Raw genomic sequence first — 132,562 nt, 5'->3', positions numbered from 1 at the left:
CTAAGATGGCGGCGGCGGCAGCGGCGGCCGTGGCGGGGGCGGGGCGCGGCGGCGGTGGCGCGGAATCCCGGCAGGAGCGGAGCCGGGCCCGGGGCTGGGTCGGCGTCGAACGCAGCGAAGGCCGGAGGTGACTGCGGGCGGTGGGAGGGGCGGGGCCGGGGCGGGGGCGCAGCTCGGGCCGTGGGCGCTAATGGCGGCAGGCGCGGCAAGGCCGGAGCCTGCGCTCCTGCAGGCTCTAACAAGCCCAGGTTCGAGTCCGGGCACTGCCCCATTGGCCTCGGACCGGCTCGCGCCCTCTCTGGGCCTCAGTGTCTTCGTCTTTAACTGGGCCGGACGACGCCTGCCCAGGAGGCCTGGCCCAACAGAGCCGGCCTCGGGAGCTGCGCGAACGTGCGCTTCTCTACCTCCCTCCATTAAATGCTAGCGCTCCGGATACCTGCCGGAAAAGGGGACCTTGGTGGGGCGGGGAGGTGTAGCTGAGGCAATGCTCCCACGCCTGGCTTCACCTTTTGGCTCTGTCACACACTACGGGCGTGACCTTGGGCAAGTCCTTTATCTCTGAGCCTCAGTTTCCTTGTCTATAAGTCAAGGAGAATAGTAATAACTGTAGCAACCCTTCTGGAGCTCTCACTCCTCAGGTATCTAATTTTCACAACGGATCTACGGGACAGGAACAGTTGTTAGCCCATTGTAAAGATGAGGCAACTGAGGCGCATCGACAGTAACTCTTACCCAAGGCCACAGTTTAATCCCGTGCCTAGCACCTGTAGTTATTGTCTCTGACTCCGCCTTGTTTCGGTTCGCTCACAGCAGGATGGAACCAGGTGAGGAGCTAGAAGAGGAGGACTCTCCAGGTGGCCGTGAGGATGGCTTCACCGCTGAGCACCTGGCTGCAGAGGCCATGGCAGCTGACATGGACCCCTGGCTAGTGTTTGATGCCCGAACAACGCCTGCCACCGAGCTGGATGCCTGGCTGGCCAAGTACCCACCATCCCAAGTTACCCGCTATGGGGACCCCGGTTCACCCAACTCAGAGCCTGTGGGCTGGATTGCAGTGTATGGGCATGGCTACAGCCCCAACTCCGGGGACGTGCAGGGTCTGCAGGCAGCCTGGGAAGCTCTGCAGACCAGCGGGCGGCCCATCACACCAGGTACCCTGCGACAGCTGGCCATCACCCACCATGTGCTCTCGGGCAAGTGGCTGATGCATCTGGCACCAGGCTTCAAGCTGGACCACGCCTGGGCTGGCATTGCCCGGGCCGTGGTTGAAGGCCAGCTTCAGGTGGCCAAGGTGAGCCCACGGGCCAAGGAGGGTGGGCGCCAGGTCATCTGTGTTTACACGGATGACTTCACGGACCGATTGGGTGTACTGGAGGCAGATTCAGCCATCCGTGCAGCAGGCATTAAGTGCCTGCTCACCTACAAGCCTGACGTCTACACCTACCTGGGCATCTACCGGGCCAACCGCTGGCACCTCTGTCCCACTCTCTATGAGAGCCGTTTCCAGCTTGGGGGTGGTGCCCGTGGCTCCCGAGTGCTTGACCGTGCCAACAACGTGGAACTGACCTAGAGGGGCCAAACTGGGGAGACTGCCCTCTGCCTCCTCCATGCTGGGGATGGATCCTCCTGTCTTCCTTCTTGTCCCATGAAGGCCACCCCTCCAGCTCTGGGGACTAGGTCACTTGGGAACGACCTGCATCTTCAGTCTGCTTGAACTTCTGCCCTCTGTTCAGGGCTGGCTCAAGCCCCCACAGGCTGGGGCGCTCCCGTTCCCGAGGGACGAACCCTCAGCCTCCCTTTTTAATGCTGCTCCTCTCCACTGCCCAGGACCAGGGTTTGGGTGCAGACACCTAGGAAAGCCTTCCTTGGCCATGCTCATCCCTGCTATACCTCCCCTTCCTCCTGCATCTCCCCTTCTCTCCTTCTCCCTCACAAGGGAGAAAACTTAGTGCTTCCAGCCCCTGTCCTTGGAGCCTTGATGGTCCAGAGGGTAGGGGCCCCACTGGCCTGAGCATGCCATTTTGGGGGGAGGGTAGTTGTGCCTACTCATCCCCTGGCAGAGGGAATGCCAGGGCCATGAACATGAGACCTGCCCACCCTGCTAACTCACCCTGCACCACCACTGTCCCCCCCTTCCTTGGCCACTTTGACATGTGCCTGCTCCTGGCATTTCAATAAAACCCATCTTGGGTCTGTGTCTTGAGTGTTTTTTAAAATACTGTCTTGGCGGTTACCTGCTTTGGTTGCTAGAGAGAGGCAGGGCCAGGAGAGACTACCCCCTTGACCCAGCCATTCCCTCATAGCTGCCCCTCGCTATAAGATGTGCCTCACTGCCGGGGCTGGGCCCCGTCATTAGAACCTCTGCAAAAGCAGCCCCACCTTTCCTCCATCCCAAATCAATTTCTCAGTGATTTCCGGTAATTCCAGGGATTGACTCCTTCAGGAACGTCTAAGGGGCCACTGCTAGCCCTCAGGGTGCACATGTGCATATTAGAGAAAGGAACCCTGTAAGTCCAAGCAGTCCTAGACTGGGGTATGTGCTTTGAGAGCAGAGGATGGGCTCGATTTCCACACCCTAGGCTGGACATCCTTGTGCAGTGAACAACCTGCACAACCCTAAGTGGTCTCTTTGGAAGCTCTGCCATTGCACCTCCCCTACCACCCTGACTGTCATAGGGCCCACTGGACAGTTTGCAAAGCACTTTCATATGTATTATTTCTCAGAACTTCTTTAGGAGACATTGGCCCCATTGTGTGGTCAAGGAAATTGAAGCCAAGAGGGGAAAGGAGTGTTCTCAGTGTCATATGACGAGGTGAGCAGAGTGAGACTTGCATCCGAGTCCCTTTCTCAGGCAGTGAGGTCCCTGCGCTCACCAAGGAAAACTCACAGTGAGCTTTTCAAAATGCATGAAGCACCTTTCACCCACGTGATCTCACTAGCCTGCCCTGCTCTGCTGGGACTTGCTGTCAGAGCCTGGCTCCTGCACCCCTCCACCTCTCTAGCCCTATGTCTGGCCCTAGTCTTGGTTGGGGGCCAGGATGTCTGGCAGGGAGCCCCTTGGGACACAGCTCTCGTGCCATGCCAGGGCTGAGTCAGCCTCCAGCAGTCTCACCGAATTGGAATTTAGAGCAGGGGAGCGGAGATGCCACCGGGCTGACTGGGTGGAAGTGGCTGAGTCATGAGATGCTGGCTCAGTGCTCTCTCCAGCTTCCTCCCCACCCTGAGCTTCCCCAGGTCTGAGTCCCCCTCTGCCCAGCCTTGGGACGTCCCCAGAGCTGGGTGGTCTCCAAGTTGCAGCCTGGTGCTCTGCCTCCCTCAGACCATCAGTGCCTTGCACTTGACCAAAGAGGGCCAAGGCACCTCATGGATCCAGCAGAGATGTCCAAGTGGGGTCAACAGCGCTGACTTCTGTAGCTGAGCGTGTCACACACACAGCCCCTCTCCATCCCCTGCCCTGCTCCAGCCCACAACCCACCATCTCCCAAGCCACCTCCATTTTCCCCTTATCCCCCTCCATTCTCCACAGCCAGGTCAACAGATCCCTCCTGCAGAGTGGCCATGTCCCTCTTCTGCCGAAAGTCCTTCTGTGGCTCCCTGCAGCCTACAGGATAGAGTCCATTCTCCTGCACTGGACATGACCTGGTGCCCGTCGACTGCCCCCACTTCCCTTGGGCACCCCTTTCTGCCCATGCACACCCTGCTGGAACTGTCTAGCACTTCCTTCACCACCTGGTGAGCAGCCCTGGGCCTCGGGCTGTTCCTTCCGCTTGAACACCTGCCTTGCAGCCCTGGCGGCAGGAGTGTGTGGTGACTTGTGTAATGGCTTGATTGATGTCCGTCTCCTGCTGGCCCCTAAGGCCCATGCCCATACTGTGCTCCGTGAAGGCAAGAACAGTAAAACAGTGTCTAGATCTCAGCCCTGTCCCAGAGCCTAGCACAGTGCTTGGCCAGAACAACTCCATAAATTATTACATGAATGAATGAAGTACTTGGTGACTCAGGTTCAGCCCGTGCCAGACCCTTCTGCCTCATCCAATTTCCACTCCCGGCTTCACACTCCTTGTCCAAGAACGTTAAGCTGCGTGTGACTTTCTTGCACACATGCTGGCCTTTCTCACTTTCATGCCTTTGCTTGTTCCATAGCCTCTGCTTGGCTTACCCTCACCCACTTCCCTTCCTGGTTCCATGTCGCAGATCCACCAGCTCAGGTGTAATTCTCCAGGATCCTCCTGCAAACTTCCTCACCCCAACTGTCCCAGGCACGTCCCCGAGGTTCCCACAACTCCCACCCGCCTGCTTCTCTCATCTGTGTGTCAGGTCCCTTCAGAACAGTGGCTATGCTTTATGCTCCAGCATCCAGCATAGGGCCCAGCCTAGTGCAGATGCCAAGTAAACATTTTTTTTGAGACAGGGTCTTGCTCTGTTGCCCAGGCTGGAGTGCAGTGGCACAATCTCAGCTCATCACATCCTCTCCCTCTTGGGTTCAAGCAATTCTCCTGCCTCAGCCTCCTGAGTAGCTGGGATTACTGGTTTTTTTTTTTTTGTATTTTTAGTAGAGATGGGGTTTCACCATATTGGCCAGGCTGGTCTCGAACTCCTGACCTTTTGATCCACCCGCCTTGGCCTCCCAAAGTGCTGGGATTACAGGCGTGAGCCACTGCACCCAGCAAACATTCTTGAATAAATGAGTGAGTGAATTGAAGCCACTCTCTCTTTGGGCCTCCGTTTCCTCATTCTGTTCATAACAAGAGCCAGGCATGGTGCTAAGCGTTCACCTCCATGATTTCACCTAAGTTTCACCTGGCTCTATTATATTTCTGTTTTGCAGAAGAGGACACTGAGGTCCAGACAAGTTCAATAATTGGCTCAAGGTTACAAAGCAAGTGAGTGTCAAAGCCAAGATTCAAACCCAGGTCACCCACCTCCAGGGCTCCCACTGTATCAAAGTGCTCCTGGGGTGAGGTGCAAAGATAGATGAGCCCTGCAAGGACTCAGAATCTGGTTTCTAAAGCACACGGGAGGTTGGGTCCTCAGAGCCACCTGGGAGAGAAGCTAGGCCAAAACTGAGTCCCTTTTTTTTTTCTTTTTTTGAGACAGAGTTTCACTCTGTCACCAAGGCTGAGGCTGAAGTGCAGTGGCATGATCTCAGCTCACTGAAACCTCCTCCTGGGTTCAAGCTATTCTGCCCCAGTCTCCTGAGTAGCTGGGACCACAGGTACAGGCCATCATGCCCCATTAATTTTTTTGTATTTTTAGGAGAGACGGGATTTTACCACATTGGTCTCGAATGCCTGACCTCAGCTGATCCGCCCGCCTCGGCCTCCCAAAGTGCTGGGATTACAGGCGTGAGTGAGCCACTGTTCCCAGCCAGGGGAAGGGTGACTGAGGCCCCCCGCCAACTCCTTTTCCTCCCATTCCCACATGCTGCAAACCCCCAGACCCCAGGGAGGAGGCTCCAGAGGGTCTGTCCAGGGAAGGACAGAATCTGCCCAACTCCTGACTCGGGCTGGAACTCGGGCAGACTCAGAGAGGACTGAAACAGCTGAGTCAGGAAAAGGCTTCAGCAAGAGCTTTGGCAGGATTTGGGGGATTTTCCCAGTGGGGCAGCTGCGCCCCACTCCCGCCTGCTGGGAAGGGCTCTGGCAGGGATGAGGATCGGGTCACACAGCTGATTCATCTGAGGAGGGAAACTCCCCGCTCCTGTGACACACATCCCCCAGGCACCCAGGGGTAAACCTGAGGACACGCAGCTAAGAAGCCCACCAACCCCATCTTTCTTTGCTTACTGGGGAAAAAACCCAGAGAGATAGAGTCAGGCAGGGTGACAAGGCTTAGGGGGCAACTTCCCAGGGAATAAAACCAGAGGCTGGGACCAGAGAGAAAGCCAGACAAGGTCCACCTCAGGCATCCTTTCTCACCCATTTTATAGATAAGAAAACCAGCTCAAATAGTAAAAGTAAACATGGGCTGGGCACGGTGAGTCATATTTATAATCCTAGCAATTTGGGAGGCCAAGGCAGGAGGATTACTTGAGTCCAGGAGTTCAAGACCAGCCTGGGCAACACAGTGAGACCCCCAGCTCTACCATAAGATAAAAAGAAAAGGCCAGGCATGGTGGTGCATTCCTGTGCTCCCAGCCACTCGGGAGGCTAAGAGAGGAAGGTGGCTTGAGCCTGGGAGGTCAAGGCTTCAGTGAGCTGTGATCCAGCTATATCGCACTCCAGCCCAGCAAACCTGTCTAGAAAAAGAAAAAAAGCAAACATGTATACAGACCTACTCTGCGCTGCCAGACACATCCTAAGCAGGTAGATGCATTAATTCATTATGGTCCTCACAGACTACCAAGGCAGAAAGAAGTTAAGTAACTTGGCAACTTGGCCGGGGTCAAGGCTAGAAATGCTCTGGGGACTCCACGACTCCCTGGAGTCCTTGCACACACCTGTGTCACAGGGAGCTCGTCCCTGGTCCCCGGGGCAGCTCTGGCCTCTGAGGGTAAAGGCCTTTCTGGGGTGAAGTCCAAATTGGTTTCTAGGGATCTTCTCTTCTCCATCTGACTCTGCCTCTGGAGACCCTAGGGGACAGGCAGGTCACCCACCAGACCCCAGCTCCTCCTCCTCCCTCTCCTAAAGGGAGAAAGCTGGCAGGAAAATCAGCCCAACCCTCAGAGGCCAGGAGAGGGCAGTGAAGCATTCCCGCCAAAATCTCTCTAGGGCTTTGACTCTGTTCCAAACCCTAATCCATCCCTTCCTCCCGAGTCAGAGCCTCCCTTTCCTGTCTGCCACCCGCCCCTCACAACACATGACACAAACTCATACACAGAAACATGCGTGCGCACTGGGAGTCCAGCCTCTGGGCTCCTGCCCTCTGGGAACCTGGTCTGGCCCCGCTCCTATCTGCCGTGGGCCAGGGGCCTGGTGGGTGTCGGAGTTGGGCTAAGAGTTGCAGTTGTTTGAGATGGGGCTAGGGACCCCACACAGGCGAGCTCTGCCCCATTTGGCTCCCACTCCCAGGCTGTGTGACTCACCCCCTCACCCCCCATGACTCAGTTTACACCGCTGCCCAGAGGTCCTCCCAGGATGGGTGGGGTGGTTTATTGGCCCAGCCCAGGCCTGCCAGCCTTTCATCCAGGATGAGCGTTTCATCCCACTCCTGGCCCAGAGCAGGAGCTGGCACCCATGGAGTACTGGGGTCAGGGTATGTCCTAGGTCTGAGGAGTTAAGGGGAACCTGAGAACTGGGTAACAGGCTCCAACTTGTCTGAGCCTGGGTCTGCAAGAAGCAGGAACCACTCCAAGAAACTTAAGGGGCCAGGCTGACGGGCAGATCCCTCCTGGGCACTGACAGCAGAGCCCCTGACTTCTCCCTTCAGAGGAAATTGCCCATGAAGCCCAAAATGAAACAGCAAGAACATTCTCACTAACATTTATCCATGCTCAGCACTGTCCTTGCCATGGCTCAGCACTCCCCAACAACCCTGAAAAGCAGGTCCGATTATTATCTTTTTTTTCTTTGAGACAGAGTTTTGCTCTTCTTGCCCAGGCTAGAGTGCAATGATGTGATCTCGGTTCAGCTCTTGTTGCCCAGGCTGGAGTGCAATGGCGCGATCTCAGCTCACTGCAACCTCCACCTTCCAGGTTCAAGCGATTCTCCTGCCTCAGCCTCCCGAGTAGGTGGGATTACAGGCATGCATCACCACACCCAACTAATTTTGTATTTTTAGTAAAGACAGGCTTTCTCTGTGTTGGTCATTCTGGTCTCGAACTCCCAACCTCAGCCTGCCTCAGCCTCCCAAAGTGTTTGGATTACAGGCGTGAACCACTGTGCCTGGCCAGCATCCTCTTTACAAGTGAGGATACTGAGGCATTGAGAAGTTAGGGAATTGCCCAGCTTGCCTAGCCAGGAAGTGGCTGAACTGAAATTTAAACCCCACCCGTCCACCACCAGAGCCACTACTGCCCACTGAGCAGTGCTCACTGAAGCAAGGATGAGGGGCCCAAAACCCCAACCCAGCCCCTGCCATCTCCATGGAAACCTCTAGTTTCAGGGTCCACAGTATGTAAACCACTGATCTGCAAGAAGGGGAAACTGAGGCTCCCAGAGGGAAAGAGACTGGCCTGAAGTCACATAACGAAGTCACTTAACGAACTACTAGAGACCCATTCAGGCCAGACTATGGCTTCGACTTCCCCCCACAGACCTGGGCTGGAGAGGTGGCTGGTGAGCGAAAGGGAGCCCCACTTTTTATGAATGTCTTCCCCAAATCCTGCTTTGCCAGGAAGGCTTCTCCCACCCACCCCCACCACAGTTGGAAAGAACTCTTCCTTCCTGGGGCTCCAGTAATGGTCCTGGCACTCTCTGGCTACCCCCTAGCACTGTCTCCTTAGCACTAGGACTATTCTGAGTGTCTGACCATTTCTTTGGGCTGCAAGTGCCTTGCAGGGCCAGGAGGACCAAGTGGTTTTTAGTTGTTGTTTGTTCGGTTTTTATGTCAGAGTCTCACTCTATCGCCCAGCCTGGAGTGCAATGGCGCAATCTTGGCTCACTGCAACCTCCACCTCCCAGGTTCAAGAAATTCTCGTGCCTCAGCCTCCTGAGTAGCTGGGATTACAGGCGCCTGCCACCACACCCAGCTAATGTTTGGATTTTTCATAGAGACAGTGTTTCACCATGTTGGCCAGGCTGGTCTTGAACTCCTGACCTCAGGTGATCTGCCCACCTCAGCCTCCCAGTGATGGGATTACAGGTATGAGCCACTGTCCCTGGCCTGGGACCAAGTCTTTAATCATCCCTACCTCCCCCACATCTGGCTCCATTCAACTTTTAGTTTGGTTAATTCAGAAGAATGGATAAAGAAACAGTGGCACATCTGTGCAATGGGAGACAGAAGCCAGGCACTAAAGGGCACGTGCTGAACGATTCCATTGACGTGAAATTCTGCAAGAGACAAGACTAACTGATGACAACAGAAATGAGTTAGGTGATTTCCTGGGATGGGGGAATCGACCGCAAAGGGACAGGAGACAACTTTCCAGGGGGATGGGAGTGTTCTGTATCTGGATTGGAACGTGGCTACACGGGTGTATACACGACTAGCACATTAACAAAGCGTGCGTTCTACTGAATGTAAGATACACCTCAACAAGGAAGCTTTTGTTTTTGTTTTTGTGAGACGGGGTCTCACTGTTGCCCAGGCTGGAGTGCAGTGGCCTGATCACAGCTCACTGCAGCTTCCAACTCCTGGGCTCAAGTGATCCCCTTGCCTCAGCCTCTCAAAGTGCCCGGATTATAGGCTTGTGCCGCAGTGCTCCGCCGGACTTCTCTTTTTTTCATAGATTATAGGAAACAATTTCTTTTTCTTTTTTTCATGGATTGTCAGATTTTTAATCGAGGCAGATCTACATATGCTCAGTGAAAGATCTTCCAAGATAATAAGAAAACAAAAATGCAAAAAAAAAAAAAAAAAAAAAAAAGAAAGAAAAGAAAGAAAATGAAAGCAAGAAAGGAAACAGGATGTACACAGTCTACCCACTGGGTAAAAAAAAAATACACAAGAAACTGGTTACAGTAGAGGGGAGGCTTCTCATACCCCTTTTGTAACTTTTGGATTTTAAAATATCTTAATGTATTAACTAGTTGAAAAAGAAATGCAATTATGTTTTTAATGTAGAGCTACATAAAAACAATTTAAAAACAATGTTTAAAAATAATTTCTTCTCCAGGCCAGGTGTGGTAGCTCATGCCTATAATCCTAGCAGTTTGGGAGGCCAAGTTAGGCCGATTGCCTGAGCTCAGGAGTTCAAAACCACCCCGGTGAAACCCTATGTCTATTAAAATACAAAAAAATAGCCGAGTGTGGTGGCAGGTGCCTGTAGTGCCAGCTACTCAGGAGGCTGAGGCGGGAGAACTGCTCGAACCCAGGAGGAGGAGGTTACAGTAAGCTGCGATCGTGCCACTGCATTCTAGGCTGGGTGACAGAGCAAGACTCTGTCTTAAAAACTAATAATAAATAAATAATTTCTTCTCCACACCCCCTTTTTATGGCCATCAACTTGGTAGATGCAGATAGATATATACATATAGATACATGTGTATCCATCTCCAAAATGCAATACCTTCAAACATTATTCCAAGCAGGGAGAATAAAAGGTAATATCCTCAGCCAGGTGTGGTGGCTCACACCTGTAATCCCAGCACATTGGAAGGCCGATGTGGGTGGAGACCAGCCTGACCAACATGGTGAAACCCTGTTTCTATTAAAAATATTAAAAACAAATTAGCCAGCTGTGGTGGCCTGCACCTATAATCCCAGCTACTCAGGAGGCTGAGGCAGGAGAATCACTTGAACCTGGGAGGCGGAGTTTGCAGTGAGCGGAGACTGCACCACCGCACTCCAGTCTGTGTGACAGAGTGAGACTCCATCTCAAAAAAAGAAAGTAAAAAGTCACCGTCCTGCACTGTACTGGGGACTGTATTGCATAAGGGATTTCACCTGGGTCGGGGTTCATGGAGGACCTTGCTGAGGAAGTGGGGAAACTGAAAGCTGCAGGATAAGAGACAGTCAGCCAGGTGAGGGGAGCAGGGAGGTCCCTTGGGCAGAGGAAACCATCTGTGCAAAGGTGAGGGGCTTGATCTGGCAGCCTGGCGCAGAGAGTGAACAGGTCCCTACAAAGAAAAAGTCTGTGCATTTGGCCAAGCCCCGCCAGGTTTGCGAGGGTCTTGATTCCACACACTTTCCTCCTCACTGTGTGGCTGTTAGCAAGTTGCTTAATTTCTCTGAGCTTCCACTTCCTGATCTGTAAAGTAAGTACTATTGGCCAGGTGCGGCGGTTGAAGCCTGTAATGCCAGCACTTTGGGAGGCTGAGGTGGGTGGATCACCTGAGGTCAGGAGTTGGAGACCAGCCTGACCAGCATGGAGAAACCCCCTCCCTACTAAAAATACAAAATTAGCCGGGCATGGTGGTGCATGCCTGTAATTCCAGCTACTCGGGAGGCTGAGGCAGAAGAATCGCTTGAACCTGGAAGGCAGAAGTTGCTGTGAGCAGAGATCACACCATTGCACTCCAGCCTGGGCAACAAGAGCAAAACTCCAACTCAAAAAAAAAAAGAGAAAAAGAAAGAGTATTATTATACCATCTATCTCACAGAGTTGCTGGGAGGATTAAATACATTACTTGGAATGGTTCAACAGAGTTCAGTGAGCAAGAACTACTATCCTCTTAGCCCTTCAAGCCTCCCAAGCAGCACGTAACCTAAAAGAACATGGGGTACGTCAAGCACCCTCAGCTCACCCCTTCCCAGGCTTCAAGCCTTCCTGCATAGCAATGCCAAAGGTGCCATACCCGGGGCAGGTCCACGTCTGAGGGTGAAACGCTGGCCATGTTGGCCAGGCTGGTCTTGAACTCTTAAAATTCTTCATGATTAAAATAATCCCTAAGGGTGGTGGGTGGGAAGTGCTGAGCTGGAAGCTGTGGAGGGCGTTCAGGGGAGAAAGAATGGGGCCAGGACCAAGGAAAAGAAATGTATGGAGAAGTGGATTAAAATGTCATCTCCAGTCTGGCCACGATGGCTCATGCCTATAACCCCAGCACTTTGGGGGGCCAGGGTGGGTAGATCATCTGAGGTCAGGAGTTCGAGACCAGCCTGGACAACATGGTGAAACCCCATCTCTACAAAAATACAAAATGTAGACAGCAGTGGTGGCAGGTGCCTATAGTCTCAGCTACTTGATAGGCTGAGGCAGGAGAATCGCTTGAACTGGGGGGCGGAGGTTGTAGTGAGCCGAGATTGCGCCCCTGCACACTCCAGCCTGGATGATAGAGTGAGAGTCTGTCTAAAAACACAAAGTCGTCTTCAGATGTGGAGCAACTGGACCTCTTACCCATTGAACAGTGTGGGTTCGATGTAAAATCGTACAACCACGCTGGAGCACTGGTGGAGAGAGTCAATTGAAGTAAATGTACACGAACCATATGACCCAGTAATTCCTCCCAACCTGGGCATATAGCCAAGAGAAATGAACGTAACTGGCTCCCAAAAAGATGTATCGAGAATATTCACGGCTGCCTTATTCATAAAAGTCCAAAACTGGAAGGCCCCCCCGCCCCCTGATGTCATCAGCAGAGGAATGGAGAATGGAGAGACCGACTGTGGGAGATTTGTGCAGTGGGACACAGCAACAGAAAAGACCAAGCTACCAGGTCACTCCGTGATGCAGAAGAATCCCACAGACATGTTGAGTAAAAGAAGCCAGGCCCAAAAGAGTACCCACCATATGGTTCCATGTATACGAAGTTCAAGAATGAGCCAAACCGATCTATGATGACAGAAGGCAGAATAGTGGCTACCTATGGGTGGGGGTAGGACTGGGAGGAGTCACAAGGAGCCTTCTCGGTTGCTGAAAACATCATCAGGATAAGGTGGTAGTTACATGGGTTCATATATATGTAAAAAGTCGTTGAGGCTGAGCATGAGGCTCATACTTGTAATCCCAATACTTTGAGAGGCTGAGGTGGGAGGATCACTTGAGCTCAGGAGTTTGAGATTAGCTTGGGCAACAGCTTCCTCTCGACTAAAATAAATAAATAAGTAATTGGCGTGGTGGCAGACCTGTTGTCCCAGCTACTCAGGAGGCTGAGGTGGGAGGATAGCTTGAGCCCAGGAGTTCAAGGTTGCAGTGAGCTATGATTGCACCACTGCGCTCCAGCCTGGGAGATAGAGCAAGACCTTGTCTTAAAAATAATAACAAATTACAAATTATTTTAAAGTCATTAAGCTGAACACACTGATGTGTGCACTTCACTGTATGTTTAAATCTTAACTTCAATTTAAACTATTTAGATCTAAGAGCTAAAACTATAAAAACTCTTAGAAGAAGTCATAGGAGTAAATCTTCATGACCTTGAATTTGGCCATGGAGTCTGTTTTTCTTTCATGTCATAAGTTTAGCTACACACATATCTAGTATGCTGTATGAGTTCAAGTTTGATGCATTTTCCAGAGACTGCACCTCTTTTTTTTGTTTTTTAAAAGACAGGGTTTCACCATGTTGGTCAGGCTGGTCTTGAACTCCCAACCTCAGGTGATCCCCCCGCCTTGGCCTCCAAAGTGCTTGGATTACAGGTGTGAGCCACCGTGCCCGGCCTAGAGACTGCACTTCTTAAAATGCTCTTCATATCTGTTAAATGGATGAACTGAAACATCCTTAGTTTTTAAGCAGTTGGTGTCTTACTCTAAAGACGGGTGCAGCAAATCCAGATCCAAAGTACAAACACATCGTGGCTAATAACCACCACTTGTTTTCCACCGAAAATGGCAAATTCTTCCCAGGGCCCTCCTTGTAGTGGCACCTACAGACGGAAGAGGTTGTGAATCTCCGGATGCTCTGGCCCAACATAGAGCTGCTGGAAGCTCTGCTAAAGGCACAGAGACCGAGGACGGAAGAAATGGTGGCACCTCACCAAGACCTTTTCTTCACGACCTTGTTCCCCTGTGCGAAAGGACTAAAAGGCTGGCAGTGGATTCTTGCATTAGACACCCAAATCATGGGCAGCCACAGTAAAAAGACGCACTGAACTTAAGAAAAAATGGTAAAGCTTTTGTGCATCAAAGAACAATTTCAGGCCCAGGTGCGATGGCTCACGCCTATAATCCCAGCACTTTGGGAGGCTGAGGCAGGTGGATTACCTGAGGTCAGGAGTTCGAGACAAGCCTGGCCAACATGGTGAAACTCCCATCTCTACTAAAAATATAAAAATCAGCCAGGCGTGGTGGCACATGCCTGTAATCCCAGCTACTTGGGAAGCTGAGGTAGGAGAATCACTTGAACTCGGAAGGTGGAGGCTGCAGTGAGCCAAGATCATGCCATTGCACTCCAGCCTGAGTGACAGAATGAGACTCCATAAAAAAAAAAAAGAAAAAAAAAAGAATGGACAATGGCTGAGAGCAGCGTCTCACGCCTGTAATTTCAGCGTGAAGAGAAATAAAGGCAGAAGTATTTGAGGCCAGGAATTTGAGACCAGCCTGGGCAACATAGCAAGACTGGACAATATATAGAGACCCCATTTCTACATAAAAAAACGGGGGGCGGGTAAAGGCTTGAATAGATATCCGTCTAAAAATATACAGATGAAAGCAACAACACAGGAAAAGATGTTCATTGGTCATGAAGGACATGCAAATCAAATCAAAATACAATGAGATACCACTGCAGAACCTCTAGGATGCCTTTAATATAAAAAACGGAAAATAGACCAGGCACAGTGGCTCACACCTGTAATCCTAGCACTTTGGGAGGCTGAGGCAGGTGGATCACTTGAGGTCAGGAGTTCAAGACCAACCTGGCCAACATGGTGAAACCCCGTCTCTACAAAAATAAATAAATAAACAAACAAACAGAAAACAACAAGGGTGGGCAAAGATTTGGAGAAATTAGATCCTTCATGTATTGCTGGTTGAAATGTAAAATGGCATAGTCACTTCATAAAACAGTCTTGCAGTTCCTCAGAAGATTACCACGTAACCCAACAATTCCACTCTTAGGAAAAGGTAAACATGCCAGGCGCGGTGGCTCATGCCTGTAATCCCAGCACTTTGGGAGGCTAAGGCAGGTGGATCACGAGGTCAGGAGTTCAAGACCAACCTGACCAATATTGCGAAACCCTATCTCTACTAAAAATACAAAAATTAGCCAGACGTGGTGATACCCACCTGTAATCCCAGCTACTTGGGAGGCCAAGGCAGGAGAATCGCTTGATCCCAGGAGGCGGAGGTTGCAGTGAGCCGAGATCGTGCCACTGCACTCCAGCCTGGGTGACAGAGTGAGACACCATCTCAAAAAAGAAAAAAAAAAAAGAAAAGAAAGGAAAACACATCCACATAATAACTTGTGCAGAAATGTCCATGACAGCATTATTCTTAATAGCCAAACAGTGCAAATATCCCATGTCCATCAACTTATGAATAAAGAGTTATATATACTCAGCCATAACAATGAGCAAAGTGCTGATACAGACTATACCATGAATGAGCCTTCGTATGTTATGCTGGCCGGGTGCAGTGGCTCACACCTGTAATCCCAACATTTTAGGAAGCTGAGGCGGGAAGATCACCTGAGGTCAGGAGTTTGAGACCAGCCTGGCCAACCTGGTGAAACCCCATCTCTACTGAAAATACACAAATTAGCCAGGTGTGGTGGCAGGTACCTGTAATTCCAGCTTCTCAGGAGGCTGGGGCAGGAGGATCACTTGAAACCAGGAGGCAGAGGTTGCAGTGAGCCAAGATTGTGCCACTGCACTCCAGTCTGGGTGACAGAGCAAGACTCCATCTCAAAAAAAAGAAAAAAGACAGAGAGAAATATTATGCTAAGTAAAGAAGTCAGACACAAAAGACCACATAACGTATGAGTCCATTTACTTGAAATGCCCAGAGTGGGCAAATCCATAGAGACAGTAAACAAATTAGTGGATACCAGGGGATGAGGGAAGGGGAAGTAGGGAGTGATTGCTTCATAGGTATGGGGCGTTTTTCTGCAGTCATGAAGTTTTGAAACTGAAAAAAGGTGGTGGTTGTACAGCATTGTGAATGTAATAAATGCCACTGAAGTGTACACTTTAAAGTAGTTAATTGTTTGTTACATAAATGTAATCTCAAGTAAAAACATAAACTTCAAAGGCCAGGAGTGGTGGCTCATGCCTGTAATCCTAGCACTTGGTGAGACTGAGGCAGGCAGATTGCCTGAGACTAAAAAATTAGCTGGGCACGGTGGCACACGCCAGTAGCCCCAGCTACTCAGGAGAATGAGGAGGAGGGATCGCTTGAGCCCAGAAGATTGAGGCTGCAGTGGGTTGCGATCCTGCCACTGCTGTCCAGCCTAGGCATCAGAGTGAGACCCTATCTCAAAACAAACAAACAAAAACAACATAGACTTCAACTAAAAAGTGAATAGAAACGGATAAACATAAATACCACCTCCAATGCCCTGGCCACACTGAAAACCCATGGGGTGCCAAGCCTCCTTTCCTTCACTGCAGTCCCAATAGGTGGGGATTCTCTGGGGCTCAGAAAGGGGAAGGGACTGAGCCAGTCTTACAGGGCCACCAAGGCACGGTAGCAGGGTCTCTCAGGCCTCCCTGCCCCCAACTTCCAGCGATGGCTGTGGCCCCCTGGGGTTCTCTCCTGGCCTCCACTGGGTGGAAGATGGTGAGGTCAGAGGCCAGGAACGTTTCTACGGCCACAAGGCGGGGGTTAGTGACTGAGGAGGTTGGAATGTGCTCCCTCTGAAAGGACCTCCTTGTGGCTCCAGTGACGGTTAGAGCAGGAAGAGACTTTCAAAGTCATGTAATCACACACACACCCAGACCTGACCCCTGCTCCCTCAGCTGCCCCAGTGACTCCAGCATCCACTGCTTAGGGTGCAGGGTGATGTTTCTGGAGCAGGCAAGTGAACACAGTCAAGGCTGATCTGTGTCATCCCTCCCCTGGCTACCTGTGTCTCCCTTGACCTGTCCAGCCTGGGCTCTGCCAAGGAGTTGGGACATCAGTGTGTGTGTGTGTGTGTGTGTGTGTGTGTGTGTGCATATGTCCTGTATGAGTGCCTTCACATGTGGTCAGTCCCAAAGACTCCCAGCCCTGGGGCTATTTATTAACATGTGAATTCATTTTCACTACAATTTGTCAAATTATTTTATTTATTTATTTATTTTGAGGCAGGGTTTCGCTCTTGTTGCCCAGGCTGGAGTGCAATGGCATGACCTTGGCTCACCGCAGCCTCCGCCTCCTGGAATCGCTAGAATCCAGGAGGCGGAGGTTGCCTGGTGGCACACGCCTATAGTCCCAGCTACAGCCTCGGCCTCCTAAAGTGCTGGAATTACAGGCATGAGCCACCGCGCTGGCCTCTTTTTTTTTTTTTTTTTGAGATGGAGTCTCACTCTGTCACCCAGGCTGGAGTGCACAGTGGCACGATCTCAGCTCACTGCAACCTCCGCCTCCTGGGTTCAAGCAATTCTCCTGCCTCAGTCTCCTGAGCAACTGGGACTACAGGCACGCACCACCACGCCCAGCTAATTTTTAGTAGAGACGGGGTTTCACCATGTTGGCCAGGATGGTCTCAAACTCCTGACCTCGTGATCCACCTCCCAAAGTGCTGGGATTACAGGTGTGAGCCACCGTGCCTGGTCCCTGACTTTTTATTCCAAAACTAGCTAGGGTAATTCTTACTCTGTGCTGTGGTAAGCATGTGACATGATTTCTGTCCTCCAGCAATCCTGAGATAGTTACATTATATCTCCATTCCACAGATGAAGAAACAGAGGCTCTGAGAGATTGTGTGCCTCATCTAGGTCACACAACTGGTGAGCAGCCTAACCACGTTCAAACCCAGACCCCAGAGCTGTCCGACCCCAGCAGGTATGTTCTGTCCATGGGTCACACTGCCTCTCAAAAGCACTCTCCTCTCCTGACCCCCTCCGTCTCTCTCTCTCTCTCTCTCTCTCTCTCTCACACACACACACACACACACAGATGATGACGACAAGAACACTGGGTAGAGCAAAAGTGAAGGAGAGGCACCAGACTGCTAACCACTTTCTGAGTGCACAACACTTTACAGCTTACAAAGCACTTTCACATCTGTGATTTCATTTGATCCCACAACAGCTCCATGAGATCAGCAGGGAGGCCCAAGTGAGGGAAGGTGACCTGCCCAGTGTCACACAGACAGAAAACGGTAGCTCTGGGACTAGAACTCCAGCCCCAAGCTGGCCTTCCTGGCTCAAAGTCCTGAGTGCACCCACAGACTGCTGGCCTGTGTTCCCAAGGAAGGTTCCCAGAGGGCAAAGCTAGAGCTGATGAAACGAAAGGACGTGGAGAAGCAGGAAAGCCCAGCCCTCTTGATTTATTTACTTTAAGTCTTGCTCTGTCCCCCAGTCTGGAGTGAAGTGGCACAGTCACAGCTCGCTGCAGCCTCAAACTCCCTGGCTCAAGCCATCCTCTCACCTCGGCCTCCAGAATAGTTGGGACCACAGGCAGTCATACCACCATGTCCGGAAAAGTTTTAAATTTTTGGTAGAGATGGAGTCTCAAATGGTCCTCCCGCCTTGGCCTCCCAAAGTGCTAGGGTTACAGGCATGAGCCACCGTACCCGGCCCCAGCCCCCTTTCTGTAGTCGTGTGAAAACTGGCAGCTCAGCACTGCATCTGGGCCTCAGTTTCCTCATCTGTTAGATGGAGGAAATCAGAGAAGCAGCTTTGGATGGTGCTCAGCACTAACATTCCGCATGTACGACAAGGCTTCTGTGAAGGTAAGGGCTTTAAAAAATCTTGGCTGAGCCTGGGCTTGGAGCTCCCACTGCTGTGATTTGGCAACCTGTGTCAGCTACTCACTTAGTGACCTTGAGCAATTCATTTCAGCATCTCCCAGCCTCAGTTTCCCCACCTGTAAAACAGGGATGAGGATGGTGCCTGCCTCCCAAGCACATTTGGCCATGGCCTCACATTCACACTCATCTTTGACATAATCTCCAGATGAAACTGGTGGCCACTCAGTCTCCGAAAGGCACTGACAGTAAAGAAGATGGCATTTATCAGACCTCAGGACACCTGAATTAAGGTTGTCATAGCTCCTGAAATTATCCTGAGTGACACAATTATATTGCATTATATGTGTGGTTAGTTCAAAGCATTACCTTATCATAAACATTAAAAATATATCACCCAGCCTGGGCAACACTGCGAGACCCCATCTCTATAAAAACATAAAAATTAGCTGTGCATGGTGGTGAGCGCCTGTAGTCACACTGACTTGGAAAGGGCGCTGAGGCAGGAGGATCCCTTGAGCTCAGGAAGCTGAAGCTGCAGTGCGTGGAGATCGCGCCACCGCACTCCAGCCTGGGTGAGAGACAGAGACCCTGCCTCAAAAATATAAAGTAAAATAAAATAAAATATGTCACCATTTTTGTAACCCTGGTTTATCATTTATTCACTTTTCATATACTCGAAGTCTTAAAACAAGGCCAACGGCAAGATCTCCACGAAGCTTTGGGTGGCGATTGGCGTGGCTCCTGGAGACGTGATTATTTCGTGCTATTTTGTGGGAGCAGAAACGGAGGCCAACCCAGACCGCGAGAGGGCTGGGGCGGGGCGCGGGCTCGGGCAGGTGCGTCAGTCCGCGGGGTAACCCCGGGCTCCACCTGGGTGAGGCGAGGAAGTTGCACCATGTATGGGCAGCTACGTCAGGGGGGCGGGCCCGCCGCCGCCGGGGGACGCGGAGCCGGTCCCTAACCCGGTGGAAAAGCGGCCGCCGGGCTAGGGGAGGCGTCGCCAAGTTTGAGACCGACGGGCCTCGGCGGCGCGTCTCAGGGGTGGAGCCTGGAGGTGACCGCGCCGCTGCAACGCCCCCACCCCCCGCGGTCGCAGTGGTTCAGCCCTAGAACTTTTCATTCATAAAAAGAAAAGACTCCGCACAGCGCTGGTGAGTCAGAACCCAGCAGTCGCGGACCCCACGGAGCCGCCAGCCCCGGGCATGTTCCGAGACTTCGGGGAACCCGGCCCGAGCTCCGGGAACGGCAGCGGGTACTGCTCCCCGGCGCAGCCCCCGGCCTCAGGGCAGGCGGCCCAGCAGGTGAGTGGGGCCAGACGCCGGGGGTCCCCGGGAGGACGGCGCGTGGGAGGCCGGGGTCAGCTCCCGCACGCTCCGGGACTGGAGCCGCGAACAGGAGTCTGGGCCGGGCTGGGGGCCGGGGCGAGGATCCTGCCCCTTCGCCGTCCGGGGCCAGTTTCCCCCGCCGCGCAGCCCGCGGCACCGAGATCCGCGAGCCTCCCTTCCAGCCGCCTCCTTCTCCCTCGGCGCGCGCGTCCGTCCCTCCGTCTCCGCGCCCGCTTTCTCGCCTCCTGCCTGCCTCTGATTTCTGCGTCTCCACTGCCTCGAAAGGGGCGTGGGCGCCTAGGTTGGCCCGGCCCAGACGGCTCGGAGGGTCTCTCCGCCTCGGGCTGAATTCCTGGGCTCTGGAGTCTGGGCCCGGGCGGAGACGTCCCCACAAAGGAGGGAGGCGGGATCCGTCGGGAGAGCAGCGGAGCCAGGGTGGGAGTCTCGGCCCCGTCTGCGACCGTACGTGTGTCAGTCCGCCTGTCTGTCCTTCGCTCCTCCGTCGCCAAATCCCTGTCGTTTCTGGGCCAGGGGAGCCCGAGGGGGCCGGGGCAGTGGAACCTGCCAGGTCCCCGGAGACCGGCCCTCGACCCCTTTGCGGAATGCGGCTAATAGAGACCGCGAGGTTCCGGGACTTGCGCGGGGTCAGGCTGCGGGCGACTCTCGCGACCCACTCTCGCCTCCGAAAAAAGGCGCCCGCTACCCACCGGGGGTACCCGGGAGGCTGCAGGTGCCTGTTTCTTATCGAGGGGCTGAGAGCACGTGTCGACAGGGGCGTCCGTTCCGCCGAGTCACGGCAGCCGAGTCACGGCGGCTGAGTCACCCGGGGCGCCCCTCCCTTCCTGGCCCGGGCCGGGACAACCTCGGGAGCGGGAGATGCCGCCGGCGGTGCCTCGGACCCGGAACTGGGGTCACTGGGCCGCCGGGCCCGCAGCGCTTGGGATCGGGCTACCGCTGTCGGGACTTGCCTGGGCTTGTGGGGCGCTTCCCGGACGACCGGTCGCCCACACCCAGGGCCCAGCAGCAGAGCTCGAACCCACTTCTCCCAGAACACTGAGCCCCATCCCAACCCACTCCTCAGATAGCTGTCTAATAGAACGGTCGCAGTGATGTCGTGCTGGGTGCTTGCCACATCACTTGCCGTATTTCACAGAATCGAAGACCTCATGGATTTAAGACCCCATTACTTTATGCCACTCATTTTCTTTCTTTCTTTTACTTTTCTATTGCAGCCTCAACCTCCTGGGCTCAACTGATCCTATTGGGATCCTAGCTGGGAGGCAACCTGGCCACAGGCATGCACCACCACACCCAACTGAGTTTTTAATTTTTTTGTAGAAATAAAGTCTCACTGTGTTGGCTAGTGTGACCTGGAACTCCTGAGCTCAAGTGATCCTTCTACCTCAGTCTCCCAAAGTGCTGGGTGTGTGCTACCATGCCTAGCCCACTAAAATTTTTTAAATTGCCAATTAAACTATATTTCAGACCTATTAAAGGGTACTTCTTAGCATCAATGAAATCCTGTAATCCTCATCTGTAGCACTATAAAAAATGAGGAAACGGAGGTACATGAAGGTTAAGTAACTTGCCCCTCACACAGCCAGTAAGTGGCTGAGAGCTGAGATTAGAATTGAGACAGCCTCTCATGCCAGAATGCCTATCATTTCCACTTTGGGAGGCTGAGGTGGGAGGATTGCTTCAGCTCAGGAGTTTGAGACCACCCTGGGCAACCTAATGAGACCCTATCTCTACAAAAAAAATTTAAAAAGCCAGGCTGGGCACAGTTGCTCACACCTGCAATCCCAGCACTTTGGGAGGCCAAGGCAGGCAGATGACCTGAGGTCAGGAGTTCAAGATCAGCCTGGCCAACATGGTGAAACCCTGTCTCTACTAACAATACAAAAACTAACTAGGCACGGTGGTGGGCACCTGTAGTCCCAGCTACTCGGGAGGCTGAGGCAGGAGAAACGCTTGATCCCTGGAGGTGGAGGTTCCAGTGAGCCATGATTGTGCCACTACACTACACTCCGGCCTGGGTGACACAGCAAGACTCTGTCTCAAAAAAAAAAAAAAAAAAAAAAAAATTAGCCAAATGTGGTGGTACACACTGGTAGTCCCAGCTACTTGGGAGGCTGAGGTGGGAGGATTGCTTGAGACTGCAGCTCACTGCACTCCAGCCTGGGTGACAGAATGAATGAGACCCTGTCTCAAGAAAAAAAAAAATTGGGATAGACTGAACCCAGAGCAGTGAGTCTTTCCTGCCTCAGCCCCTCTGCACTGGGCACCTGCCACTTACCAGACTGTCACACACATTCTCACACCTGATTCTCACAGCATTCCCCTGAATTGGGAGCTGTAATTATCCTCTTCATGCAGATGAGTGCAGGAGTGGGTAAGAGCCTACTCACTGGCTCTGTATCTGTGGACGACTATTCTCCTGTCTAAAAATGAAGATACTATGCCAGGTGTGCTCGCTCACGCCTGTAATCCCAGCACTTTGGTAGGCCGAGGCAGGTGGATCACCTGAAGTCAGGCGTTCAAGACCAGCCTGGCAAACATGGTGAAATCCTGTCTCTACTAAAAATACAAAAATTAACTGGGCGTGGTGGTGCATGAGAGGCTGGGGCAGGAGAATGGCTTGAACCAGGGAGGCAGAGGTTGCAGTGAGCTGAGATTGCACCACTGCACTCCAGCCTGGGCAACAGAGTGAGACTCCGTCTCAAGAGAAAAAGAAAGAAAATGAAGACACTATTGTGCCAATTATGTGAATCAGTATTTGTATAGTGGTTAGGACAGTTCCTGGCAGTTCATACTTTATAGATGTTAGCTCTGTGGGGGAAATGGAGGCACAGAGAGGTTATGTGACCTGCCCAAAGTCATACAGCTTATGAGCAGGGATTTGCCACCATGTCAGACTCTGACTGCCAAGCTGTGCCCTTTCTGTTCCCAGAGCTAGCCAATACATTGAAGGTAGACAGTGGTGTAGCCCCAGCCCAGTGGGAGCCCCTCAATCCACATGGACCTCATCTGTGGCCTTCCATTTCTTATCCCGTAGAAGTTCCACCTGGTGCCAAGCATCAACACCATGAGTGGCAGTCAGGAGCTGCAGTGGATGGTGCAGCCTCATTTCCTGGGGCCCAGCAGTTACCCCAGGCCTCTGACCTACCCTCAGTACAGCCCCCCCCAACCCCGGCCAGGAGTCATCCGGGCCCTGGGGCCGCCTCCAGGGATACGTCGAAGGCCTTGTGAACAGGTAAGGCACAGAGGCATTGCAGTGGTTCCAGCTGCTCCTGGGAGTGCTAGAATGTGGAGCAGCTCTTGCTGGAAAGAAGAGTACAGGTTTAGGAGGGGAGGGTAGGCTGCAGGTGACTACTTCCAAGGCTGAAAGTGATAGGAGCCCCAAGCAGAGGCCCAGAAGATAAAATCAGGCACTTCTGGATCAGGGAACACTTCCTGGAAAAGGTGGCATATTAGTTTAGAAGGATGGGTAGGACTGGCAGAGGCAGAGATTGAAGGAAAGGACATTCCAGGTAGAGGGGATGGTAGGATCAAGGATGGAGGTGGAGGTGAGAACATGTAAGATGTGCACATGGAACGGTGAGGGGGTGTCTACCTGCTGACATGCATTGAGGGGGCACTTATGTTGCCTGGAAGAGAACAGGAATAAGAGGGTTCCCTTCAGCTACTCCCTCAGTCTCAGTTTCCCTGTCTCATTTAATCCTCACAAAATCCCTCTGGGGAATGTACCTGGTTTTCCCCATCTTCCACCAAGGAAATGAAGGCATACAGTGAGTAATGACATAGGACTGGTCTTGGCCCCAGGTTTATCCAACTCTGAAGTCAGATCCAAACCACCAAGCAAGGGCTGGGCACAGTAGCTCATGCCTGTAATCCCAGCAATTTGAGAGACCTACGTGGGAGGGTTGCTTGAGGCCAGGAGCTCAAGACTAGGCTGGGCAACATAGAGAGACCCTGTCTCTACGAAAACAAATCACCAAGCCCCTCAGTCTCACTGGGAGCTCACAGAGGATTCGAAGCAGAGGTAACTGAGAACTCTTGGCTCCCCAAGGCCCTTACCAAAATAAGTAAGAGATAGAGAGTCTTTAAAGGAGTGCATCTTTCCCCTCCCTGGGGCATTTTGGTGTAGGAGACTCCAGGGGATGAGGTTACAAAGCGTGCTCTGCAGGCTGGGTAGAGGATGGGAGAGAGGTTAGGGCCCTGGGAAAGATGAGAGATCAGCCAAGGACAGCTTTCCCAGAACAGAATGTCTGGCCTTTGTGGTGAGAAGGGACCGTGGTGTGAGCCACAGAAGCAGGCCGGGGTAACCCCTCCTGTATGTCCTTTCAGCCTGGTCCTGAGGGTGACCTTTTGATCCTGGGTTCTCCCAGGTAGGTCTGTGAGCTGTGAGTTGGATCCTTTTGGCAAAATGGTCTCCCTCATCTGGCTCGTTACTCAGTGTGGAATAGAGTGGGTTCTAAGTTCTGGTCTGGAACCAGGAGCAAGTTATCCTCCCTGGGCTTCAGTTTTTCATGGAAATTTGGGTTGCGAATCTATGTTAAGGCCGGGCATGGTGGCTCACACCTGTAATCTCAGGACTTTGGGAGGCCGAGGTGAGTAGATCACCTGAGGTCAGGAGTTCAAAACCACCCTGACCAACAAGGTGAAACCCCGTCTCTAAAAAAAAAAAAAAAAAAAATCTATGTTAAAGAAAAAAAAAAAAAAAAAAAAAAGACTGGGTATGGTGGCTCCTGCCGGTAATCCAAGTATCAAGTATTCTGGGAGGCTGAGGCAGCAAGATCCCTTGACCCCAAGAGTTCCAGACCAGCCTGGGCAACACAGTAAGACCCGTCACTATAAAAGAAAAAAATGCCGAGCATGGTGGCTCAAGCCTGTAATCCCAGCACTTTGGGAGGCCACGCCAGGTGGATCACCTGAGGTCAGGAGTTTGAGACCAGCCTGGCCAATATGGTGAAACCCTGTCTCCACTAAAAATACAAAACTTAGCCATGTGTGGTAGTACATGCCTGCAGTCCCAGCTACTTGGGAGGCTGAGGCACGAGAATCAGTTGAACCCAGTAGATGGAGGTTACAGTAAGCCAAGATCAGGCCACTGTATTCCAGCCTGGGAGAGAGTGAGACTCTGTCTCAAAAAAAAAAAAAGAAAAAAAAAAAGGCTGGGTGCAGTGGCTTGTGCCTGTAACTCCAGCACTTTAGGAGTCTGAGGCTGGTGTATCACTTGTGGTCAGGAGTTCGAGACCAGCCTGGCCAACCTGGTGAAACCCAGTGTCTAATAAAAATTCAAAAATTAGCCACAATCATGGTGCACATTTGTAGTCCCAGCTACTCAGGAAGCTAAGGCAAGCAGGACAATTGCTTGAACCCAGGAGGTAGAGGTTCCAGTGAGCTGAGATCGTGCCACTGCACTCCAGCCTGGGCAACAAAGCAAGACTCAAAAAAAAAAGTTTCTGTTCTGCATATTCTCAGTGAAAAAACAAGAATCTATGTAAAGTACTTAGCTGGCACATAGTAGGTTCCCAACAGAATCTATGTAAAGTACTTAGCTGGCACATAGTAGGTTCCCAACAGAATCTATGTAAAGTACTTAGCTGGCACATAGTAGGTTTCCAACAGAATCTATGTAAAGTACTTAGCTGGCACATAGTAGGTTCCCAACAGAATCTATGTAAAGTACTTAGCTGGCACATAGTAGGTTCCCAACAGAATCTATGTAAAGTACTTAGCTGGCACATAGTAGGTTTTCAACAAATTGCAACTTAATCAGCAACGCTCATTAGCCCCTCCTAGTGCTTACAGCTCATGGGGTAAGAGGAGACTTGGTTGTCCAGAGATGCAGAAGGATGAGCCTGCTGCAAAGAGGGGGCTGAGGAGGAAAGGTCACTTCTGGCTGCGGAATAAGAAGGCTTCCTGGAGGCGGGAGCATCTTAGTTGAGTCCTAGAAGACGAGGAGGGTTACGGTTTATGGAGGGGGAGGACATTATGGGAGAGGAATGCGCACTAAAGCTAGGTGTGAGGAGGAAATTTGACCAATCCAAGAAGACAGTGCCTCAGTGCAGGGAACTGGTTGGGTGCAGTGAATCCCTAAATCACAGGCAGAAGGGACTCCTGTGTTGCCATGACCTCTGCCAGGGTCCTACCACTGGGCCACCGTGAGGGGCAAGTTCCAGGCAGCCAGTGGCTCAGGGTCCTCCTCACTGCTGGTCTCACCCCCAGATCAGCCCAGAGGAAGAGGAGCGCCGCCGAGTAAGGCGCGAGCGGAACAAGTTGGCTGCAGCCAAGTGCAGGAACCGGAGGAAGGAACTGACCGACTTCCTGCAGGCGGTGAGCACAGGCCCTGGCCCACCAAGCTCAGAGGGACCCCGTCTCCCTGGAGGCCCCAGAGCCCCAGTATATGTAGCCTCCTCCCCACCATCCTTGTCCTTGTCTGAGGGGCAGTCCCTCTGGGGAAAGGATGAGGTAAAATCAATTAAAAATTGACTGCCATCAGGCTGGGCACAGTGGCTCACCCCTGTAATCCCAGCATTTTGGGAGGCCGTGGTGAGTGGATTGCCTGAGGTCAGGAGTTCGAGACCAGCTTGAACAACATGATGAAACCCCATCTCTACTAAAAAAAAAAAAAAAAAAAAAAATTAGCCAGGCGTGGTGGCAGAGGCTGAGGCAGGAGAATCACTTGAACCTGGGAGGCAGAGGTTGTGGTGGTTCACGTCTGTAATCCCAGCACTTTAGGAGACCGAGGTGGGTGGATCATGAGGTCAGGAGTGCGAGACTAGCCTGGCCAACATCATGAAACCCCGTCTCTACTAAAAGTACAAAAATTAGCCGAATGTGGTGGCATGTGCCTGTAAGTGCCAGATACTTGGAAGGCTGAGGCAGAAGAACCGCTTGAACCAGGGAGGGGGAGGTTGCAGTGAGCTCAGCGAGCTAAGACCACGCCATTGCACTCCAGTCTGGGTGAGGAATGAGGCTCCATCTCAAAAAAGAGAAAAAACAAATTGACTGCAGCAGGTCTCACTTGCAGCAGAGCAGAGCTGAAGCTCAGCCAGCAATCTCCTTTTTTTTTTTTTGAGACAGTCTTGCTCTGTTGCCCAGGCTGGATTGCAGTGGTGTGATCTCGGCTCACTGTGACATTTACCTCCCAGGCTCAAGCACTTCTGCTTCAGCCTTCTGAGTACCTGGGACTACAGGAACCCACTGCCCCACTTGGCTAATTTTTGTATTTTCAGTAGAAACAGCGTTTTGCCATGTTGGCCAGGCTAGTCTCGAACTGGCCTCAAGTGATCTGCCCACCTTGGCCTCCCAAAATGCTGGGATTACAGGCCTGAGCCATCGCCTGGTGCCAGCAATCTCTTAAAACGCCTGGGCCTGATGGGAGTCGTGCCCATTTTCTCCCAGGCGCTCATGGGAGTTGCAGTACAGACTTGCTAGAGACTCTCCATCCCCCCCCCCCACCCCCCACTGCCAACCCCAGCTCCTCAGAACCCTGAGTTCAAACATCTGAGGTGCTAGGGTATTCAGCCCTCACCTTCCTGACTCTCCTGATTACAGGAGACTGACAAACTGGAAGATGAGAAATCCGGGCTGCAGCGAGAGATTGAGGAGCTGCAGAAGCAGAAGGAGCGCCTGGAGCTGGTGCTGGAAGCCCACCGACCCATCTGCAAAATCCCGGAAGGAGACAAGGAGGGGGACACAGGCAGTACCAGGCGCACCAGCAGCCCGCCAGCATCCTGCCGCCCTGTACCTTGTATCTCCCTTTCCCCAGGGCCTGTGCTTGAACCTGAGGCACTGCACACCCCCACACTCATGACCACACCCTCCCTAACTCCTTTTACTCCCAGCCTGGTCTTCACCTACCCCAGCACTCCTGAGCCCTGTGCCTCAGCTCATCGCAAGAGTAGCAGCAGCAGCGGAGACCCATCCTCTGACCCCCTTGGCTCCCCAACCCTCCTTGCTTTGTGAAGCACCCTAACCATTGTCTCCTCCCCTTCCCCCACCAGTCCAGCTGGCCTGGACGGCATCCCACACCCAACACCAGCAGCTTCTTCTCCATCCCTCTAATGAGACTGACCATATTGTGCTTCACAGTACAGCCAACTTGGGGCCACCAAAGCTGCCCAGTTTCTCTAGAGCTGGCCTCTCTAGCACAATTTGCACTAAATCAGAGACAAAGTATTTCCCATTTGTGCCAGAGGAATCCCGGCAGCCCAGAGACTTTGCAGATCCTTAGAGGTCCTCTGGAGCCCCCTAACCCCTTCCAGATCACTGCCACATTTTCCGTCACCCTCTCTCTTCCTGTGATCCACCCAACCCTACCCCCGACAGAAGGTGCCACTTTACCCACCTAGAACACTAACTTACCAGCCCCACTGCCAGCAGCAGCAGGTGATTGGACCAGGGCATTCTGCCGGCCCCTCCTGAACCACACAGCTCAGGAGGCGCCCAAGGCTTCAGTGATGAGCTGATCTGCAGATTTCAGCTCTGAGAAGCCTTTAGCTCCAGGGAATCCAAGCCTCCACAGCGAGGGCAGCTGCTATTTATTTTCCTAAAGAGAGTATTTTTATACAAATCTACCAAAATGGAATAAAAGGCTGGAAGCTGTGGCTTGGGTGCCTCACTGGATCCAGAGGCTAACGGGAGAGTATCTGGAGCCCTAGGTCCCAGCCGTAGCTCTGCAGACTCACTGCATGACCTTGGACAAATTCTTTGATATTTTTGGACTTTGTCTTATCTGACAAGTGGGGCTACATTGGCTCGGCCCCATCTCCAGGACTGAGAGGAGAGAGTCCTCTGGGGTAAAAGCCAAGACACTTGTCCCTCTCCCCTTCAAGGCCCATAGGGCTGCTGCATGTACCTGCGGGCAGAGTGGGGGGCGCTGTTATGCCCCTTCCAGCCTCAGAGGAGTCAGCCGAGTGGTTCTAGGCCCCCAGCACCTGCTTCCTGCCCCATTGTCTTGGACAGGAAGGAGCCGGGAAGGGAGCGGGAGCCACTTCAGGGGCCGGATTATGGCGGGTCCCGGCACCCGATCGGGGGACTCTAGTTTACCACTGGCTCGAGGTAATGGGGGATCATTAGTTCTGCAGTCCCTCTGGATGGGAATGGTACCCTGTTTCAGTGCCCCACCCTCGCCCCAACGCCGGCGAATACCAAACAGACGCTGCCCAGGCCAAGGGCTCCGCTTCCGTCCCGGTTTATTACCCCAATCCAACCCCCAGCAAGTCCATCCGCTCCAGCCTTCTGTCCCCCTGCTGCCCTGCCAGCGAGAACGAGGGGCCCTCCTCGGTGTCAGGATTTCTTAGTCCATGCCAGTGGCCCCTCCTGCGCAGCCAGGACGGCGTCCAGGTCCCGAGGTTCTCAGCAGTCCCAGGGCTCGGGGAGCAATCCGGGCGGGCGTCGGCGTGGAGGAAGCAGCGCCTTCAGTCATCTGGGGAACAGGCCAGCGGCAACTGATCCGGACTGCCCACACTGCCGGTGCTGGAGCTTCCATCGCCTAGGTCGCGGGGCCCACACGGGGGCAGGGCAAGCTCGGGTGCTGGCCCGGCGCCTGAGCCCCCCGCGCCTCCAGGGCCACCGCGGGGGCCCCACTCCTCGCCCAACGCCAGGCAGAGCTCCTTAAGCGCCAGGTTCTCCCGCAGCAGCTCCTCCTGGCGGCCCTCCAGCTCGGCCAGCTTCTGCCAGCAGCCGCCCAGGTCCTCGCGCACCGCCCGGGATGCTTGGGTCCCGAAGAGCTGCCACTGGCGCGCGGCGCGCCGCCCGCGCTGGCGCTCCGAGTCCAGGAAGCAGCAGAGGTCGCGCAGCTCACGGTTTTCTGCCTGCAGGCGCCGGTTGAGCTGCTTGAGCTCGCGGATCTCGCCCAGGTGGCCCTGCAGCTGCCGATTCACCTCCTGCATGAGGCGGCCGCGCTGCACCAGTGCCGCCAGGCGCGCCGCCTCCTCCCGCCGCAGGCGCCGCACCAGCTCTTCCTTGCCTAGCGCCGCCATCTCCTCGTCTGTCAGCTCCTCCAGGCCGCTTGCCTCGGCCTCCATGGCTGGTCAGGCCGCTGGAGCATCGCCCGCCCGCCGCCGCGGCCCAGGAGCCCCAAGTCGGGCCCGGCGCCGCTCAGGCTCGGGCTCCGGCTCCGGCTCCTCGCGCGGCAGGCAGTGGCCGAGGCAGCGTAGGCTGCGGCTACCTGGGCTGGGCACGCGGCGGGGCGCGCGCCGGGGCGGAGCCACATGACGTTATGGAAGGACAGCCAATCCGGTGAAACGCCCCCGGAAAGGGGCGGGGCCCGAGCTCAAAGGGCCCCTTCCCCACCCACTCCGGGTGTTACTGACTCTCCGTGTCGAGGAGCCCCCGCGTCATCGCCCTCCGCAATTGGTCTGAAGCCGAAACTGGGCGCTTCAAACCTCCAAGTTCCGGATCGCCCTAAGCTGGAGCCTAGGCCTCTCGGCTCCTGTGAGAACCAAGATGCAGGCGTCTGCCCCTGACTCCCGCCCATCGCCGACGGAAGTCAGATGGACCGGTCTCCAGTCCCTCATTACCTTTGGTCAAATCCCGAAGTCTTGGCTCACCGAGGATCGCTCCCGGTTCCTCGGAACCCTGAGTCCAAACGTCCTAGCTCACCATTAGACTACTCTCCCTCCCAGGGAGCGTTTCCTGCCTTGGGGGAGGAACATACAGGATTCGTTTACTCAATAAACGTTTTTTTATGTGCAAGCCCCATGCAAAAATAAATTTAATCAAAATACTGATTCTGTCCTCAAAGAGGTCGCAGTCTGTCTGGGGGGACAAGCTGTGCTAAGCAAGAAACAAATGGGGGCTAGGGAGTATGGTCTGAGGGTCCTTAAGTGGGTTCTCAAAAGAGATGCTATCCAAGAGGCTCTGGTAGATGCACAGGACTTTGCCAAGAGCTATTTCAGGGAGAGAGAACAGCATGGTGAAAGACACCGGTGCCTGAAAGAGCCTAACTGCTTTAGAAACAACGAGGATAGCTTGATGAATTTTGAAAAGCAGATGTGGGCTGGGTGCGGTGGCTCACGCCTGTAATCCTAGCACTTTGGGAGGCCGAGGTGGGTGGATCACCTGAGGTCAGGAGTTTAAGACCAGCCTGGCCATCATGGTGAAACCCCATCTTAAAAAAAAAAAAAAAAGAAAGAAAATGCTGAGAGAGTGAGGCTTCAAGGGTACGCAAAAGCCAGATTCTTAAGAACTTTCAGTACTAGGTTGGAGCGTTTCCAAAGGCCAGTAAGGATGTTAAGGGAGTAACATTTGAAAATATGCATCTAAAAAAGATTGGGCTGCTTTGTGTGGGCCGGATCCTGCGGGGAGGGGACACAGAAAGGGAGATTAGAGCTAAGCAGAAAGACGGCTGGGGCAGCGTCAGTGGCGGTGGAGAGGACAAACAGATACCAGAAATATTCCGGAGGCAAATCAGCCGAACTGAATGTGGAGAGAGAGGAGTCTGGGAGAACGCCCAGGTTTCTCGTATGAAAACTGGTGGATGTTAGGCTGTCACGGAGATAGGGACGCCGGAAAGAAACAGATGGGGAGAGCGAGAGAGGTCTGGCTAGAATATGTTTTTTTTTTTTTTTTTTTTTTTTTTTTTTTTTGAGGGGCTTACGGGAAGAGACTGTGGACAGACCTGGCTGATGGGCGGCCCCTCCGGATGTGGACTTCCAGGAAGAGCTCCGAGGGGCAGAATTAAAGACGTCAGTAGGTCCTGGGGGTGCGGGTGTGGTTAAAACCAAGGTGGGAGCAGGTGCCCCAAGCCCAGGAGAGGTGCTCATGCACAGGATGGACAGAGGGGTCTCCAGCAAGAGCCCGAGGAAGTCGGGCCATACACCTTTTGCGGAGAAGAGATTTAGCATAGAGCCTTGTGAAACCCCTAACTTTAGGATACAGGTCAAACTTAGGAGGTCCCAAAAAGGGCAGAGGAGGTGGGAGAAAAGCCAGGAGGAAGTGAGGGGAGAGGTTGGGGGACCGTGGAGACGAAGGGGAGGCACTCCCTTCGCGCTCCGGCAGACGGCTTGGGGGCGACAACCCGCAGGAGCCGAGGACTCCCCCTCCCGGCGGGAGGAGGCGCTGCTCCTCCGCGCAGACCTGCCCCTCTCTTCCCTCACCGCTCCCTCCGCATCCCCGCTCTCACTGGCTGTGTCCCGGAAGTAATCCTATGCTGGGTCCGGGTGCCCGGAGCGGAATCTCAGCGCTCCCGGAAGTGGCCTGGAGGCGGCACGCCAGGCCCCAGCAGTGTCCTGCTCGGGGCGCTAGGGCCCCGGGCGTCGCCATGACTAGCGAGCTAGACATCTTTGTGGGGAACACGACCCTTATCGACGAGGACGTGTATCGCCTCTGGCTAGATGGTTACTCGGGTTCGTGAGGAGCATGTGGGGGAGCCAGTCCGCGGAGCGGTTGTTTTGAATTGGAGACGGGGCGGGGCTTGGACTTGGGCATCCTTTAGGGAACTGGGCAGCCGCCTGGGAATAAAGGGTTTTATAATGATCGGGGACGGAATCCCCGAAGAGCCTCTGGCGTCGGCTGGGCGGGGCCTGATGCAAGCCCCCACTTTCCAGTGACCGACGCGGTGGCCCTGCGGGTGCGCTCGGGAATCCTGGAGCAGACGGGCGCCACGGCAGCGGTGCTGCAGAGCGACACTATGGACCACTACCGCACCTTCCACATGCTGGAGCGGCTGCTGCACGCACCGCCCAAGCTACTGCACCAGCTCATCTTCCAGATCCCGCCCTCCCGGCAGGCGCTACTCATCGAGAGGTGCTCACCCTGTGGGATGGGGGTGACGTTAACCAGTCTGACTGTATACCCATTTTGCATGCTGAAACAGGCCCAGGGAGGAACGGTACTTAACCAGCCATCAGAAAATTGAGAGCAGAAGGGGTCAGACCCAGGCCCTGCCAGGCCCCCTTTCCTCTTTTTTATGGAGGGTTAGTGGTGTTCTCTGACTCCACAAGGTACTATGCCTTTGACGAGGCCTTCGTTCGGGAGGTGCTGGGCAAGAAGCTGTCCAAAGGCACCAAGAAAGACCTGGATGATATCAGCACCAAAACAGGCATCACCCTCAAGAGCTGCCGGAGACAGGTGAGCACTACACCCACAGGGGCCGGGCATCCCATCTGCACTTCACTCTCTCCCTTTGGCCACTGCTGCAGCTCCAGCCTCTGATTGGGGCAGCAGCTTCATACCTAGTCCTCTCCTCCTTTCCCCTTTTCCCCTTTCTTTTTGTTTTGAGACAGAGCCTTGCTCTGTCGCCCAGGCTGGAGTGCAGTGGCACGATCTCGGCTCACTGCAACCTCCAGTCTCCTCCCCCGCCCCCAGTTCAAGCGATTCTCATGCCTCAGCCTTTGCAGTCACTGAGATTACAGGCTCCTGCCACCACACCTGGCTGCTTTTTGTATTACTAGTAGACACAGAGTTTCACCATGTTGGCCAGGCTTGTCCTGAACTCCTGGCCTCAAGTGATTAACCGCCTTGGCCTCTCAAAGTGCTGCTGGGATTACAGGTTTGAGCCACTGTGCCCAGCTCCCTTTTGCCCCTTCTAAGCTATCCTGTACTCTATGGCCAGAGTGATCTTTCAGAAGCCCAGATCTGACCTGAGAGTTTATCAGACCCCTGCTTATAAACTTCCTTGGCTTCCACTGCCTCCTGGGTGGCAGCTGCACTCCTTGGCCTTAACCTATGGACTGTCCTGTGATCTTATCCCTGCAGACCTTTCCAAGTTTACATTTCTCCAGCCCCAGGCTTTCCTTTACTCATGTTGCTTCTACCTGTAGGGTACTGTTCTTGGCAGTATCTACCCCTTGAAATCCAAGATGGGAGGTGAGATGCCACCTTCTCCACAGCCTTTTTGGTATACCAGGAAGAAGTAACCCTTCTGGGCCTTTGATGCCTTTCTTTTGTATCTCCTATGAGCTTCCTGTGTATAGCTTAGCATTTGCTTATTTTTTAGTTCCTAGGGCTCAGCCAGGAACGTCTCTTCCAATTCAAACTCCTAAAGATCTAGAGAGCATGGTGCTAAAGTGGGGTTGGATTTAGAGACAAGATTGAGTAAACATTTATCCAGGGCAAGATACGGCAGGAGCTGATAAGCATTTGAGTTGATAACAAGTACTAATAACTAATAGTTGGTTGAAGGAATGACAAATGCTAAATCAGTCTCTGCTGACCGGATACGTGGGTGGGTAGGGGAGGGATGTTCAAAAAGCGGTTTATTGGGTGAGCGACACGGTGGGCACTCTGACCCGTCCTCTCTCCTACCCTAACTGCCCTGCAGTTTGACAACTTTAAGCGAGTCTTCAAGGTGGTAGAGGAAATGCGGGGCTCCCTGGTGGACAATATTCAGCAGCACTTCCTCCTCTCTGACCGGTTGGCCAGGTGAGGAGCTGCCACCTCCCCATCCTGCACACCCACTTCCCTGGGCCCTGAGGCTGGTCCAGTTTCCCTGCCCCAACACTTTTGACCTCCTCAATATGCTGGCGGGATAATTATCCCACTTTTGGCCTCTACTTTTTTTGAGACAGAGTTTTAGTCTTGTAAAACTGGAGTGCAATGGTGCAAGCTTAGCTCACTGCAACCTCGGCCTCCCAGTTCAAGCAGTTCTCCTGCCCCAGCCTCCCAAGTAGCTGGGATTACAGGCATGTGCCACCACACCTGGCTAATTTTTGTATTTTTAGTAGAGACAGGGTTTCACCATGTTGGCCAGGCTGCTCTTGAACTCCTGAGCAAGTGAGCTACCTGCCTTAGCCTCCCAAAGTGCTGGGATTACAGGCATGAGCCACCGCACCCAGCTTGGTCTGATCTTTGTACCAGACTGACCTGGATTCAAAGCATAGTCCGGCAATTTCCAATTAGGCTGTTGAGAGGTGCCACACTTAGAGAGTGCTCAGTAAATGGTAACTGTTACCCTTATGGTCTCACATTGCCATTAGAAAACTTGGGCTGGAAATGTCTCTTTGCATAGATGAGGAGGGGCATAGAGAGGTGACTTGAGACACATCATATAGTGACTTAAGGCAGAGAGAGGCCAGAACTCCGACACCCAGCCGAGGTTGCAGGTGGGAGCTGCTTCCTAAGAAGGAATTTCGGGCCAGGTGCAGTGGCTCACACCTATAATCCCAGCACTTTGGGAGGCCGAGGTGGGTGGATCACGAGGTCAAGAGATCAAGACCATCCTGGTCAACATGGTCTCATTGACCAACATAGAAACCCCGTCTCTACTAAAAATACAAAAATTAGCTGGGCATGGTGGCGCGCGCCTGTAGTCCCAGCTACTCGGGAGGCTGAGGCAGGAGAATTGCTTGAACCCAGAAGGCACAGGTTGCGGTGAGCCAGGATCGCGCCATTGCACTCCAGCCTTGGTAACAAGAGCGAAACTCCGTCTCAAAAAAAAGAAGGAATTTCAAGCCCTGAGAGGACTGTCTCTCTTCTGTGCAGGGACTATGCAGCCATCGTCTTCTTTGCTAACAACCGCTTTGAGACAGGGAAGAAAAAACTGCAGTATCTGAGCTTTGGTGACTTTGCCTTCTGTGCTGAGCTCATGATCCAAAACTGGACCCTTGGAGCCGTCGGTGAGGCCCCCACTGTCCCAGGTGCCTGGACGCCTCCCCGTCCTCAGGACCTGGTTCCCCACCAATAGTTTCTCTCACAGGCCCCCAGTTCCCGACATCCGCTGGTGTTCACGGCCCCCACCCAGGCTCCCCCGGCTCATGGGATGTTTTCCCCACACATGCCTTGTCTGCAGACAAAGGTCCCATTGCCTCTCTGTGGCCGGGGCATGTCACTCCCCCCTCTCTGCCACTCCATGTCCTCTTCTGCCCCCTGGGGTGGTTGGTGAGGAAAGGCTGAGGTTATTGAGGGAGAGGTTTTTATCACCTACCCCAACTCCCTTCCTGGCCTCACAGACTCGCAGATGGATGACATGGACATGGACTTAGACAAGGAATTTCTCCAGGACTTGAAGGAGCTCAAGGTCCTAGTGGCTGACAAGGACCTTCTGGACCTGCACAAGAGGTGACCTTGTAGGGGGTCCTTGGGGCAGGGCCTGCAATAGGGGCCCAAGTGGCTGTAGGCATGACCCTGTCTCTCTGCAGCCTAGTGTGCACTGCTCTCCGGGGAAAGCTGGGCGTCTTCTCTGAGATGGAAGCCAACTTCAAGGTCTGTTGTCCCATCTAGCCTCTATCCCTTGGCATCTTCAGCCTCCAGATCACCACCCCTACCAGGCAGCTCTGCCCCTGCAGGGGACTGGCCAGCAGGTGGCGGTACTGCTCCCTCTGGTGGCCGCTGAGAGGAGCAGCTCACAAACAATGGGGACTTGGTTGATGGAGGGAGGTGGATGGATCTGGGGAGGGACCTGCCCCTCCCCCAGCTTCTGTGCTCAGCTCCCAACTTCTGGGGCAGAAGGCAGAACTCCCAGGATCCCTGCCCCACAGAACCTATCCCGGGGGCTGGTGAATGTGGCCGCCAAGCTGACCCACAATAAGGATGTCAGAGACTTGTTTGTGGACCTTGTGGAAAAGGTGAGCTGTCATGCCCTCTGACCCCCAACCTGGCCTGTCCCCGGCCTGTACCAGTGCTAAGTATTCCATTGGGCCCACAGTTTGTGGAACCCTGCCGCTCCGACCACTGGCCACTCAGCGACGTGCGGTTCTTCCTAAATCAGTATTCAGCGTCTGTCCACTCCCTCGATGGCTTCCGGTGAGCAACCCTGGCCTCCTGTCCAGCTTGGCCTTGCCCCAGCCAGCCACCTGCAGGGACTTGTATCCCACAGACTCAGGGTTCCCCATTCTGCTGCCCCAGGGGTGGGGGGAAGTCTCTGGACCAAAGCTCTGGCTCCCCATCTTAGAAGCTGTGTGATTGCTGAGCTCAATGGCTCATGCCTGTAATCCCAGCACTTTGGGAGGCCGAGACAGGCAGATCATGAGGTCAGGAGTTTGAGACCAGCCTGACCAACATGGTGAAACCCCATCTGGCACCTGTAATTCCAACTACTCAGGAGGCTGAGGCGGGAGAATTGCTTAAACCCAGGAGGTGGAGGTTGCAGTGAGCTGAGATAACACCATTGCACTCCAGCCTGGGCAAGAGAGCAAGATGCCATCTCAAAAAAAAAAAAAAAGCTGTGTGATTTGGGGCAGGTTTCTTAACCTCTCCATGCCTCAGCTTCCTCACTGAACTGGGGTTGATCATGAGAAGGACTGAAGCATTTTCTGAGGGCAAATTGAACGAAGGTGTAGAAAGTGTTCAGGGCAGGGCCTCCCGCCATGGTGAATGTTGGGAAAACTCAGCTCTCACTGTTCCTGTTCTTACAGACACCAGACCCTCTGGGACCGCTACATGGGCACCCTCCGTGGCTGCCTCCTGCGCCTCTATCATGACTGAGACCCCTCCCACCACCCCACTCACACTGACAATAAAGTTGCCACTGTGAGTTTGGAGACTGGTCTTTGCTCTGGGGAGCAGGTGGGGGGCATGCAGATGTGCCTGTGTCTGTGTCTGAGCACCTGGTGTCTATGTACAAGGATGGACATGCACAGCGGCCTCTTGGGAACTGGGACATTTATCAGGGAATGGAGTCTGTGCTCGACCCATCCACTAGAAGAATCTACTCACAAGCCAGAGATCTTGTCTTGGTTTATTTAGGCCATATTGAGAAGATTGCGAGGATGGGCAAAAACCTGGGGATGGGGCTGGCAAGGAGGCAGTTGGCCTAACAAGACAGAGCTGAGGGGCCAGGTGGGTTCAGGGAGGGCAAGAGAATTGGGGCTTCACATTTGGTTTTTGCACGCGGGCAGTGACTGGGTACTTGGTGATTCCACAGGTATTGCTCCCTCGGTGCAGCCGGAAATAGCCCTAGGAGATTAGGGGACAGGGGGGCGGGCAGGTGGGAAGAGGCCTGTTCTGCGCCCCCCCTCCACCAATAGATCACACTCACCTCCTCTCCCCATTGGGCCCCCCAGGAGTTCTTCAGGATCCAGTATGGGGTGGAGCGTGGATGCCGAGACTGGGATGAGACTGTCTTTGCCCCCATCCCCTCTGACTTTTCGCTGCCAAAACCCACCAGCAGGACACTGTGGTCCACAAACTGGGGGTCACAGGTGGTGGGCCTGGCCTTGATCACACCTTTCTGGTATAGCTGCAGGGGGTGGGGGCCAAGGTACTGAGTGTGGGGCCAAGTGCCCTGTATGCCCCTTCCCCATCAGCTTCCCCGTCCTACCTGCAGGTGCTTTGCGTTGATGGTCACTGTGATGGGGCCGTAAGTGGCCAGGTACTGGGCAATTCCTGGGGATGGGAGCATGATCAGACCCTTGCCACGTGGGCACGTGGGTCTCTCTCTCGCTCCTTCGCTCCATCCACCCTGTCTTGTCTCCATCTGTAGCCTGGTAGCCCAGCATGTCTGCCTCTGCCCTGGCGTCTGTCCCTCCCATCCGCCTGTGTCTCCACCCTTCCCGCACTCTGTTCGTCGTCCGGCAGAAAGATGAAGTCCATGATCCAAGCCACTTTGTTGTACGTCTTGGCGTGGCACCTGTGGGGTCTGAAGTTGGCCTGGAACGGGTAGTCACTTTCACTGGCCACACCGCCTGCAGACAAGCAAGACAAGGAGGGGGCTCCGATCCTGCCCACCCCGTCCCGAGGCAGATGTCCAGAGTGGTGGGGGTGGTGCACTCACTGTTCTTGAGGACAGTTGAGAATGCGTCCCAGACGTAGCCTCCATGGCAGCCATCCCCACAGCGGCCACAGTCCAGCAGCTCTGGTGTAAGAAGGGACAATGTGGGTGACCAGGCCCCTAGACCTCCCTCCTCTATCACACACGAGCCCTCTCCCAGCCCTACCCTGTACAGAGACGTTCACGAACTTCAAGAAATTGATGCTCCACAGTGCCTCGATGTTGCCTGCCGCTGCCATGGCCCAGCAGCATAGGCAGTTTCCCTGGAGGGTGAAAGGATTGGGCAGGGCTAGGTGTTCAGGCCACGTCCCTCTTCTTCCCACCACTAAGCCGAATTGGAGCGAGCTGGGTGAGAACAGGGGCAGATACCTGGTTCCTGATGAATGAGATGGCTCCGGCTACCTTCCGCCAGTCACAGGTGTGAGGCACTGACTCCTCTGGCTCTTCAGACCCTACCACTCTGCTCATGCTGGGTACCCCTCCAGCTGCCCTCTGATGCCCATAGAGCTGGCCAAACTCCTCCTCTGGGGAACAGACAGGGCCACTGAGGTCTCTGTTTTGACCGCTTCTCCCTGTTCTCCCACTCCCACTCCAGCCCTTGGCCATTTTTGTCCCATAATGCCCTGAGGGGCAAAAAGGCAAGGATGGGCCAGCTGTGGTGGCTCACGCCTGTAATTCCAGCACTTTGGGAGGCCGACGTGGGCAGATCACTTGAGGTCAGGAGTCCAAGACCCCATCTCCACAAAAAATAGAAATATTAGCTGGCTGTGGTTATGCAGGCTTGTGGTCCCAGCTACGTAGAAGGCTAAGAGGTGGGGAGAATCGTGTGAGTCTAGGAGGTGGAGACTGAGCTGAGATTACACTGTTGCACTCCAGCCTGGGCGACAGACAGAGAAAGCCTGTCTTCAAAAAAAATGGTAAAAAAGGCAGGGGTGCTGAGCCTAGAGGGGCTGGGCTCCCTGCTGGGTGCTTCCCTGCAGCTGCTACACTGGCCCCAGGGCTGGGCTGGGCTGGGACACAGGGCTGCAGAGATTCTGCCCCTGCTCTGGGTGATTTGATGCCAACACCCAAGCCCCCAGTAGTCAGGGAAATGAATTTCCTTCCCTGGGAAGTGAAAGTTGAAGGTCCGCTCGGTCCAGCTGCCAGTGTCCTTTCCCCACCCACCACCTATGAGCCAGAAGGGTTGATGGTACCTGTGAGGTCACTGAATGGAGTCACCCCAAACTCAGCTGTGCCCAAGTCCTCCTCCTGCAGCCGCTGAGCCTGCACCAGGTTGTGAGCAAAGATGTCCAGGCGGCGAGCGTGCTCTGGACCAAGAGGGAGTTGTCCTAGGCTGGCTCCCAGGCCCTCAGGGGCAGGAAGTAGCCGCTGGCTGGGCACCCTTCCACCCACACCCACCCAGTTGAGCACTGGCTCCTTTCCTGTAGCCCCACAAGGCCCCACTGCAGACATCCAGGCCAAGGAAGTGGTTACCCAGCCCACCTAGGGTTAGGTTTTCCCCAGAGGCAGCGAGAGGACCATCTCTGGTCACCCTAGGTGGGCAGCCAGGCAAGGGGTCTGGTGGTGGTGACTCAAGGAAAGGGGGTGTGGTTGGAGACCAGCTTCCTGCCAGGCTACCTCCTTTACACCTCCGACCACAGGAGGAGAGCTGGAACATGGTGGGGGTAGGAGATGACGGCACAGGCAGTGTGGGCTAAAAGTCACACACAGACCAGCCCCCATGAGAGATCAGCACAGCGAGAGGGCAGAGGCAGGGGTTATATCATGGATAGAGAAGAAGTCCCCAACTCGGGGACAAAATGGGTGTCCTTGGGTGTTTGCTGAATGAACGCATGACTAGGGGCTGGTCCCCTGCTTACTGCCTAGAATCATAGGGAAGTGACTGTGGAGCCAGGGGACCACACAGGACTAGGGAAGGACCCCACCACCTGCCACCACCCTCCAGGTCCATAGCAAAGAATGATCCTGGACCCACTCATGCCTTTGGGAAAGCAGGGAGTACACCCCCCGCACTGCCCTGTCCTGCTGAGTGGTCTTGGCCATGCCTGTTCACCTTGAGCTTCAATTTCTTCATCTATTAAAAAGTGAGATGGCTGGGCACGGTTGCTGACGCCTGTAATCCCAGCATTTTAGGAGGCTGAGGCAGGCGGATCACCTGAGCTTAGGAGTTCGAGAGCAGCCTGGCCAACGTGGTGAAACCCTGTCTCCACTAAAAATGAAAAAGTGGCGGGGCTACCCCGAGGCTGAAGCAGGACACCCACTTGAACCTGGGAGGTGGGGGTTGGAGATGTACGTGGCCTGTGATACCTTCTGGGGTCAAGTAGCTCCGGTTGAACTGGATCTGGAAAAACTTGAAGGCCTCTTTCAGCTCCAGTGGCTGGGGACCTAGGTCCTGGCAAGGAGCCAGTGGAGAGGGGCCGTGGGCAGAGGAATCATTTCGGGGACCCCACCTTAGCTCCCACCTGTGCAAGGACTGCAGTGGGGGCAGCCAATTAGCTTTCTGTCTCTTCCCATGTGCCCTTGGGCACGTCAGCCCCCTCTCCAGCCTCAGTGACTCCCTCTGAAAAATGGGAATGACAGGCCAGCTGTTTCTGAAGGGGTGACATCAGGTGTGGGACTGGCAGAGGTAAGGGTTTGGGGGCACTTACCTGGGCCGTAAGGGAGCCTCTGATGCCTTGGGCTAGGCCTGCCACCAGCAGGGCCAGGAGGCAGGAGGGATGGGCAGTCAGAGCCATGGCAGTGCAGTCTGAAGTGGTGTGGAGGGCGGAAGCCGTGCAGATGAAGGTAGAGGGTGTGAGGGTGGGGCTTGAGAAACCACAAGAGGGAAGCCAGTCGGGGGGTGGGCAGACCCCTAGAGCGCATGAGTTGCTTAGGCCTTCAGGCTTTCAGTCCTCTGCCTCTCTGCTCCCCACCCCACTCCTTTTCTTTTTTTCTTATTCTTTTTTTTTTTTTTTTTTTTTTAAGATAGTGTCTTCCTCTGTCTGTCGGCCAGGCTAGAGTGCAGTGGCACAATCTTGGCTCACTATAACCTCCACCTCTGGGGTTCAAGTGATTCTCCTGCCTCAGCCTCCTGTCTGAGTAGCTAATGCCACCACACCTGGCTAATTTTTGTATTTTTAGTAGAGACAGGTTTTCACCATGTTGGCCAGACTGGTCTCAATCTCCAGATCTCGTGATCCACCCACCTCAGCCTCCCAAAATGCTGGGATGACAGGTGTGAGCCACCACACCCAGTCCATTCCTTTTTCCTTATTCAGCACAGGCTCTAGGCCCACCCTGGTCTGGGCAATTCTACGGCTACAGAGATGGATCTGTCCTTAAGGAGATGACGGTGAGATAGATATGCTAAATGGGCAGTGACAATATATAGACATCAGTGGGGATCCCAGGGGGCAACAGGAGCCACAGGCCCCTGATGATGGGGCGGGGATGGAGGGAACCACTACAGAACCACTCTTTTTTTTTTTTTGAGGTGAAGTTTTGCTTTTGTTCAGGCTGGAGTGCAACAGTATGATCTCGGCTCACTGAAACCTCTGCCTCCTCGTTTCAAGCAATTCTGCCTCAGCCTCCTGAGTAGCTGGGACTACAGGGGTGCACCACCATGCCCAGCTAACTTTGGTATTTACAGTAGAGACGGGGTTTCACCATGTTGGTCAGGCTGGTCTTGAACTCCTGACCTCAGGTGATCCACCCGCCTTGCCCTCCCAAAGTGCTGGGATAACAGGTGTGAGCCATGCGCCTGACCAAGGGAACCACTGTTACTCATCCTAAAAAGCTCAGTGAGGTCAAGGGCTGTCTCTTTCTTTCTTTCTTTCTTTCTTTCTTTCTTTCTTTCTTTCTTTCTCTTTCTTTCTTTCTTTCTTTCTCTTTCTTTCTTTCTTTCTTTCTTTCTTTCTTTCTCTTTCTTTCTTTCTTTCTTTCTTTCTTTCTTTCTTTCTTTCTTTCTTCTTTCTTTCTTCTTTCTTTCACAGGGTTTCACCATGTTGGTCAGGCAGGTCTTGAACTCCCGCCCTCAGGTGATCCGCCCGCCTTGGCCTCCAAAGTGCTTGGATTACAGGCGTGAGCCACCACGCCCGGCCCAGGTCTATCTCTTTCAAGAAGCCTTCCCTGCTTCCCCTCCCTCTGGTAGAAGCTTTATAGCCCCTTGAGCCCAGCTGCACCTGTGCCCATTGGGCATCTACCTCCAGCCACACCAGAAGTGTCTGGTTCACTTGTGTCCTCAGTGCCCAGTACAGGGCTAGGCATGAGGCAGGCTCACTACGTGTTTGTTGACTGAACAATTGATCATCGTGAGTTCTGAACAGGAAAGCAGGCCGGGCACAGTGGCTCACGCCTGTAATCCCATCACTTTGGGAGGCTGAGGTAGGAGAATCATTTGAGCACGGGAGTTGGAGATCAAACTGGGCAACAGAGCAAGGCCCCGACTCTACTAAAAATAAAAAAAATTAGCCAAGCCTGGAGGTGCGCTCCTGTAGTCCCAGCTCCTAGGGAGGCTGAGGTCAGCAGAATTGCTTGAGCCTGGAAGATTAAGGCTGCAGTGAGCTATGATCATGCCACTGCACTCCAGCCTGGGTCCAAGACCCTGCGTCAAAAAAACAAAACCAGACCAGTCACAGTGGCTCACTGTAATCCCAGCACTTTGGGAGGCCGAGGCAGGTGGATCACCAGAGGTCAGGAGTTCAAGACCAGCCTGGCCAACATGGTGAAACCCCCATCTCTATTAAAAATACAAAAAAAAAAAAAATCAGCTGGGCATGGTGGCAGTTCCCTGTAATCCCAGTTACTCAGAAGGCTGAGGCAGGAGAATCACTTGAACCCAGGAGGCTGAGGTTGCAGTGAGCCAAGATCGCCCCACTGCACTTCAGCCTGGACGATAAGAGCAAAACTCCATCTTAAAAACAAAAACAAAAACAAAACAAAACAAAAGCCTAGGAAATTGCAGAGTTCAGGAGCAGCAAGTGGCAGCTAGTGCCTCCCGTTCCTCATCCCTCACATAGTCTAGGGATGCGGATGAGGGGGCTGAGGAGCCAAAAAGATAACAGGGTGAGCATCACAGACAGAGGGAGGTCAAAACCTGACATGTGAGGTCAAGGGCTGGGCAGCAGCATTAACACTCATTCCTGCTGCCTTTGTTCTAAATGGGTCCTTGGGCTGGGGACCTCCCCTATAGGCCTCCAAGCTGAGAACTGGTGACCAAGAGAAGGGTGTGAGAAGCCGGCTTTCTAGGGTTCCATGGGGTGGGAGACAGAGGACAACTCTGATCCTGGGATTTATTCACCCATGTGCTCACTACCTTGTTTATTTATTAGGATTCCTCCTAGAGTCGTGAGGCTCCACTTTGTCACCCTGCCCACAGAATAAGCCAAAGGGCCTCTCTATTTGAAAAACGTGGTGCTGCCTTTATTGAAAGGCCGTGGACAGACATCCACAGAGTGGTTCCTGGCCCTGTGGTTCCAGAGCCCATGTATGGGCCCCAGACAGTCTTGTCCTGTGTGTGGCTGATGGTTAAGGTTCCTTGTCAGCCCTCAGAGATGGAGGTCCCAGTGTGGGCCTCTTGTGGTGGAAGAGGATGGTGGGAGGCCAAGGGGAGAAGGGACTGTAGGTGTGGGACTCAGTGGCCTTCCTCTTTGATCCTTTCCTCCCTTCCCTTACTTGAGAGCTCCCCGAAGCCAGGAGGTTTGTGTCTGGTTTTGGTCAGTGCTGTGTCCCTGGTGCCTAGCACAGCATCTGGTTCACAGTGGCCACTCAGTCAACATTTGTTGAGTGAATCAGTGAACTTCGTCCACCTGCTCACTCATTTGTTCATTCACCTGCCTACCCTGCAGATCCCGGCTGGCACTCAGTAAAGGCTGGGCCATGGGTACAGGGGCCTCACTGCCTGAGAGGAGCTCACTACTTGGTAGGAGAGAGACACTAATCCAGTGGTATCTGGGACCTTGAAAGGGACCCAATGCAGAGCAGGCGAAGGCAGGGAATGTCACCGGGGTGGCAGAGGCTGGGGGAGGAATCCTGAGGAGGCAGCTCCAAATGGGAGGCTGACTCGGGTCGGATGGTGCAAAGATGGAGTTTCAGGTCCAGGTTGTGTGGCAGCTGTGCATTACGTCACCCGCCCCCCCCCGCCCCAGTCCTCAGCTCTTCATCTCTAATTGGCAATGATAATTCTCAGGCTCAGGGTTGAGTGGAATAATATCGAGTGGAGCATGCACCACTGTGGCTAGCACAGAGTAGGTGTTCGCAGGGTGGGTCCTTAACGCTCTAATATGGGGCAAAGAGCCCAGGGGGTCATGAAGCCTGTGAGACTTGAGTGCAGGTCCATCCTTACTACTCTGGCTGCACCTGGGACAAGTCTCTCAGCTTCCCTACCTGTGAAATGGGGTGGCAGCAGCACTCCTTTCCTGCTTTTTTTTTTTTTTTTTTGAGACAGGGTCTTACTCTGTCGCCCAGGCTGGAGTGTAGTGCCACAATCTCTGCTTACTGCAACCTCCACCTCTCAGGTTCAACTGATTCTCCTGCCTCAGACTCCTGAGTAGCTGAGACTACAGGCATTCAGCACCACACCCAGCTAATTTTTGTGTTTTTAGTAGATACAGGGTTTCGCCATGTTGGGCAGGCTGGTCTCAAATACCTGACCTCAGGTGATCCACCCACCTTGGCCTCCTAAAGTGCTGGGATTATAGGCGTGAGCCACAGTGCCCAGACTCTTGTGGTATTATTTACATACTATAAAATTCACCTTTTGGAAGTGTACAATTCAGTGAGTTTTAGTGTATTTGCATAGTTGTGTGACCACCACTGCTATCTAATTTTAGAACATTTTCATTATTTCAAAAGAAATCTCAGACCCATTAGCAGTCACTCCCCATTTCCCACCTTCCTCTGGCAACCATTAATCTACTTTCTGTCTTTCTGGGTTTGCTTATTCTGGTTATTTCATATAAATGGACTATGTGGCTTTTTGTGTCTGGCTTCTTTCACTTCACATGATATTTTCAGGAATTCACCTACATTGCGGCATGCATCCGTACTTCATTCCTTTTCATGGCTGCATAATGCTCCACTCTATGGGTGCACTGCATCTTGTTACTCATCAGGTGACAGACTCTGGATTGTTTCTGCATTTGGCTCTTATATACAGCGCTGCTATAAACATGTACAGATTTGTGTGCGTGTACATATCTTTTTTTTTTTTTAAGAGACAGGGTTTCACTATATTGGTCAGGCTGCTCTTGAACTCCCGACCTCAGGTGATCCGCCTGCCTCAGCCTCTCAAAGTGCTGGGATTACAGGCGTGAGCCACTTTGCCCGGCCTTATTATTTTTTAAACTGGAGTCTCACTCTGTCACCCAGGCTGGAGTGCAGAGGTGTGATCTGGGCTCACTGCAACCTCCATCTCCCGGGTTCAAGCGATTCTCCAGACTCCTGAGTAGTTGCGACTATAGGCGCCACGACCCCTGGCTAATTTTTGTATTTTTAGTAGAGACTGGGTTTCACCATGTTGTTCAGACTGATCTCGAACTCCTGACCTCAAGTGATCCACCTGTCTCGGCCTCCCAAAGTGCTGGGATTACAGGCGTGAGCCACTGCGCCCGGCCCCTTAAAGAGCTATTATTTAACCTCCTGGGCCCAGCGGCTGGGAAGGATGATGGTGGCAGAGTGGCGAGGAGGGGGCACTGCGCAGTTCACCTGAACCCCAGGCGCTCACCTCGGCACCCACCAGCACGTCCCCTCCTGGGCATGCTCCCTTCCCGGGATCACGTTGAGGACAACCGCGGGAATCAGCGTGGATGGGAAGGGGAAAGGAGGGGCGAGTCCTCAGGCGGGGGATCCCCCGGACACGCAGTGCCTTCCAGCCTGGCCCCGCCCAGAGACGTGGGCAAAAGGTGACCACGCCCCTTCCTGGGAGCCAGCCCCGCCCAGACTCCGCCCCCATGAACACGCCCCCACTTGGGGCCGAGGCGGAAACCGGGCGGGGGATGTGGGTGGGAGGAGGTCGGGGAGGTGCGTGGGCACCCGACCCTGGCATCCTGCACGTCCGACATCAGCCCTGCCCTCCGTCTCAGGGGCTTCCATTCATTTTGTGCCAAAAGGGAACTGGCGCCCCCACCCCAAAACTTGTAGCTTTGTGGGTGGAGGGTGTGGGGAAGGCAGTGCGCAGTGAGCCGACCACCGGAGTGAAGACGGTCCCCGGCGGGAGGGAGCGAGAAGGACAGTTCTGCTCCTGGGAGCCTCTCGTTCCTGGGCAAGGGTCTGGGGACGCTGGATGAAGTTTTAAGATCTTTTAGAATGACGGTCTGGGGCAGAGAATAAAATTCTGCAGGGAGTAGAATGAGGGTCTGTCTGGAGGACTGGTGAGGGGGGCTCTAGGTACTAAGGGCGATCTCAGGAGGCGCAGAATGTGAATCTGAGGGCTCCGAGATTACGGTGTGGGTGCACAGGATGGAATTCTGGGGGTGCAGATTAGGTAGAATCTAGGTGCGCAGGATGACATTTTTGGTGAGAGTCTGGGGCACCCAGGGTGAGTCTGGGGTCCTGACATCAAGGTCGAGCGCTGGGGGACCGTGGACTGGCGCCGGGAGGAGGCTCCGGGTGGCGCCGCGGGGGACCGGGTGGGGGCCTGTGGCTGGCCGGGGGCGGAGAAGCTGGGGGTCGGGGTCCCTCCCCCTGGCGCGGGCTCAGGAATCCGCCGAAGGGCGGGCGGAGGCGCCGGGGTGGGCCGCGCCGCGGCAGGCGGGCGGGCGGGGGGCGCTTCCTGGGGCCGCGCGTCCAGGGAGCTGTGCCGTCCGCCCGTCCGTCTGCCCGCAGGCATTGCCGGAGCCAACTGAGCAGCCAGAGCCTTGGGCCGCGGGGGCGTCGCGGGCCCAAGTGAGTGGCGGTGGCCGTCTGTGGGGGAGGGCGCGGGCCGGAGTTTCGACCGAGTCCGCGGCAGCGTAGCGTCAAGAGGCCAGCGTTCCTCGGCCTTCTCCGCAGGGACACGGGGCGGGGGCGGGGTGGCTGGGGTGAGTGGGCCCGGGAGCCGGGCCTGGGACCTGGGGCTGCGAGAGGAGTCGGCCCCTAGCCCTTGGAGGCCCCGGGGCCCAAGCACGGTCCTGAGCGGGCCACGGCGGGCGCTGGGCTCGGGCTCCCGGTACAGGGAGTGGGGGTGCCGCGGCAGAGGCCCCTGACCCCTGTCCACCACCTCGCAGCCCCAGGATGCTCCCCTGCGCGTCCTGCCTCCCGGGGTCTCTACTGCTCTGGGCGCTGCTGCTGCTGCTCTCCGGGCCAGCGTCTCCTCAGGATTCGGAAGAGCCCGACAGCTACACGGTGGGGACAGTGGAGGCCGCTGGCCTGGGATGGGATGGGCAGAGAGGAAGAGACCGGGACCCCGGGGTGTCTACTGTCAGGGGGGCGGGGGGGGGGGAGTCTCCCTCTTGTGGCTGGTGGACGGCTGGGGGCCGTTGTTGGAGCGGGTGGAGGGTGGCCAGGCTCAGGCCCTAGTCTTGGCTGTCCAGTTGGAGGAGATCTGAGGGTGACCACTGGCCACTTCTGGTTCCCTTCCAGGAATGCACAGATGGCTATGAGTGGGACCCAGACAGCCAGCACTGCCGGGGTGTGTGTGCCTGGGGGACCAAACACCCCCAGGAATGGGGAAAGGGATTGATAGCTGCTTTCCAAGGGACAGGCCCACCTCCAAGAGCCGGTCCTGTGCCCAGCTCTGCTGCACCGAGGCCAGCTCTGGTGCTCTGGAGGCCAGTTCGGCTAGGGGTGGCCTCGCCCTCTCCAGAAACCCAGGAAAACTTGCCCCAATCCCTCAGAGGAGCTGGATCTCTGAACTACTGTCCTGTCCCAGCTCATTGTCTCATCACAACCTGGGAGGGCAATGTCCCCAGGGATGGGTAAGGAGGTCCCCCTCTTGGCCTGAGCTAGGGCCAGGGCCGTGGGGAGCAATAGAGACCCACCAGGCCAAAAATGAGGGCAACAGTGGGAACTGCTACCCCACTCCAGTCCTGGCCGACCCTGGGGAAGGGTCCTGGGCAGGCAGCCTCAGCTTGCTGAGTAGAGCGGGTTGAGATGCTGGGGCCACGCATCTCAACATCTCAGAGAAGGCCCAGCTGGGCTTCTGGCTCCACTCCCTCCAGGGCCAGCCCAGGAGACGGGCTGTGCCCAGCAGGCCCCTCTCTGCAGATGTCAACGAGTGTCTGACCATCCCTGAGGCCTGCAAGGGGGAAATGAAGTGCATCAACCACTACGGGGGCTACTTGTGCCTGCCCCGCTCCGCTGCCGTCATCAATGACCTACACGGCGAGGGACCCCCACCACCAGTGCCTCCCGCTCAACACCCCAACCCCTGCCCACCAGGCTATGAGCCCGACGATCAGGAGAGCTGTGTGGGTGAGTGGGGCCTGCTCTGGCAGCTGGCTTCCAGTCCTCTCACCAAGCTTCTTAAACTCAGACCTCATGTTCCTCCCCAGCTCAGAAGGGCCACTAGTGATGTCCACACCCTCATCCAGACACTCAAGTTGTTTGGGACCTGCCACAGGTGCCCCCAGCTCATGTGCCACTGTTCCAGCCAGCCCCGGGCCTCTCCCCTCAGTTCCTGCAGAGACACTGCAGGAACTCTGCCTTCCAGTGTCTGTCCCCTGGGAGCCTCAGGCCTTGGAGGAAGGAGGACGAAGGAATCAGTCTTGCTGGGGGTGTGTGGACAGGACCTTATCCCTATGCAACCCCCAACATGCAGTGTTGGAGGTTAGGGGTGCCTTTCCTGTTGGCTCCCGGGTACTGAACTCTTATGTGTGCTGTTGAGAGGACTGAATCCAAGTGGCGATCTATCTGTCATACTGGGTGGTGTTCAGGATCCCAGGCGGGGGCTGAGTGGTGTCTCTCACAGATGTGGATGAGTGTGCCCAGGCCCTGCACGACTGTCGCCCCAGCCAGGACTGCCATAACTTGCCTGGCTCCTATCAGTGCACCTGCCCTGATGGTTACCGCAAGATCGGGCCCGAGTGTGTGGGTGAGTCCAGGGAGCAGCTTCTCTAGTCCCGGCTTTGTGCCCCTGGTCTGGCCCTTGCCCTAGCACCTGACCCCCATTCAACCCAGGCTTCACCCCCACTCCCATCATCTCTACCCTCCTATCATCAGACACAGAGGATTGTATGGGGGTGTGTCTGGGAGGTGTCCTGGCTGACCCTGCCTAATTCAGCTCCCCGGACACAGGCAGGATCATGGGTGGTGAAGCCTTAAGTCCCAGCTGGCTTGGCCCACCTGCTCTTTGCCCTCTTTCTGCCTCTATCCCAGACATAGACGAGTGCCGCTACCGCTACTGCCAGCACCGCTGTGTGAACCTGCCTGGCTCCTTCCGCTGCCAGTGCGAGCCGGGCTTCCAGCTGGGGCCTAACAACCGCTCCTGTGTGGGTGAGGCTGGGCTGGGCCGGGCTCCTGGGTCCCTCGCAGGGACGTGTGAGATGGGGGTGCTCCCTTCCTGACCAGCCCAGGTAGAGTGTGGGCTCTGGGTCGCTCCTTGGCTTTCACACCTTCTATTTCTCCTGGCACCCCCAGATGTGAACGAGTGTGACATGGGAGCCCCATGTGAGCAGCGCTGCTTCAACTCCTATGGGACCTTCCTGTGTCGCTGCCACCAGGGCTATGAGCTGCACCGGGACGGCTTCTCCTGCAGCGGTGAGGGCTGTACCCCTGCTGTGTGTTCCTCTGTGGGTCCCCAGGCCCTACCTGTGCTGTGCCTCCTGCCACACAGTCTCCATCTGAGGCCTCCGAGTCGAGTCACTGTGCACCCAGCTGCCTCCTGGGTACTCCACCCTGCGGGCTGTGGAGCACTCCCAGGCTGGCAGGGAAGGCACAGGGAGAGGCAGCGAGGTCCCTACTGAAGCCTACTGGGAAGAAAGGATGTGGGTGCCACTCTTCCCGCGTGTCAGGCTCACCTGCATTTGAATTTTGCAGTAGGACAAGTCACTCTTCTCTGAGCCCGTTTCTTCTTCTATAAAACGGGGTGTCTTGAGGGTTAGATGAAACAGTGTAATAGAGGGGCTCCAGCAAGTCTCAAGCTGCGGTGCTTGAAAGTGAATGAACTGCCACTTAATGAGACCCTCCCCTCTCGGTGTATTTCCTGACGTACTCGGCCTCCTTCCTCTCAAGAATCCTAGGAGGTATGGTTTTTTCCTTCCTCTACAAAATGAGGACATTAATATCTCCCTCCACATTTGTTGGGAGGATTACATAAAAATAAGCACAAAGACCATTCAGCTAAGAGAAGCTAATGACCTGGCCAAGTTCATACACCCAGGAAGAGATGGGACCAGGGCTCCATCCCAGACTTCTCTCACCCCGTGAACTGGCATGTACTTCCTATGTTATGCTTTGCTGCGGGATGAGGTCTCATTGCTACGTGGCAGCATGAGGGGAACAAGAGAAGGGATATGGTCTGCCCGTGCAGCTCACAGTTGGCTGGAGGTGATCACTGGGTGCTCGGGCTGATTGTGGGCTGCAGGACTTCGGCAGGTTACAGCACAGGCCTGGCCCACAAAACTCATCTAGTCTAATCCACCCATTTTACTGATTGGGAAAGTGAGGTTCCTCCAAATCAGCTGGTAGGATTCACACCCAAGCCTCTAGATTCCCAGTGCTTTTATTTAGCACTGGGCAGAGAGAGGTCTGTGAACTGGGGCAGCCTGGGCAGAGCTTTCTCTGAACCATCCATCTTCCTGCTAAGCCTTGCAGGACTTGTCTCATCCCCCTCTTTCTGCATTCAGCTTAACATGGGGCTGGGCTCTCTTAGGAAATGTCTGTGGGACTGAATGGCGAGGACTGCCCTTGACCTGGGGTCCCCATCCCCATGCTTCCTCAGATATTGATGAGTGTAGCTACTCCAGCTACCTCTGCCAGTACCGCTGCGTCAACGAGCCAGGCCGGTTCTCCTGCCACTGCCCACAGGGCTACCAGCTGCTGGCTACACGCCTCTGCCAAGGTATAAGTTACCCGGGTGGGATGGGCAGGATGGTGTCAGGAGCTGGCAGCCTGACGCCCTGGATTCCAGCCCCTCTCCCCTGGCACAGACATTGATGAGTGTGAGTCGGGTGCACACCAGTGCTCCGAGGCCCAAACCTGTGTCAACTTCCATGGGGGCTACCGCTGTGTGGACACCAACCGCTGCGTGGAGCCCTATATCCAGGTCTCTGACAAGTGAGTCATTTCGACGCCTGGCTCCCACAGAAACTATGTCTCCCAGGGGGCTTTGGGGCTGACTGGCATCTATTTGGGCCAGTGAGTGTCCTTGAGGGCTGATGGGAATTGTAGTCCTCCACGACAACCAGTCACAGGAGTGGGAGGATCCTTTTGGGATTCCTTCCCTTTGTAGGGTAGGTGAAATTGGTGGTGGTGGGGACAGGCAAGGACCTCATCTGTGTCCCCCACCTCGGGGTCTCTAGCCGCTGCCTCTGCCCAGCCTCCAACCCTCTGTGTCGAGAGCAACCTTCGTCCATTGTGCACCGCTACATGACCATCACCTCAGAGCGGAGCGTGCCCGCCGACGTGTTCCAGATCCAGGCGACCTCCGTCTACCCTGGCGCCTACAATGCCTTTCAGATCCGTGCTGGAAATTCGCAGGGGGACTTCTACATTAGGGTAAGGCTTCTGCAACCCTCAACTGATGTGTACTCCCGGAAGCCTTAAGGGGGTACTGGGCCAGGCTGTGTCCCGCCTCTCCTCTTGAAGCCCCGCCCCCAGGAGTTGGGGTTTCTGAAGGAAGCCGGGGTATTCTAAATTCTCATGGTAGGGAGAGATGGTTAAATGCAATTCTGACGAAGCACTCGGACCCCGGGGTTTGAATCCCAGTACTGGTTTCCCATTTCTGATCTCAATTTCTTCACCCACAAACCAAGGGAATGGTGTGTGCAGGGGCCTGGGGTTAGAAAGTCCGTTCCTTGCTGGTGGAGCTGTTAAGGTGGGAGGGGCCAGGAGTGGGTCACAGTGAGTGGCAGCGGCTTGCTTGGGTCTCAGCAGGAGTTTGTCTGGTACCAGCTCTTCTCTTTCTTTTTCAAATTGAATGCGCTGGGCCATTAATGCTCTGGGCACAGTGGCTCAAGCCTGTTATCCCAGCACTTTAGGACGCCAAGGTGGGTGGATCAACTGAGGTCAGAAGTTTGAGACCAGCCTGGCCAACAAGGTGAAACCCCACCTCTACTAAAAACACAAAAATTAGCTGGGCATGGTGGCATGTGCCTGTGGTCCCTGCTACTCAGGAGGCTGAGGCAGGAGAATTGCTGGAACCCAGGAGGCAGAGGTTGCGGTGAGCTGAGATCGCACCATTGCACTCCAGCCTGGGGGTCGAGAGGGAGACTTCATCTCAAACAAAGAAAAGAAGAAATCAAATGCTCTGAAGGGAGTCTGCTCACTTTGGGTCACCAAAGGTCCCACCACTCCCGAGAGCAACATGTGGCCTTCAATCATCAGTTAGCCTGGGTTAGACAGAGCTAGCTGGAAAGCGTGGGAAGAGCCCCAGCAGGAGATTTCTGAGTCGGGAAATTTCTGAGCAGAGATGTCAAGGGTGTCAAGGAGCCAGATGAGAGTCCTGACTGAGAGCCTGGGGTCAGGGCCTGGACACGGCTGTCTCTCCACCTCACGGCCACGGGGCAGGGAGGTGACACTGGGGCTGAGGCCTAGCACACAGGCTGACACAATAAATATGTCCCCCCACCCACTGCCCTGCAGCAAATCAACAACGTCAGCGCCATGCTGGTCCTCGCCCGGCCGGTGACAGGCCCCCGGGAGTATGTGTTGGACCTGGAGATGGTCACCATGAACTCCCTCATGAGCTACCGGGCCAGCTCTGTACTGAGACTCACCGTCTTCGTGGGGGCCTACACCTTCTGAGGAGCAGGAGGGAGCCACCCTCCCGCAGCTCCCTTAGCTGAGGAGCCTGTTGTGAGGGGCAGAATGAGAAAGGCAATAAAGGGAGAAAAAAGGAGTCCTGGTGGCTGAGGTGGGAGGGTCACACTGCAGCAAGCCTCAGGCTGGGGCAGGCCAAGTCCACCTAAGTGGGGGTCTCTGTGTGCTCAGACCCAGGGGGCCCCATTGACAGGAGCTGGGAGCTCCGTACCACAGGCTTCAGTCACCCCGAGAGCAGAGGAGGTAATGAGGAGGGCGGACCAGAGATCTGGACTTGGCTGCTCTGCAGGGGTCCTGAGAAACTGCACTCGGGATAGCGTCAGGAGGCCCTGGGTTCCAGCCTAACTCTGTCTCAAGCTGTACATTTTGACAAGTCCTAGTGGTTCCCTGAGACTGTTTTTCCATAAAATGAGGCAACTGGACTGTTAGTGGTTTTTGAGCTTTTCTTTTAGGAAGTTTTATTTTTATTATTTTAATTTTCCCAGTAAGTTTTATTTATTTTATCTTCCCTCTGCACTTCTAAGGAAGTTTTATTTGATAAGGACCAACTGATGATATAAAGTCAGTCCAAAGCTGCAGTGCCCACTGACTCCATCTCCCTGACCAGGGAATCCCAGGTCCTAAGCAGCTTGGTTTAAAAACTGCTGGACCAGATGGTATCTCTGGTTCCTGCATATTTCACAAGGCCCCAGGGCCGGGCATCTCCTATATAATACATATGGCTGCAAATACTTAGATTCTAATTGTACCCCAAACAATGCTGGCTGAAAGGCTGATTAGCCTGGGTGGGGGGACAGATGGGAGCTGGGGGCTGCTTTGTGGCATAAGCTCAGGTCAGGGGGCTGTAGCTGCAGTACAGCTGGGACAAAGTCCTGCTCAGAGCAGGCCCCAGATTCCTGCAGGAAGAGAGGCAGTGAGGGTCATGCTCTGGGCCTAGGGCAGCCCCGGCCCCCGCCACTCCCTCCAGGTTGTGCCTCTTGTCCTCACCTCTGCAGACGCCCACACTTGATGGTGCTGAGTAGTGTCTCTTGTTCCTTGGGGGTTGCACAGGCATCATAGGCGGCCAGGAGGCTGGGGGCAGGGGTTTGAGTTTCTGAGGCTGACAGTGGCTCACACCAGACCAGTACCATGAGGGGCCAGGCAGAGGGGTCAGCGTGGGATAGAGGATTTGGGCCACTGCCCCACTTCCTGAGCCCAGCACACAAGGCCCCACGCCAGCCTGCCTATCCTCCCTCCCTGAGGGAACTCCGAGGCAAAACCAGCAAGGGCTCCAAACTGTCACCCCCACTCCCCTTAATGGCTCAGCCCCCTTCTCCAGGAAGCCTCTGCTCCACCAGCTGGGATGTCTCCCTCCCTCCTGTGGCCTCCACTGCCTGGGACGCTGTGTGGGCCTGCTGGCTTCCTCCCCATTTGACCTCCATGAGCACCCTGGACTTCAGCCAGATCTGTCCATCTCTGGGTCTGCACAGCCCACACAAGGCATGGATTAAGGTGAATTCCATGCATGGAGGGCAGGGGCTGAGGACATCTAAGGGCCCTCGGGGGCCTACCTGGCAGGGGTGCTGTATCGATCTACCAGGGCTGCTGCCTTCTCCCCACTCACTCCGCGCACCTGCATCAGCTGCCGGGCAAACACTTCTCGCACCGACTGGGCCTGGGTTTGGGGAAGGGCTGGATCAGGGGTTATCTGGGCCGGGCCCTGTCAGGGAAGCAGGGAAGAGGCAGTACCTTGTTCTTGATGGCCCCTGCGTTGAAGTCACTGAAGGTGAGGAGTGAGCAGAGAGGGTTTGGAGAGGGCATGGCCCCTGATTCAGGGTTCCCAGGGGTTCCCCAGGGGCGGCTGCGTAGGGTGTGGCCCTGAGGGAAGAAGGAGCTGAGGCCAGGCTTGAGCTTGAAGGGACAACTCCAGCCAGCTCCTGCCCAGTCCTCGGCCTCAGGGGGTCAGCCTGAGAAATGGGATCTCACCCACCTTGCTTCTCCTGGGGATGCACAGGCAAGGCGAATTCCTTGCGGGCCCTGCTCACCTGGTAGAGTCTCTGCAAGCCCCGTGTCAAGAGGGCCAGGTAGGCGGCTGACTCCTTAATGTCTGCTGTGCGCTTCACAAAAAAGCCATCAATGACCTAGGAAAGACCACCCAAGAGAGGGAAGGTGGCTCCTGGCCCAGACCATGAACCACAGACCACAGGGGTCCCTGTCTGCCTGGCTCTGCCCTTCCAGCCCACCTGAGTGTTGGTGACAGCCTGCAGCAGCGTGCTCTCAGGAAGGCTGAGGTTGTGGACTGATCCATGCTCTTCCACCAGGTATACCCGGCGCTCCAGGCCGCAGCGCTTTAGCCGGAACTGGGGAGGTGGACAGAGTAGGCAGGGAGGGTCCGGCTGGATGCCCATGTGTCTGGGCATCCATCATGTCACACTCAAAATGGTGCTGTGACCCTGGTCCTAGCAGTTAGCCTCCGTATCCTCCCTAGCCTCTCCCCCTGCCTCAGAGGGGCCTCTGTGGCTTTGCTCATACTGACACTCTTGCCTAGAAAGCCCCTCTTCCATCTCTGAACACTGTCCATCCTTCAAGCCTGCCCTGGGCCTGTGACGATGGGGTCCGCCCAGCAGCAAGTACCAAGGTACAGTGTCTGTATTTCCAGTCCTGGAGATTTGAGCCTTGTTTATCCAAGACTGAGGAACTGGGTACCCAAGGGATCTTTAATCTGCTCCTGAGCTCAGCCCAAGATTGCAGGTACCCTGCCTTCCTACTGTGGGCCTGGATGGGCCTGTGGGGGTCTAATCCTGGAGCAGCCACAGGGTGGGTGTGGCTGGAGTCCAAAGGGCTCTGCCTCAAGGAGGCTGCCGGAAGTGCTCCTGGATTGCTCTGGCCTGAAAAGGGGGCCCCAGAGCAGGCAGGGACCCTGGCAAATCCAGCGAAGTTACCTTCTGCTCCCGGAAGCGGCCGTCAATGATGCTGCTGCACAGGTCATCCAGCCGCTTGCGCTCCACGATGTGGTCCAGCACCAACTCCCCAGGGCTTGCTGCTGAGGAGCCAGGAAGGGTCCCGTTAGCTTGCCATGCCCCACTCACCAGGCCCTGCCCCTGGCGCCGGCCCGTCCATGGCCCTTCACCTGGATCTCTAGGATTGGTCTCCTGTGCTACCCACACAAAATCCCCAACATGCAGCTTGCGCACTGTGTGGGTCACATGCAGCCGCTGTAGTTCTCGGAGTAGCTCCGGCCTGTGCCCCGCCCTGGAGTGGCAAGGAAGGAAGCTTAGATCAGGGCAGGGAAGGGCAGTGCCTACTCCCCAGCTTCCTCCGATCCTCTCTTTCTCCCCACCTCACTCACCCCCGGGTCTCGCTGATGTCCACACACAATAGTACTCTGTACTCTCCAGGCCTCAGCTCCAGTGGTGGCTGCTGGACCCCTGCTTCACTGGCACTAAGTGGGGGTGGTGTGTGAGGCCAGAATCCCTCATGCCAGGGCAGTTGCACTGTACCCACACCACCTAACACCCACCCACAGTAGGGGGCAGCCACAGCTTAGCTGCAGGGTTTTGGCCGCATTTCCCATCCCCGTCTCCCTGTTTTCCTCTCTTCCCCACTCCTCCTCACAGCTCTGCTGAAGCTGCTCCTGGCACTGCTGTCTCCTCCCCAGGGGGCTCCTCGGGCCTGATGCCCACATTCAGCAAGCTCAGGCCTTCTGATTCAGCCAACTTCTGGGCCAGGTCCAGGCCCTCTGGGGTCAGTGAGTACCTGGGAAGCAGAGGGGACAAACACAGCTCTCCCTTTTTCACTCATTCCTGGCAGGCTCTCCTGCCTGCCCCCAGCTGGGCTAGCCTCACTGCCCCCTTGGCGTTCTGCACAAATGACCCCAGTGGCTCCTGCTCCTCCTGGTCTTCTTGGCTCTTAGAGCAGTTCCTTGGACCTGCTCAGTGCCATTCTCAGGTCTGCAATAAGTCAGTCTCAGACAATTTCCTTTCTCCTGTCTTCACTAATGCTGTTTCCTCCTCCTCAGAATACTTATCCTGCATCTCTACCTGCCAAATCCTGAAATGTATCAAATGCTATCTCCTCTGAAAAGGCTTTCTCCTCCTTCAAAACCCATGGCGCCCTCCCACTCCCACTGCTGCAGGCTTGGACTGTTCTCTCCAGTTACCCTCCAGGTATTCCAACAGTGGGAGCTCCTGAGGGAAGGCCCACATCTCCCAACCTCAACAGCATCAGCTCTGGGAGGTGTTGGGTCATGCGTACTGTCCCATCCCTGCCTCCTGTATCTCCTGCAGTTGGCCCCACCTGGCTGGCTGGTGTGTCCTGAGGACCAGGTTCCTGTGGAGAAGGGAGCGGAGGGCTGGCCAGGGTCGAGCACTCCCAGGGACTACCTGTGGATTGGAAAAGAGACCCTCAGAGAGCAACTGTTGCCACCACGGGTCCATGTTCCCTCTGTCCCCAGCCATGGGCCACACATGTGCTCATTGCAAGAAAGGGCAGTCTTCAGTGGGCTCCCGAGCCGCTTGGGCCTGTCCTCCCTGACCCCTGTGCTCACCCTGGGGGCCTTCTGAGCACACCTCTGCAGCAGTTCCTCCTTGGTTAAGAACTGGTGGCCCTTAGGATTCTGAAACCATGGTAGAAGAGACAGGGTAGGCTCAGTGCCAGGGCCCCTCATCCTGCTCAGGTGGCTGGGATAATCTTTACCTGTCTTGTCCTGGCCAGGCACCTCTGGGAACCTCCCACCCCACCTCCCGGTGTAGCTTGGTGCTCACCAGGTGCTCCTGGTAGAGCAGCAGTAGTATTACTCGGGCTCCTGAGTGCCGAGCTGGCCAGTAGCTACCAGAGCCTCCCACTTTGGGCTGGGCAGGAACCTGAAAGGAACAGAGGAGCTCTGAACATGAAAGCCAGCCAGTCATCTTCCAGTAAGTCCCTGGCAGGGCTGAGGTTTCACAGGCTTCGTGGCACTGGGTAAGTCACTCAGTTGAGTCTCAGTTTCCTTCTCAGTAAAATGGGCCAAGTGATGCAATGACCCCCTGCAAATCTGGGATGAGACAGCAGGCAGTTTGGGGCAGCCGGTAGGGGTGTTGGCCCAGCCTGGCTTCAAGTCTATGATTCGGGGCAGGACAGGAGTGATTAGACAGGAAAACTGAATGACGATGACCCTGTAACTAACTGAGCTGTGCTCCCTAAGTAGCTTGATCATGGAATTCTCTTATTGGCTGTTACCAATATTCCCATTCACAGGTTAAAATACTAAGTCGAAAAGAGGATAAGTCATTTGCCCAAGGCCAAGCATCGATAGTGAGATTTGGACTCAGGCTTGCCAAGTCCCCCAAGCCAGGAAATCATACTCCCGCACTCCCGCTTTGCCTTCCACTCCCCTTGCCCCTTCCTCACTGGCATGGAAGAGTCCTGGACTTCTGCAGGTCGCCCCTGCGGTGCTGGACTGTTCTGTCCAGATGGTGAGGCTGGGGTATGGTCACCTGCGGGAGCAGAAGAGAGTCAACTCCGCACTCCATGGAATCCAGCTGCTGCGAGGGTTTGGGATGCAACCTGCTCAGATGGTACATGAGACCGGTGAGGGTGGCTCAGGGAGCGCCAGCCACTAGCCCGAGGCGGAACAGAAATTTGGACAGGAGTAAGGAGCTTGAAGCCAAGGGATCCCAGGTGAGTACCGAGGCTGCACCTGGGGGAGGCAGGGGATCACCAACCCCTTTCTGAGGCGCTCACCGCCGGATGTTCCGTGCCGCTGCAGCCGCTCGTCCAACATCCGGCAGAGCCCGTCACCAAAGTGCTGCAGAATCTTAGCTTCCTTCCCGCTGCGCAGCGGCAGTGGGTACCGCCGGAGGGAGCGCAGCGCCTGGCGGGGCAGGGGTAGGGTAACTGGTCAGGGCAGGCCTGACCTGGCCAGCAGCTGTTCCCATCGGTCCGCGCAAAGACCCACCTTCTGAAACACGAAGCGCGTGCGGCGTCCGCTGCGGGTCGCCTCGTCCCGCCACTCGGTCAGCCAGCGAACGAAGAGCGGGTTGGGACAGGCAGGCAGCGGGCGCTTCCGACCCAGGCGGACTGGCGCAGCCATGAGCCCGAAGGCGGGTCCTCCGGCGGGACTGGGACGCCGCCAGTTCCGGAGTCGGGATTCGAACACCTGGTCGGGGGCGGGGCGGCAGAAGAGGGAAGCTGAGGGCAGGACCGCTGAGATCACGGGCCCCCTTACGCAAGGGGCACTAACGAGAGAACCTGCGCTGCTCTAAGTGGTTGGTGCGCGGCGCTGTCTCTAACAATATTTCGCCTCGGCCCCGCTCCGGCCAGGACCAGCCTTTGGGACGCACCCCGCCCCAGTCCCCGGAACCTGGACCTGCTCCTTCCAGTCACCTCAGATTCGAGAGCGGGGTCATCTTTGTGTAGGTTAGAGGAAAACGGACAGCGCCCCCTGTGACGGGGGAGGACTGGCTGGGCGGTGCTTAACGGCCCAACATGAACTTGGCCGCTCTAAGGTCTCTAAGATTGTCAGTTTCCGCCTCAAGTTTGAAGAGGAGGCTGGAGATGGAGACTGGGCTTGAGGAAGAGTCCCGAAGAGGCAGGGGCCGGGAAACAAACGGGTGCAAACATACTGGTGGGAGGGACACCCAGAAAGGAGCGCCGGGGATGAGGCCACAAAGGTAAGGCAGGAGGAGCTGCAGCATCCCTGGAGGAAATGGTGGCCCTCATCCCCAGGATACAGGGCAAAGAGTGTGGTGGGGAGAAAGTCGGGGACGTGCCGAGAAGGCCCAAAATAGGACCTGGGGGGTTGGGGGCCAGAGGCCTAGTGGAAGAACTGTAAATTAAGAGGTGCCTGGGCACCTTGGCAGTTGGGGAGACCTGAGGTGGGCACGTGGTTGGGTTCGGGGGCGGGTGGAGCAGGCCGCGGGTTAAGACGACCAAACACAGGTAGACGGCAGAACACTTCGTCGTTTTTGTGGCCAATCGGATGTGGGAGACCCTCAAGGAGGTTGCAAATGGAAACCCTACAAAGGGTTTCAACCTCACTCCTGAAGGACTAGTATAGCTGAGTTGGACACAGGCTACTTGCCAGGGATTGAAGCAACACCCGGCCTCTAGTTGTTATGCCGGAAGTCGCGAGACGCAGGTCTCTAGCCTGCGAGGAAGAGAGGTGGGCGCCAGAGCTCGAGGCCCGCCCCTCCGGACTCCGCCAGCCGGCTCCGGCTCCCACCTCCCTACCGGCGCGGCCTTATAAGGAGCCTGAAGCCGGCTGTCGGGCTGGCCCCGCCCCCCTCGAGTCTCTTGTCCTAATAAGGACATCTAGGGCATCTCGCGGCTAGGGGCGGGCAGGAGCGCGTCTCCAGGGAAACTGCGAAGCCCCGTCCCCCTCCTCGTTGCTCTTGGAAACTCTAAGACTCAAAAAAGGTGGCGCTAGCCTCGTCTTCAGGCAGGGGCACTCGCGGGAGGCGGGGGTCAAGCTGCAGCCTTCACCTGGAGCGCTGCGAGCCCGGAGTGGAGAGCGGTGCTGTGGAACGTCCCCGACTACAACCCCCGGCATGCTCTGCAAGGTACCCCACTTCCAAGCATCGCTCTCCGTTTACAACCTTAATTCCGTTTACGGGTTTAAGGCCCCCAGGTCCATTTCTGGGTTTGACTCTTACTTGTTTGCGACACAGTCTTCTCTTCCTGGGCGTGAGGCTGTGGCACTGTTATAGGACAACAAAATCATCCCGGAGTCCCCCGCTCGTTTCTTTTTTTTAAGGAATATACTACCACAGAACTTGTCTCAGTTTTTACAGGTGTTGGAAGAGCCATATGCCTGGCTATAAACTCGAGAGCTGGGTTCAAGTCTGGTTTAATATCTGTTCCTTTTCACTGGCACGTAAAAGGCACGTAACGAGGCCTTGAATGTACAATTCATTCCTCGTCTTTACCCTTTATCGCCTCATGACTTTGCCAAACATCTTTAAAGAAGAACAAAGCTCTCAGAGATTTCCTTGCAGCCTTTCCCCTGTGCCTTTTTCTCCTATTTTTATTTTACTGACGTTGCACATGGCCTTTTATCAGAAGACGAAAGTGGCTTTGCACATGCAGAGTACTAGTGTTTGTCGGCCTGACAACGTCTTCATACTTGTGATTTTCTTTGCTTTAGGACGGGATTCAATTCAGAAAAGCAAAACCCTAACTTTACTCAAAAATTTCAGAACAAGGAAGCCAGATAATATCAGATGGGTCTTAAGAAAGCCGTGTTGCTTCGGGATAAAAAGCCGCTTAATCCGGGATCGTTTTCGGGTCATTTTACTGAGCGCCGCCTCGCAGGACTCAGAGCAGTTCCTGTTAAATTGGACCAATAGGCTCGCGCTGCGCGCTGCGGCCCTGCCCGCGGCCCGGGCCTACATTTCCCCGCATGCACTGCGGCGCGGGGCCGACCCGCGGGAAGACTCCGTTACCCAGCGAGCGCGGCGGCGGAGCAGGGCCGCCGGACTCCATTTCCCGTCGGCCCGCGGAGGGAGCACCGGAAGCCCGCCCCGCCCCTCATTGTGCGGCTCCTACTAAACGGAAGGGGCCGGGAGAGGCCGCGTTCAGTCGGGTCCCGGCAGCGGCTGCAGCACTCTCTTCTTCTGTGGCTTTCCGTGCCCTCTTCTTTTCGCTTCCGGAAACATGGTGAGCGGCAGGCCACGGCGCCCGAGGGAGGAGGCTGCGGGTCGGTCGCCTGCGCTCGGGAGGCGGCGGGGGAGCGATGTCCGGCACCCCCTCCCCCAGCGCCCCGGGCGGGATGAGGGTCTCGCACGGAGGAGCGGGCAGTACCGGAATGCGCGTGCGCGCCCGGGGGCGCCGGGGAGGGCCGGCCTGGACGTCGCTCGCGCGCTCCCTGGGCTCCTCTCCCCTCCCCCACCCGCTGGTGTGCCCGCGCTGATGGACAGCGGCCGCGGGGGGAGGGGTCTGGGTCGCGCGCCGGCGCGCCCCTCGCTGAACGGCCTGCGTCGTGCGTTGTTTCTTAGGGGCGCGCTCTCGACTGGAGCACGCGGCGTCCAAACCCGGCCCGGGGGCGGTGAGGGAAAAGCGCGCGAGAGGTCTCTGCGCGCGCGCCCCACCCAAGGCTGTTCTTGTCTCCGCGTCACCCTCCCTCGGCAGCCGGGTCCGTCTCGGTAGCAGGTGGCAGAGATGCCTGCGCCGGGGAGGGGCGAGCGCTGTCGCGGCGAGGGGGGATGCTGGGACAACAGAGTTCTGGTTGGGGCATGGGTGTCTGCGATTAGGGCCTTGCACCGCAAGGCTTGGAGGGGGCATCCCAGAGACCGTGGCCGGCTCTGGAGCGCACCCCATCGAGCTGCGTTCTCACCCTTGCATCGTGCGAGGGCTGGAACGGCGCTGTCCGTCGGCGCGTGCGCGCACTCTCAGGCCCGGCCGCCGGTGTCGAAGCTCTGGGCGAGCGGGGCCTTCCCGGATGGGCCTGAGGGTGGAGCCGAGTTTAGGGAAGTGACCCAGGCGGGCACCGCCCGGAAACCATCCCGCCCCCTGCATACGGCCATAGGGCTGAGAAAACCGAAGGTTATGTAGCTTGCCCAGGCTCCTGCCTGCAGCAGATGGGTCTGATATGCCCGTTGGTTAAGGCGATTCCACAGGGTTAGGGACCTGGAGGTGCTGCTGCCTTTAGGGTACGCGTTTCTCTACTGGGGAGGGGGCCGCCGAGCCTAGCTGATCTCCTTTCCCCGCCCACTCCGGAAGCGGTTGGGTCACGTGGCCAGTTTATCTGCAGTTCCGGGGAGTTCGAGGGAGCAGATTTACCGTGGTCAGTCCCTCCGTCTCCTGTCTCGGGCACCCCGAAGCACCGTGCAGAGTAGGAGTTTAAAGAGCTCTCGAGGCCTCTGGGCACTTGAGTTTGGCATGTCAGTTTCTACCAGCAACTTCTGGGGCCCATTCCCAGAAGAAAGTTGTCAGGCAGGGTCTTTAGTGGGGGTTGTGATTCTTGTTTTGGTTGAAAAAGACCCTCGCAGGGAACAGGCGTCGTTTGTGTAATAACTGCGTTAAGCAGTTCTGGTGGATTTGTTGGAACTGTTCAATGCCCTTGGGTCCGATTTAGCATTGTGGGGTCTCGGCTCTTTCTGAAGAGGAGTCTTGCTTCGGGTGTTTGGGTCCTTCTATCTGCGAAGTTCGACGTCACCACTTTTATCTAAAGGTTGAGAGCAAATACTGTGAGGAGCCAGTGGATCTTTTAATTCTGGGTCCACATATCGGTCAAGGCTTTGCTTTTCACGAGTTTTCCATTTCCTGTAAAATAAGGGGGGTGGGGGTTATTGAACTAGGTGATCAGAAGCCATGGCTGCCGTTCTGGGGTTGTGTCCCATCTGGTTCTTTGACAGTGGCCTGGGTTGGGAAACACCAGTGACTTGCCTTGGGAAGAGCACTAGTGCCCGGCGCGGACTGAGAATTGAAAACAAGGGGCAATTCCCTAGAATCCTTTTTTTGAGGAGGGATATGTGGCATGTCTCCTAGGCCTCTGGTGTGGCTGTCTCTGATGGAGTCATCAAGGTGTTCAATGACATGAAGGTGCGTAAGTCTTCAACGCCAGAGGAGGTAAAGAAGCGCAAGAAGGCTGTGCTCTTCTGCCTGAGTGAGGACAAGAAGAACATCATCCTGGAGGAGGGCAAGGAGATCCTGGTGGGCGATGTGGGCCAAACTGTCGATGACCCCTATGCCACCTTTGTCAAGATGCTGCCAGATAAGGACTGCCGCTACGCCCTTTATGATGCAACCTATGAGACCAAGGAGAGCAAGAAGGAGGACCTGGTGTTTATCTTCTGGTGAGCTCTTCTTCATCCTGGCACTTCTTTCTATCACCTTCCCCCTTTCTCATCTGTGGCTCCAGAGGTGTGGGTTTGGGGTAGGGGTTGTAACAAAAGACTCTTCACTGCCAGCCCAAGGGTTTCTCAAAGTCACCTATGGCTTTGCTGTTGCTGTGAGAGCCCTGATGCATCTTTCTGTTCAGGGCTCCTGAGTCTGCGCCCCTTAAGAGCAAAATGATCTATGCCAGCTCCAAGGACGCCATCAAGAAGAAGCTGACAGGTAAGGGCCAGCATTGGTACTGGGTGCCCTTCTGCTCTGGCCTTGGCTGCAGAGTAGGGTGAATGTCACTCAGAGGGGGTCCACCCCCTTATCTTCACCGCCTGCTTGTTCCTTCCATCTGCTTTGATTGGCTCATTCCCAACCACAGAAACTGCCCACCCCAGTGCTTCCTGCTCACAGATGCTCCCCCTTCTTCCCTACAGGGATCAAGCATGAATTGCAAGCAAACTGCTACGAGGAGGTCAAGGACCGCTGCACCCTGGCAGAGAAGCTGGGGGGCAGTGCTGTCATCTCCCTGGAGGGCAAGCCTTTGTGAGCCCCTTCTGGCCCCCTGCCTGGAGCATCTGGCAGCCCCACACCTGCCCTTGGGGGTTGCAGGCTGCCCCCTTCCTGCCAGACCGGAGGGGCTGGGGGGATCCCAGCAGGGGGAGGGCAATCCCTTCACCCCAGTTGCCAAACAGACCCCTCACCCCCTGGATTTTCCTCCTCCCTCCATCCCTGACGGTTCTGGCCTTCCCAAACTGCTTTTGATCTTCTGATTCCTCTTGGGTTGAAGCAGACCAAGTTCCCCTGAGGCCTCCCAGTTGTGGGGAGAGCCTGTATTTTTTTTAACAACATCCCCAATCCCCACTTGTTCCTCCCCCTTCCCATGCTGCCAACTTCTAACCGCAATAGTGACTCTGTGCTTGTCTGTTTAGTTCTGTGTATAAATGGAATGTTGTGGAGATGACCCCTCCCTGTGCCGGCTGGTTCCTCTCCCTTTTCCCCTGGTCACTGCTACTCATGGAAGCAGGACCACTAAGGGACCTTCGATTTAAAAAAAGACAATAAAAAGACTCATTAATGAGATGTGTGTTTCAAGGTTGGGGCCCAGGAGACCTTAGGGAGTGGGGGTGCACTGGGAAAATGGTACTATCTGTGTTCTCTGTACCCCATGCCCAACCAGCCCCTGCACACCCTTGTCTGGCTTGTGACTGGCTGAGACACTCTTCCGATGGTCACCATTTCTGTTGGTGCAACAGACTGGCTGTTGAAGGGTGGGTGTGTCTGCTGCTGGCTACAGGGGTTCTCCAGCAAAAGTGACTCATGCCTGAATTGGCTGTTCTGTAGCTTTGCCTGGTCAGGCAGTGAGGTCCATCTGATACTCTGTTCTGTCCCTGCCTGGTTGTGGGCTGATAGGCACATCACAGGTATCTGTAAGGTTTGGTTTGGTCTGTCTTCCCTAGATGGCTGACTCAAATTTATGAGGGTCAGGTCCAGTGGCTTCTATGAGTAAGAGGCCAAGTTGAGCCTTTGACCTGTAGATGTGGCTGAAGTCTGTTGAGGGTGGGGCCACCCAGGTGGAGCCCAGGACTTCAGACCCAGGTGTCTTAGGCACCGCCTCCCTATGTTTAACCAAAAGGGTGTTGCCGGTGCCTTTTGCCACCATTGCCATGGGCTGTTTTCCAGCTTGTACTTTGGGCTTTCACCTGCCCAGCAGGCAAGGACATGAAAGAAGTCTGGCCCTAGGGGTGAGGTGAATTCATAGTGCTAATGTGGGGTCTATATCTCCTCCCTAGTTACCTCAACTGAGAAGGGAGGCTGCATCCTGACTTAGAGCTGGCTCCTTAACTCCTGGGAGCTCATGAGTTGTTCTGGGAGGAAGGACTAGGTCCCTTTTCTGGTTAGGAAACAGGTGTGGAAAACTTGGGATTCATCTTGGTGCTAGGGTTTGTGGGAGTGGGGGCAAATCTGGAAGACTGTTCTGGGTGTCTTGCCTTCTCACAGGGAGCCTGCTGCCACTGGAGAGAGGGCTGAGGATGCTGCAGGAGTGCCCTCTGTGGTGTCCCCAGGATCTGATCTTCATACTGCCTTGGCAGAGGGTGTGCCTGGTGGACCCTTGAGCTGTGGGAAGTAAGGACAACAGGCCTCCTTGCTGCAAAACCAGGGTTTTTATTTGTAAAGGAGAACAGGCTGGGATCAAGTGAACTATGATTCCTTCAAGGCCATGGGTGAGAGTAGAGGCTGTCCTTCAACCTGATGGTTGGGATGTCAGGGTCCCTGGGGCTCTGCTGACCTGTGGCCAATTATGATGCCCATGCTGCCCTGTGTCTTGCAGGGCCTGGCACCTTTGGTGGTGGTGGGGGGTAGGGGGTTTGGGCTTTCCTTGGGAGGACAATGTGGCTAGTGGCGCTGTGCTAGGGAAGGAGACATCTTGCTGGAGAGGGATCGGGGATACCCCGGTTACTAGAGATCCCAGAGCAAGGTCTGGCAGAGGTCTGGCTGCTCTAAGGCTCCCCCTTTAGGGCGACAAGGGTGTTCCGGAGAATCAGGGTGCTGGCCTGCAGAGGAGAAACAGGTCCTTGAAGTCTCCTGCTCCTTGAGTCAGTGCCATTCTTTCTGCACATTAGATGCCCCCTTGCTCCCCACACCTCTGCTCTCTGCATAACAGGTGTGGTTAACGGGCTTCTTACCAAGAAGGGTCCTGAGCCTTAGCTGGGGCTGCTCTCATGGATGGCCCTTCCACACACCCACATAGGCACATACACACTCGTGTACACACATGCACGCATACCCTCGTGCCTGTGGGGGGAGGGAGGTTAGAGGTGGGAGGCGTCACAAGGGCCCATGAGGTGGGAGGGCTTACCTTGGCATGTTTGAGCTCCAGCTCTGCCAGCTCAATGAGATTCTTTCGAAAAGAGGAGACCCGGCGGGACTTGAAGTCCATGAGCTCTGGAGAGGAGGGAAAGAGGCATGGGGCCCTGGGCAGGGCAGGACAGGTGGCTCTGGGCTGGGGGCTGCGGGCTCACCTTGCTTGGCAGAGTCGGAGAGGCGCTCGAAGCGTTGGCAGCATAGCTGCTGGTGGCTCTCTGCGGGCCGAACCTCCCGGTTCCTGGTGCGTGCCTTGTCCAGCGCCTTGTTGGCATTCTCATAGTCAGCCAGTGCCCGCAGCCGCCGGTATAGCAGGTCCTAGGACCACAGGCACAGGGTCACTGCTGCCCTGTCCTGGTCTCCAGGCCTGAGCACTGCTCTGGGGCTGCCTCTCACCTTGGCTGCCTGTGAGTCGCGCATGTAATACCTCAGCATGTCTGACAGCTTCAGGTCCTCGTCGGAGGCCACCCGGCCCTCCAGCTTCTGCATCAGAAAGGTGGGCACTGGGAAGGGAGCTTGTCAGAGGGGCAGCTAAAGGGTGGGAGGTGCCTCTTCATCTAAATATCCAGCAAAGAAGCCTTAGGTAACTGCTCCAGGTCAGACCTGGTGTTCAGGGGAGCAGGCCAGGGAAGGCTTCACAGAGGAAGTGGCATCTAGTCTGGATCTTGGAGACTAAGTAAAAGGCAGACAGAGGGAGCTGAGGGCTTGGCAGCTGTGCAAGCCTGGGTATAACCTGGATTAAGCCTGGGTTCAGGGAGGGCACTTGGGCAAAGCAGGGAATGGAGGCAGAGGCTGGAGCACAAGAGGCTGAAAACAGAAGCTTGGGACTTTGGGCTTTGGGGTTTGGGGAGCTTCCAGAAGAGGCAGGGTCCCTGAAGGGCCTTGAGCAGGAAGAAATGCGGTCTAAACAGACATTTTAGGAAGATGGAGACACTCCAGTGACTTTCTTGGGGAAGAGGGGGGAAAGTATGTACCTGGGCAGTGTGCTGGCAGCTGGGTGCAGCCTGCCAGAGGTTTGGACACACCCTGTGCCTCCCTGCGCACACACACACACAAGGCTGGATTCTCGTCTTCACCCCACCTCTTATTAAATTAGACTGGAGTGTGAGACCAACTTGCCAGTGGGCCCAAGTTATCACTGAATATCCCAAGATGATCCTGGAGCTCTTCCTCTGCCAGGACTCATCTTCCCTCCAAAGCTCACCAGGAAAGAGAAGGCAGTACTTACCCTCAGCCGTTCAAAGAGCTCTGCCAATTTGAGGAAGCTCCTAGGAAACAGTGGGGAGGAGTTAGGGTATCGGGCTGAGACACAGCTCAAAGCCTCTCTGCTTCAGCCTCTCCTCAGGAATCTCCCTCACCCCTTTCCCTCCCAACACCCTCCCCCAACAAGAGAGCCTACACCTCCCACTTAGAGCTGACAGTAGACATCTACAGAGTGGCCCCTCATGGGAAGAAATGGTATTACAGGCATAGGGAGAGGGTAGAGGTGGGAGGAGTCCTCACGTCCTTAGCTGGTTGACTTCCTGTGTTCCCAGACTGCTCAGTGCAGCTGAGATAGGGATATAATCGTCTGCCAGGCCTGTTGGGGAACAACCCCCATCAGAGCCCCTACATCTGCATGTCAAGCCCTGGTGCTTGTGGCATGCCCTGCTCTCTTCTCTCCCCCAAGGAGTTGAACCGCTGGGGAGAGGGGCAGGGGGATCCAGGACCCCTTGGGCCCTGCGTACACTTGTGGGAGCGCATGACGCGATCGGCCCGCAGGCAGGCATCTCGGATACGGGTGTGATACTCCAACAGGAAGGTCCTCTCATGCTCAAAGAAGTCATCCACCTCCTAAGGGAGCCAGGCAGGAGCCCATTTACACTGGGTCACCAAGGAGCTTGGCAGCACAGGCACCCAGGGTTGGCAAAATCTCTTTCCAATCCAGGCCAGGCCCCACCACTGGCTTCCCTCCCACAGCCAGCCTGGGCCTCAGTCTGTGCTGTGGACTTGCACTGGGTTGAATCTAGAGAGAAGCCCCGAGGGTTACCTTGAGCCCTGACATGCCCGTGATGAGGGCTTCATCTGCGGACTTCACAATATTCCTCAGAAACCCTCCCAGGAGCTCCTTCCTGTTCTTCCCCCGGACGCTCAGCTGAGGCACACAGGGAGGGAGGGTGTGATGGTGGGGTGGGCGTTCTCGTCTCCCAGCCCGTGTCACAAGCCACTCACGGAGCTGAGACACAGGCTTGGGCCCACTTGGGCCGCTTGTCCAGCCCTGCCAACCCTGGGGGCCTCCCAACCCAAGCTAGATTCCTGCCCCAGGGGTGATTTTAGGGATTCTGCCCAGCTCACATCCTGTCCATATTCCAAAAAGACAAAGAAGTTGTGGTCTCGGCGCAGGGTGGGGTGCGCCGCCAGGCGCTGCAGAAAGACTTCGTGCATCGCAACTGTCTTCTTAAAGATGGCCAGGTACTCCCTGCGAGAGCAGCAGCGGCTCACAGGCCCTGCTCAGCTCCCATCATCCTGCCTGCCCCCTTTCTGGGGTCAGAGGTCAGGGTTGCTAAACATTCATTGGGAGGATAGCTGGGGAAGACAGCTGGGCTCTGAGCATAGCAGGGAAAAGAGGTGGCACTCACGCTTCCAGCTCCTGCTTCATCTTGGCAAACTCTTCCCGAGTGACAGAGCTGTCCCCCTCACCCAGTTTCTGCAGCTTTTCTCTCGAAGCCTCAAAGTCTGGCCTTGGAGGGGCTGGGGGGATCTGCTCAAAGGAGGGACGGAGCTGGGAGGCCTCTCACTGCCAAGGCGGCCATCATAGCCTTTGGTCCTCACCCAACGCTCTGCCTGTCCCTCCCAGCCCTGCCCAGCCCCTCCTCACGATGAGGCCGGCGTACTCCTCGTTCTCCACGTAGGCGTCATGCAGCCAGATGAACTCCTCGTGCTGCCGCACGACTGAGAACTCAGTCTGGGCGAAGTGAGGGAGGCAGCTCTGGAAGCAGGAAGGCCGTCTGAGGTCCCTCTCTCTGCCTCAAGCCCTGCCTAACAAGTCTCCTGGGCACCTACTTTTGGGTCCCTCTCATCCCACTTTCCAGGGAGGACCCAGTTAGAGCTCAGGTGTCCATGATTTCATTCAGAATGGTGGACGGGGATGGTTAGGATTCAGGGCCTCAGGCAAAGACACCCAGAGCCTAGCCAAGATGCTCACTCTCTAGAAGGGACTGAGGGCAAGTGCCAGGTGGAGGGACAGGGCCCACATGCTGTGTTGGCACGTGCCAACCACCCCTGGGGGAGGCCTCCTGCAGGCAGCCACCAGCACCTTTCCTTGTGGCCCGCACTGCCTCACCTTGGTTTGAACAGTGAATTTCACCTTGTCCCGCTCACTGACTGCGTCAGAGATCTCAACCTGTAAGGAGCTGTCTCCCTGCAGTTCCACCAACGCGCAGGAAGGCTGTGGAGGAAAGGAGGTCTCTGGCCTGGCTGAGCGTGGCCCCTTTGCCCTTCCTTGCCCTGCAGGCCTGGTCCACCTGCAGAACCCTCTTCAGCAACACTGCTTCCACAACGCCCCAGGTCACCAGAGAGGGGTCCTGATAAGGCACTGACCTGAGCTTGGGAACTGCCAAAACATTTAACACTCCCCCCCTTGGAGGCAGGCAGAATGCTTCCCATTTTACAGATACTGAAGCGGAGACCACCAGAGAGGTAAAGTAATTTGTCTAAGGCCACGCAGCTGCAAAACAACAGTACCAGATTGAAACCCAGTTTTTTCTTTTGTTTTGTTGTTTGGTTTTTTTAGATGAGTCTTGCTCTGTGGCCCAGGCTGGAGTGCAATGGCACAATCTCAGCTCACTGCAACCTCCGCCTCCTGGGTTCAAGCAATTCTCCTGCCTCAGCCTCCCAAGTAGCTGGGACCACAGGCGTGTACCACCATGCCCGGCTAATTTTTGTATTTTTAGTAGAGATGGGGTTTCACCATGTTAGGCTGATCTCAAACTCCTGACCTCAGGTGATCCACCTGCCTCAGCCTCCCAAAGTGCTGGGATTACAGGCATGAGCCACCACGCCCGGCGAAACTCAGTTTCTTAATTCCCAACCCCATGCCCTTTCTCAGTTACTTGCCCACCCCTTCCCCAGCTGGCTTCCTCAGGCATTCCTTAACCAAGGCTTCCAGTGAGTTGGATGAGATGTTCCCACCCCTTCTGGTGGGGTTGCCAAAACCATTCCATTTACTACTTTTGGTGCCAAGAGGCAACGGCTTACATGCAAAGCATGTGTATTTCTCCAAGTAAAAAGGTCCACAAGACACTGAGCTACTAGCTTGTTCTTCCATTGAGCTATTCAACATGTGTTTATTTATTTTTGAGACAGGGTCTTGTTCTGTCACTCAGGCTGTAATGCAGTGGTGCCATCATAGCTCACTGCAGCCTCGAACTCCTGGGCTCAAGTGATCATCCTGCCTCAGCTTCCCGAGTAGCTGGGACTACAGACATGTACCACCATGCCCAGCGATTTTTTTTTTTTTTTCTAGAGACAGAGTCTTACTATGTTGCCCAGGCTGGTCTCCAACTCCTGCGCTCAAACAATCCTCCCACCTTAGCCTTCCAAAGGGCCAGAAGCAACATGCATTTATTGAATACCTACTGTGTCCACATCATTGTGCCAAGTGATATTAGGGGGAAAGGAAGAGGCTTAGGGATCACTCTGTCTTTCAGCATTGCTCACCAGTATTCAAAAGGCACCTGTCCCACCTCTCAATCTGGAGACCTCACTCTCTCCTCTCTCTGGTTTTGGCACACTTTGGAGATGGTCCCTGAGATGGGACTTGATGGTATGTGGGTCCAGAAACAGGTAGGCCCCTGCCTGATGGTGGCCCATCTGCAGCTGGTCTAGTGATGTCTCCTCCCTGGATAGAGATGCCCACCCTCATCTCTCCCCTCCTCCTGGCTGTCCAGCATAAAGGAATTGACCCTGAGGTCGCTGGTCACTGTTCACAGGGTTGTCTCTACAGTGTTTCTCGCCAATTTTTTTTTTTTTTTTTTTTTTTAGGTAGAGTCTCCCCCTGTCACCCAGGCTAGAGCGCAGTGTCATGATCTCGGCTCACTGCAAACTCTGCCTCCCGAGTTCAAGCGATTTTCCTGCCTCAGCCTCCTGAGTAGTTGGGATTACAGGTGCACACCACTACTCCTGGCTGGTTTTTGTACTTTTAGTAGAGTCGGGGTTCTCCTGTGTTGGCCAGGCTGGTCTTGAACTTGTGGACTCAAGTGACCTGCCTGCCTCGGCCTCCCAAAGTGCTGGGATTACAGGCGTGAGCCACCACACCCGGTCCCTGCCCCCCCCCACTTTTTTTTAAATTGAGGCACAAGTTATAGGAAAGGGCACAAATTTTAAGTGTAAAGCACCAATTAATTTTGTGCATATTTTGGCTAGGTAACCATCACCCAATTCAGATCATTTTATATTTTTTTCTTTATTTATTTGGAGATAGGGTCTTGCTGTCACCCAGGCTGGAGTGTGGTGGCGCCACCACAGCTCACTGCAGCCTTCATATCCTGGGCTCAGGCAATCCTCCTGACTCAGCCTTCCTAGTAGCAAGGGCCACAGGCATGTATCACCATGCCCAGATAATTAAAAAAATTTTTTTGGCCGGTCATGGTGGCTCACGCCTGTAATCCAAGCACTTTGGAGGCCAAGGTGGGCGGATCACCTGAGGTTGGGAGTTCAAGACCAGCCTGACCAACATGGTGAAACCCCATCTTTAAAAAAAAAAAAAATTTTTTTTAAAGTGCTGTAATCCAGCACTTTGGGAGGCCAAGGCAGGAGAATCACTTGAGCCCAGGAGTTCAAGACCAGTTTGGGCAACATGGTGAGACACCCTCCAACCCCCGCCTCCACAAAAAAAACACCCCAACAATTGGCCAGTCATGGTGGCTCACACCTGTAATCCCAGCACTTTGGGAGGCCAAGGCAGGCAGATCACAAGGTCAGGAGATTGAAACCATCCTGACTAACATGGTGAAACGTCCTCTCTACTAAAAAGAAAAAAAATATTAGCCAGGCATGGTGGTGGGCGCCTGTAGTCCCAGCTACGTGGGAGGCTGAGGTAGGAGAATTGCTTGAATGTGGGAGGCGGAGGTTGCAGTGAGCCAAGATCATGCCGCTGCACTCCAGCCTGGGCCACAGAGCAAGACTCTGTCTAAAAAAAAAAATTAGTTGAGTGTGGTCACATGCTTGTGGTTCCAGTTACTTGGGGGGCTGAGGTGGGAAGATTGAGCTTGGGAGGTTGAGGCTGCAGTGAGCCAGGATCTTGCCACTGCACTCCAGCCTCCAGCCTAGGTGACAGAGTGAGAAAGTGTCTCAAAAAAAAAAAAAAAACAATTATCCCCCACCCCAGAACTGACCACCATTCTGACTTCTATCACCATATATTATTCTGGCCTATTCTTTTTTTTTTTTGAGACAAAGTCTCACTCTGTTGCCCAGGCTGGAGTGCAGTGACGTGATCTCAGCTCACTGCAACCACTACCCCCCAGGCTGATGGGATTCTTCTGCTTCAGCCTCTTGGCAAGTAGCTGGGATTATCGGCGCCCACCACCACACCCCGATAATTTTTTTATTTTAGTAGAGAAGGGGCTTTCACCATGTTGGCCAGGCTGGTTTTGAACTCCTGACCTCAAGGCCCGCCTCGGCCTCCCAAGGTGCTGGAATTACAGGCATGAGCCACTGAGCCCAGCCCATTCTGGCCTATTCTTGAACTTCCCAGAAATGCAATTATGTGTTATGTATTCTTTTATGCCCCCATTCTTTAGAGAGCTCTCTCGATGTGGTTGAGAGGAGAACTCGTTGTTTTCATTCCTGTGTCTTATTTCATTATATGATTATATCACAATGTATGTATCCACTCTACTGTTGATGGTCATTTGGATTATTTCAAGTTTTTGGCTATTATGAATAAAGCTGCCACGAACAATCTTTTTAAAATGTTTACTTTTTTTCCTTTTAAGCAGGGGGGTGTTCTCTCTGTGATGCCCAGGCTGGTTTGAACTCCTGGCCTCAAGCCATCCTTCCACTTTAGCCTCCCAAATAGATGGATTACAGGTGTGCACCACTGTGTCCATGAAAATTCTCGCAGATGTTTTTGAGGCCCTTTTTTTTTTTTTGAGACAGAGTCTTGCTGTGTCACCCAGGCTAGAGTGCAGTGACGTGATCTTGCTCTCGGTGACCTCTGCCTCTCAGGTTCAAGCTATTCTCCTGCCTCAGCCTTCTGAGTAGCTGGGATTACCGGTGCCCACCACCATGCCCAGCTAATTTTTGTAATTTAGTAGAGACAGGGTTTCTCTACATTGTCCAGGCTGCTCTTGAACTATTGACCTCAAGTGATCCTCCCACCTCGGCCTCTCAAAGTGTTAGGATCACAGGTTGTGATCCACCGCACCCAGCCGTCTTTTGACGACTTTTGACCTAAGTCCCCATTTCCGTTGGGTATGAGAATTGCTTGGTCACAGGGAAGGCATATTGTATGTTTAAAATGCTTTAGTAAATACTGCCAAACAGTTTTCTCAGGTGACTAAACCAATTTGCACTCCCAGCCGAACTGTGCATGAAGGTTCCGGCTATACTACCTCCTTGCCAATACTTAAGAACTGTTAGTCATTTTTATCTTTTTCTCTCTCTTTTTTTTTTTGAGACAGAGTCTCGTGTTGTCACCAGGTGAAGGGCTGGAGTGCAGTGGCGAGATCTCGGCTCACTGCAACCTCCACCTCCCAAGTTCAAGCAATTCTCCTGCCTCAGCTTCCCGAATAGCTGGGACTACAGGTGCGTGCCACCACGCCCAGCTAATTTTTGAATATTTTGGTAGAGATAGGGTTTCACCATGTTGGCCAGGAAGGTCTCAATCTCTTGACCTCGTGATCCACCCGCCTTGGACTCCCAAAGTGCTGGGATTACAGGCATGAGCCACCATGCCTGGCCTCTTTTTTGTTTTTAAAGAAACAAGAGTCCCGCTAATGTTGTCCAGGCTGGCCTTGAACTGGGCTCAGGCGATCCTCTGGAGTAGCTAAGAGTTGCTTTTGTGTACACATATCAATTGACCTATTAAGTATGATAAACTTTGGACTCTCTACTCTGTTCCACTGGTCGATATGTTTGTCCTTATAATATCTCACTGTCCTGATTACTGTAACCTGACAGGTGAGACTTGAAATCCCATAGTGTAAGGGCTCCCCTTTCATTCTTTTTTTCCAAAATCATTTTGGCTATTATACATCATTTGCATTTCTGCACATATTCTGCTTGTTAATTTCTACCCCTAAGAAACGTACTGGGATTTTGATTGTGATTGCGTCGAATATATAGATGAATCTGGGCACAAACCACGGTGACAGCTCAGAGTTGTTAGTTTTTTTTTACTTTTGCCCTGTTAGTTGAGGCCTGGGGAGTGTCACCGGTGCTACCTGGTGAGGAATGATGCTGGGCTGCATTTTCTGCATTTATCAGCCATCTGCATATCTTCTTTTGTGAATCGCTTGTTCAGGTCTCTGGTTCCTTCCTTGCACCTCTTTGAAAGATCAGATGATCTGTTTCTCAGTAATTTGTAGGAACTCTGTTCCTGGAGATAAACCCTTTGTTGATTATAGTCTTGTCAACATCTTTTCCTAGTCTCTCTTAATGGTTCAAATGTTAAATGTTACAAGCTCAACGTAACAGTGTTTTTTTTTTTTTTTTTTTTTGAGATGGTGTTTCCCTCTTGTTGCCCAGGCTGGAGTGCAACGGCACGATCTCGGCTCACCACAATCTCCGCTTCCCAGGTTCAAGTGATTCTCCTGCCTCAGCCTCCGAGTAGCTGGAACTACAGGCATGTGACACTACACCCAGCTAACTTGAATTTTTAGTAGAGATGGGGTTTCTCCATGTTGGTCAGGCTGGTCTCAAACTCCCGACCTCAGGTGATATGCCTACCTCGGCCTCCCAACGTGTTGGGATTACAGGCGTGAGCCACTGCGCCCAGCCTAACAGTCTTTTCTTTTATGGTTAAGGCTTTTTGTGTCCTGTTGAAGAAAACTTTGCCTACCCCAAGGTCATGAAGATATTCTATTTATTTTCCTAGAAGCATTATAGTTTTAGCTCTTGTGTCTATGATCCATTTTCTTTTTCTTTTTCTTTTTTTTTTTTTTTGAGACAGAGTGTTGCTCTGTTGCCCAGGCTGGAGTACAGTGGCACGATCTTGGCTCACTGCAAACTCTGCCTCCCAGGTTCAAGTGATTATCCTGCCTCAGCCTCCTAAGTAGATGGGATTACAGACACCTACCACAATGCTTGGCTAATTTTTGTATTTTTAGTAGAGACAAGAGTTTCACTGTGTTGGCCAGGCTGGTCTCAAACTCCTGACCTCAAGTGATCCCCCCGCCTTGGCCTCCCAAAGTGCTGGGATTGGAGGCGTGAACCACCCTGTCCAGCTATGATCTATTTCAATTCATTTTTTTTTCTTTTGAGATGGAGTTTTGCTCAGGTCGTCCAGGCTGAAGTGTAATGGCACAGCTCACAGCAACCTCCACCTCCCGGGTTCAAACGATTCTCCTGCCTCAGCCTCCTAAATAGCTGGGATTACAGGTGCCTGCCACCACGCCCAGCTAATTTTTGTGTTTTTAGTACAGATGGGGTTTCACCATGTTGGCCAGGCTGGTCTTGATCTCCTGACCTCATGATCCACCCACCTTAGCCTCCCAAAGTGCTGGAATTACAGGCATGAGCCACCACACCTGGCCTTTCAATTCATTTTTTTAATTTTAATTTTTTGAGAGTCTTGCTTTGTCACCCAGGCTGGAGTGCAGTGGCAGGATCTTGGCTAACTGCAGCCTCCGCCTCCTGGATTCATGCGATTCTCCTGCCTCAGCCTCCCAAGCAGCTGCGATTACAGGCACCCCCCCCCCCTTCACCACACCTAGCTAATTTTTGTATTCCTAGTAGAGATGGGGTTTCACCATGTTGGGCAGGCTGGTCTCAAACTCCAGATCTCAGGTGATCCCCTCCTCTACCTCCCAACATGCTGGGATTACAGGCGTGAGCCACTGCGCCTGGCCTTTCTTTGCTTTTTAAATATCTTTTAAAGTTTCATCTTATAATTGCATATAGAAACACAATAGGCTGGGCATGGTGGCTCATGCCTGTAAACCCAGCACTTTGGAAGGCTCAGGCAGGAGAATCACTTGAGCCCAGGAGTTAGAGGCCATCTTGGGCAACATGGCGAAACCCTCTGTCTACAAAAAAAAATACAAAAATTAGCCAGGTGTGGTGGCAGCTACCTGTAGTCCTAGCTACTTGGGAGGCTGAGGTAGGAGGATCACAGGAGCCCAGGAGGTCGAGGCTGCAGTGAGCCATGATCGCACCACTGCACTCCAGACTGGATGACAGAGCAGGACCCAGTCTCAAAAAAAAAAAAAACGCCAATCATGCCTGTAATTCCAGCATTTTGGAAGACCGAGGCTGATGGATCACCTGAGGTCAGGAGTTCAAGACCAGCCTGGTCAACATGTTGAAACAAATTAGCTGGGCATGGTTGTGGGCATTTGTAATCCCAGGTACTTGGGAAGCCGAGGTGGGAAAACCGCTTGTACCAGTGAGATGGAGGTTGCAGTGAGCCGAGATAGCGCCACTGCACTCCAGCCTGGCACCTGGTGACAGAACAAGACTCTGTCTCAAAAAAAAAGAAAAAAGAGGCTGCGCACAGTGGCTCACGCCTGTAATCCTAGCACTTTGGGAGGCTGAGGTAGGTGGATCACCTGAGGTCAGGAGTTCATAATCAGCCTGGCCATCATGGTGAAACCCCACCTTAAAAAAAAAAAAAAAGAAAAAGAATGAATGAAAGAAAGAAACATAATAGATTTTTATATATTTACCATGTGTCCAGGCAAATTTACTTTTTAATTTTAATAAATTATTAAAATATCTTGCTGAATTCACTTTTTAAAATTCTAGTCACAGAATCAATGAATTCACTTATAAATTTAATTGTTTGTAGATTTTTTTTTTTTTGGAGACAGGGTCTTGCTCTGTCATCTAGGATGGAGTGTGGTGGTGCCATCTTGGCTCATGGCAGCCTTGAACTCCCAGGCTCAAGGGATCCTCCCACTTCAGGCTCCTGAGTAGCTGGCACTACAGGCATCTGCCACTATGCCCGGCTCATTTTTGCATTTTTTTATAGAGATAGGGTCTCACTATGTTGCCCAGGTTGGTCTCGAACTCCTGGGCTCAAGAGATCTCCTAACGTAGGCCTGCCGGAGTTCAGGGATGACAGGCCTGTGCCACCTTCATGTTGTTTTAGATTTCCTACATATACAGTCCAATAATTGAAAATAATGACAGTTTTAGTTCTTCCTTTCTAACCTTTATACCTTTATTTCTTTTTACTGCCCTATTACACTTGCCAGGACCTCTAGACAATGTAGAAGTGATGATATGATGACATGTTCCTGATCTAAGAGGGACTTCATTCAAAACTTAACCCCAAAGTGTTTTTAGATATTTTTTTAATCAAGGATATCTTAATGAAGCTTAATGGAGCTCCCTGCTATGTCTAATTTGAGGAGAGGGTTGACTTTTCCTGCTTATGTGCTGAATTTTATTGATTGATTTGCAAATGTTAAACCACCTTGCATTCCTGGAAAAAGGCCTTGTTCATGAAGTATTATCCTTTTCTATATTGCTTATTCAACTTGATTTTTTTTTTATTTGAAGACAGTTTCTTGCTCTGTCATCCAGGCTTGAGTGCAGTGGTGTGATCATGGTTCACTGTCAGCTCAACTCCTGGGCTCAATCAATATTCCTGCCTCAGTCTTCCAAAGTGCTGGCAGTATAAGCATGAGCACCATGGGCAGCCTCAACCTTCTTTTTTAAATTTTTGAGACACGATCTCACTTTGTTGCCCAGGCTGGAGGGCAGTGTTATGATTACAGCTCACTGCAGCCTCAGCCTTCCAAGGGGCTGGGACCACAGGCATGTGCCACCACGCCTGGCTAGTTTTTAATTTTTCTGTAGAGATGGGGGTCTCTCTATGTTGGCCAGGGTGGTCTTGAACTCCTAGTTTCAAGCAATCCTCCCACTTTGTCCTCCAAAAGTGCTAGGATTATAATCATGAGCCACTATGCCTGGCCCCCAGCTGCAACTTGATCATATTTTATGATTTTTGCATCTATGTTCATTATGTTCATGAGAGATATTAACATGAATTTTTCCTTTCTTGTAATGTTCCTAAGAATTTTTTATTGTGATAAAATATACATAATATAAATTTTACCATTTTAACCATTTTTTTTTGAGACGGTGCCTTGCTGTGTTGCCCAAGCTGGAGTGCAGTGGTGAATCTTGACTCACTGCAACCTCTGCCTCCTGGGTTCAAGTGATTCTCATGCTTCAACCTCCCAAATAGCTGGGACTACAGGCACGCAACACCACGACCGGTTAATTTTTATATTTTAGCAGAGATGGGGTTTCACCAGATTGGCCAGGATAGTCTCAATCTCCTGACCTCATGATCCGCCCGCCCACCTCGGCCTCCCAAAGTGCTTGGATTACAGGCATGAGCCCCCGCACCCAGCCTAATTTTTGTATTTTTAGTAGATACAGGGTTTCACCATGTTGGCCAGGCTGGTCTTGAACTCCTGACCTCAGGAGATCCACCTGCCTCAGCCTCCCAAAATGCTGGGATTACAGGCCTGAGCCCCTGTGCCTGGCCCCATTTTAACCATTCTTAAGCATACAATTCAGTGGGATTAAGTCCATTCACATTGTTGTGCAATCCTCACCACCATCTCTATCTCCTCTTGACAGATATTTGTATCAAGGTTATGCTCTCCTCCTAAAATAAGACAGAAACTGTGCCTTCTATTTCTGTTTTTTTGGAATAATTTACATAAAACGGTATTATTTCTCCTGTAATGTTTTGAAGAATTTTCATGTGATTTTATTTGTGCTAGAAAGAGATTTCTGGAAATGTTTTAAATTACAGATTCCTATAATATGTATAGGACTACCTAGATTTTCTATTCTTGTTTCAGGTTTGGTAAGTTGCCTTTTTCAATAAATTTGTCCATTTCATCTAAATTACCTAGAGTTTGGCAAAAACTTGTTCATATCTACTCATTGTCTTTCTTTGTCTGTAGTATTTGTAGTGATGCCCCTTTATCATTCCTGATAATGGTAATTCGTATTCTTCTTCTTCCTCTCCATGTCTCTCCTGCTCTCTCAATCTCTCGTTTGTCAGTCTTGCTAGTTTATTAATTTTATTAATTTTTTAAAAAACCACTTTTGACATTATCAATTTATTGATTTTCTCTATTTGTATGTTTATTTTCTATTTATTGAGTTTTGTTTATTTGTTTGTTTGCTTAGTAGAGAGGAGGTCTCACCATGTTGCCCTGGCTGGTCTGAAACTCCTGAGCTTAAAGTGATCCTCCCCTTTTCACCTGGGCCTCCCAAAGGGCTGGGATTACAGGTGTGAGACACTACAACCAGCCTTTATTGATTTCTGTGCTTATCCTCTCATCCTTCTATTTTCTTAGGGTTTAACTTGCTCTTCTTTCTCTAACTTTTTTTTTTTTTTTTTTTGAGACACAGTCTTGCTCTTTTGCCCAGGCTGGAGTGTAATGGCACACTCTCGGCTCACCGCAACCTCTGCCTCCCAGGTTCAAGCAATTCTCTTGCCTCAGCCTCCTGAGTAGCTGGGATTACCAGTGCGTGGCATCACACCTGGCTAATTTTTGTATTTTTAGTAGAGATGGGGTTTCTCCATGTTGATCAGGCTGGTCTGGAACTCCTGACCTCCTGATACAACCACCTCAGCCTCCCAAAGTGCTGGGATTACAGGCATGAGCCACCATGCCCAGCCCAAAAGAATTTTTTTAAGTTACTTATTTTTCCAGCCAGCCGTGGTGGCTCATACCTGTAATCCCAGGACTTTGGGAGGCTGAGGTAGGTGGATCATCTGAAGTCAGGAGTTTGAGACCAGCATGGTCAACATGGTAAAACGCTGTCTCTACTAAAAATACAAAAAATATATACCTGGTTGTGATGGCGTGCATCTATAGTCCCAGCTACTGGGGAGGTTGAAGCAGGAGAATTACTTGAACCTGGGAGGCAGAGGTTGCACTGAGCTGAGATTGTGCCACTGCACCCCAGCCTGGGCAACAGAGTGAAACTTTGTCTCAAAAAATAACAACTTATTTTCTTTAGTGTCATAAAGTCAAGGCTTTCTTCTTTTCTAAAATATGCATGTTGTAGTATAAATCTCCCTCTGGACACTGTGTGTATCTTAGGAGTTTTGATATGTCATATTTTTAGAATCAATTTTAAAATATTTTCTATTTTTCATTATAATTTCTTCTTTGACCTATGAGTATCTAGAAGCATGTTGCTTAATTTCTAATATTTTAGAATCTAGTTATGTTTTTGTTTTGATTCCTTGTTAATTCTGGAGCAGAGAATATGCTCTATATGATTTCAGTCTTTTAGATTTTATTGATACTTGCATTATAGCTGAATATATAATTAATTTTGGTAAATGTTTCATGTGCATTTTAAAAAATGTGCTTTCTGTAGTTGTTGAGTATAGAGCTCTACATAAGTCAATTAGATCAAGTTGATTAATCATATTAGTTAAATCTTCTAAATCCTTACTGACATTTTTGTCTGCTTGTTCTAACAGTTGTTGAGAGTTGTGTTAAAATTTCTTACTGGGCTGGGCATAGTGACTCATATCTGTAATTCTAGCAGTTTGGGAGGCTGAGGTGGGAGGATCAGTTGAGCTTAGGAGTTGGAGACCAGCTTGGCCAACATAAAAAGACCCCTTTTCTAAAAAAAAAAAAAAAACAAACAAACATAATTTATTTACTATTAAGTAGGTTTGCCTATTATTTCTTTTAGTTCTGTCATCTTTTACTTTGATGCTATATTATTAGGTGCATATAAATTTAGGATTGTTTTATCTTTCTGTGGAATCAATTCTTTTATAAAATATCCCTCTTTATTTATAAAAGAGGGACATTATAAAATGCCCCTCTTTATTTCTTTTTCTTTTGTTTTCTTTTTCTTTTTTTGAGATAGAGTTTCACTCTCATCATCCAGGCTGGAATGCAATGACGTGATCTTAGCTCCGTGCAACCTCCACCTCCTGGGTTCAGGAGATTCTCCTGCCTCAGCCTGCCAAGTAGCTGGGATTATAGGTGTCTGCCACGACTAATTTTTGTATTTTTAATAGAGGCGGGGTTTCACCACATTGGCCAGGTTGGTCTCAAACTCCTGACCTCAGGTGATCTACCCACCCTGGCCTCCCAAAGTGCTGGAATTATGGGCATGAGCCACTGCACCTGGCCATCCGTCTTTATTTCTGATATACTTTTTTTTTTTTTTTTTGAGACAAAGTCTTGCCCTGTCACCCAAGATGGAGTGCAGTGACATGATCTCGGCTCACTGCAACCTCCACCTCCTGAGGGCAAGCCATTCTCCTGTCTCAGCCTCCTGAGTAGTGGGGATTGCAGGCATGTGCCACCATGCCCAGCTAATTCTTGTAATTTCAGTAGAGATGGGGTTTCACCATGTTGGCCAGGCTGGTCTCAAATTCCTAACCTCAAGTAATCTGCCCACCTTGACCTCCCAAAGTGCTGGGATTACAGGCATAAGCCACTGTGCCCAACCCTCTTTTTTTCTATTTTTGTGAAATAGAACCTGCTGATTATATATATGAAGATGGGGTTTCACCATGATGGCCAGCAGGCTGGTCTTGAACTCCTGACCTCAGGTGATCCACCCACCTCGACCTCCCAAAGTGCTAGGATTACAGGTGTGAGCCACTGTGCCCGGCCTTTTTTTTTGGGTTTTGCTCTTGTTACCCAGGCTGGAGTGCAATGGTGTGATCTCAGTTCACTGCAACCTCCACCTCCTGGGTTCAGGCAATTCTCCTGCCTCAGCTTCCTGAGTAGCTGGGATTACAGGCACGTGCCACCACGCCCAGCTAATTTTTGTATTTTTAGTAGAGACGGGGTTTCACCATGTTGACCAGGATGGTCTCGATCTCTTGACCTCATGATCCACCTGCCTTGGCCTCCCAAAGTGCTGGGATTACAGGCGTGAGCCACCGTGCCCGCCTTTGTTTTTTTTTTTTTGTTTTTTTTTAAATAAGACAAGGTCTTACTCTGTCTCCCGGGTGGGAATGCAGTGACACAATCAGAGGTCATTGCTCATTGTAGCCTCAAACAATTCTGAGCTGAAGCAATCCTCCCACCTTAGCCTCCCACATAGGTGGGACCACAGGTGGGCATCACTATGCTCAGCTCCCACCCATTTATGTCAACCTTATGTCCTTATATTTAAAAGATGTCTCTTTTAACAAACTCTAGTTGTTTGTTTTTTTTCCAAAATACAATCTGACAATGTTTTGTTAAATTGGAGAATTTAGTCCATTCATAATTATTGTAATTACTGATGTAGCAGTCTGCCAACTTGTCATCTTGCTTTTTTTGAGTAAGAACATGTGGTGTTTGGTTTTCTGTTCCTGTGTTAGTTTGCTGAGAATGATGGCTTCCAGCTTCATCCACATCCCTGCAAAGGACATAATCTCATTTTTTTATGGCTACATTTCATGGTGTATATGTACCACATTATCCAGTCTATCATTTGATGGGCATTTGGGTTGGTTCCAAGTCTATGCTATTGTAAATAGTGCTGCAATAAACATATGTGTGCATGTGTCTTTATAGTAGAACTATTTATAATCCTTTGGGTTTATTTATTTATTTTTGAGACAGAGTGTTGCTCTGTTGCCCAGGCTGGAGTTCAATGGTGCGATCTTGGCTCACTGCAATGTTTGCCTCCTGAGTTTAAGCTATTCTCCTGTCTCAGCCTTCCAAGTAGCTGGGATTATAGGTGCGTGCCACCATGCATGGCTAATTTTTTGTATTTTTAGTAGAGATGAGGTTTCACCATACTGACCAGGCTGGTCTCGAACTTTTGACCTCAAGTGATCTGCCTGCTTTGGCCTCCTAGAGTGCTGCGATTACAGGCTTCAGCCACTGCACCTGGCTAGTATTTTATATTATTTCATTTTCTCCTCTATTACATTTTTACTTATATATTCTTTTATGTCTCTATATTTAAAGGAGGATCTTAGAGAAGGCAATCTTAACCTAGAGGATAAGTATTGGTAGTGAATTTTCAGAGATTATGGCTCCTGCAAAGGCTGGGTGGTTCATCTATCTGTTCAATAGCTCAACACACCCTCAGAACATACAGCAATAATAATACAATAATAATAATAATAACATAATAGTTAACTCTTATGTTGGCCTTTACAATATGCTAGGCACCACTCTAACCATTTCATATATATGTCCTAAGCATTTTATATATGTTAACTACTTTAACCATGAAGATGAACATCGATAAACATTGAAGCAGACATATTGTTCCAGCTTTGTGTCTCTCAGCCCCTCTTGTTCCTCCGAACCACTTGAACCCCACTTCTCATTTCTTGGCTTCTCTGACACTACCAAGGCAGGCTCTCCCACTTACCCCAGACCCCAAACACATACAGTCTGGCTCACTGGTGCAGCAGGTCTCCTAGTCCCCAGCCTCCTTCTTGCTGCCTTAGTATCTCTCCTCTGACCTACACTGCTTGGTAGCTGCTTGAGGGGGCTGGGGCCTCAAAGATGGACCACAACTGCTTCACCCTCATTCTCAGCCACAGCCCCCTAGGCATATGCCTCCAACTCCCAAAAGGGGGCACCTCTCCATGCTGTAACCACCTTGGCACAACATGGATGCTTAACAACTCCTTGCTGAATGAAGTCCAAAGGAAGAAATGGTCTTATGATTATGTGAACTCAGAACACAAGTGAAGCCATTAGTGCTAAACAGGATTCCCTCACCTTGGGAAAGAAGAGGACGCCAGCCTCTGCTCAATCCCTAACATCCAGCCCTCCTCCCCCATTCACCCCCCACCCCCATCAAGCCAGCGTGAGTTGGTTCTGAGGAGGGTAAGAGTGACAGTGACGGGTCGCTTTCCATCTGTCAGGACAAAGGCAAAACCCTGGCTCCCTTGGCATCCTCATCAATCCCCACGCAGGTGCCACAGATGCTTCCCACCCCCTTGCTCAAGTCTCCCTTCCCTCACTTGTGCAGACACACACATACACACAGAGACACATGGGCACACATACATCCAGACACACAAGACAAACACAGACATCCACACATACAGACACACAGAAACACACAGACACATGCACACACAGACACACATAGAAACACACACAGATACACAGACACACAAAGACATACACAGATCATATACAGGCACACAGACACACACACACATGCATGCAGACAGACACAGATATACAGACACGCACAAAGACATGTACACACACAGACACGCAGACACATGCAGACACAGACACATACCCACACAAAGACACATGCAGACCATCACACACAGACACACACATAGAGACACACAGACACACACACAGACATAGACACACAAAGACATGAGACCATACACAGCTACAGAGATAGACACACACGTACACACAGACACAGAGACTCATGTGCACACACATATGCAGACTATACACGCACACACACACAAAGACACATGCAGAGCATACACACAGAGACACACGACATGCACAGACACACAGACACACAGACGCATGCACACACAGACATGCGCGCACACAGACACACGTACACGTGCACACAGACACATGCAGACACAGAGACACGCAGATACACACACAGATACAGATATACACACACTGAGACACAGACACACAGAGACATACACACACAGTCATATACAGACACACCAACATACACACAGACACATGCAGACCATACGCACACAGAAAGACACAGGCGGACCACAGACACACAGACAGGCGCGCACACACGCGGGCGCGCGCGCACACACCACCACATGATTGGGCTCTCACGGAGTGAGGGGAGGCTGGCTGGGGTCTTTATCATACTTTCTCTACCTTGCCCTCCTTCCCTGCCTCCGGATGCACCTCCATCGCTCTCCTGCGCTGCAGCACACACGGCTTCAGCGTCCAGCCACTGCACAGACACGCACACAGCTCCCGCAGGTCGACCCCGTTACTCGCCCGAAGAATCCACCGAGCCCGGATGCTCTCAGCTGACGGAGACGCTCTCCCCCGCCCGGCCAGGGAGTCGCCTAGAGTCGGGGGCGGTTCCCACCCGTTTCTCTCATCCGCGCCTTTCGATTGGATACCGGGGTACCGTGCGTGACGCCATTGGCTGGAATGTCTGCGGTTCCTGGCCCAGGCCTCAGCTTTTAAGGGGCACGCCGCATGGAGAGTAGGCCAGTGATAGGCGACAGTGTGGGAGCTGGGGTCAAGACAGCTCTAGGGTCGCAGAGGCCAAGTGCCGCGTTTCCCTCCTGTCTCCGGCGGACTAACACCCCAACCTCGTGCCACTGTTCCAGGCCCCTGCTTCCAACCGCCACGTGCGGTCTGCGCGTGCGCACTCGCCCAGTTTGGCTACCACCAGGCGGTGGGGAAGGGAAAGGGGAAAGGGAAAGGGGAAAGGGAAAGGGGAAAGGGAAAGGGAAGGGGAAAGGGAAGGGAAAGGGGAAGGGGGTGAGAGTGGCGAGGGGTGACAGGAATGGGGAGCGGGGGGGTGGGGATGTGAGTGGTGGTCCAGGGGCGAGGGCAGGGGACTATGTCTGTGGGGAAGGGGGTTCTGTTAAGTTTTCCGCCCCTGGGCGGGAGGGAGCGGCGGGGTAAGCAGCCTAAGAGGACTAGGGGGCTCCCCAAGGCTCAGGGCGCCCCTGGCAAGACCGGGTTCCGCGGGCGGTCGCCACTGGAGCAGGGTTACGAGGGGGCGCCGATGCTGCGAGAGAAAACCTGGGGACCTTGGAACGGCCTCATGGTGATTGGGAAGAGAGTGGAGCTTCTGAGTAGAAACACTCAAAAGCCGAAGCTGGAGTCTGAGTACTGGAGACTGGAAGATGTGGAAAAGGAGGTCTTGAAAGAGAAATCAGGCCCGAGTCAGGAAAGGATGGTTATAAAGCTGCTGCACCGCAAGCTTCAGTAGATTTGGGGACAGACAGCCCAAGGGAGATTTGGGGAAAGCAAGAAGTCAAACACAAAGTAAGGGCTAAATCTAAGAGTGCAGGGATGACAGCAGGGCCTATGAGGGGGTCTGGGTTTGAAGAGAGGTCAAGGTCTGCTTGGGAGAAGGTAAGGACCAGTGGAGAGGACTTGAGATCCAGAGGCTATAAACTGGGGCAGAATGAGAAGGTGCTGAGGCCATGTGTGGACAAAAAGAGATCAAGTGTAGAGAGGCTGAGGTCTAGTAGTGAGAAGCTGTTGTCCAGGGAAGAGAAGTGGGAGTCCAGTGGAGTGAACCTGAGGTCCAGTGGCGGAAAGCTGAGATCAAGGGGAGAGAATCTGAGATCAAGTAGAGAGAACCTGAGATCGAGTGGAGAGAACCTGAGATCGAGTGGAAAGAAGCTGAGATCGAGTAGAGAGAAGCTGATATCCAGGGGAGAGAACCTTAGATCGGGTAGAGAGAATCTGAGATCAAGTGGAGGGAAGCTGGGAACCCGTGGAGAGGAGCAGAGAGAAGCTGAGGTTGAGTGGAGAGAAGCTGGGGTCAAGTGTGGAGAACCTGAGATCTAGTGAGGAGAAGTTGGGGACCAGTGGGGAGAAGTTGAAGGGTTCAGGAATGGGGAGCATAAATGAGAACATTGAAAAGTGGTAGAAGTTACTGGTGATGAAAGTGATGGCATTTACTGATGATGAGATGGAAATTCCTTTTGAAAGTGTCAAAGAGAGTGATGAACTGCAAGGGACTGAGGAAGGAGTGGGAGTTGAGGGGGCGTCTTGCATGAAGTGAGAGACATTACTGATAAATCCGTTTCTATGGAAAAGAAAGATGTTATAGGTGAAGGTACCAGTGAATGAGGCAGATGAAGAGTTGACACCAAAGAAGGAAGTAGGGGCAGACGGGGGAAGTACAGAAAGAGGAGAAATTAGAGCCAGGCAGAACATTATTGACACCAAAGGGGTAAAGTTGAGAGAGGAAATGAGAGAGTCTGAGCCTAAAATAAAAGAGAATGGAAGTGAGTTAGAAGAGCTGCAGGGGCTGAAGGCAGAGACCAGAATCAAAGGACACAGAGGAGTGTGTGGTACAGAGAGAAGTGAGAACATGTGGAGGAGAATGAAGACGCGGTAACGTGTTGACAGAGGAAACTTGGGTATTGGGAGAAAAGCTGTGACTGGGGAGCTCATAGGGAAATGTTTGAGAAAAGGATGGAGGATGGGCTAGAAGGATTTAGTCTGACACATGATGGGGTGTATGAGATGGAGGAGAATTGCACCAGGATAAAGGGTAGATTTTGAGGATTGTGGAAGAAGGTGCAGGCTGAAGTAGGCAAAATTTCTGAAAAAGGATCCTGAAGAATGAAGGGCTCCCAAGTGACAAAAGCAGGAGGAGAGGAGATAAGAAAGAAGTGAGGAAAAAACATAAGAAGCCACATGCTATAATGGTGATTGTGTTTATTGGTATGTCCTTCACTATTTCTTTTCCCTTCCCTTCCTTCCTTCCCTCCCTCCCTCCCTCCATCCCTTCCTTCCTTCCTTGCGTCCCTCCCTCCCTCCTCCCTCCCCTCCCCTCCCCTCCCCTCCCCTCCCCTCCCCTCCCCTCCTCTCCCTTTTGGACAGTCTTGCTCTGTGACCTCGGCTGGAGTGCAGTGGCACAATCTCAGCTCACTGCAATCTCCACCTCCCAGGCTCAGGCAGTTCTACTGCCTCAGCCTCCAAGTAGTTGGGATTACAAGCGCATGCCACCACGCCCGGCTAATTTTTGTATTTTTAACAGAGATGGGGTTTCACCGTGTTGGCCAGCCTGGTCCCAAACTCCTGATCTCAAGTGATCTGCCTGCCTTGGCCTCTGAAAGTGCTGGGATTATAGGCGTGAGCCACCACCTGGCCTACTGTATCCTGTTTCATCAGTGGGGTGTTGTGATCTGTGTCCTGGGAAACTAGGCTTGCCCTTGGGAAAGTAGTCCTGCAGAATTCCTGTCAACATCACCTCTCTTTATTCTTCTGTGTTGCACTCCTACTGCCTGGATCTTAGATCTTCCTGTTTCTTTTCTTTTTCTTTCTTTCTTTCTTTTTTTTTTTTTTTTTTTTTTTTTGAGATGGAGTTTTGCTGTTGTTACCCAGACTGGAGTGCAATGGCACAATCTCGGCTCACCACAACCTCCGCCTCCTGGGTTCAAGCAATTCTCCTGCCTCAGCCTCCCGAGTAGCTGGGACTACAGGTGTGCACCACCTGTTTCTTGTTTTATTCTCTCACTTTGGTCAACTGCATCATCTAATAGCTGCTAGAGAAAGTGACTATGGGAGGTAAACTTTGGGATGCTATCTGTCTGAAAAATCTCAATTCTTTGTTCATAATTGACTGATAGTTTTGCTAGGTATAGAATTCTAGGCTGGAAATATTTTTCCCTTGTATTTCTGAAGGCATTTCCTCACTATCTTCTTCTTTTTTTCCTTTAAATTTAATTATTTTTGAGACAGAGTCTCACTCTGTTACCCATGCTGGAATGCAGTGGCATGATCTTGGCTCACTGCAACTTCCACCTCCTGGTTCAAGTGATTCTCATGCCTCAGCCTCCTAAGTAGCTGAGACTACAGCCATGTGCCACCATGTCTGGCTAATTCCCTTACTATCTTCTAACTTCCAAATATTGCTATTTGTAAGTTTTTTTGTTCTTTTCTTTTAATTCTATAGATATTGTTTTTCTTCTCTATATAAATTACCTGTTTGCTACTGCTCCCTAACTCAACCTGCATCCTCATCCCATTTTTTCTGGCTTTACTAGAGGATCTTGGACCCTGAATTATAGCTGTTATCTTTTTTTCTCCTTTTGTCTTCCTCTTCTTGTTCTACTCTCTGGGCAATTTCATCAACTTCAAAATGATTGATATATAATAGATGTACATATTTTGGGGGTACATGTAATATTTTGATACATTCCTATAATGTGTAAATATCAAATCAGGGCAATTGGAATATCCAACATCTTAAATATTTATCTTTTCTTTATGCCATGAATATTTGAATCATTCTCTTCTAGCAATTTTGCAATGTACAATAGATTGTTGTTAACTACAATCACCCTACTGCTCTATAGACACTAGGTCCCATTTCTTCTATCTAACTGTACATTTCTACTCATTAATTAACATGTATTTATTTCCTCCATCCTTCCTGGCCTCCAGTAACCACCAATCTCATCTCTATCTTCATGAGATCCACTTTCAACTTTATTAAGTGTATCTTCCTATCCTTTCTGTTGAAATGTTACATTTTAACCTTCTTGTTCATTGATTGCTTCTTTTTTTATATATAGTATTTTTGTTCCTGTTTTGTGAGCCTGTTCTCTTAGCTCTCCAAGGACTTTTCCAGTTTTCAAGTTTTCTTCTACTTTTCTCATTGTTTTTCCTGAGTCTCCTTCCCCTGCTTTCCCTACCCCTCCTTTTTGTGCCTGTGTATATTGTTGGAAGTTTTCCTCAAATGTTTGATCTTTAGCTGTTCATATTTAAGAATGAGGCATTAAGCAGAGGCCATTGGAAGCAAAATGTGCATGGATGGGGCTTATCTGTGGCCTTCACTCTGTGGTGACTGGAGCAAGCGGAGTTTTTTACTGGGTACATCCAATATCAGAATCTCTAGATCTCATTGAAGGGACCATCTGATTTCTCCAGAGAATTCTCCAATCTGTCTAGGGGATATCTGCGTGGCCCCTGCTATAGAGGTTACAGCAGCAGGGTGCAGGGAGAGGATTGTGGAGCCTGGCCAAGTACGTGTTTCTGTTAGAGGGTTTTTTGTTTGTTTGATTGTTTTGAGACCGAGTCTTGCTCTATTGCCCAGGCTGGAGTGCAGTGGCACGATCTCAGCTCACTGAAACCTCTGCCTCCCAGGTTCTAGTGATTCTCCTGCCTCAGCCACCCAAGTATCTGGGATTATAGACCTGTGGCTAATTTTTGTATTTTTGGTAGAGACAGGGTTTCACCATGTTGGCCAGGCTGGTCTTGAACTCCTGACCTCAAATGATCCACCCACCTCAGCTTCCCAAAGTGCTGAGATTACAGGCATGAGCCACCGTGCCCATCCGGGTCAGTTTTCTTACTGACATTTCACATGCTGGATTTATCTGGTTGTATCCTGATGGTGTCATTTAGTTCGTTCTTCTGTCTGTTGTAGTTCCCGTAGTTCTTCAACTGGAAGTTGAGGCTAGAGGTCCTGCCTTCTCTTTGTCCATTGCATTCAACACCGCCTGATTCAGAGCTTTCCTACTGTAGCTGTTAACATTCATCTCTCCCCACTAGGAGGTAAGTGAGCTTATACTGGCAGCAACGTGTGTCTGTCTGGTTGCCCTCTCTAGTCCAGTGTCTAACCTGTACATAGTAGCACTCAGCATGTGTTTGCAGAATGAATCAACCCGTCATATTCAGTGACTTTATCAGTCTCAGTATTATTTAACATCTATTGAGAAATTGCTGTAATGATTTACCCTGTTTCTTAGAATATGTCACATTTTTTGAAGCCTCAAAAGCCTGAAGCTGTCTTTGTTCCCTACTTGTACTTGAGGTTTCACTAGGTGTAGAATTTCCCTCAGCAGCATGAAGACGTGTGCTTTTGTTTTCTTCCTTCCTGCATGGCCACTGAGAGTTCAGATGTATTTTTACGCTGAGCCAGTTGCACAAACAGGCATCCTCTGTATGAGACCTGTTTGCTTCTCCCTGACTCCACTATTTCTGCTTCTTTATTGGGCAGAAGCTGAGAGCTTGCTCTTCCATTTTCTGGGAACTCTGATCCCATTGTTAGACAATAAGGTGGAGATACTGGATGTGGGCAGAGTTGTAAAGATAAGCTGTTGATGGCTCAAACCTCCTAGTGGGAACTTCTTGACAAATGATGATGACAGCTAACATTTGCTGAGTTCTTGTAATAATCAGAGTAATTTACTCAGCACCATGCTAAGCACTTTACATATTCTCTATGATTTAGTCCAACAGCTCTTTGAGATAGGAACTATTACTCTATCAACTTTTCCCGGAGCCAGGCACAGAGCCCAGGCAGCCTGACTCCAGAGCTGAGCTGGAAACTGCTCTGTCTGCTGAACAGGCTCCTCGGTTCTTACCAGACAAGCCTTGGACCTCGGCTTCCTCACCTGCCGGAGCAAGGCCTGGGCTCCTGCATGGGGATAGGGAATGAGGCTGTGTACCAACCCTTCCATTCATTCAGCGCACACTAGCTGGAACACTCCAGTGGCAAGTGTTTAAAAATATAAATATTATCGGCATGGTGGCTCACGCCTGTACTCCCAGCACTTTGGGAGGCCGAGGTGGGTGGATAACCTGAGGTCAAGAATTTGAGACCAGCCTGGTCAGCGTGGTGAAACCCCATCTCTACTAAAAATACAAAAATTAGCCAGGTGTGGTGCTGTGTGTCTGTAATCCCAACTACTTGGGAGGGTGAAGCACAATAATCACTCAATTCCTGGAAGTGGAGGTTGCAGTGAACTGAGATGGTGCCACTGCACTCCAGCCTGAGTGGTGAGTGACAGAGTGAGACTCTGTCTCAAAAAAGAAAAGAAAAGAATATAAATGTCAAAAAACCAATGATGTTTATTTTCTTTCCTAGATCTCTGCCATCCCGAGATCATCACGCCTAGCCTCCTCTGGAAACTCTGAGTGCTGGGAATTGCCTCTCTTAAAAGAGGCCCACACAGTATGAGGTCATACTCGGGCAGTTTTTGGCTGTGTGAAAATTGCACCGCACAGTATACAAATGACAAACCAAACAATTAAATTCGTCCTTTGGCTGGATTGCATCTTCTCCTGGGATCTAGATGCATGTCACCAGGGCCACAGAAAGAAAAATGAAGCTCAAGATACCGTGACAAATGCCAACAGCCTTGTAAGTGCAGATATTTTCGGTTATCTGGGTAACTAGGGTTTTTGCATAGGTAATACCCTTTTCTACTAAAATTAACCAAAACATACACATTCCAGGGCTCCAGAGTGATTTTATATACATATATGTATTATTTAAATATATACACATACGTGTATGTATATTTAATCTATACAGTATACATTTATATATGTATATAAATAAACATATGTTTATTTATACAGGCACACACCACCACACCTGGCTAACTTTTTTATCTTTAGTAGAGATGGGGTTTCACCATGTTGGCCAGGCTGGTCTCAAACACCTGACCTCCAGTATATTATATACATATGTTAAATATATATGTATATAATATGTATGTGTATATTTATATATTTTTTTAATAGAGACAGGGTCTTGCTATGTTGCCCAGGTTAGTCTCAAACTCCTGGGTTCAAGCCTGGCCAATTTTATATATTGTTATTATTGTATTCTTTGCACAGTCCCAGCCTTCTTTCTGGCAATAGCATTTGTTGAAGTAACATTAACTTTTGGCTGCATGCTGTGGCTCACGCCTGTAATCTTAGCACTTTGGGAGGCTGAGGCAGGAGGATCACTGGAGGTCAGGTGTTTGAGACCAGCCTGGCCAACATGGTGAAACCCCATCTCTACTAAAGATAAAAAAGTTAGCCAGGTGTGGTGGTGTGTGCCTGTAGTCCCAGCTACTTGGGAGGCTGAGGCAAGAGAATTGATTGAGGCTGGGAGGCAAGGTTGCAGTGAACAGAGCAGAGATCACGCCACTGCACTCCAGCCTGGGTGACAGAGCAAGACTCTATCTCAAAAAAAGTAAAAAAGTAACATTAACTTTTGGTTAAAATGTACTCTTAGTTGGTCCCATTAATTCATTCAGCAAGCAGTGTGCACTTACCATGTACCCTCTGGGAATGCAAAAGGTGTATAAAACCAGGCTGTTGGCTTTGGCTTTTTCTTTCTTTTTTTTTGGAGACAAAGTCTTGCTCTGTCATCCAGGCTGGAATGCAGTGGCACAATCTCAGCTTATTGCGAACTCTGCCTCCCAAGTTCAAGCAGTTCTCCCACCTCAGCCTCCCAAGGAGCTGGGATTACAGGCATGTGCCACTACACCTGGCTAATTTTTGTATTTTTAGTAGAGATGAGGTTTCACCATGTTGGCCAGGCTCCTCTCGATCTCCTGACGTCAGGTGATCCACCCGCCTCGGCCTCCCAAAGTGCTGGGATTACAGGTGTGAGCCACCACACCCAGCCCAGAGCAGAGAGAATGTTAATGAAACTGGTACGGTATGAGCCTAGGGCCAGACTGGGGAGGGAACCTCAAAGGCAGGATTAAGGAATTGCGACTCTTGTTCTGTAGGTGACAGGGAAGATGACGCCATCAGATCTGTGCTTCACGTAGAGAAGTCCAAAGCAGAGATGGAGTCACCCAGGTATGATGTGCGGGCACGCGGTAAACAGAGATATGATTACTAGATTGTTATGATAAGTAGTTCAGGCCTGGAGTGGTAGCTCAAGCCTGAAATCCCAATACTTTGAGAGGCCGGGGCAAGAGGATTGCTTGAGTCCAGGAGTTCCAGACCAACCTGAGCAACAGAGCAAAACCCCATCTCTACAAAAAATAAACAAAATTAGCTGGGCATGGTGGCATGTGCCAGTAGTTCTGGCTACCCAGGAGGCTAAGGTGGGAGGATCATTTGAGCCTGAGAGGTTGAGGCCATAGTGAGCCTTGATCACACCACTGCACTTCAGCCTGGGTCACAGAGCAAGGTCCTGTCTCAACACACACACACACACACACACACACACACACACACACACACACACACACACACACATTGTTCAGTATAGATAGGATGAAGGTATGAATTACAGCAGAAAGAAGAAATAAAAACAAGACTTGAGAGAGTATGAAAAGTCCCATTTAACAGAACTGGCTGATGAATGTGAACGGCTGGTAAGGAAGGAGGCACCAGGCGCACGGATGGCGGCAGCTAACATGAAATGCTTCCTCTGCGTTGTCTCACTTAACCCCACAACCGTGCTGTGAGCAGGACTGTATCACTCTCCACATTTTATGGGTGGCATGGAAGCCTGAGGGGGCAGTCAAAGCGACATAACTAGCATGTGTTAGTGGTAAGTGGTGGAGTGAGGAGGAGTTGGACCTGTGTGGTAGCTCCACCATCTGGCCAGGTCTTCAGTGCCGCGTGATTGGGGCATGAAGCCACTGCCCTAGGTAGCAGTTAAGGAATGGCCGATTTGGGCCAGGAGCCTGCTGCAGCCATCTTCTGCTCTGGAGAGCTCCCAGGTGGCAGCAATGCCACGTCCCCTATAGATGTGTTGTGTTTGCCCCATAGACTATTTTAAGACCATATTTAGAATTAATTGGTAACTTTTTAAAATACAGAGATTCACATTAAAAAGTGCGTTTCTGGCTTTTCTTGGAAAATGAGAAGATCTGGCCACACTGGGCCCTTTTGGGAACTGGAGCTGCCGCTCTGTGTTTCCTTCCGCCGGGGCTTGTACCCCCGGTTGGCCAGGCCCCAGGGGTCTGTGTGGGGTCTCCTGCCACCTCTGCAGGCACCTGGGTCTGCCTCTCTGTTGTTCTTTTTTTTTTTTTTTTTGAGACAGAGTCTTGCTCTGTCACCCAGGCTAGATCGCAGTGATGTGATCTTGGCTCACTGCACCCTCCACCTCCTGGGTCAAGCAATTCTCCTGCCTCAGCCTCCCAAGTAGCTGGGATTATAGGTGCCCACCACCATGCCTGGCTAATCTTTGTATTTTTAGTAGAGATGGGGTTTTACCATCTTGGCCAGGCTGGTCTTGAACTCCTAACCTCGTGATCTGCCTGCCTCAGCCTCCCAAAGTGCTGGGATTATAGGCATGAGACACCATGCCCAGCCCACCTCTCTGCTGTTCTGGCACGAGGTATGCTGCTCAGCTTGGCTTTGACACCAGGCTGTATGTATTCATTTAATGCATGCCAAGCCCAGGCCTCCACTGATGGCTAAACACCTTTTCTGAATTTTGGGCAATGTAAGATAAAAATATGCTGTGGGAATTGAGAAAGACTAAATGCCCACCCATGCTTGAGTGCCCGCAGGGAGGAGGGTTCTGCACAGGTAGTGCAGGAAAAAGGCAAATTGCCATAGTTCCTGAATTCAGCATAAATTAAAGCAAAATACGAATCGTACCATGGCAAATGGCAAGTAACAGCCTATTGCCAATATACAAAGCATGTTGTGATTTTTAAAAAATTTGTTTTGTAATGAATAATTTGCTTGAATTTTGAGCTATGTACTTTGGACATATGATAAGGAAGCTTTGGGGGAAGATTTTGTGTGTGCGTGCGTGCGCGCACGCATGTGTACCTGTGCATGTTTGTTTATGGGGGCGTGGACCAGACTTTACAAAGCTTGGAATTTTCTATAGAAATTCAGTTTCAGAGTCTGGGTGCGGTGGCTCACAGCTGTAATCCCAGCACTTTAGGACACTGAGGTGGGCAGATTGCTCGAGTCCAGGAGTTTGAGACCAGCCTGGTCAACGTGGCAAAACCCCGTCTCTACTAAAAATACAAAAATTAGCCAGGCTTGGTGGCAGGCACCTGTAATTCTAGCTACTTGGGAGGCTGAGGCAGGAAAATCACTTGAACCCGGGAGGCAGAGGTTGCAGTGAACCGAGATTGTGCCACTACACTCCAGCCTGGGTGACAAGAGTGAAACTCAGTCCACCCCAAAAAAGAACATTTTAATAAACTTTTATGATTTATTAAAGGGTGAAAACATGTTTCTGTGCCATTATGTCCAAGTGTGAGCCCCACACTGGCAAACAGGTATTTTTCTGAGTTAAATGTTTTGCTCCATTTAAAGTATAACAGTAGTCGCCTGTGCCCATGCTCAGGTTGGACAAGTGACCACATTTCACGCCTGTGTGAGTTTTTTGTTGCAATCTGTATAGAGATACAGGTTCAGACAGGTGCAGGAGCAGAGCCGCCAGCGAAGCTGCAGGAGTTGACTCTTAATCTATGTTCTTTGAGTTATACCTGACAACTTTCCATCACACCTGGCTGCCTGGCTGAGGAACTGGAGGAAGGCGGCCACTGCTGGCAGGAATTTATCAGCGGCCCCTGGACAGTATTATGGAGTGGCCACCGCCTCTCAGAGGCTCACTGTCCATAGCACAGGGGTCAGCCATCCTGTCGGGCCATGTTGACCCCACTCAGGAGAGGCCAGCCCTGCAGGTTCTCCCCTGGGAACAAGATGTGATTGTGCAAGGTTCACACTGCAGATCAGCTTGGTCTCGGGAGCCACTTCTGCACAGATCACGTGGGGCTCACAAGGCCATGCTCTGCTGCTCCCTGGACTCTGACCCCTGTCCTGCCTGTCCTCCTTCCTCCTTCCTCTGGTCCTCAGAGACTCCTCCTTCCCCACCATGTCCACAACCAGGGTGGGACCAGGCTGTGCATTGTGGCCAGTTCTGTTCTCATTTGTGTGTTGCATGGAATCCATTGTTTCTACTGACGCAGACCGGTGCCTAATCCTAGGTGTCTAGCACCGTGCTGGGAGCCAGGGATACGGCACACAGGTGCCTGCCCTGGGGGATACGGGGAGCACATGCAGGACATAACCGGTGAACTGGGTAGCGCTTCGTCACAGGCCTCTCACAACTGCTATTTTATCTCCACCACATTACTTTTGCGGTGTGACCTAAGAGGCCTTGGCTCCTCCAAAGATCTAGCCAAGTTCCTGGTAAAGTTATTCATTCATTTAAAAAATTCATTCATGTAACAATATTTATTAAGCACCTATTATGTGTCAGATACCATTCCAGATGTCAGGATTGTAACAGAGAGCAAGCTGACAAATACCTGTGTTCTTTTGGTGCTTACATTATCGTGGAAGGGGACACAAAGAAATCATGTCAATGCATAGTATGTCATAAGAATTTTAAAGAAAAACTCAAGCAGGGTAAGGGAGAGAGAATGGCAGCGGGGAGGAGGGTTGCTCTTTGAGGAAGGCCCTTCTGGTGACTCTTGAAGCAGAGCCCAGCAGGAGGGGAGGGGAAGTGGTGGTTAGGAGGAAGTCCTTTCATAGCGGGGAGCCGCAAGAGCAGAGCCCCCTAGTGGGAGTGTGGCACTGGTCTGCGATCCTGTTTTCCTCCTCTGCAAGTTAATAGGCTTGTTGGGAGGGACAAATGAATCCTTTATATGAAAACGTTTATGTCAACTGTAGAACATTGTACAAAAGTTACACTCTTCATGTTGACTTCATCAAGTATTCGTAGTGTCTAAATCAGAAAGGATCATAATGATTATATTACAATTCTGCCCTTTCATTTTTTTGATTGAGGCGAAATCTATATAACATATAATGAATCATTTTAAAGGGTACAATGCAGTGGCATTTGTGCAACCACCACCTCTTTCTATTTAAACCCTTTTTCATCATCCCTGCCTTTTATTTCTGTATTTCTTTTTTACTTTTTTGAAGCGGAGTCTCACTCTGTCGCCCAGGCTGGAGTGCAGTGGCACCATCTCGGCTCACTGCAACCTCTGCCTCCCAGGCTCAAGCAATTCTTCTGCCTCAGCCTCCCGAGTAGCTGAGATTACAGGTGCCCACCACCACGCCTGGCTAATTTTTGTATTTTTAGTAGAGACAAGCTTTCACCATGTTTGGCCAGGATAGTCTCGACCTCTTGACCTTGTGATCTGCCCGCCTTGGCCTCCCAAAATGCTGGGAATTACAAGCATAATCCACCGTGCCCGGCTCCTTTTTCTTTTTAAAATAGAGATGGTGTCTCCCTTTATTGCCCAAGCTGGATTTGAAACTTGGGCTCAAGTGATCCCCCAACCTCAGTCTCCTGAGTAGCTGGGATTATAGGCACTCACCACTGAGCCTGCCCTTTCATTTTTATTTTATTTTATTTATTATTTAGAAGCAGGGTCTTGCTCTGTCACCCAGGCTGGAGTGCAGTGGTGTGATCATGGTTCACTGTAGCTTCCACCTCCCAGGCTCTAGCAATCTTTCCACCTCAGCCTCACAAGTAGCTGAGACTACAGACGTGTGCCACTGTGCCTGGCTAATTTTTGTATTTTTTGCAGAGATGCAGTTTCACCTTGTTGCCCAGGCTGCTCTTGAACTCCTTGGCTCAAGTGATCCGTCTACCTTGGCCTCCCCCAGTGCTGGTATTACAGGCATGAGTCATTGTGCCTGGCCTTTAAAAAAATTTTTGACACAGAGTCTCACCCTGTCACCAGACAGGAGTGCAGTGGTGCAATCTCGGCTCACCGCAACCTCTGCCTCCCAGGGTGAAGAGACTCTCATGCCTCGGCCTCCTCAGTAGTTGGAATTACAGGTGCGTACCACCATGCCCTGCTATTTTTTCCTATTTTTAGTAGAGACAGGGTTTTACTATGTTGACTCCACTGGTCTCAAACTTCTGACCTTAAGTGATCCACCTATCTACACCTCCCAAAGTGCTAGGAGTACAGGCAAGAGCACCGCGCCCGGCCTCTTTGGCCTCATTTTTAATATGAACTTGAGTTACCACTCTGGAAACAGGATTTTCCCCCATATCTGACTTTGTCCTTTCTGTTTCTGGCTAACCTCCACCAGCTCGTAGGCTTCATTCATGTGTGTTCAACAGCGATGTATCAAGCACCTACTGTGTGACAGGCACTATGCTAGGCAGATTCTGGAAACACAACAGTGACAGTGACAGGGAGGTCCCTGAATCCACAGGACTCACAGTGTGGTGGAGGATTTTGACAGTGTATGGATAATTGCCAGAAAACTAATTTAAATTATGATACATGCTTTTAAGAAAAAATGTGAACTGGGCACGGTGGCTCATGCCTGTAATCCCAGCGCTGTGAGAGGCTGAGGCAGGTGGATCACAAGGTCAGGAGTTTGAGACCAGCCTGACCAACATAGTGAAACCCCATCTCTACTAAAAATACAAACATTAGCCAGACATGGTGAAGCGCTCCTGTGATCCCAGCTACTCAGGAAGCTGAGGCAAGAGAATCGCTTGAACCTGAGAGGAGGAGATTGCAGTGAGCCGAGATCACGCCAATGCACTCTAGCCTGGGCCACAGCGGGACTCCGTCTCAAAAAAAAAAGAAAAAAATTATTTGAAAATCCCATTAGCCGGGCACGGTGACTCATGCCTGTAATCCTAGCACTTTGGGAGGCTGAGGTGGATGGATCACCTGAGGTCAGGAGTTCAAAACCAGCCCAGCCATCATGGTGAAACCCCATCTTAAAAAAAAAGAAAAAAGAAAATCATGTTAAATACATTTGTGGAGTTATCGAAGCTACTAGAAGAGAGATGCCACTCTTAGAACAACATGACCGTGGTTTTTATAACTGTGCTCCTAGTTAAGATACGGGGGAGAAGCATGACCTCAGGGAGGTAACCTGGATTTTGCTAGGGCCTAAGCAGGAGGCCTTCCCAGGGAGAAACAGCGAAGCTTCCTTCATTTGCTCCTGGTCACCCTCCGGGGGGTGCAAAGGCAGATAGTGTTGCTGTCGTAGCCATTTGAGAGATGTGGAAACTGAGGCTTGGCTGGGCGTGCTTGCCACCTAGCGGGGCTGGCGTCTGATACTTGCTTTAGTCAACGGTCAGAGCGTTTGTCCGACAGGGGGCAGTGGCGCGCGCGCGGGACCATCCGGCAACCGCGCGCGAGGCGCTCCCGGCCTTCCAGGAGGGGGCGCCGCTGAGCCGGCCTCGGATCGCCGCTCCTGCCCTCAGCCCCCGCCCGGAGCCCGGCACTCGTGACCTCGCCAGCTCTCAGGTCCCCGGGGCATTTTCGTGCTCGCTAATGTGCGCCTCTGTGTATTCTTAGATGCTGGTTTCTTCATCAAGCGGCGGAATAACGCATCAGGGCAGGTGACCCACGTCACCGGGGTGATGCGCTGGTGCTCGCCGGGGCGGGCGCGGCGCCTGCGGGAGCCGGGCGGCCGGCTGGGTGTCGGGGCGCCGCGTGGGGGCCGAGCCGCGCCCGCACGTCCCTCAGGTAGGCGCGACCCGAGTTTCTTTAGACAGGATGACCTGGCAGCGCTTCCACCCCACCCACGGCGAGTTTCGCTTTCCTAATGTGGTTAAAAAGTGCGTTCTAACTGAAGTGGGGTGGTTGAACAGGTTTCAACATTTTACTTACTTTTTTATTGTTTGTTTTCGATTTCTTCCTTCTGGTAGGTCTCTTTCTTTTTCTGTCAAGAAGATGTCCAGAACTCCTCTTTGGCATTCGTTCAAAGTCCAGTTCTAATAGCTTTTGGGCTGTGGTTTAATTTTAACCATAAAGCCTTCTTTTGGGATAATTACTTTTGAATCTGGAAAGAGCCAGCTAGATAGAGGGCCATAAATACCCGCCTTCGGGGAATGTGCAGGCTGTGACGTTCCTTCCTACTAGCATCTCTCTCTTTTCTCTCTGTTTTTGAGACAGGGTCTGGCTCTGTTGCCCAGGCTGGAGTCCAGTGGCACAAACACAGCTCACTGCAGCCTCAACCTCCTGGGCTCAAGCGATCCTCCCACTCAGCCTCCCGAGTAGCTAGCTGGGACCACAGGTGTGCATCACTGGCTCATTCTTTTATTTTTTGTAGAGACAAGGTCTTGCTATATTGCCCAGGCTGGTCTCAAACTCCTGGTCTCAAGTGATCCTCCTGCCTCAGCCTCCCAAAGTGCTGGAATAACAGACCTGAGCCACCATGCCTGGCCTAGCATCTCTCTCTCTTTTTTTTTAAAAAAAAAACGGAGACTGAGGCTGGGTGAGGTGGCTTAAGCTTGTAATCCCAGCTCTTTGGGAGGCCGAGGTGGGTGGATCACGAGGTCAAGAGATAGAGACCATCCTGGCCAACATGGTGAAACCCTGTCTCTACTAAAAATACAAAAAAAAAAATTAGCTGAGCGTGGTGGCGTGCCCCTGTAGTCCCAGCGACCTGGGAGGCTGAGGCAGGAGAATTGCTTGAAACTGGGAGGCGGAGGTTGCAGTGAGCCGAGATCGCACCACTGCACTCCAGCCTGGCACCTGGTGACAGAGCAAGACTCTGTCTCAAAAAAAAAGGAGACTGATGGGGGTTGGGGGGATGCAAACTGAATAAATAGGTGGATTTGGACGAGAGTTTGAACATCTGCTTTAATCAGCTGAATGACGTCTTCTCAGAGCTGTCCTGCGAGCAACCAGGTGGCCTCAGATTTCTGGGACAATCTCAATTTCTGGGACAGAGACACACTGGCCCTTTGTCAGACTACGCATCAGACAGCCACCAATTCCCAGTTCTGAAAACGTGGTCACCAGAGAGACCTGTCAGCAGCCGTAGACATTATCTCCTTGGGAATGACCAGACCCAGGCAGCCCCTGGGGTCCCCAGAAGTCCTGGTGCTAGCCGGAATATTTCCATTCCTCTTCTTCCCTTACAGCACAAGTCCTTCGGTAATAATTGCTTGTATTTGTAGAACCTTAGAGAATTTTTGTTGTAGCAGGACGGAAATTGGTGGTCTACCGTTTTGTGGCTTGGGTGGCATACTTCTTGTTTGGCAATAAAATAAGATGAGAAGAAAATGGGATACGTAATGGAGACCAATTCAAGAAAAACTGATTTATGCCAGCCCTAGCTGAGGCAGATAAATTTGGGAAGACTTACTTGTTTTCTAGAAATAGTCTTCACTTGACCAGAGATTCATGCTTGGTCATATTTAAACACAGAGGAGCTCTTCTCGGGCATTTGAGTAGGAAGACAGAAAATCAGAGACTAATTAACCAGCTGTTACCAGCAGGAGATCCATTTTTTGAGAGAGAGTCTTTCTCGCCAGGCTGGAGTGCAGTGGCACAATCTTCGGCTCACTGCAACCTCCGCCTCCCAGGTTCAAGCCATTCTCCTGCCTCAGCCTCCCGAGTAGCTGGGATTACAGGTGCACACCGCCACAGCTAGCTAATTTTTGTATTTTTGGTAGAGACGGGGTTTCATCATGTTGGCCAGGATGGTCTCCATCTCCTGACCTCGTGGTCGGTCTACCTCGGCCTCCCAAAGTGCTAGGATTACAGACTTGAGCCACCGCGCCTGGCCAAGAGATCAGTCTTGGGTAATCAGTCCAGTTATCCAGTGGGTCAGTAAGAGATGAGGCTTCCATCGAGAAAAATCAGAGCCTGTGCAGCTCTCCCGAGGGCAGATGCATAAAGCTGGGTGTGCCCCGTCAGCCTGCTGGGTCTCAAGAGGCAGGGGCCGTGTCTTTCAACTGCTATGAATCCCTGTTTAGAACTTTCAGTGAGTGTCAGATCAGCACATTCATCCAACATATCCATGTGTATAAGAACAATCCATCCCTCCTGACCTGATCCAGCACAGAATCAGAACCTCTGGAAGAGGACCAAAGAAGAGAAAAAGTGGAAGTGTCACATGCCCAAAGGAAAACAGATGCGACAGAGATGAATACAACAAAACAAAACAAAAGGAAGAAAGCCGAGCTAATCTGGGAGTTCCATCACGGCTAAGAACTCAGTGTTGTTTGGTCACGAGGTCTCTAGCCCGGCTGAGACCTGGGCTGCGGCACCTCAGGCATCTCCTTTCATCTCTCGGTTCTTCTTGCTCCCGGGCGCTTCTCCAGACTTTGGACCTGCGCTGGTCCATGGCAGAACACCTCTTTCCTGAATCCTCCCCAGGCATCTGCCCAAAGCAGGGGACTGGGGCGGCACTCTCTAGGATGCCAGCCTCCTCAAAAGAAGCCGGCAGCCCCTAGGCTGTACTTGGAGTTGTCTCCAGGGAGCCTGGGGAGGTAACCGGTCGGTCGGGCACTGATTCACTTGGGAGGGAGGGAGTGCGGATTGCAGATGCTATCTAGCTGGGCCAAGTCAACCTGGGGAAGGGCAGGTCTGTGTCTCAGCTGGTTTAGGGGTGGGGTCGGAACTTTTACACCTTGCATTCTTCTTAGGACGTCACGATGGTTTTCCCAAGGCTTCCTTATCTGAGGGTGTTTACCCATCCAGCCAGCATACGCCAGGTCAGGACTTCCGCTTTGTCCGGGTTCCATCCTCGCAGGCACAGGAAAGCGCATGGGAACAACAGGGTCTGACAAACCATAGCTCTCAGATAAGAGGCTCAGGTTATTGGGGCAGATGCCAGAAGTCATGGGATCTTCACGGGGTGGCCATAGGCTGAGCAATCTCCCTCGGGACGTGAAGGGGGGCATTTCTGCGTTGCTGGTCATTGAGAAATTCCCTAATCTTAGAAAAGGAATGGAGCTAAGGGCTTGAATCGGAGTCTATGTCGTTGACCTAATTATAAGGTAGTCCATCGTCTGTTTAATAAACAGTTCCACGATGTGGGATGGCAAGGTCATGCATAGGCCTGGTTATCAACAACGTTTTCCTAGGGTTCTGGAAAAAAAGTGGTATCAGTGTGTTCAGCTGCAGGCTTGTTCTGTCTAAGGCTCCAGGCCGGCATGAATCAGAAGTAGAGGGAAATGTTGAAGCGGCATTGCAAATATTAGTTTTAATAAACGGACTGGGAAGAGAGAGCACCTCTAGAGCCAGCTGTGGCCTAGCCAAGCCCCAGAAGAATGACATCACCCATTGTGCCTCGTGGGGCGCCCCTGAGGCCATCGTGGATTTGTAGTATGTGGGACAGTGCTGCTGACGGGGTGGTTTCTTGCGCTAGACTTACCCTGTCAGCAAGACACTGTTTACACGAGCTGAGTGCCAAGCGGCGCACAATATGCACATTGAACTTCTTTTAAGTTCAATGAAATCAACGTTTAGAAGAATTGTAGATAGAAAAAGCTAAACAGCATTATAGCAAACAGTGATTACCCAGAGATGCAAGTGCTTTGAACTTCAGCGTTGGAGAACCTTGTGAATTTGTAGAAGTTGACCAGGACAAGTATCCATCTCAAGCCCGTTGGTAAGGGAAGCTTGAGTTTAGGAGGCAACAGGTAGCCCAGGGCAGACCAAGGAGGAACCAGAGAGATAAGGTGTCAGAAAACATCTTCGAATACCCAGAGTTGTTATCCCCTCCACAAAACACTGGAGGGTGAATTGTTTGGGTCAAATAAGCAGGATCATAAAGTGTGAGGAAGAAACCTGTGGAACATTCTGGAAGAATTGGTCAGAGATGAATACCCCATCACAGCCTCTTTGATTTCAAAGGTGAAATAGTTGAACCCCAGACCTCACTGTCAGATGTAAAGAGTCACTCCAAATTTATAAGCTCATTAAACTAGCATTTCTGACCGTTTACACATTTGACTGTAGAGAAAATACACAGAATGCTGCCAGCCACACCTAAGCCTTCTCAAGCCACTTAGCTGACAGCTTTTTCTTCTAATTACTCAAGTGCGCGTCTCTATTATTTACAAAGTTTGGTGAAGTCAGGGCAGGGGGAGTTTGTGGTTTGATACCCTTTCCAGCACAGAGGGGTGAAATTCAGCCCGTGTTTTGAGATCAGTCTGAACCGTCAAACTCTCCGCTGAAGACCCCTCTCCCCAGATCAGGAATCTTTTTTATTTTCTCTGGGCATGGGCCAGAGTCAGGGCTTTGGAGTTCATCTGTATGCCCCACCTCTATTAGTGCTATTGTGTATACTTGTGGTTCTTGTTCTTCTTCACTGACCATGGGTGAACAGAGGCTGGTTCACCTAAAAGCTTCTACTCCCCATTCACTTTTGTTTTTGAGATGGAGTTTTTCTGTTGCCCAGGCTGGAGTGCAGTGGTGTGATCTTGGCTCACTGCAACCTCTGCCTCCTGAGTTCAAGCGATTCTGTCTCAGCCTCCTGAGTAGCTGGGATTACAGGCGCCGGCCACCATGCCAGAATAATTTTTTGTATTTTTAGCAGAGAGAGGATTTCGCCATATTGGTCAGGCTGGTCTTGAACACCTGACGTCAGGTGATCCACCCACCTTGGCCTCCCAAAGTGCTGGGATTACAGGTGTGAACCACTGTGCCCAGCCCCCATTCACTTTTGTTTTATGAAATGAGAAGGCTCTGGGCATGGTGGCCCACACATGTAATCCCAGCACTTTGGGAGGCTGAGGCGGGTGGATCATGAGGTCAAGAGATCAAGACCATTCTGGCCAACATAGTGAAACCCTGTCTCTACTAAAAATACAAAAATTAGCTGGGCATGGTGTGCGCCTGTAGTCCCAGCTACTCTGGAGGCTGAGGCAGGAGAATCCCTTGAGCCCGGGAGGCGGAGGTTGCAGTGAGCTGAGATCACGCCATTGCATTCCAGCCTGGGCAACAAGAGTGAAACTCCATCTCACAAAAAAGAAAAAAAAAAAGAGAAGGCTTCTGCGTTTTTTCTTTCCTTTCTTCCTTGGAGGTTGGTAAGATCCGTGAGGCAGTGGTGATAAAGTACTTTGAACTACCTCAAGGAGAGTGCGGCCCAACTTGTTATTGTTTACCTAGGTCAGTTCACAAACCCCCATGGTCTAGGGTTTCCACCTCCTGCCCTGAGGATGGTGGCTGGGAGGAGGAGAGGCCACAGCCCCAGTCCTGCAGGGCGCCGGTGGCCGGAGTTGGTCATTCCCGACTTTGACATCAACAGGCTTATCTCCAGAAATAGGCTAAATGGTAGTTCAGGTGCCTGTGTTGCCTCACCCTGCAAACTCCCAGGGAGACTGCCTACTTCCAGCCCCTGTTCTGGAAACTAATGATAGGTGGGATGAAAAGACTGTTTTCTCTGATGCGCTTTTACGAGATGTTTTCAAAGATGAGGTGGCAAGGACATGGTTCACCCGCTCCCTTGTGCAGGGAGATGTCAGAATGACAGGGCGCAGGGAATCTCCCCCACACCTCCCGGAGGAGCTCTTGTCCAGGATGGCCCAGCTGTTAGACACCCAGGAATCAAGTCAGCCCCAAGCCCTGTAACCCAGATATCATTGGGCTTTTTCAGCTGATGGTGCTGTGACCTGTGGCAGAGTGGAGTGTGGGTAGAGGACAGCTGTGGCTGGGGCAGGCAGCCCTTTCCACACCAACTTCTTGGGTAATGGCTCTTCCTAAGCCTGTGATATTTAGGGACTGTCAAACTTCTCTTTCATCCTGAGCCACTTTCCCTCATGGGTAGCAGAGGAATTGGATTTCTTTTCTTTCTTTCTTTTCTTTTTTCTTTTTTTGAGACAGAGTCTCACTCTCTTGCCCAGGCTGGAGGGCAGTGGCAGGATCTCAGCCCACTGCAACCTCCAACTTTTCAGTTCAAGCGATTCTCCTGTCTCAGCCTCCTCCAAAATAGCTGAGATTACAGGTGTGCACCACCACACCCAGCTGATTTTTGTATTTTTAGTAGAGATGGGGTTTCACCATATTGGCCATGCTGGTCTCAAACTCCTGATCTCAAGTGATCCATTCACCTCAGCCTCCCAAAATGCTGCGATTACAGGTGTAAGCCACCACACCTGACCAAGGAGTTGGATTTCTTATGAGAAGAATATTATGGCTGTGTGTCCCAGAGAAGGCACTGTGTCCCCATTAGGGTCATTCACCGAAAGGAGAGCCTTGAGGACAAAGGAATCTTCTACAAACAACGTTGGGAGGGAGGAGTGGAGTTTGCAGGTGACTCTAGAGGACCCCCAAAGTCCAATGGGATTCATCGCTTTGTTGTCTGAGTGAGGAAAGGTGACCGGACCTAGGCTGAGAGGGGCTGGGAAGCTGCAGCAGCGGCGCTGAAGCCTGAGACGAGGACATGTTCTATTATGCCAACTAATTATACCCACTGAAGGGCACGTCACATTTTCTGGGTGGCCAAAAATCCATTCTTAGAAGAAAAAAGTCTGTGAACTGCTGCACTGGCAATTGACAAAGACTTGGAAGCCAACACATTGAAGAGAGAGAGCCAGCCTCACACCTGGAATGGATCCCTCTGTGTTTCTGCCACAATTTGCCAGTTTGATGCCAATGGATGCTTGCTGTTTATGTGCGCATGTCTATGCTGTTCGGTTATCTTCTGAGTAATTTCGAGTTTTAAGAATATGTTGGTGAAGTCAACGATGAACGAGTCCAGAAGATGTGGTTCCCGGGGCCCCGCTTAAGAAGACGAGGACCCCTCCCAACCCTACCCCTGCCTGTCCACATGGCCCTTCCTCCCCACCATCCACCATGGGAGCCTCCTGTGCCACAACATGGCTGTCATCCTTCTGCGTGGACACGTGCCCTGCCTCCTGGAGAGAGAGGCTCCTGCCCTGGCGGGTATGTGTGTGAGTGTGCATGTGGGTGTGTGTGCATGTGTGAGTGTGGGTGTGTGCATGTTTGAGTGTGCTTGTGTGCGTGTGTGTGGATGTGCATGTGTGAGTGTGGGTGTATGCGTGTGTGAGTATGTGGGTGTGTGTGCATGTTGGGTGTGCGCGTGTGCATGTGCATGTGTGAGCATGCATGTGTATGAGTGTGCATGTGTGCGTGCATGTGGGTGCATGTTTGTGCGCATGTGTGCGTGTGTGCATGTGCATGCATGTGTGTGTGCATGTGTGTGTGCGTGTGTGTGTGTGTGTGTGTGTGTGTGTGTGTGGCGGGGAGGAGGAAGGAGAGCCTTCTCTTCTGTGGTGATCACCACCAGTCAATCGGCTTTAAGCTGAGCCAAGATGAAGCAAGAGTGACACCAAGTGCCAAGAGCAAGTGCCTGCTGTGGTATCAGGTGTTCACTCTCCTCAAATCAGAGGAGCAGAGAGAGGCTCAGTTCCAGTCTGCGGTGGTGGTCACCTCTGTGAGAGGATGCCAACCGCTCCAGAGGTGGCTCCGTGCCGCCGTGCCATTCTGCCCATTTGGACCTCTGGGCTCTCTGGGAATTGGATGCAGAACTGAGGCTTTGAATAGATTTTAAAAACAAAATCCAAGGTGGGATGTTTTGCTGGCTAGAATATGACGCACAGACCCAGGTTGCCATTCTGTCCCTGTTGCTGCCCTTCAGCCCCATTTGTAGAATGACCACACCCCGAGGCCGCAGGAGGACAAAGTGGAAGACTGGCTCAATTCTCTGTGTTTGCACTAGACCCTGCTGCTGGGTCTGGACCCCTGCTGCCAGAAGTCTGCCCTACGAAGCCATAGGTAGGAACTAAAATGCATATTGCTGTGGGGTGGCCCGAGAGAGACTGGGCATGGCTTCCACCAGGACACTGTGGGGGCAGAGGATTCCGTGGCTGCCAGAGAGGACCACCCGATGCAGGCTGCTCCTGCAGCTGCGTCTCTGGGGGAGGAGCGTGGCCGCCTTGGTGTTGCCATCTGGCCAGTCCTTGTTCTTACACTTCCACTCCCAGCTTTGTCCTCAGCTTATACCCACTTGTTTATCTCCTTCATGGAAGCTAAGGAGGGGACTAGGTTTGTTTATCCAGATGCCACCCGTCAATGACTGTTGCGGGCACAGGAGTGTCTCTGGGGCACAGTGCCAGGCCAGGTCCCACCTCACATCTCTATTCCTCATCTGGGAGTGCTGGCATCAGCAGGTTGATTCAAAACTGGGAGGTGTTGGGAAACCCCTTGGGCTGGAGATTTCGAAATGAAATTCAGATTAGAAAAAACATAGTGGGTGGGGTTCCGAGACAGGAAGGAGACAGAAAAACTCCTGCCCTGACGCTCCGCTTGATAGCGGGGATCAACAGAACAGCCTGGGATGGACGGGGGCAGCTGTGCTGGCTGAACCCAAGTGCCAGGCCAGTCCTAGATGGCCTCTCCCACCTCTGGACACAGAGGCACCCCCTGCCTCTCTATTCACCAGGCGAAACCACACTTGGAGCGGCACTTTCGGTCTAGGGCATGTCCACACCAGCAGCTGCGGAGGGAGGGCAGGGGAGGAGGGCTGCCAGGAGTATGGGGAGAAAAGCTGTTTGAAAGATTGTAAAAGGCTTTCGGGAGAATTCAGAGAGGGGATGAGTGATGAGGGAGGGCCACGAAGCTCAGGAGCCACAGCCTGGGTGGCCCGGGTGGCAAGGACAGCCCCCATCCTGCTGGCCAGTGACTGCCTTGCCATCTGCGCCTCCTCGTCACACGGTTCTCCCTGTGTGTTAGCTCAGGACAGCCTGGCATCAGTGGCTCCTGGTGGCAGGTACCTGTGACATGAAAAGCACAGAGGAAGATGCTAGATCCAGAGGCAGAGAGAGGAGGACATGAAGAGAAGGTGAGGGAAACTGAGGAACAAGGAGAGCAAGAGCAATTAAAATGAGCCCTTGAAAGAAAAGGAGGTAAAACAGAAAATGTGGTGAGAGGTATCTTGGAGCAGAAAAGGAAGAAAAAGAGGGCAAACATTGTCTTTCTTTTTTTTTCTTTTAGAGACTGGGTTTCACCGTGCTGGTCAGGCTGGTCTCAAACTCCGAACCACAGGTGATCTGCCCACCTCGGCCTCCCAAAGTGCTGGGATTACAGGTGTGAGCCACTGTGCCCGGCCCTAACATTGCCTTTCATTTGAAGGCTTGGAGTGGGACAGTCAAGAATGAGCCTCCAAACAGTCAGTACTCAACTTGTCATTGGATTTGTAAACCTATTTCGTCTGGGTGGACTGAAGAGCGTGGTACCCTCTGAGGATATCTGGGGCCACACCGCGGTGGAGTCAAGAGTGGCACTGCGACAACCTAGCTAATCAGTTATGAACATGAGGGGCTCATGATTCACGAGCCTGCCCATCTGTCTTGTGCAGGGTGGGGACCCATCTAACTGGAACCGCCACCCAGCGTCTCCCAGGCTCCTTAGATGACAAGCTGTGGCATCCTTGTCCACCCAACTCAGTCCCCAAGCATTTTGCCAAAACATCAGTAAACAGGTGTAGGTGAAGGAAGTCACGGGTGTCTGCATTTTGTGCCGTTTTCTCTCCTTCCCGGTGCTCAGCACACCGCACACCAGGGGTTCTCATCAGGGGCCGCACGTTCACTCCTCAAGGGCAGAGGCCGCCAGACACCTTCCTCTTAACTCAGAATAAGTTTATTTTTATTTTTATTTCTAATTTTAAAAAATTGTTTTTTCCTGGGACAGAGTGTCATTCTGTTCACACAGGCTGGAATGCAGTGGTGTCATCACAGCTCAGTCTAGCCTCAAACTCTGGGCTCCGACGATCCTCCCACCTCAGTCTCCCAAGCAGCTGGGACTACAGGCACCCGCCACTGCATCTGGCTAATTTTTAATTTTTTTGCAGAAACAGAATCTCACAATGTTGGTCTCAAACTCCTGAGCTCATGTGATCCTCCTGCCTCAGCCTCCCGAGCTGCTGGAATTACAGGCATGAGCCACCGCGCCCAGCTAGTTTATTTTTATATTCTAGATTACTGTGGACTGGAAAATCCAAGAGTTTGCCTGAACACTATGGGAAGATTGTCTCTCACTGGCGGGGAGCTCAGCGTTCAGCAGTCAGGGTGAATTCAGCCGCGGCAGCTGCTGCCCTTCTGGCCAAAGCTAAACCAGACATGGATGTTACTGTTCGCTGGGTCCAGCATTTGTTAGCGCTCTCTGCCTCACAGAGCAGCTCATTACCTAATCTCCACCGTCATCCTACATTGCTGTTACTTCCACTTTATAGACAGTGAGTCTCAGAAAGCTCAGGCAGCCTCCTCAAAGCGCCGAAGGATTTGAACTCAGTGTCTGGGGACTCCACTTCTTTGTGCTTTCTACACAGTGTGGCTGAACCCCCTTTAGATTTCATGGTAACATCCAAGTCAGAATTCCCGGATCTGGAGCAGTTTACCCCCTCGGCCTTCCTCCCACCCATTTCCATCCCAGCCCATTTCTGTAACCATCAAATGGGCAAGAATGTTTGTTTTGTTTTGTTTTTCTGAGACATGGTCTCGCTCCGTTGCCCAGGCTGGAGGGAGGGCGGTGGCACAATGTTGACTCACTGCAACCTCTGCCTCCCAGGTTCAAGTGATTCTCTTGCCTCAGCCTCCCAAGTAGCTGGGATTACAGGCACCCGCCACCAGGCCCTGCTAATTTTTTTGTATTTTTAAAGAGATGGGGTTTCACCAGGCTTGACTCAAACTCCTCACAAGTGATCCGCCTGCCTCAGCGTCCCAAAATGTTGGGATTGCAGGTGTGAGCCACCACTATGTCTGGCCTAAATTAGCGGAAATTTTCACTTTTCAAAGAAGAACATCCTTGTACAGCGAATTATTCCAACATTGCATTTCTGAAGAACTCTTTCAAATCACTAAGATTTCTTTTCATTACAAAAGCAATATGGGAATATTGAAGAAAACAGTGCAAAATATAGAAAAAACAAAGAAAATAAAGATCATAATTTCACCATTGAGCAAGAATTTAAGATCGTAAACACTGTAGTGTTTACCCTTCCATGACTTTAACTGCAGACATGTGGACTGACTTATGTTCATAAAAATGACAAACTTGCCTACCCCATAACGCTGTTTTGGAACCTGCTTTTATTTAGTTAGTTTTTTGAGACAGAGTCTCACTCTGTCACCCAGGCTTCTTTCCTTCTTTCCTTCCTTCCTTCCTTCCTTCCTTCCTTCCTTCCTTCCTTCCTTCCTTCCTTCCTTCCTTCCTTCTTTCTTTCTCTCTTTTTCTCTCTCTTTCTCTCTCTCTCTCTCTCTCTCTTTCTTTCTGAGATGGAGTCTTGCTCTGCTGTCCAGGGTAGAGTGCAATGGCACGATCTTGGCTTACTGCAACCCCTGGGTTCAAGCAATTTTCCCGCCTCTGCCTCCAGAATAGCTGGGATTACCCATGCCCACCACTGCACCCAGCTAATTTTTGTATTTTTAGTAGAAATGGAGTTTCACCATCTTGGCCAGGCTGATCTCATGATTGGCCTCCCAAAGTTCTGGGATTACAGTCATGAGTCCCTACGCCTAGTTTGGAACCTGCTTTTAAACAATATATTGTAAGCATTTTTTAAATTCATTAAAAAAATTTTTTTTAGAGATGGAGTTTCACCATGTTGGCCAGGATGGTCTTGATCTCCGGACCTCGTGATCCACCCGCCTTGGCCTCCCAACGTGCTGAGATTACAGGCATGAGCCACCATGCCCAGCTATGGTAAGCATTTTTCCTACAGACACGTGGGCTGACTTAAGTTTATAAAAACAGCAAGTGTGCCTACCCCATAATACTGTTTTGGAACCTGCTTTTAAACTTAATATATTGTAAGCATTTTCCTGAAATATTTTTATGCCATCATATTTAATAAATACACATATTTCATTAGAATATATATTTTTTGAGACAAGGTCTCTGTTGCTCAGGAGAGGGTGCAGTGGTGTGATCTCAGCTCACTGCAATCTCTGTCTCCTGGGTTCAAGCTATTCTTGTGCCTCAGTTTCCCAAGTAGCTGGGACTAGAGGAGTACAGCACCATGCCCAGCTAATTTTTGTTTTGTTTTGTTTTGTATTTTTGGTAGAGACATGGTTTCACCATGTTGGCCAGGCTGTTTCTTGAACTCCTGACCTCAAGTGATCTACCTGCCTTGGTCTCCCAGAGTGCTGGGATTACATGCAGCTTATTTGATTATAATTTTTTTTCTTTTTCTGTTTTTTTGAGACAGAGTCTCATTCTGTCACCAGGCTGGAGTGCAGTGGTGCAATCTCAGCTCACTGTAATCTCCTTCTCCCGGGTTCAAGCAATTCTCCTGCTTCAGCTTCCTGAGTAGCTGGGACTACAGGCATGTGCCACCACACCCGGCTAATTTTTTTGTATTTTAGTGGAGACGGGGGTTTCACCATGTTGGCCAGGATGGTCTCGATCTCCTGACCTCATGATCCGTCCGCCTCGGCCTCCCAAAGTGCTGGGATTATAAGCATGAGCCATCGCTCCCAGCCCTCATTATAATTTTTAATGTACTCAGGATAAATATTTAGTTTGTTTCGACTTTTTCAATATTGTAACTAGTTTTATTATGACTTTTTTTTTTTTTTTTTTTTTTAAGCAGTGGGGATCTCACCAAGTTGGCCAGGTTGGTCTTGAACTCCTGGCCTCAAGCAAAACTGCCCCCTTCAGCCTCCCAAAGTGCTAGGATTACAAGCGTGAGCCACTGCACCAGGCCTTGATAGACTTGTTTATGGGTAAAAAAATATCTAGTTTTCATTTTTCCTTGGATTATGAATGAAGTTGAATTTTTGATATAATTATTATTTGAAGCTCTTTTATGAAGTTAATCCATTCTGTTTGCATTTCCCATGGTGCACATTTTATTTTTATTTTTTCCTTCCTTCCTCTTTCTTTTTTCGTTCCTTTCTTTCTCTCTCTCTTTCTTTCTTTCTTTCTCTTTCCTTCTTTCCTTCCTTCTTTCTTGACGGAGTCTTGCTCTGCTGTCCAGGGTGGAGTGCAGTGGTGTGATCTTGGCTCACTGCAACATGCACCTCTCAGGTTCAAGCAATTCTCATGCCTCAGCCTCAAGAGTAGCTGGCATTAGAGGTGTGCACCACCATGCCTGGCTAATTTTTTCTGTGTATTTTTAGTAGAGACAGGGTTTTGCCATGTTGGCCAGGCTGGTCTCCAACTCCTGGCCTCAAGGGATCTGCCCGTCTCAGCCTCCCAAAGTGCTGGGATTACAGGAATGAGCCACCGCTCCTGGCCTCATTTTATTTGTCTTACAGAGATGTAGGAACTCTTTATATTAAGGCTGAAATTTCAAACCCCAAACAAATCAAACTTCTTAGAGGGCTCCTGGCCTCCTTAGGAAATGCTTCCTCCCAACCTGGGCACCTAACTCAGCCAGGGCAGCTCTCAGCCCCTCTGCCCTGACTCCAGCACCCACCACCTCCCTTATAGGGCTGCAGCCTGAGGGCTGTGGTCGCCCCACAGAGGTTCCTACATAAAGCTTCAGAGAACCCTGGCAGGAACACCACTTAGAGCTCCCAGGAGGGCAGTGGAGGGAGCAAACGCCTAGGGGGCCTCTGAGTCAGAGGAGAGCATGCTGATTGGGGTCAGCAAGGAGGCAGCAGTCTGGCCGGCACACGGGGAGCCCCAGTCCACCAGGGCCCTAGCTCTAGCAAGGCCCGAGTGCTGGTGAGAGCGTCCTTGCCCTGTTATTACCACTGGTGGCTTCTTATTTGTGCCGCTGGTAACAGGGATGCAAGTCCTTCCAGCCCTCCTGGTCTCCTCCGTCAGTCCGCTGTGCGTGGGGAGGGAGGCGCCCAGGCCTGTTACCTGCCTGGAGTCCTCAAGGGGGAGAGGTGGAGGGAACCGGCTGGACTGGCCCCACCAAGGCCGAGGCGGTAAGGACAGGATGAGTTTCTTACCCACCAAGATCATTACTTTGGAAAATGGAAACTGTAGGAGGAGGTCAGGGCATGTCGGGGGTGGATGTCGGGAGTTCCTTCCAGAGATCCTGTGGGTTTGGAATGTCCTTGCTCCCTCCTGATCCCCCAGCATCTTCCTTTCCTGCCTTTCTGTCCCGCCCTTCCTCCAGGTTTGGGACATTTCAGAGACAGCTGTGGCTGTGACATTAGCAAGAGCAAACACACCTGGCAGTGGTGTGGCCCCTGGCACCTGTGGTCCCCTCTGGATCTTGGGCTTGGTTCGCTGCAGCTGGGCTTTGGGGCGTCCCCACCATCTTTCCTTCTACCTTCACACGTTATTGGGAAGACAGTGTCACGCTTCAGAGAGAGCCCAGGCTTGGAGTGGGACGCTGTGCTCTGCAGGGAACGTGGGCTGACCTTGGCTGTTTCTTAAACTCTTTAGGTTTGACCGTCCTTGTCTATACAGTGACAGTAACAGTGCCAGCCTCTAGGGGTTGCTGGGAGAGTAAATGAGATGCCATGTGCAATATGCCAGACAGATGGCAGGTAGGTGTCCACCTGTATATTTCTTCCTCCTTTGTCTTTTCTCAACTCTTCTGACATGGGGTGATATTCGGGAGCTTAAGCGATTTCTGCTGGAGGGTGGAGTCAGTGGTGGCGGAGTCTCTGCCCCCTGGGGCAGCCAGGCCCCCCTAGTCTTCTCTTCTCACCCTCCTCTTCCACTGCCTGGACTGGGCCATGTTTGTTTTCCCCACTTGAAGGTGACCTTCTGGATAGAGCTCATCTTAGGCATCTTTGCATCCTCAAAACCTGGCACAGAGCGGGCGTAGAGACTGAATGTCCAGAGATGGAATGAAAAACTGAATGGGAAGGATCTCTCGTGTCATAAGCACTGAGGACTCGAGTGACAAGAACCCCAACTCTAGAGTCTAGCAGGCATCAGGCCAGAGCCCGGCTTCACCACTTACTCACCGCATGACCTTGAGCAAGATGGTTAATCTCCCTGAGCCTCAGTTTTTTTGTCTAAAAATAACAACAATAATAGCTACCTCTTAAGGTTGTTCTGGGGACTAGAGGTGATGTCAGAGGCTTCAGCCTGATGCGTAGTAGGAGCTCAGGCAGCCCAAGCCGTGATTAGCTGTGATTATAGGACTGTTCACCTCTGCCCTTAAAGCCAAATCTTGCCTCAAGCACTCTTGGGACAGAGTCTCCCTCTGCCACCCAGGCTGGAGTGCAGTGGCGCGATCTCGGCTCACTGCAACCTCCATCTCCTGGGTTCAAGCAATTCTCTGCCTCAGCCTCCCGAGTAGCTGGGATTACAGGCACGTGCTACCACACCCGGCTAATTTTTGTGTTTTTAGTAGAGATGGGGTTTCACCATGCTGGCTCGGTTGGTCTCGAACGCCTGACCTCAGGTGATCCTCCCACCTCCACCTCCAAAAGTGCTGGGATTACAGGCGTGAGTCACCACGCCTGGCCTCTGAACACGTTTTATATGACCTGTTTTGTTGGTGTTTTATTTTGTTTTAAAAGATTGATCAAAGTAGGATTATATGGAACCATTTCTTAGAGAGACAGGAAGTGAGGAACGGAGGAAATCAGGCACTGACACCCAGCTGCTACAATCAGGAAACAGAACCTGACCTCACTCACAAGGGAGCATCCTTGCCCGAGACCCTGATCCCCACACCTGATTCTACTTTCCCCAGCGTGGGCCCCTCAGGGATGAGGTGCCTGAGCCCCCACGTGCAGCCCGCCTACCACCCACACCACTCCCACGCCATCTCTGCAGGGGAGAACTGGAGTGGGGGAGGAGGGCAGTGAACTGGTTGTAGAGAAAGAAAGAGCCAGCCCTGGAGCTGGGGGTGGGGGGCAGGAGAGCAGGAGCCAAGCAGACTCCAGAGCTGGGGGCGGGAGCTGGCCTGAGGGGCTAAGAAAGAGAGAGTGACTTGGGCTGTGAAGAGGGTGGGACATCCTGGGTCGGTGGCTGCCATCACCCAAGGGAGTGGACCCAGGGGACAGTGAGAGGGTCAGAGGCAGCCCCTGCCCACTGCGAGTCCAGGTTCAGTGCAGGGAGCGACCTTGCCTCAGGTCTTGCTGTCTGCCCGGCTGTCTTTTCCATCCCTCAGCTCACCAGCATTTTCTCCCTGGCTCTGCCATCTGGGATCTGAGCCTGAAGTCATAGCCAGTGCACTTTGGCCGTAGAGGATTCTGTGGCTGTGTCCCACAAGCAGCACCAGAATTGTGTCCCTCTAGTGAGTCCCAGCAAACGACCTCCAGCCAGGCCAGCAGCCCTCCAGCCCTTCCCAGCAGCTGGGGCTTGGGGCGCTTGGAAGAGTCTCCCGCTGCCTGCACTGCTCTCTTCGCCTCCCAGCCCACATTCTCCAGGACCTCCAGGAGCAGGCCTGGCCCTTGGCCCCTCCTCCAGGGCAATCCCCCAGCCTTTAGCCTCCTCACCTCTGCCAGTTCGCCAGCAAGTGTCTTCAAGAGTTTTTATGGAGCCAAGCTTGGTGGCTCACGCCTGTAATCCTAGCATTTTGGGAGGCCAAGGCAGGTGGATCACAAGGTCAGGATCCACCTGGCCAACATGGTGAAACACCATCTCTACTAAAAATACAAAAATTAGCCGGGCATAGTGACAGGGGCCTGTAAGCCCAGCTATTCAGGAGGCTGAGGCAGGAGAATCACTTGAACCCAGGAAGCAGAGGTTGCAGTGAGCTGAAATCGCACCACTGCACTCCAGCCTGGGCGAACAGAGCAAGACTGTCTAAAAAAAAAATAGTTTTTATGGAGTCTTTGGAGCAGAGAGGAACTTTTGAGTTTCGGAACCCACCTCATTTTATAGACGAGGAAATAGGTGATCACTCTCCCGGGGTCACGCAGACAGTGACAGAGGGCGAGGCTCAGACCAGGCCCCTGATTTGAGGCCCTGCTCTTCCCCAGCTCCACTGACGGGTGCCTGGCCAAGCAGAGGGCATCAGCCTTGGCTGTTGATGCTGTGCTTCTGATATGTCCCCAAATCACATGAGTTCTTTTTTTTTTCTGGGAGATAGGGTCTCACTTTGTCACCCAGGCTGGAGTGCAGTGGTGAGATCACAGCTTACGGTAGCCTTGACCTCCCAAGGCTCATGCACTTTTCCCACCTCAGCCTGGGGAGTAGCTGGGACTAGGCACATGCTACCATGCCCAGCTAATTCTTTTTTTTTTTTAGACAGAGTCTTGCTCTGTCACCCTGGCTGGAGTGGAGTGGCTCAATCCAGCCTGGCCCAGGGTCTGCTCAGTATCTGCTCACACCATGGATGGAGAAAGCAGGAGGTGCCTTAGAGTTGCTTTGGGAGACTGATCTCTCTGGGGCCCTGGTCCCTGGGTCCCAAGTGTGGCCGTCCCTCAGTGCATGGACATAGGTGTGGCTGTCCGTAGGTGCCTAGATACAAGTGTGTCTGTCACTAGGTGCATGGACACAGGTGTGGCTGTCCCTAGGTGCCTGGATACAAATGTGGCCATCCCTTGGTTCATGGACACAGGTGTGGCTGTCCCTAGGTGCATGGACACAGATTTGGCTGTCCCTAGGTACCTGGATACAAGTGTGGCCATCCCTCAGTGCATGGACACAGGTGTGGCTGTCCCTAGGTACCTGGATACAAGTGTGGCCATCCCTCAGTGCATGGACACAGGTGTGGCTGTCCCTAGGTGCCTAAATACAAGTGTGGCCGTCCCTCAGTGCATGGACACAGGTGTGGCTGTCCCTAAGTACCTGGATACAAGTGTGGACATCCCTTGATGCATGGACACAGGTGTGGCTGTCCCTAGGTGCCTAGATACAAGTGTGGCTGTCACTAAGTGCATGGACACAGGTGTGGCTGTCACTAGGTGCATGGACACAGGTTTGGCTGTCCCTAGGTACCTGGATACAAGTGTGGCCATCCCTCAGTGCATGGACACAGGTGTGGCTGTCCCTAGGTGCCTAAATGCAAGTGTGGCCGTCCCTCAGTGCATGGACACAGGTGTGGCTGTCCCTAGGTACCTGGATACAAGTGTGGCCATCCCTCGATGCATGGACACAGGTGTGGCTGTCCCTAGGTGCCTAGATACAAGTGTGGCTGTCACTAAGTGCATGGACACAGGTGTGGCTGTCCCTAGGTGCATGGACACAGGTTTGGCTGTCCCTAGGTACCTGGATACAAGTGTGGCCATCCCTCAGTGCATGGACACAGGTGTGGCTGTCCCTAGGTGCCTAAATACAAGTGTGGCCGTCCCTCAGTGCATGGACACAGGTGTGGCTGTCCCTAGGTACCTGGATACAAGTGTGGCCATCCCTCAGTGCATGGACACAGGTGTGGCTGTCCCTAGGTGCCTAGATACAAGTGTGGCCTTCACTAGGTGCATGGATACAGAGTGTGGCTGTCCCTGCATGTCTGACCAGAAGTGACGTGAGCTTTGTGTCCTCTTTTTGGGACTATGGCTCCTCCTGTGGTCTAACCCTGGCAGGGTCCTGGGAGGCCAAGACTGGATCCCGTGTGACTGCATAGAGCCTGGCGGTCTCGGCTTGGTAGAGGCCACCAGTCAGAATGCAGGGTGGTGTGAGGCAGATGGACAGAGCCCAGTGGGGCCAGGCTGCCGCCAGCAACAGCAGAGCATGCTGAACCCGGGCTCGGCGGGCACTGACTGTCCGAGGCCCTTGGCAGGCCACTTAAGCTATCCAGGCCAGGCTCTGGTCTTGACCAGGGCCCCCTGGTGACCACAAGAAGGAAGAGTTTGGATAAGAATGTGTCAGTCGTTTCAATGACTTTGTGTGGGGGAAAAAGGGGCCCATAAGACAGAAACATCAGAAACAGAAGACATTAGTTCTCAAATTTTAATAGCTGAGGGGAAGGTTATAAAATAAAACAGACAACACAGAGCCTCATGACGGCCTCAGACTGGCAGTCAACCCAGGGATACAGAAATGTAAACAGAAACGGAGCTTGCAGATAACATTACTGTGTGCCGTGTAACTCAGAAGACGGCAGCTCCCCAGACACGCTGAAGGCAAGTGAAACAAGAGTTTTCAGCATCAATCTATACACATTTCAGACGGCAGTCCAGGAAGGCTCCTTCCTCTTAGGTCAACTGGGCCTGAGCCTGAGCGGGGAGGTGCAGATGCTGACCATTTTGGCGGGGGAGGCCGAAGTGGTTCTGCTTCGGGTGGGGTTTGGCTTCAAGGGGCTGCTCGGCTGGCTGTGTTCTGGGGACCTCTTTGCATTTGCCTCTGGCAGGCTCTGACCCCTGCCTGTCTCCCTTTGGTCCACACACCCCTTTACACCCACAACCCCTTTCCCAGCTGCATTGAGGGAGCCAGCCAGCCAGGACGACTCTCTCTGAGGCACTCGAAACCCCAGCCTGGCCAGATGAAAAAGTCAGAAAAAAGGCAACAGATAAAATTTGGTAGCCATCCAATCCTCTCCTCCCTCCGGAAGTTTCTGAGGTGCTGGTCATCATTCTGTTTCATTTTTGGCCACTGTGCTAGGGCTTTTGACTCAACCAAGAGCTTCGGGTAGTGGATGGGCATCGTTGTTTGTCCCCTCTGCCTTCCCTCTAAAGCCCCAGAGGGACACACCCTCAGCCTCAGGCTAGCTCCCAGGGCACTGGGGCTTGCCTTGACAGGATGTGCAGGGCAGAGCCGGGAGGGAAGAGCAGAAGATGCCATGTGCTGTCTGTAGGAGCAGCCGTCCAGGGCAAGGCTGGAGGAAGGTCTTCCAGTGACTGTCTCAGGACGTATAAAGAATGGGGGTGGGTTGGGGCAGCCACCCCCACCCAGAGCCAAGGCACAAAGGAGGTTTGAAATGTCCAGGATAAATAGAAGCGCATGGGAATGGAGAAAAGCCAGCTCCATCCCACTCTTAAAAACATTGCCATTGGCACCAAAAATATATTAACATCTGTACATTTGTCATCTTAAAAAAAAAGGAAATAAACCTTCTTGGCACCTTGCAGTTTATTTCTTAGAAATGAGGTGATATGTGGAAAGGCAGTGCACACACACACACGGCTGGGCACACATGTGTGCCTCTCCTTGCCGGAAGGACAGTGCCCTCCAGAACCCTGAGCATTAGAAGCCCTGCCAGGTGTGGGGCCGCGGCCAGCCCCCACTGCAGGTGTTTGCAGAGGTGCCCTTTGCCAGTGCTTTTGGCTCTGCTATCCACCGGGGGCCTGCAGCCGCTGCCCTCTGCGGAGAGGCAGAGCAGTGGGAGCCCAGCTCACACCTCCTTTGGGCGGGAAGTCCTGCCACCAGGCACACAGTGCCTGTCCCTGTGGGTGGCTGCTTCTAATCGAAGCCAGCCTTGGCCTCATCCTGTCTCTAGACATACGCGCATCTTCCCAGGCTCAGAGCAGCCTTGGCCCATAAGTCAAAAATGCAAAAATGAACAGAGATCATTGCTGGGCCTGAGTGAGCACATGTGCCCAGGGGTGAGACCAAGGTATGGGGGGCTCCAGTCCTGATCACTGGTGTTTGGGCAAGAGGCCACAGGAGGGTGGGCTGGCCAGGCAACTGGGAGGCGACCCTGGACCCTCTCGGGGCCTCTGGGAGCACCCCGGGAGTTCAGGCCACTCACAGGTGGGGGCTGCCCTGCAGCAGGGAAGTGACAGTGTTCTGCAGGGCCACAGCCACCTTCTTGGAGGTCTTGCGCAGCAGCGGGCTATCAGGGTGGTGCTCCTTCAGGTGCAGGACGTGGCCCTCCTGGCTCTCAGACGTGCAGCCACACTCCTCACACACGTACAGCTTGGCCCGCCGCTCTTTGTACGCATACTTCTGCTGCACACCATGGATCTTCTTGAGGTGCGACTCCAGAGAGCAGCGCTGTGTGAAGGCCTTGTCACACAGGCTGCACTTGTAGGGCCGCACGCCTGTGGGGAGGACAGGGGCCATCATCAGAGACCTGGCAGGGACTTTGGAGTCTGTTGGCTGCTTCTAGACAGAAAGGACAGGCCCCCTGCCTCTAGGGCCAAGGGAGGGACGGAGGCCTTCCTGAGTGACTCTCAAATCAGACTTCTAACCGATGAGCCCAGGAGCACTTCAGACCTGAGCTCCCAGGCTGCCCGTCACCAAGGGAGAGCAGGGGTTCCAGCATGCTCCTCCCAGCCATGGCTTCCGCTTACCAGTGTGAGTTCTGACATGTCTCTTGAGGTCGAAGGTGTCGTTGAAGCCCTTCCCGCAGTACGTGCAGAGGTGTCTCTTGACGTCGTTATGACACTTCATGTGGCGGTTCAGCATGCGCTGGTAGGTGAACGCCTTCTGGCAGATGTGGCAGGTGAACAGGTCTCCACTGGGACTGTCCCCAAGGGTCACCTGTGGGTGAGGATGGCATTGCTGACGGACATCCAGAAGTTGGGGCCACCGGCCGGCAGATTGGGAAGACGCAGCCACCAGCCCTCAGCGTCCCTGAAGAGGGTGGCACCCACCTCCCAGAGGCCACAGCTCTGTGCTGTCTGCCCAGAAATCAGCAGTGTGGGGCTGGAAGGAAGCTCTGGGCCACTGGCCCAGCCTCCAGTTGGGGTCTGAAGTCCCCTTTCAAGGTTGTCACCAAGGCTCCTGCACCGTCCCTAGAGACGCAACTTCACTCCCTAAAGACCGTTTAATTGTCATGCAACTCTACCTGTTAGAAAGTTCTTCCTTAGCTGAGGCCTTATCTGCCCCTCTGTAGCTTCTGCCCATTCATTCTTGTTTGCCCCCTTTGCACAGGGAAAAATGCCCAGGCCACGGCCTCTGTGGCAGGGTCCCCAGACTGAGCAGCTCTGTGAGCCTGGAGTCCGCTCACTGCCAGCCCAGCTGCCTGGTTTTACTCGAGCCAGGCCTTTACCACCCTGAGGACCCATCTGCCTATAAACCCTATTGATTTCTTTTTAATTGCAGACAACCCCACATTTATACAAACGTGGAGAGACAAAAGCCATGAGCCCTGTGTCCCGTCACGTGGGGCCAGCCTTGTTTCACCTCTGCCTTCCTACTGCCCCCATGCCTTGGATTATTTGAAGGAATCCCGAGATGCTGCCGGCTACCTTGGAAAGAGCTGCTTGAGAGGAACTGCACCAGCCTGACAGTGGCAGCCAGCACAGGGTGGCATGGTTTCCAGGCTGCCCCTCTGCTGGCATTCCAGATTCTGCTTGTGTTGTGTGGGTGGCTACGTCACTGGAGACTCCTCCTGAGGTCCCAGGCACTCACTCCTCTGGCTCATCTGCTGTTCGATCCCCTCTATTCTCTCTCCATGCCCTCCCTACCCACAGGGTCCAAGGAGTGAGGAAGGGCCCAAGGGTACCATGAGCCTCAGGAGAGCTCCGGCTGGCTCCCGCCAACCACCCAGCATAGGTCTTGGCTATTCCCCTCGTTACAACACATGCCTGGCCTCCAAGGATGGGAGAGGCAGGCCTGCCCTGCTGCCAGTTCTCCCCAGTCTTTTGGCACAAGGACACTGTGAAGAGGACTATTCTGCTAGGTGAGGGTCATCTTCTAGTAGGAGGCTGATCCAGATCCTGGAGCTTCCAGGAATGCAGACCCAGACGGGACGGCCGTGCTGCCTATGCTCTCCCTGGAAGCAGGGCATCCCTGCTGCCTGGCGCACTCCTCACGGCTGTGTACTGCTGAATGCCGGCGGCTGCTCAGCCAGGCCCTGGCCTGGACACTAACGGGCTGGAGACAGCAAACCTGGGCAAGTGCCTCAGGGAAGAGTCAACCACTGTGCCCGACTCCAGACTTCACTCTTGATGGCACGACAGGAGGCCAGGAGGCAGAGCTGAACTGGGCCCACGTGTCCCTGCTTAGCCCAGGACTTCTGTGGAAGAGCTGGCTCTTCCTATAGCTCCCCCCTTGCCTCTTGGGGCCAGAAATGAAACTAAACAGCCCAGGGGCACAGACTGTGAAGAACTCCAGCCCCACATCCCTCCTCATTGCCACCATCTGTACTCCAGCTCAGTCCAGTCCTCTGCAGACTGTGGCCCAGGTCCTAGGTTAGTCTCTGCCTACGTCTTGTGTGTGTCACGTCTCGTGAGCTGGACTCAGGTCTACACACGTCCTTGGCCCTTGGAGACAGTGTGAGCCAAATTACCTTCATCTTGGTGCGCAGGAAGCCATGGTCTCTGCTCTGGGGGTCTGTCAAGTGGCCCATGTCTTCAGAGGGAAGCTGGGCCACCACACAGGGCCCAGGGGCCACACTGTAGCTGGAGTCTCGAAGGCTCATGTTCAAAGCCAGGGGGCAGGAAGGGGGTTCGGCCACGGAGGGTTCTGGCTCCCGGTATGGCTGTGGTGGGCAGAAGCCCAGGCTGACTGGGGAGAGAACAGAAAGGTGAGGGCCTTGGTAGAAAGAGAATCCAGGGGGGTTTCTGGAAGCTTCCTTAGCCATGAGACGGCTGGAACCTGAAGAGTCCGTCCCTCCCATCGCAGGCATGCGGCAGAGCGGGGCTGCCCCGACCACCGCTGCTGTACCGCCCTCCCGCCCTATTAAGGTAATTGCAGGTGATGCCAGCCAAGCGCCACTGCCTGCTGAGTAATATGTGTCTTAGCGGAACTGGGAGGACTGAACTGCCCCGTCAATTATCCCTCCAGAGTTGTCTGCCTGCCCCACCTGGGCCGGTCCCTCTGAATTCCACTCTCCTGCAGGGACAAAGGGCACCAGTGGAGGCCTTGTGCCCAGGGACAGCTCTTGGAGCCTCATCCTCACTCCAAAAGGGTCCCTGGTGGTCTGGGCCTCTCCAGACCTCTCCTCTGGTAAATTTGGTTGCTGGCCTTGGGGGTTTGGGTGGTCCTAGCCCTGCCTCCCACCACCCAGCAGGCCGGTCCCTGCTGTTGCAGCCCAGGGCTCCAGGCTCCCCACTCCCAGCTGGTACCAACTCTGCAGGGAAACAGCCCAGGTGGGTGGAACAGGGAGGAGGTCAGGGAGCAGCAGGTGGATGCAGCCTAACAGTCTCGGCTGCCTGCCCAGGCTTACGCAACCCTCCCCTCGGCAGGACCGCTCGCCGGGGCATGTCGGGCTGGGCGCCCTCAGCAGCGGCAGCACCGATACCTGGCAGCCCTTGGATGCAGCCACACCCGTGGCAAACACCTCACGCCAAACGGGCCAGGTAGGAGGCTTGGCTTCAGACCCTCAGCCCAGTCCTGACTAGAGAGGACCAGAAAGACGGCGCTCTCGAGGGACACAGAGAGACAAGTCTCAAAGCCAACAGAGCTGGGGCAAATTTTTCAACTTAGTATTTTTCTTCCAAACAGCCTGAGCTCAGTACTTGAAGCCTATAAGCTAAGATATCCTCCAAGTTTCAGAAGGAAGAATCAAGAGGGGCTAGGACCGAAAGGATGAGTGAGCCTCGGAGGGAGGCTGATGTGAGATTGCAGAAGCATGAGCACGACCCTGTGCACCCCGCCGTTCCGCAGCCAGTAAAGCAGAGAACTGGGGAGAGCTGGGCAGGAGGGCTGTTGCCCTCACCTCTTCTCCTAGGGGGAAGGGACGTGGGGGAAGCAGAGGAACGTGATCCAGGAGCCAGGGCAGGTTTGATAGTGCTTCAGGAGAGGCCCCAGCTCTCGCCCCCTCAAAACACAACAAAGGGCTGAGAGGAGAAGAATGCGCCTGCCAACGCCCAGAACCCGTCCTACAGGCCCTGGCGTCCGTCTGTCCGGGGACCTTTAATGAGCCACCTCATTCCTGGGGTTGATTCACCAGCGCCTGGCCCTGGCCTGGCCTGTGGGCTGGGATCGCACCTCTCTCTGAGCCTGAGTGTGAGGTCTGGCTGTCCATCCCGGCCTGTTCCCCTGTACCAGGAGCTGTCTGTGCCCACAGGGATGGGAGTGGGCAGGAGCTGGTGGTGAGCTTCTGATGCCAGCTCACCAGCTATTGGAGACCTTGGCTGAGAATTCAAAGCTGGATGACAGTTTCCATTTCTCAATCCAGGTGGAGACCAACAGGAACCTCTACCCTCCTCTGCCTGTCAGTACTGGATGGTGTGAGCGAGGCCCCCCAGCCGCACCACAGCGGGGCAGGAGACAGCAGGTGAGGGACGGGCTCAGCCCACGATGGTGGCTGCTCTGGGCTGCCTGCTTCACGAGAGGGGAGGCTCATGGTTAGAGTCCTGAGATCCACGCATTTGGGAGGAGACCTGTGTCCTTTGCCTGCCTCTGCTGTTCCACACAAACCTGGCAGAGCTGGTGCTGGGGACCCAGGACAGGGAGTGGGCCTGCCTGCTTCGGCTCTCTGGGCACCTCCACCCTGAGCAAGGGGCAGAGGAGGCTGGATGGGCGGCCACCCGCTGCCAGGGTGGGGACGTTTGCCTCATCCCACCCACCCCGCCAAACCTGTCTCCCTGCCACCCCCGTGAGCATGTCCCTGCTGTGGCCACACGCACAGGGAGTGTGTGCTGGCGTGCCACCTGGCACTGAGTGTCGCTGAGTGGCAGGAGGCAGGAAGCAGAACTGGTTGGGCCCTGCTTGTGATGCTCTCTGTCCCTAATTAGATGTTTCCGGCAAGGCGGTGGCGCTGTGACCACTCATCACCCGCCCACAGCTATGGAGTGTGGCAAGGCCGGACTGGCTTGGCCCTCTTCCTACTGCCTGGGGGCTTATGGGTTCCCTCCCGCTGGCCCAACTTGCCTGTACCTGGACAGTGTTGACGGCCAGGTTCAGAGAACAGGAATGGACACCGAGGGGCCGTGTCCAGGGCAGCCACCCATCAAGGCCTGTCTCCTGCCTTAGCCTTGGCAAGTCCCCTATCTCTTGGATTGAAACCTGCTGGCCCAGATGTTGAGCAGAGTGCCAAGTCCCCCCATCCAAGGCCTCAGGAGAGGGCTGGGCATGAGGCCTGTCCCTGGCTCTCTGGGGAGAGCAAGTGAAGCAGATGCAAGGATGACCCCCTCCTGGGCCCCGCTGACCGCATGGGTGCTGCCCAGAGCATGGGGGTCGCCCAGTTCCAAGTGTGAGGCCGGAGCCCAGTATGTCAGCACAGTGCAGCTGGTTCTCAGCAGCCTTTTACCCTTATCAGGAAGGGCTGGTACCCCCATGCCCATCTCCTCTAGTCCTTGTAGGTCAGTTAACAATCGTCCAAAAGGACCCAGCACCAGCCGGAGGCTGGCAGGCCGCGAAACATGTGGGCCCGTCTCTCGACTTTTTGTTTACTCTCTGAACTGCCAGAAGTTCCCTCAGTCAGGATAGTGCCCCTCTTTCCCAACTACTTTTCACGGTGTCCACAAAGAAGTTAAAACTGTGCCTCAGCCCTTGTGCCGGGGTGCCTGCCCAGAACAGTGGGGCAGCTCTTCCTGTTGCAGCCCCCACCCAGCCGGGCACAGGCCTGGCACCCCTGTGGGACTCTATCCAGGACTTGTGGAAATGACCGATAACACAAAGAAGCCCCAACTTCGACCATGCCAACTTCCCTCGCCATCCTCCCTGCGGCCAAAGGACCCGCCCCCTCACCTGTTCTTTCTGGGACAAATGGTCTGCCAGGTTTCTGCCTGGGGACACCCAAGCTCAGCACAAATAGCCTCGAAGGCTGGGTGACAGCACCCTAGGGATAGGTAGGAGTCCCATTTAGCTGGCTGCCCAGCCCACGCTGCTCTTCTGCCTCTGTCCACTGTCTGCTGTCCCCTCTCCCAGCCCCATTCCCTGGTGAGCACAGCAAACATGTTCTTCACTGCCAAACACAGCCAAGGAATGAGTAGGGTAACCATCAGAGGCCTGAGCTCTCCCCATCCTCGGGACCCAAAGCTGACTCTCAGCCTTCCTGACCTGCTGGAAAGAGACCTGCCCTAAGTGCCGCACTACCTAGTAGTAGAGCCAGGCTGGGCTGCATTCCTTGAAGGAAGCTCCAGCGTTCCACTGCTCAGCCTGCCAGCCTCCCTGAGCTCAAGTGTCCACCGGGCGAGTAGCAGAGCAGACCCTGGCCAGCCCATTGACATAGGGGAGGCTGGAAAGCAGTGGTGGGAGACCTGGAAGAGGCCCTGGGATGCTCCTTGGCTCCAGCTTCCAGCCTCGGGTCTGTCAGGTGCCTTCCTGGCCTGGAGATTTCACTTAGCAGGGGCGGGGCCTCAACCCTGTTCCTGGAGCCCTTCCCTGGTCAGTCTAGGAGGTAGAAGTTAACTCCTGGGTACAGGTGCCTGGGTTTATCCTCAAGGAACCAGCATTACTCCCTGTCACTCCAAGTCAATATTGACATAACAAAGGAAGGCGAGAGGGTGGGGGCAGGGAGCCTCAAGGTGGCTTACTAGCCAGTAATCCTTTCAAGTCTCCAGGGCGCAGGGAGCCATCCTCACCTCTTCCCAGGGGAAAATTCTGCCCTGGGAGTGAGAAGCTCTAGAATTCTGCCTGTGGAAGAGGGGCTGATGTGATTGTCAAACTGGGGTGCTGGAGTCAGTGCTGCCAGGCAGGGGCCCAGCGTCTCTGGCCAGTAAAACCTTCCCCTTCCAGGGGGTCTCTAAGGAACCTGGCAGGAAGCTCAGAACTCAAACACTCCCATGTTCCCGGGCCCTCCACTGGAAATGGGGTCAACGCTTAGCTGGTCACAACGTGCCAGGAGTCTACGAGGTGAACGGAAACGTGCCCAGTTGGCTCTGGGGTCATGGTTGGCTGGTGATGGAATGGCCCAGCCGGGGGACAGACCAGCACAAAACGCACCCCCACTCTCCAGCCATCGGAGGCACCCAAGCATGGGCTGAGGACATTCCCTTTCGCATTGCCAAAAACTGTGGGAAAACTCTCCAGTGGGCCACATGGCTTTCAGAGGCAAAATTAAGTTCTCGATCTTCTACCCTTGACCCCACGGATTCTCCCCTTGCCAGAGGGAGGAGGGCAAATTCTCCTTCTCCCTTCACCCTTGAGATTAGACCCCTGCCACCCATCCTGGATGAGCCTACAGAGAGAGCCGGCAGGTCTCTCTCACCTGGATGGTGGCAGCAGGTGGCCTGGACCACCCAGAGGCCCTCCCCTGCACCTGACAGGACAGCCCCTGGGGCCCGAGTCTCCCCTGCCACTTCCACTGTGGCCACCAAAACTGTGGCAGAGAAAATTGCCAGGACACAAAGAAGTCAGTGATGTCTACGGAATTTCTTTGTCCTTTGTAAAAGTCAACACATGATCTGTTACTGATTGGGATGTGAAATAAAACAAAATACCAGCGCACGGAGTCTGGCTCAAAGCTCAGCTCACCTTTACCACAGTCCAAGTTCAGTTTATCAGATCCCAAGGAGCAGCTAAGCAGCAAGTCAAACACAGGTGAGGGCGGAGGGCAGAGGCAGGAGGGGGCTCTGGCCCTCTGCACCCCCCTGCTCCACCCCAGGTAGAGAACCAGCCAGCTCACCAGGGAGTGTGGCCAAGCAAGAAGCTATAAACAGAATCCTGAGCCCACACCCTCATCTGCCTCGGGTGAGGAGGCCACTCACTTCCCTTTTTACCTTAGTTTCCCCACTGGGGTAATCAGGGACTTCTGGCACATTCCCTCGTTTTAAGGAACTGTGGAGGAAGGGTCCCCTTGAGATCAGGTTAAGCCGTGAAACCTCCTGCCAGGGCCACAGGCCACTGGATCCTGGCAGGTCAGGCCACAAAGACCTCACCACAACACTGACTCTCTCCAACAGCTTATTCAAGAGGGAAACTGAGCAAAAGCCCTCACAGGGCCCCTCATTGCTGCCCTCATTTCCCCACTTTCCTACAAGGCCTGAGGCGGTGCCAGGGAGTCTGCAGATCAAGGGTCAAAGTCAGTTGGTTAATTACCTTCTCCCCTCCCCCCTCGGAGGGGCTGGGCCGGGCGTTCAGAGTGTCCCCGCCCCGCCCCCAAAGCCTGGGGAGGGGTCGTTCGGAAGGAAGCTGGGTTTCTCCAGACCAAAGGCTTTGTTGGGGTGGGGGGAGGACAGAAGGGGCAAGAGTGTTCTTGGGGCGTGCAGAGGAAGATGCCGCTGGAGGAAGAAGCAACTCGGGTTACTCATTCACAGTCGACGCTGTCTAGGCGTCTGCCAAAAATAACTGGGGGCACCAGCTTCCCCCAGCCTGGTCCCCCACTGTGGGGTGGGTTCCCTTCAGCTGCTTTCCACGTAATTGTGTCCTCCACAAGGTGAAGAAAGTGCGTTTCTAGCAGAGGTGAGACCCGATCCACCTCTACCTTAAGGGCAAGCGGGGCGCAGCGGGAGTCTCGGCGCACTGCGCGGGACCAAGGAACCTGAGCCCCACGAGAACATGAGGGCCCACGCCCTCCACCGGCCCGACCCTCACTCCCGGCCACCAGTGTTGTGGGGGAGGAGGAAGGACCTGTGGGAGCCGCTTGAGCCCTGAGTCTTGTAGCACAAATCTCGGCCGAAACTCCAGCTCGATCCCCGCCCCCCAAAGTGGCATCGCTCCAGTGCCCTCCTCCCGCCTCTTGAAAAGTCCGGGTTTTCTGGATTTACGACGTGGGAGCGGAGGGTCGCCTGGGCGGTGACACACCCCGCTGCCTCCTCTGCGCTGCAGCTCAGGAGGTGGGGAGAGGCGGTCTCGCTCCCCTCTGCCGGGGGAACGGCTCCCAGTCCACCGCGCAGCCCCCGCCCCCACCGGCGCTCTTCCGCTGCCCCCGCCCCCTGCCCCCCGGACCGAGAGCCGCGGGTCCACCCGGCCTGGGCCGCAGCCGAATTCAGCTCCGGCGCCCACACCACGCTGCCGCCGGGCTCCGTGTACCTGCGCCCGCCGGCCCGCAGCCTCGACGCCGCCGCGGGCGCCCAGGCCGGAGGGCGGCTGGAGCCTCACCTGGCACGTAGATCTCGCCGCGCTCCTCATCGGGGAGCTCGCTCCAGTTCCTCTTGCACGTGGAGACGCACGGCTTCTTCACTAGGAACGCGCGGGGCATTTTCGAACTCTTGTCACTGGGCACCGGCCGCTTCCGTAACTGAAGCCGGGAGCGGTCCCACCTTTGCGGGGCCGGGCTGGTCGCCGGGAATGGGGCACAGCAGGGAAGGAGCGCTAAGGCGCCCCCACGTTCCTGGACGGTCTGAGCGCGGATCGCGCGCGCCGGTTCCAACAACGCGGAGTGCGGTCGTCCTCCCTGTGAACCAGGTCCCTTGCGGCCAGGTGCACCGGGCGGCGGGGGAAGCGGCAGGTAAGCGTCTCCCCGCTCGACTGGCGTCCCCGCGGCCGCTCGGGAAGTCTTAAAGTGCGAGCCGGACGGACGGGTTCACGCTTTATTGGCTCGCGGCGCTGTGTGTTGGTGGCTGGGGCGGGGGGCGGTGATCTGATCTAATTAGCTTGGAGTGGCCGGGGGAGCGACGGCGCATGCGTTGGGAAATAACGGTGACAACCCACCTATTTGTTACCTGTCGAACCGGTTTCCATTCCGCTGCGGGTGAGGTGGCCTCGCGGCCCGGGCGGGGCAGGGGGCGGGCGCCTGGCACCCAGCCCCCTGCTGCGCAGCCGGCTCGGCCCCGGCGGGACCTCCCAACCTGGCGTGCTGGCGTTTGCAATCCGGAGTTTCGGAGGGAGCGGAGCAGGGAGGGAGGGGGCAACGTTATTTGCACCGGCGCTGGCACACGCTCCACGGGTGATGACACGAAACTCGTCCAACTGGGGCCAGCCCAACCCTGCGCGCCCGAGGCTCCTGGGGAGGCGCGAAGCCGCCGGGCGGGAACTGGCGGCCCGGTTCGCACTTGTTGAACCGGGCCTGGGCCCAGGCGGCGCGGGATCCCAAAGGCCCGGCTGAGCAACTCGTGGATCAGCCGGGGAGGTGTTTGCTCGGCACCGGCTTCGTGCGAGAAGGCACGCAGGGCCTCAGGAGCGCGCCGGCCGGTGTGTGGGGAGGCGCGGGCCGCGGGCCGAGTACCCAGCGCAGAGCCTGCCTTCTGCCGGGACAGGCTTAGCCGAGGGCGTCGAGAGCCCGACAGATCCCCGCATCTTGGCCACTGGGGCTTATGCACCCTCAAAAACTCTCCTCCTTGTCCCAAATAGGTGGATTTCAGGTGCAACCAGGCTGGGGGAGCGCGGAGGGCGGGGGAACCTCAGACCTCAGCCTTTGCGTTGCTGTGGTCACTGCGGAGAGCTTCCCCTGCATGGCCTGCCCTGGGCTGAGGTTCAGCCTGGGACCCCCGCCCCCAGCCACTTATCATGGCTCAGGCCCCAGGCCCACGAGGAGGGATGCCCCCGCTCCTCAGAGGCCTCCATTAAGCCCACACTGTCATCCTGACACTTCGGCGGTGGCTGGGCTTCCTTCACTGGCTGACCTACTTAAGGGCAGGGATGGGGCGTTTGTGTTTGCTTCTTTCCTTGCCTTTCCAAGGGCTGTGACCTTCACTCTGGTCCCAGCCAGACCTTCTAGTTCAACTGACATTAAGGGAACACCTAGTATGTGCCTATCTTTTGAGGTGAATCCAGGAGAAAGAAACTTGAACACAGTCTGTCTAGGAGAGAGGTGCATTCAGTTCATTCATTCAACAAATACTGAGTTTTGTTGTGCCAAGCCCCAATGGGCCGGGACACAGTGGGTGCTCAGTGGATACTATGGGAAATCTTCACAGATGTCCCTAGACCCAAGACGCAGTCTTTGACATCAGGGCAGCAACTCCAGTGTCCAGAAGGCCAGGACACTGGATAAGTACAGTGAAGCCAGCCAGGGAAACTCTCCCTACACAGTAAGTTACAG

At 53.1% G+C, this 132,562-nt stretch overlaps 12 protein-coding genes and 2 long non-coding RNA genes across 58 annotated transcripts in view; 7 read left to right on the top strand and 7 right to left on the bottom strand.

The window, feature by feature from the left end:
• Positions 1–2,216, top strand: part of C10H11orf68 (chromosome 10 C11orf68 homolog) — a 2,338-nt gene extending 122 nt beyond the window's left edge. Inside the window, exons 1-2 of one of the 3 annotated variants that reach the window (XM_035263352.2) lie at positions 1–248; positions 811–2,216. The exon at positions 1–248 is cut by the window's left edge and continues 122 nt beyond it. In XM_035263352.2, the coding sequence (XP_035119243.2) occupies positions 1–248; positions 811–1,570 (1,008 nt within the window). In that variant the 3' untranslated portion in view covers positions 1,571–2,216. The remainder of the gene's footprint in view (positions 249–810) is intronic. The other 2 variants (XM_002755547.6, XM_009008496.4) reach the window with 2 other exon arrangements.
• Positions 2,217–13,202: 10,986 nt separating this feature from the next.
• LOC108593880 (cytochrome c oxidase subunit 7C, mitochondrial-like) lies at positions 13,203–13,533 on the bottom strand. Its single transcript, XM_035263350.1, has one exon. The coding sequence runs from the start codon at positions 13,392–13,394 to the stop codon at positions 13,203–13,205; it is 192 nt and encodes a 63-aa protein (XP_035119241.1). The 5' UTR covers positions 13,395–13,533.
• A 5,931-nt stretch (positions 13,534–19,464) lies between these two features.
• Positions 19,465–29,789, top strand: FOSL1 (FOS like 1, AP-1 transcription factor subunit). Its single transcript, XM_002755546.6, has 4 exons — positions 19,465–19,615; positions 22,695–22,892; positions 25,871–25,978; positions 27,203–29,789. The coding sequence occupies exons 1-4, from the start codon at positions 19,517–19,519 to the stop codon at positions 27,611–27,613; spliced, it is 816 nt and encodes a 271-aa protein (XP_002755592.1). The 5' UTR covers positions 19,465–19,516; the 3' UTR covers positions 27,614–29,789.
• On the bottom strand, positions 24,378–27,570 carry LOC144578185 (uncharacterized). The gene is made up of 3 exons (XR_013523492.1): positions 27,509–27,570; positions 26,164–26,261; positions 24,378–25,592 (listed from the first exon to the last, which is right to left on the bottom strand). It is a non-coding gene; the product is annotated as an uncharacterized LOC144578185 (long non-coding RNA).
• CCDC85B (coiled-coil domain containing 85B) lies at positions 28,826–29,842 on the bottom strand. Its single transcript, XM_002807367.6, has one exon. It carries the CDS (start codon positions 29,674–29,676, stop codon positions 29,068–29,070), a length of 609 nt encoding a protein of 202 aa, XP_002807413.4. The 5' UTR covers positions 29,677–29,842; the 3' UTR covers positions 28,826–29,067.
• A 1,121-nt stretch (positions 29,843–30,963) lies between these two features.
• On the top strand, positions 30,964–37,064 carry FIBP (FGF1 intracellular binding protein). 4 transcript variants are annotated; one of them, XM_078341444.1, is made up of 10 exons: positions 30,964–31,342; positions 32,200–32,398; positions 32,596–32,722; positions 33,915–34,015; positions 35,075–35,208; positions 35,542–35,650; positions 35,731–35,794; positions 36,070–36,156; positions 36,237–36,334; positions 36,946–37,064. In XM_078341444.1, the coding sequence occupies exons 1-10, from the start codon at positions 31,204–31,206 to the stop codon at positions 37,013–37,015; spliced, it is 1,128 nt and encodes a 375-aa protein (XP_078197570.1). In that variant the 5' UTR covers positions 30,964–31,203; the 3' UTR covers positions 37,016–37,064. The 4 variants fall into 4 exon arrangements, with proteins under 4 accessions (XP_078197570.1, XP_054097045.2, XP_002755590.5 ...); XM_054241070.2 differs by having other exon boundaries at positions 35,075–35,229; XM_002755544.7 differs by lacking the exon at positions 30,964–31,342 and adding an exon at positions 31,835–31,998.
• Positions 37,065–37,249: 185 nt separating this feature from the next.
• Positions 37,250–41,058, bottom strand: CTSW (cathepsin W). Of its 2 annotated transcripts, XM_035263349.3 has the most exons (10): positions 40,949–41,058; positions 40,608–40,692; positions 39,494–39,607; positions 38,670–38,824; positions 38,467–38,563; positions 38,304–38,384; positions 38,089–38,214; positions 37,851–37,915; positions 37,569–37,769; positions 37,250–37,486 (listed from the first exon to the last, which is right to left on the bottom strand). In XM_035263349.3, the coding sequence occupies exons 1-10, from the start codon at positions 41,033–41,035 to the stop codon at positions 37,376–37,378; spliced, it is 1,122 nt and encodes a 373-aa protein (XP_035119240.1). In that variant the 5' UTR covers positions 41,036–41,058; the 3' UTR covers positions 37,250–37,375. The 2 variants fall into 2 exon arrangements, with proteins under 2 accessions (XP_035119240.1, XP_035119239.1); XM_035263348.3 differs by having other exon boundaries at positions 37,250–37,769.
• Positions 41,059–46,300: 5,242 nt separating this feature from the next.
• Positions 46,301–53,596, top strand: EFEMP2 (EGF-like fibulin extracellular matrix protein 2). Of its 4 annotated transcripts, XM_078341431.1 has the most exons (12): positions 46,301–46,815; positions 47,103–47,162; positions 47,483–47,600; positions 47,838–47,886; positions 48,462–48,668; positions 49,165–49,287; positions 49,572–49,688; positions 49,833–49,952; positions 51,136–51,255; positions 51,344–51,470; positions 51,716–51,911; positions 52,998–53,596. In XM_078341431.1, the coding sequence occupies exons 3-12, from the start codon at positions 47,490–47,492 to the stop codon at positions 53,157–53,159; spliced, it is 1,332 nt and encodes a 443-aa protein (XP_078197557.1). In that variant the 5' UTR covers positions 46,301–46,815; positions 47,103–47,162; positions 47,483–47,489; the 3' UTR covers positions 53,160–53,596. The 4 variants fall into 4 exon arrangements, with proteins under 4 accessions (XP_078197557.1, XP_078197559.1, XP_009006741.1 ...); XM_078341433.1 differs by lacking the exon at positions 47,103–47,162 and having other exon boundaries at positions 46,657–46,815; XM_009008493.5 differs by lacking the exon at positions 46,301–46,815 and having other exon boundaries at positions 46,986–47,162.
• Positions 53,597–53,606: 10 nt separating this feature from the next.
• Positions 53,607–59,488, bottom strand: MUS81 (MUS81 structure-specific endonuclease subunit). 18 transcript variants are annotated; one of them, XM_054241064.2, is made up of 16 exons: positions 59,089–59,488; positions 58,875–59,004; positions 58,628–58,749; positions 57,917–58,015; positions 57,700–57,768; positions 57,450–57,535; positions 56,769–56,909; positions 56,503–56,595; positions 56,284–56,405; positions 56,096–56,196; positions 55,397–55,513; positions 55,199–55,294; positions 54,903–55,031; positions 54,725–54,828; positions 54,162–54,245; positions 53,607–54,070 (listed from the first exon to the last, which is right to left on the bottom strand). In XM_054241064.2, exons 3-16 carry the CDS (start codon positions 58,712–58,714, stop codon positions 54,004–54,006), a joined length of 1,395 nt encoding a protein of 464 aa, XP_054097039.1. In that variant the 5' UTR covers positions 58,715–58,749; positions 58,875–59,004; positions 59,089–59,488; the 3' UTR covers positions 53,607–54,003. The 18 variants fall into 18 exon arrangements, with proteins under 18 accessions (XP_054097039.1, XP_078197555.1, XP_054097040.1 ...); XM_078341429.1 differs by having other exon boundaries at positions 56,096–56,193; XM_054241065.2 differs by having other exon boundaries at positions 58,628–58,697.
• Positions 59,489–60,435: 947 nt separating this feature from the next.
• Positions 60,436–65,034, top strand: CFL1 (cofilin 1). 4 transcript variants are annotated; one of them, XM_009008492.5, is made up of 4 exons: positions 60,436–60,691; positions 63,618–63,925; positions 64,111–64,187; positions 64,391–65,034. In XM_009008492.5, the coding sequence occupies exons 1-4, from the start codon at positions 60,680–60,682 to the stop codon at positions 64,501–64,503; spliced, it is 510 nt and encodes a 169-aa protein (XP_009006740.1). In that variant the 5' UTR covers positions 60,436–60,679; the 3' UTR covers positions 64,504–65,034. The 4 variants fall into 4 exon arrangements, with proteins under 4 accessions (XP_009006740.1, XP_035119236.1, XP_035119238.1 ...); XM_035263345.3 differs by lacking the exon at positions 60,436–60,691 and adding an exon at positions 61,704–61,787; XM_035263347.3 differs by lacking the exon at positions 60,436–60,691 and adding an exon at positions 62,879–62,913.
• On the bottom strand, positions 60,963–85,988 carry SNX32 (sorting nexin 32). 6 transcript variants are annotated; one of them, XM_035263325.3, is made up of 13 exons: positions 85,811–85,988; positions 70,141–70,245; positions 69,676–69,786; positions 69,437–69,558; positions 69,153–69,276; positions 68,848–68,952; positions 68,546–68,651; positions 68,322–68,397; positions 68,047–68,086; positions 67,215–67,301; positions 66,977–67,136; positions 66,814–66,899; positions 60,963–63,392 (listed from the first exon to the last, which is right to left on the bottom strand). In XM_035263325.3, the coding sequence occupies exons 1-13, from the start codon at positions 85,853–85,855 to the stop codon at positions 63,375–63,377; spliced, it is 1,185 nt and encodes a 394-aa protein (XP_035119216.1). In that variant the 5' UTR covers positions 85,856–85,988; the 3' UTR covers positions 60,963–63,374. The 6 variants fall into 6 exon arrangements, with proteins under 6 accessions (XP_035119216.1, XP_078197561.1, XP_009006736.1 ...); XM_009008488.5 differs by lacking the exon at positions 60,963–63,392 and adding an exon at positions 66,100–66,508; XM_009008489.5 differs by lacking the exon at positions 60,963–63,392 and adding an exon at positions 66,100–66,508 and having other exon boundaries at positions 85,820–85,988.
• A 1,861-nt stretch (positions 85,989–87,849) lies between these two features.
• Positions 87,850–122,984, top strand: LOC103796388 (uncharacterized). Of its 6 annotated transcripts, XR_013523487.1 has the most exons (8): positions 87,850–88,369; positions 91,080–91,207; positions 92,523–92,798; positions 94,168–94,240; positions 107,270–107,982; positions 108,698–108,834; positions 110,053–110,145; positions 112,643–112,751. It is a non-coding gene; the product is annotated as an uncharacterized LOC103796388 (long non-coding RNA). The 6 variants fall into 6 exon arrangements; XR_013523489.1 differs by lacking the exons at positions 107,270–107,982; positions 108,698–108,834; positions 110,053–110,145 and adding exons at positions 115,402–115,505; positions 122,851–122,984 and having other exon boundaries at positions 112,643–112,758; XR_013523488.1 differs by lacking the exons at positions 107,270–107,982; positions 108,698–108,834; positions 110,053–110,145 and adding exons at positions 115,402–115,505; positions 115,721–115,857 and having other exon boundaries at positions 112,643–112,758.
• Positions 119,801–131,051, bottom strand: OVOL1 (ovo like transcriptional repressor 1). Of its 3 annotated transcripts, none has more exons than XM_002755541.7 (4): positions 130,681–131,051; positions 124,040–124,257; positions 122,097–122,286; positions 119,801–121,844 (listed from the first exon to the last, which is right to left on the bottom strand). In XM_002755541.7, the coding sequence occupies exons 1-4, from the start codon at positions 130,778–130,780 to the stop codon at positions 121,549–121,551; spliced, it is 804 nt and encodes a 267-aa protein (XP_002755587.1). In that variant the 5' UTR covers positions 130,781–131,051; the 3' UTR covers positions 119,801–121,548. The 3 variants fall into 3 exon arrangements, with proteins under 3 accessions (XP_002755587.1, XP_078197567.1, XP_078197566.1); XM_078341441.1 differs by having other exon boundaries at positions 120,921–121,844; positions 130,612–130,795; XM_078341440.1 differs by lacking the exon at positions 130,681–131,051 and adding an exon at positions 129,115–129,266 and having other exon boundaries at positions 120,921–121,844.
• Positions 123,672–129,087, top strand: LOC144576367 (uncharacterized). Of its 4 annotated transcripts, none has more exons than XM_078341436.1 (5): positions 123,672–123,941; positions 124,375–124,436; positions 124,938–125,051; positions 125,873–125,971; positions 128,377–129,087. In XM_078341436.1, the coding sequence occupies exons 1-5, from the start codon at positions 123,821–123,823 to the stop codon at positions 128,998–129,000; spliced, it is 1,020 nt and encodes a 339-aa protein (XP_078197562.1). In that variant the 5' UTR covers positions 123,672–123,820; the 3' UTR covers positions 129,001–129,087. The 4 variants fall into 4 exon arrangements, with proteins under 4 accessions (XP_078197562.1, XP_078197564.1, XP_078197563.1 ...); XM_078341438.1 differs by having other exon boundaries at positions 126,432–129,087; XM_078341437.1 differs by lacking the exon at positions 123,672–123,941 and adding an exon at positions 124,138–124,276.
• Positions 131,052–132,562: the final 1,511 nt, after the last annotated feature.

This window comes from Callithrix jacchus, chromosome 10, assembly GCF_049354715.1.
Source record: "Callithrix jacchus isolate 240 chromosome 10, calJac240_pri, whole genome shotgun sequence".
Classification (NCBI taxonomy): Eukaryota; Metazoa; Chordata; class Mammalia; order Primates; family Cebidae; genus Callithrix; species Callithrix jacchus.
The sequence above is the reverse complement of the archived record's forward strand: the minus strand, read 5'-3'. Positions and strand labels throughout refer to the sequence as shown.

Coding starts and splice junctions, on each gene's coding strand:
- OVOL1 (XM_078341441.1), bottom strand. CDS start 130,780: ATGCCCCGCGCGTTCCTAGTGAAGAAGCCGTGCGTCTCCACGTGCAAG. Junction 124,258..130,611: donor CTGCGGGCCGGCGGGCGCAG/GTACACGGAGCC, acceptor TTCTCTCCCCAG/TCAGCCTGGGCTTCTGCCCA. Junction 121,845..122,096: donor ACATGTCAGAACTCACACTG/GTAAGCGGAAGC, acceptor TCCTCCCCACAG/GCGTGCGGCCCTACAAGTGC.
- CCDC85B (XM_002807367.6), bottom strand. CDS start 29,676: ATGGAGGCCGAGGCAAGCGGCCTGGAGGAGCTGACAGACGAGGAGATG.
- LOC108593880 (XM_035263350.1), bottom strand. CDS start 13,394: ATGTTGGGCCAGAGCATCCGGAGATTCACAACCTCTTCCGTCTGTAGG.
- MUS81 (XM_035263313.3), bottom strand. CDS start 59,223: ATGGCTGCGCCAGTCCGCCTGGGTCGGAAGCGCCCGCTGCCTGCCTGT. Junction 57,769..57,916: donor TGCTCTACCAGGAGCACCTG/GTGAGCACCAAG, acceptor CCATGGTTTCAG/AATCCTAAGGGCCACCAGTT. Junction 55,032..55,198: donor GCTTGCAGAGACTCTACCAG/GTGAGCAGGGCC, acceptor TTCTTCCCTCAG/GGCCACACCCTACGCAGCCG.
- CTSW (XM_035263348.3), bottom strand. CDS start 41,035: ATGGCTCTGACTGCCCATCCCTCCTGCCTCCTGGCCCTGCTGGTGGCA. Junction 37,916..38,088: donor TCTGCCGGACGACGAACAGA/GTGCGGGAAGGG, acceptor TCCCATCCCCAG/GAATTGCCCAGTACCTGGCC. Junction 37,770..37,850: donor TCAACGCAAAGCACCTGCAG/GTAGGACGGGGA, acceptor CACCCCCTGCAG/CTATACCAGAAAGGTGTGAT.
- LOC144576367 (XM_078341436.1), top strand. CDS start 123,821: ATGAAACTAAACAGCCCAGGGGCACAGACTGTGAAGAACTCCAGCCCC. Junction 123,942..124,374: donor GACTGTGGCCCAGGTCCTAG/GTTAGTCTCTGC, acceptor CTCCCATCGCAG/GCATGCGGCAGAGCGGGGCT. Junction 125,052..125,872: donor CCTCACGCCAAACGGGCCAG/GTAGGAGGCTTG, acceptor TTCTCAATCCAG/GTGGAGACCAACAGGAACCT.
- FOSL1 (XM_002755546.6), top strand. CDS start 19,517: ATGTTCCGAGACTTCGGGGAACCCGGCCCGAGCTCCGGGAACGGCAGC. Junction 22,893..25,870: donor GTCGAAGGCCTTGTGAACAG/GTAAGGCACAGA, acceptor TCTCACCCCCAG/ATCAGCCCAGAGGAAGAGGA. Junction 25,979..27,202: donor TGACCGACTTCCTGCAGGCG/GTGAGCACAGGC, acceptor TCCTGATTACAG/GAGACTGACAAACTGGAAGA.
- CFL1 (XM_009008492.5), top strand. Junction 63,926..64,110: donor GACCTGGTGTTTATCTTCTG/GTGAGCTCTTCT, acceptor CTTTCTGTTCAG/GGCTCCTGAGTCTGCGCCCC. Junction 64,188..64,390: donor CATCAAGAAGAAGCTGACAG/GTAAGGGCCAGC, acceptor TCTTCCCTACAG/GGATCAAGCATGAATTGCAA.
- FIBP (XM_054241070.2), top strand. CDS start 31,204: ATGTTTTTTTTTTTTTTTTTTTTTTTTTTTTTTTTTGAGGGGCTTACG. Junction 32,399..32,595: donor CAGGCGCTACTCATCGAGAG/GTGCTCACCCTG, acceptor TGACTCCACAAG/GTACTATGCCTTTGACGAGG. Junction 35,795..36,069: donor AGATGGAAGCCAACTTCAAG/GTCTGTTGTCCC, acceptor CCTGCCCCACAG/AACCTATCCCGGGGGCTGGT.
- SNX32 (XM_009008488.5), bottom strand. CDS start 85,855: ATGGAGGTGCATCCGGAGGCAGGGAAGGAGGGCAAGGTAGAGAAA. Junction 70,246..85,810: donor AGGAGGGCAAGGTAGAGAAA/GTATGATAAAGA, acceptor TTTCCTCCACAG/CCTTCCTGCGCGTTGGTGGA. Junction 67,302..68,046: donor AGCTCTTTGAACGGCTGAGG/GTAAGTACTGCC, acceptor TTTCTGATGCAG/AAGCTGGAGGGCCGGGTGGC.
- EFEMP2 (XM_078341431.1), top strand. CDS start 47,490: ATGCTCCCCTGCGCGTCCTGCCTCCCGGGGTCTCTACTGCTCTGGGCG. Junction 47,601..47,837: donor AAGAGCCCGACAGCTACACG/GTGGGGACAGTG, acceptor GTTCCCTTCCAG/GAATGCACAGATGGCTATGA. Junction 48,669..49,164: donor CGATCAGGAGAGCTGTGTGG/GTGAGTGGGGCC, acceptor TGTCTCTCACAG/ATGTGGATGAGTGTGCCCAG.